Source organism: Salmo salar, chromosome 01 (genome assembly GCF_965601325.2).
Source record: "Salmo salar chromosome 01, fSalSal1, whole genome shotgun sequence".
NCBI classification, from domain to species: Eukaryota; Metazoa; Chordata; class Actinopteri; order Salmoniformes; family Salmonidae; genus Salmo; species Salmo salar.
The window spans coordinates 98,165,722-98,309,900 of NC_138291.1; the positions used below are offsets into that span (position 1 = coordinate 98,165,722).

The 144,179-nt window shown below is 43.4% G+C and overlaps 2 pseudogenes; both read right to left on the reverse strand.

Annotated features, from left to right (window-relative positions):
* Nucleotides 1-11,378: 11,378 nt before the first annotated feature.
* On the reverse strand, nucleotides 11,379-12,914 carry LOC145868823 (uncharacterized; annotated as a pseudogene).
* A 14,211-nt stretch (nucleotides 12,915-27,125) lies between these two features.
* On the reverse strand, nucleotides 27,126-92,861 carry LOC145869118 (leucine-rich PPR motif-containing protein, mitochondrial-like; annotated as a pseudogene).
* Nucleotides 92,862-144,179: the final 51,318 nt, after the last annotated feature.

A 144,179-nucleotide genomic window follows, 5' to 3' on the forward strand; every position in this document is an offset into this window, starting at 1 on the left:
GCCAGGTGTCTAATGGGACATCATCGTTCCATGGCTCTTGTTCGGTCAGATCTCCCTCCAGAAGACTCAAAACACTTTGTAAAGGCTGGTGACATCTAGTGGAAGCAATAGGAAGTGCCAAAATATTCCTCAGCCCCTGTGTTTTTCAATGGGATAGGTTTAAAGTCAATACAACACATCAGGTATCCACTTCCTGTCAGAAAATGTCTCAGGGTTTTGCCTGCCAAATGAGTTCTGTTATACTCACAGACACCATTCAAACAGTTTTAGAAACTTTAGAGTGTTTTCTATCCATATATAATAAGTATATGCATATTCTAGTTACTGGGTAGGATTAGTAACCAGATTAAATCGGGTACATTTTTTTTATCCAGACGTGCAAATGCTGCCCCCTAGCCCTAACAGGTTAACCTCTCTGGGCTAGGCGGGACGAAATCGTCCCACCTACGCAACAGCCAGTGTAATCCCGTGGCGCGATTTTCAAATACCTTAGAAATGCTATTACTTCAATTTCTCAAACATATGACTATTTCACACCATTTTAAAGACAAGACTCTCGTTAATCTAACCACACTGTCCGATTTCAAAAAGGCTTTACAATGAAAGCAAAACATTAGATTATGTCAGCAGAGTACCAAGCCAGAAATAATCAGACACCCATTTTTCAAGCTAGCATATAATGTCACAAAAACCCAGAAGACAGCTAAATGCAGCACTAACCTTTGATGATCTTCATCAGATGACACACCGAGGACATTATGTTATACAATACATGCATGTTTTGTTCAATCAAGTTCATATTTATATCAAAAACCAGCTTTTTACATTAGCATGTGACGTTCAGAACTAGCATACCCCCCGCAAACCTCCGGTGAATTTACTAAATTACTCACAATAAACGTTCACAAAAAACATAACAATTATTTTAAGAATTATAGATACAGAACTCCTTTGTGCAATCGAGGTGTCCGATTTTAAAATAGCTTTTCGGTGAAAGCACAATTTGCAATATTCTCAGTACATAGCCCAGCCATCACAGCTAGCTATTTAGACACCCACCAAGTTTAGCCCTGACCAAAGTCAGATTTACTATTACAAAAGTTTGATTACCTTTGATGTTCTTCGTCAGAATGCACTCCCAGGACTGCTACTTCAATAACAAATGTTGGTTTGGTCCAAAATAATCCATCGTTATATCCAAATAGCGGCGTTTTGTTAGTGCGTTCAAGACACTATCCGAAGTGTAAATAAGGGTCACGAGCATGGCGCCATTCGTGACAAACAAATTCTAAATATTCCATTACCGTATTTCGAAGCATGTCAACCGCTGTTTAAAATCCATTTTTATGCCATTTTTCTCGTAAAAAAGCGATAATATTCCGACTGGGAATCTGCGTTTAGGTAAACAGAGGAAAGAAAACAACGCATTCGGTCGACGCGGGCACACGCCTGAATCGCACAGTACTGTAACCAGCCACTACCCAAACGCGCTACTTTTTTTCAGCCAGAGCCTGCAAAGCCACGATTCAGCTTTTTGCCGCCTTCTGAGAGCCTATGGGAGCCGTAGGAAGTGTCACGTTATAGCAGAGATCCTCAGTCTTCAATAAACAGAGGCAAGAAGAACGACACCTTGTCAGACAGGCCACTTCCTGCATGAAATCTTCTCAGGTTTTTGCCTGCCATATGAGTTCTGTTATACTCACAGACACCATTCAAACAGTTTTGGAAACTTTAGGGTGTTTTCTATCCAAAGCCAATAATTATATGCATATTCTAGTAACTGGGCAGGAGTAGTAACCAGATTAAATCGGGTACGTTTTTTATCCAGCCGTGTCAATACTGCCCCCTAGCCCTAACAGGTTAAAATGTTGATTAACTATTTGGCTATTTCTTACATTATAAGCACAGCAATGCGCACACGGCAGTAGGATATAAGCGTGAATGTTCCAAAATGCAATCAATTACCGGGAAAACACTATTCTTATCAGGTATGAAGGAAAGACCCAGATGCAGACGACGTCGAATAAACAATAGTTTAATATTACAGCAGGGGCAGGCAATAGATAAGTCAAGGCAGGCAGGGGTCAGTAAACCAGAGGTGGGGCAATGGTACCGGAGGGCAGGCAGGCAGGCTCAGGGTCAGGGTAAGGCAGAGGTCGGTAATCCAGAGGGGGGCAAAGATACAGGTCGGCAGGTAGGCTCAGGGTCAGGGGCAGGCAGAGTAGTCAGGCAGATGGGCTCGGAGTCAGGACAGGCAAGGATCAAAACCAGGAGGGTGAGAAAAGAGAGACTCAAAAAAGCAGGAGCTGAGACACAAAACGCTGGTTGACTTGAACAAACAAGACGAAATGGCAACAGACAAACAGAGAACAGGTATAAATACACAGGGGATAATGGGAAAATGGGCGACACCTGGAGGTGGGTGGAGACAGTCACAAAGACAAGTGAAACAGGTCAGGGTGAGACAATTCTCAAAAGTGCTTTATTACAAAGGTGCATTTTTATGGTAAAAATTACCATCCCCAAACCTGAAACTCATTCGCCGCCTATGTATGCCAGGCTCTACACTGGTTGTAAAGCGGATTAATGTGCTTAATTTAAGAAGTTATTTAGCCTCTTTAGTTGTGATTCAAACCTTATCAAAACATATAGGCCTATAGGCTAGGATTCATTAGTATGATTTTAAAATATATATATAATTTATAAGTAACAAAAAAAAGTTATATTTTGTTTGTTGCTTTACGGCACACGCAGGGCATCATTCACAAGTGATAATACATCATTCACAAGTGAATACTGGCTAATACGGGCTAATACTGTCACCCATCAGAATATTATTTATTTAATTGTGTCTTTACATACAGTATACTAAATAATATATGTGGCAAATTTGTTTTGATTTAGAATGGACCATTATCATGCACCCGTCTCATCTATCATGCATCCGTCTCATCTATGCACTTAAATAGCGAATGGAGGATGCTTTTCCTGTGGTTCATTTTCATGCCAGCCAGATAGGCTATACTCCTGTTGTAAAGCAAAGCAATGTGCTTAATATTAGGAAAGTTGAGAAATAAATATAGTAGGCCTAGCCTATAAAAGCTGACGGGATCCTCCTCTTTTTAACCTCTCTGGGCTAGGTGGCACCAAATCGTCCCACCTATGTAACAGCCAGTGTAATCACGTAGCGCGTTATTCAAAAACCTTAGAAATGCAAAAACTTCCATTTTTCAAACATATGACTATTTTACACCATTTTAAAGACAAGACCCTCGTTAATCTAACCACACTGTCCGATTTCAAAAAGGCTTTACAACGAAAGCAAAACATTAGATTATGTCAGCAGAGTACCAAGCCAGAAATAATCAGACACCCATTTTTCAAGCTAGCATATAATGTCACATAAACCCAAACCACAGCTAAATGCAGCACTAACCTTTGATGATCTTCATCAGATGACAACCCTAGGACATTATGTTATACAATACATGCATGTTTTGTTCAATCAAGTTCATATTTATATCAAAAAACAGCTTTTTACATTAGCATGTGACTAGCATTCCCACCGAACACTGCCGGTGAATTTACTAAATTACTCACGATAAACGTTCACAAAAAGCATAACAATTATTTAAGAATTATAGATACAGAACTCCTCTATGCACTCGATATGTCCAATTTTAAAATAGCTTTTCGGTGAAAGCACATTTTGCAATATTCTCAGTAGATAGCCCGGCATCACAGGGCTAGCTATTTAGACACCCAGCAAATGTAGCACTCATCAAAGTCAGATTTACTATAAGAAAAATGTTATTACCTTTGCTGTCTTCGTCAGAATGCACTCCCAGGACTTCTACTTCAATAACAAATGTTGGTTTTGTTCAAAATAATCCATCGTTATATCCAAACAGCGGCGTTTTGTTCGTGCGTTCAAGACACTATCCGAAAGGGTAAATAAGGGTGACGAGCATGGCGCAATTCGTGACAAAAAAATTCTAAATATTCCATTACCGTACTTCGAAGCATGTCAACCGCTGTTTAAAATCAATTTTTATGCCATTTTTCTCGTAAAAAAGCGATAATATTCCGACCGGGAGTCTGCATTTAGGTAAAGAAAAGGAAAGAAAATAAAGCATTCGGTCGACTCGGGCACGCGCCTAAGCCTACAGTACTCTGATCGGCCACTTGCCAAACGCGATAAAGAGTTTCAGCCAGAGCCTGCCTCGATATCCTTCAGCTTTTTCCCGGGCTCTGAGAGCCTATGGGAGCCGTAGGAAGTGTCACGTTATTGCAAAGATCCTCAGTATTCAATAAAAAGAGCCAAGATAAAACACAACTTGTCAGACAGGCCCCTTCCTGCATGGAATCTTCTCAGGTTTTGGCCTGCCATATGAGTTCTGTTATACTCACAGACACCATTCAAACAGTTTTAGAAACTTTAGGGTGTTTTCTATCCAAAGCCAATAATTATATGCATATTCTAGTTACTGGCCAGGAGTAGTAACCAGATTAAATCGGGTACGTTTTTTATCCAGCCGTGTCAATACTGCCCCCTAGCCCTAACAGGTTAATAGAGGCCATCACTCTGTTTTCTCACACAATTGCATAGCCTATAGAAATGTTGCGCAACATGAGCCCATGGGCTCTCATGAAGTGTTCGATTAGATTTTCGATTACATTTGCATTGACGTCAGACTGATTAGAGGGACGATGGAGTGCTGAGTACCAGGCAGTTAGCACATTTGGTAGGCTACTAATGACCATCAGCAGCATCAGAGCTTAGAGAAGCCTAGTTACCATGACTAAACACACATGCACTCACACCCACACCCACACACACAAGCATTATGTCTTTTACATACCATCTGTTGCCTCCCTTCCCACCCCCTTCCCACCCCTAGATGGCCTGTCCACACTCAAGTCCATGCTGCAGGAAGACCAGGTGCCCTTAGCTGTCCCTCACCCGATTGGTGCAATCCCTCGGGAGCCATGGCGACATGCAGGGCATCCAGGAAATTGAGGCACACCCCTCAAACTGTCCAGCATGGTCTTTGTCAACAACACTGCCCTGGCACACATCACAAAGTATGTTTTTTTGTCATGCCGTTTTCATGGCTTTCAGTAGCATTGCAGTGAACCTGTTTCTCTATGCTCTCCGTAACCACCCGGTTTCAGGGGTTAACAAAACCCTGGCCACCAGTACCCAGAGGGTTACCAACACCCTGGCCTCCAATACCCAGAGGGTTACCAATACCCTGGCCTCCAATACCCAGAGGGTTACCAACACCCTGGCCTCCAATACCCAGAGGGTTACCAATACCCTGGCCTCCAATACCCAGAGGGTTACCAACACCATGGCCTCCAATACCCAGAGGGTTACCAATACCCTGGCCTCCAATACCCAGAGGGTTACCAATACCCTGGCCTCCAATACCCAGAGGGTTACCAACACCATGGCCTCCAATACCCAGAGGGTTACCAACACCATGGCCTCCAATACCCAGAGGGTTACCAATACCCTGGCCTCCAATACCCAGAGGGTTACCAACACCATGGCCTCCAATACCCAGAGGGTTACCAACACCATGGCCTCCAATACCCAGAGGGTTACCAACACCCTGGCCTCCAATACCCAGAGGGTTACCAATACCCTGGCCTCCAATACCCAGAGGGTTACCAACACCATGGCCTCCAATACCCAGAGGGTTACCAATACCCTGGCCTCCAATACCCAGAGGGTTACCAACACCATGGCCTCCAATACCCAGAGGGTTACCAACACCATGGCCTCCAATACCCAGAGGGTTACCAATACCCTGGCCTCCAATACCCAGAGTGTCACCAATAACCTAGCATACAGCCCACAATGACCTGATTAACATTGATGTGGTCACAAAGAGGAATGTTCATGAAGAGGCTGCCACTACCAAATACGCAAAAGGCACCAAATCCCCAACAAGCTCTCTCCTCTACCTCCCTTCTTCTCCCTCTCCTTCGCCACCAGCCCACATTAATATTTAATCTGGGCCTGAATCCACTGTGATCACTGTAACTGTTGAGTCTGAATAATTTACAGAGGGCCCCTCTAAATTTGACGCTTGCTTTCCGGACCGTTCCGCCTGCCCTCTTAACCAGTCAGCTCGGCTCAAGTCGCGCCACCCCACGCGTGTCACTGCCTCTTAGGCCGATCGGGGGGGGGGGGGGTCAGAGTTCAGCCTGACAGGCCCAGTCAGGCGAGAGAGCAGGGACCGCTGCCCAATCGGGCATGAGCGCCTTTCACTTCCGCTGTCCTATCCTCTGGGCTCAGGGAGCTAGGTAGGGATGACACCCCCACACCACTGTTAGCAGAGAGAATTCAAATAGGACCGACTGTTAGCAGAGAGAATTCAAAAAGGACCGACTGTTAGCAGAGAGAATTCAAATAGGACCGACTGTTAGCAGAGAGAATTCAAATAGGACCGACTGTTAGCAGAGAGAATTCAAATAGGACCGACTGTTAGCAGAGAGAATTCAAAAAGGACCGACTGTTAGCAGAGAGAATTCAAATAGGACCGACTGTTAGCAGAGAATTCAAATACAACCCACTGTTAGCAGAGAATTCAAATAGGACCGACTGTTAGCAGAGAATTCAAATAGGACCGACTGTTAGCAGAGAATTCAAATAGGACCGACTGTTAGCAGAGAGAATTCAAATAGGACCGACTGTTAACAGAGAGAATTCAAATAGGACCGACTGTTAGCAGAGAGAATTCAAATAGGACCGACTGTTAGCAGAGAATTCAAATAGGACCGACTGTTAGCAGAGAGAATTCAAATAGGACCGACTGTTAGCAGAGAGAATTCAAATAGGACCGACTGTTAGCAGAGAGAATTCAAATAGGACCGACTGTTAGCAGAGAGAATTCAAATAGGACCGACTGTTAGCAGAGAATTCAAATAGGACTGACTGTTAGCAGAGAATTCAAATATGACCGACTGTTAGCAGAGAGAATTCAAATAGGACCAACTGTTAGCAGAGAGAATTCAAATAGGACCCACTGTTAGCAGAGAGAATTCAAATCGGACTGACTGTTAGCAGAGAGAATTCAAATAGGACCGACTGTTAGCAGAGAGAATTCAAATATGACCAACTGTTAGCAAAGAGAATTCAAATAGGACCGACTGTTAGCAGAGAGAATTCAAATAGGACCGACTGTTAGCAGAGAGAATACGATCCATAAAAGTTTGATGCATTTAGTTTTTCTCTGTGTTAGATGAATGAGGAGGGAGGGTCTCTGCTTCTCGCATATTTTGAAAATATTGTATCATATCGCCCTGTATGCCGTCATTGACCTCTGTCAGTGTCATTGTGGTGTTTTATAGGTTTTCTTTACCACAAAGCTCTGCTGCTGCTAACTCCCCCAGCCGATGCATTGTGGTCTCAGTGAATCAGTGAAGAGATTGGAGTGTTTGTTGTTTTCCTCCATTTATGACTTATCTAAATGCCTCTCTTTGAACTTACCCCCATCTCTCTGTCTCTCTCTGTCTCTCTCTGTCTCTCTCTGTCTCTCTCTCTCTCTCTCTCTCTCTCTCTCTCTCTCTCTCTCTCTCTCTCTCTCTCTCTCTCTCTCTCTCTCTCTCTCTCTCTCTCTCTCTCTCTCTCACAATTCAATTCAATGTCTTTATTGGCATGGGAAACATATGTTTACATTGCCAAAGCAAGTGAACTAGATAACAAAAGTAAAATGAACAATAAAAATTAACAGTAAACATTACTCACAAAAGTTCAAAAAGAATTTCAAATGTTATATTATGTCTATATACAGTGTTGTAAAGACGTGCAAATAGTTTGTGTGTCTCTCTCTCTCTGTGTGTCTGTCTCTCTCTCTGTGTGTGTCTGTCTGTCTCTCTGTGTGTGTCTGTCTCTCTGTGTGTGTGTGTGTCTGTCTGTCTCTCTCTGTGTCTTTCTCTCTCTCTGTGTGTCTCTCTCTCTCTCTGTGTGTCTCTCTCTCTCTGTGTATTCCTCTCTTTGTGTGCCGTGTGTGCTCAGGCGTGGTTGGTCAGTCTTGTGAGCTGAATATGTATTATTGTGTTCAGATCCACAATCTGAATAAAGGCCGAGGTTATTTACTTTCTGACCTCAGAAATCCCCTCCGTTACAATGAAATATAGATCACATACAGGTCAATGAGGATCTTTATGTTGAAAATATGCCAGATAAATGGGTTTTCTCCATTATGTCTAATATAAATGTAGCTCGAGCCGCATGAACATTCAGAGAGACGTGTCAAGCGAGACTGTCTGGTTCCACACTCCACCAGATTATGTTTCCCTTGAATTGACATGCAAAAAGTCAGCTCTCAAAAACAAGAAAGAAAAGCAATAAAATGAGGGAAATATTACTTAAAATAAGCTAAATTATCTGCCAACAGAACAGGAAAGTTTACTGCCAAGATTTTTTAAACAAGTAAAAATATCTAGTCTCAAAGAACACACAGATATCTTAAACCTAGTGCGTTCAGACTAAAAACATTTGTCTGGATACAAAGAAAAGATTTAAGAATAATTTTCTCAATATGTAGGAAATGCAAGTGACATCATCTTGAAATAAGGCTATATGTGTAAAAGGTCTGGGTGTAGCTGGTGCAGAGGAGTCAGGCGCAGGACAGCAGAAATCAGTAATAAAAGTAACTTTACTCAAAATTACCAAGTACATGTAGTAAATCCAAGCCCACACAAAAGGACCGAAATACATAAAACAAACACGCACAAAAACCACGGGGAAAACAGAGAGTTAAATAATGAACATGTAATTGGGGAATTGAAACCAGGTGTGTAAAACAAAGACAAAACAAATGGAAAATGAAAAGTGGATTGGCGATAGCTAGAAGGCTGGTGACGTCGACCGCCGAACGCCGCCCGAACAAGGAGAGGGACCGACTTCAGCGGAAGTCGTGACAGTATCCCCCCCTGACGCATGGCTCCAGCTGCGCGTCGACACCGACCTCAGGGACGACCCGGAGGACGAGGCGCAGGGCGACCCGGATGGAAACGGTGGAACTCCCGCAGCAACGAAGGGTCCAAAATGTCCTCCACAGGCACTCAGCTTCCCACTCCACGAGGTACTGAAGGTCCCTCGCCCGACGCCTCGAGTCTAGTATGGCTCAAACAGCAAACGCCGGAGCCCCCTCGATGTCCAGAGGGGGCGGAGGAACCTCCCGCACCTCAGACTCCTGGAGTGGACCAGCCACCACCGGCCTGAGGAGAGACACATGGAACGAGGGGTTAATACGGTAATCTGGGGGAAGCTGTAACCTGTAGCAAACCTCGTTCAGTCTCCTCAGGACTTTGAATGGCCCCACAAACTGCGGGCCCAGCTTTCGGCAGGGCAGGCGGAGGGGCAAGTTTCGGGTCGAGAACCAGACCCGGTCCCCCGGTGAGAACCAGACCCGGTCGCCTCACTGCGGTGACGATCGGCGCTCGCTTTCTGACGCCCCACGGCCCGTTGCAGGTGCACATGAGCGGCGTCCCAGGTCTCCTCCGAGCGCTTAAACCATTCGTCCACTGCAGGAGCCTCGATCTGGCTTTGATGCCAAGGTGCCAGAACCGGCTGATACCCCAGTATGCACTGGAAGGGAAATAGGTTAGTGGAGGAGTGGCAGAGCGCATTTTGGGCCATCTCTGCCCAGGGGATGAGTGCCGCCCACTCACCTGGCCGGTCCTGGCAATAAGACCACAGAAACCTACCCACATCCTGGTTTACTCTCACCACCTCCCCGTTACTCTCGGGGTGAAAGCCCGAGGTAAGGCTGACCGAGACCCCCAGGGCCGTAGGGAGACCGGGCAAAGGAAGGAGACGGCAGGACTTAGAGAACCGATCCACAACGACCAGGATCGTGGTGTTACCCTGTGAGGGAGGAAGATCCGTGAGGAAATCCACCGATAGGTGTGACCACAGACGTTGTGGAATGGGTAAGTGCTGTAACTTCCCTCTGGGCAAGTGCCTAGGGGCCTTGCACTGGGCACACACCGAGCAGGAGGAAACATAAACCCTCACGTCCTTGGCCAAGGTGGACCACCAGTACTTCCCACTAAGACAACGCACCATCCGACCGATGCCAGGATGACCAGAGGAGGGTGACGTGTGGGCCCAATAGATCAAACGGTCACGGACAGCAGACGGAACGTACAGGCACCCAGCTGGACACTGGGGGGAGTGGGCTCTGTACGTAACACCCGCTCGATGTCCTCGTCCAGCTGCCACACCACCGGTGCCACCAGGCAAGAGGCCAGAAGTATGGGAGTATGATCCATGGACCGCTCCTCTGTGTCATACATCCAGGACAGTGCATCTGCCTTAGCGTTCTGGGAACCTGGCCTGTCGGACAGGGTGAAAACAAAAAAGAGCATGGCCCACCTTGCCTGGCGAGGATTCAGTCTCCTCGCCGCCTGGATGTACTCCAGATTGCGGTGGTCAGTCCAGATGAGAAAAGGGTGTTTAGCCCCTCGAGCCAATGTCTCCACGCCTTCAGAGCCTTGACAACAGTCAACAGCTCCTGGTCCCCCACATCATAGTTTCGCTCCGCCGGGCTGAGCTTCTTCGAAAAGAAAGCACAGGGGCGGAGCTTTGGTGGCGTACCCGAGCGCTGAGAGAGCACGGCTCCTATCCCAGCCTCGGACACGTCTACCTCCACTATGAACGCCAAAGAGGGATCCGGATGAGCCAGCACGGAAGCCGAGGTAAACAGAGCCCTCAGGTGACCAAAAGCCCTATCCGCCTCATCCGACCACTGCAGTCGCACCGGTCCCCCGACTTCGGCGGAAGTCGTGACAATATGTTTAGTAAATATATCTTAAAACCAGTACAGCTACACTAAAAACAAGTGCATTTGTCTGGATACAAAGAAAATATTTAAGAATTAGTTTCTCAATATGTAGGAAAATGTGCTTAAATTTCGAATCCAATGCGATTGCAATTGTCTTGAAGTAAGGCAATATTCCCAGGAATTTACAGAAAAATTGCATATTGTGCTTAAATAAGTAATCCTGACTAAGATAAATGTACTTGTACTATGACTAGAAATGAGATTGGCTTGCTTAAATAAAGAATGAATCTCATTTTTTTCCACTTCTTTATTGAGTATATCTAGAGGCTGATATGGGCAGAACAAAGGATGCAAAAACAACAACAACAAAGGCCATTGGTGGTCAAGGTGAAAATGTAAGACCTATGGCAAGAACAAACGTAACAGTGCTTTCAACCTTCTTATAATAAACAACAAACGCCCTGCCTATTTATTAAAGGTTATCGGATCGGTTCTCGGGATGAGTCAATACACACAGTTCTGTTATCGGGACCGGAAATGAAAAAATTGTATTGTGCAACCTTAGTTAGTAATTTACTTTTTCCACTCGGCCATAGCCTTTTTATATGAAGAAGTCATGTCCCGGTCATGGATGGCGTCCGAGAGGACTTCTGTCTGCAGCACAGAGAGGAGTGTCACAATGCACTTGGGATATGTGAGGTGAAAGGCGTAATAACACGCCATGAGATACGTCACACTGGCATAGATGTCCTCTTTTGGGAAGGTCACCACAGGCATGGTTCCAGTACGCAGTTGGTTTCGTAGACAATCACGACAGGCCTGAAGAGTGGTCTCGCCTGAAGAAAGGTGTTGGGGTCTTCTGCAGACTAACACAAGCACAAAGAGAAAAACAAATATGACAATTCACACTCTTTGTATGATATGGTAAAGTAATGAAAATTCTAATACATGCACACATTTCTTACCTCAAGGATATGAATCTTAGCCTCACTTGCATGTGCTGACTTCTTTGGGGGAGCCACAGGTGATGGGAACATATCTGGTAAAGCCTTCATCATGGCGATTGAGTGCTTCACTGTTAAAAACAAAAATAGTTTAATTTGATTTACTGCAGCCTGTTATTTAAACAAAAATGAATACATTCATGGGATTCTCCATTGTCAGCAGAGCCAGTAATTACCTTTGTCCAGCAGCGGTGGCTTCATGACCTTTTTGAACACTCCATAAAACTGTGCCTTGTTGTAAAAGGTCCCCCAACGGGTCTTCAGTTCAGGTATGAAGCAGGAGTTCACCCCGATCGAGGATCCGCCGGATTTCATCCATAACCTGACACATACAGACAGACAGACAGTGTAAGACTCTGTCGGTCTATCTAGCTGGAGGTGTAGGAAGCATTAGCCTGGTTACTACCAGACCGAATTCTTGCGAGCTCACTGTTTTACATTTGCCTGAAGTAGTTTACCCCCGTCCCTGCTATGGCTTCTCACGCTGCTCAGTTCCCACACCGTATCTCATTTGAGATTCGGTCTGGTGTTAACCAGGCTAAAGAAGCATAGGCCTACTTAAAACGAATACATTCGCTTACATATGCTTGAAGTATCTTGGTAGGCCTGTCCTGCTTCTTCGTAGCATCAGAGTTGACAAAGGCTCGTCTTTCTTGGAATTCAAGGTCCAGGAGCTGGGAAACATCCTTCTGGTTGGGTCCGGCCTTGGTTTTGTACATCTCCTGTAGAGTTTTATAATGTCTTGCCTGGTTCTGTAGGATCTCAGTAGTTTCTGATGCCAGAAAACATAACAAACCCGACCAATTAACATTTAAAAATGTTGACTAAATTAAGACCAGTGATTCTGCTTGTACTACCCCCCCTCCCCCCACCACCCCACCACCCCCAAACCTCTCATTCCACAGGAAACACTGAAACACTTTGTTTCTAGTCCCTCGTTTAGAGTAGTAGTAGAAGTTGCATTTATACGGAAACACTATCCACTATTTCAATTTGTGTACTTACCACCCAACTGTTCAACCTCTGGGGTGCTGCATCTAGATTGTGGGGATCTCTCCAAGATCAGGGTTGAGGAGGTGGATTCGTCAGTCTCATCAGTGGACATCTCCTGGCTGCTCTGAAATCTAAGGCTTCGTGGCCTCTTTCTTGAAGGGTCACTCCCTGCTTCTTTTTGGGGGTTGTAACATTCTGAATCCTTTTCAAAAGCTGCTTCACAGATTCCTAACAAACAACAAATTGTCTGTGTTATAAATCACATTAAACAAAATTGAATCCTGAAATCACAGGTCCCAGAGGAGGTGTCTGGTCTACACAGGTCCCAGAGGAGGTGCCTGGTCTACACAGGTCCCAGAGGAGGTGCCTGGTCTACACAGGTCCCAGAGGAGGTGCCTGGTCTACACAGGTCCCAGAGGAGGTGCCTGGTCTACAGAGGTCTGATTCTTCACCCTGTATAAGACATACATTTATTCAATGGTAATTATAAATAAAAAAGAACACCACACTGTAACAACAACCTAACAGCAAACACCAAAACAACTACATCTTTAGATATATGTATTGTAATGATGGCCAGGAAATGCTACTTTGATAACAGGAAACACTGTCTGCATGGTTAGATTAAATGTCTCCCAAATGTCAAAATCTAACATTACCTCATTTTCACCATGAGTAAATCTCCAAATGGTTCTCCTTCTGAAGAAGTGCTCTGGCCCGGGAAAGAGATCACGTAAATCCACTTTAAAGAGGCTGGGCAGCATGTCTGTGCTTATATTAGCAGCTGAAAAACACATTTAACCACATGGTAAATAGTTAAGTAATTAGTAACTAAATCATAGTTTATAGACGCAAAGTGTCAGGTTGATATAGATTATGAGACATTAGCATACTGTCTTCCCTTTCCAGTTAATGCAGGAATGATTTACCAAGCTAGCTAATGGTAGCTAACAAAATTAGACTACCAGTATATCATTAATGTTGACATCAATTACTTTAAACCAAAAGATAGTGCAAGCTAATGAAACTAACGTTAACGCTAAATTGTCTCCCATATTGAAAATCTTTGTTAATCTTTGCTTGCCTAGCTAAGATTGTAGACAATGACTGACACCATCGATAATCAGCTTCACTGTCTTTGGCACTTTTTCAATTTATTTTCTATTGTCAATAGAAAGGGCGCCAAAGACGGTGAAGCTAAATAATCGACGGTGTCAGTCATTAGGGCACATGTACACCTCATTAACATTATTTCTGGCAATAAAGAACTCTCAATCTCAAGTTTTTTTCAACGAATGGCCATTTGTGCAGTTATTAACTGCTAACAGTCAAAGTTACCTAGTTAAAATTAGCATGCTAACTTGGCTTGCCAACTTTCCAATTCAAATGAACGTTAGCTAACATTAGCTTGCTAAAGAGAAAGGTAGACGGTATAAACAAATGAACATTACCTTTAAATACTGTGGTTGATATATGAACCATGCCCAGATATGTGTCATCCATTCCATCTTCATTCATGGTGTTGTTAGATGACTCAAAGATTTGGACCGTCTTTGAATTTTTTGTTATAGGCCTCCCTTATGTAGCTAGATAATGAGATGAACGTACATCAGTTAAGCAATATCACATGAGAGGGAGTGCTGAATATCAGGAGGGAGCCAAGATGGCGTCACTGTGAAAGGGAGTGTTTTCTCGCTCTTCAAAGCAATATTGAGGGTTAGGTGGTTAACAGTCTAATATTGGCTATTAATGTTGAAGGAAACTAACTATAACTTGTTTTAGGGATATAGGATAAGTTTAGAGATAGTTTTTGTCAAGTTGAATGGGAAGAACACGACAGAAAGACAAGAGTAGACGAAATATCCAAGTCTCACAGAAGACGGCAGACATGCTAGCTAGCCACAACAAGAACCAGAGCAGCATGGATACACAAGAAACCGCGAACCCAAGCAAGAGAAAGAACAAAACTGACCAGGATGAAATCCTTGCAACCTCTTTACCTCAGACCCCAATTAAAAATCCACCGGTGAAAAAAGTAAAAGACGACATTTCCATGTCTGAACTTTTCTCTGCAATCCAGTCCCTGTCTACTAAACAAGACGCCACGTTCTCCAAAGTGTCTACTAAACAAGACGCCACGCTATCCAAAGTGTCCATCAAAGAGCGGGCTACCGAAGAAACATCAAAGAAGATCGATAATTTGTCAGAAACTGTCAATAAGCTACACAAAATTGTGAGCGAGAACAAGGAAAAGATAACGTTCCTAGAGAATGAGTTGAAGAAAATGCAATCCCAAAATAATGAGCTGTGTGAGAATGTAGCTGAACTTCAAAGGTACTCTCGCAGGTGGAATCTGAAAATCCAAGGTGTAAAATAGGTAGAGGGAGAGGATATTAGGGAAGCAGTCATTAATATCCTGGGAAAGGTGGCTCCGTGAATCAAAGACAGGCTAAGAGATGTGATTGATGTGGTAGATCGACTTGGGAAACAAAGATCTGATGAACCCCCTCGCAATATCATCTTGCGCTTAACTATGCGCCATTACAGGGACATCATCTGGAAAATGGCTAAGGGGAACAAGTTTCTGGACGAGAAGAAGCTGCGCATCAAAGAAGCTTTGATACCGCAGGATCAGACTGCCAGAGAGAAACTGTGGTCACTTATACAGAAGGCACGACAAGGGGGAAAGAAGGCTGGGTTCAAGGGCCCACATGCGTTTATCGAAGGAAGAATGATTACTGGGTAAAAATTGGAACTGTGTCAGGTGCGTCGTAAAAGCTAGACCAAGGCACAGCGGGTATCATGCTCATCTTCTTTATTTATTACAAGAGAACACTTAAACAAAATATAAACTAACACCAAACAACAGTTCTGTAAGGACACAAGCACTATACGAAAAAACAACCACCCACAAAACCCAAAGGAAAACAGGCTGCTTAACCTCTCTGGGCTAACCATATTGTCCAATTTCAAAAAGGTTTTACAGCGAAAGCAAAACATTAGATTATGTTAGGAGAGTACATAGACAAAAATAATCACACAGCCATTTTCCAAGCAAGGACGTGTCAATAAAACCCAAAACACAGCTAAATGAAGCACTAACCTTTGACGATCTTCATCAGATGACACTCCTAGGACATTATGTTACACAATATGTGTATGTTTTGTTCGATAAAGTTCATATTTATATCCAAAAACAGCATTTTACGTGATGTTCAGAAAATGTATTCCCACCAAAACGTCCGGTGAATGTGCACATCAATTTACAAAAATACTCATCATAAACAATTATAATATAACAATTATTTTAAGAATTATAGATAGACTACCCCTGGATGCAACCGCTGTGTCAGATTTTAAAAAACATTTTTCAATATTCTGAGTACATAGCTCAGCCATCACGGTGAGCTATACAGACACCCGCCAAGTTCGGGGCAACCTAAACTCAGAATTAGTATTAGAAATATTCTCTTACCTTTGCTGATCTTCATCAGAATGCATTCCCAGGACTGCTACTTCCACAAGAAATGTTGTTTTTGTTCCAAATAATCCATATTTATGTCCAAATACCTACGTTTTGTTTGTGCGTACAGATCACTTATCCAAAGGCATAACGCGTGATCACGGAACCAGAGACGAATACTCAAAATGTTCCATTACCGTACTTAGAAGCATGTCAAATGCTGTTTAAAATCAATCTTTATGGTATTTTTAATGTAAAATTGCGATAATATTCCAACCAGACAATAGCATATTCATTTAAGAAGAAAAAGAAGGAGGGGCGCGCGCGGGACCGAGCATATCCAATCCCTTTGTTGCCAGGCAGACCACTCAGTAACTGAGCTCCTATTATCTGCCCAGTGACAGGAAGGCTTTAGACAGCCAATGGAAGCCTTAGGAAGTGCAACGTCCCCCATAGACACTGTAGTTTCGATAGAGAATCAAAAGAAGAAATACAATTCTGACTTTCCACTTCCTGCTTGGAATTTTCTCAGATTTTTGCCTGCCATATGAGTTCTGTTATACTCATAGACACCATTCAAACAGTTTTAGAAACTTCTGAGTGTTTTCTATCCAAATCTACTACTACAAATCTAATGCATATTCTCGTTTCTGGGCCAGAGTAGTAACCTGTTTAAATTGGGTACGTTTTTCATCCGGCCGTGAAAATACTGCCCCCTAGCCCAGACAGGTTAATGCTATAACTGCATTTTCTATTGCATCAGGATTAAAACTGAATGTTTCTAAATGTGAAATCTTATGTTTATTTGACCCTGATGATAAAGAAATAGAAAATATTCCTGTAAAGGACTGTGTTAAATATTTAGGAATACATCTGTCAAAAAAACACTTAGTCAGACAACATTTGAATTTCTCTCCTAAAATTCAGAAAACCAAAAATATATTCAATATTTGGCTACAAAGAAATCTTTCTATACTTGGGAGAGTACTTCTGTCCAAGGCAGAGGGACTGTTTCGTTTTGTGTACCCCTCATTATTGTTATGGGTAAATCCTGCTACTTGTAAAGAGATCAATAAGACCTTTCTTGACTTCATCTGGAAAAATACATCTCACAACTAAAAAAGTCAGTCCTTTCTAACAAAAGAGCTGAAGGCGGTCTAGAAGTGTTGGATTTTGTTGACATAAATAACACTTTCAAGATAAACTGATTGAAAAGATGTTTGATCAATACTGATTCAATATGGTATTCCATGTGTTTAATAAGTTGGGAGGTCTTAAATTTTTACTGAAATGTAATTATATTCCTGAAATATTACCTGCTTAATTGGCTAGGTTTCACCAACAAGCTTTAATGGCCTGGAAAATATGTTTCCTGCACAATTTTTCCCCACATAAAGCTATTTTGTGGAATAATTCAGACATATTTGTAAGGAATAAGTCATTGTTCTACCCCAGCTGGCTGAGAGGAATATTGAATTTGTTCTTGATGTTTTCGACAACAAGGGTAATATTCTCACATATGAACAATTTATAACATTGAAAGAGTTTCCGAGACCTTTCAGAGAGTTTATTTCTGTGATCAATGCCTATCCCAGTGGTCTAACAACACTAATGAAAACTCTTCTTAGCTTTGGTAATGATCACAAAGTTTATCCAGAACTCAGATTGGAAGGCGTGGGCTTACTTAAGAAATCTTGTTGTAATAAATATATAAGACAAATTCTTCATTCACAAAGCCAATTTACACCGACATTTTTTTTTTCTGGAACATGCTTATTCCTGACATTGTCTGGAGAAATGCATGGTTAAGGCCTTACAAATATTGTACAACAAACAAAGTTAAGGAAGTGCACTTCAAAATTTTACATAAGATATATCCATGTAATTCTATGATATCCAAATTTGTGGCTATTGATGATATCTGCGTTTTCTGTGAAAAAGAAGGTGAGAATCTGTCACACTTGTTCTTTGAATGTAAATTTGTCTCAGAATTTTGGGAAAACCTTGCAAAACTCTTATTTACCATTATGAACACTACCTATGTTTTTGACATGAAAGATATAATATGTTACTATTGCAATGATAACAAGACCACTGAAATGATTGTGATTTTTTTTATTCTTGTTGCCAAATACTTCATACACAAACAAAAATTCCAAAATACTATACCAATATTACATTTTTTTGATTGAATATAACTATTTTATTAAGACATTAACCCTAGTGAACAATAAGAAGAATAACATTTTCCTAAATCATTACAATAAGATTTTTTCAGACTGATTACAATTGCACTAGAATTGTTTCATTTTTTATATTTTTTGTTTGTTTCAGTATTTTTTCGTTAATACCTGCGTTCTGTTTTGTATGATGTAAGAATGTAAATTTTGATCTGTATTTTGAATAAAAAATAAATGTAAAAAAATGATGTCCTCAAATGTTGGGGCTCGGGGGCAGTATTGAGACATTTTGAAAAAAATATGTGCCCATTTTTAACTGCCTCCTACACCAACTCAGAAGCTAGGATATGCATATTATTAACACATTCGGATAGAAAACACTCTGAATTTTCTAAAACAGTTTGAATGGTGTCTGTAAGTATAACAAAACTCATATTGCAGGCAAAAACCTGTGAAAAATAGATTTAAAAAAATTTGAATTTTGTGACTGTACTATTTAGTGTCATTGTTTTATAGATACCATAGTGAGAAAGGATTCATTTCGCAACACCTACGGCTTCCACTAGATGTCAACGATCTTTATAAAGTTGTTTGAAGCGTCTATGATAAACAGAGAGCAAATTAGAATCCAAGGAAGTTGACATGTCATCACTTCATTTCTTTGCGCCTGCGCATAAATCTGAGAAACGTGAGTTTTGTCTTCATTGTTTATCTCGACATAGGATAGGTTGTGTGAAAATATTACTGATGTTTAACGTTAAAAATGGACCAAAAGATTAATGCTAAACAACATTTGACATGTTTGAACGAACATAAATAGATTATTTACTAGGTTTTTTTTAGCTTTTCGGCGTGATTTTACAGTCTCCCACCACGTTTTGTGGGAGCATAATGAACGCTAAGTACTTGGTGTTATTTGGACATAAATTATGAACTTTGTCAAAAGAAACCACATTTGTTCCGGACCTGTGATGCCTTCCGGACCTGGGATGCCAGTCTTCTGATGGAGATAATCAAAGGTAAGGGGATATTTACAATGTTATTATGGATTTTAGATGATGCTAACTGTATAGCATAGCCTGTTGTTCTTAGCATAGCACCCCGTTTATTGCAAAATGTGATTTCCCAGTAAAGTTATTTTGAGATCTGGCCATTCGGTAGTAATTACGAGATGATAATATATTATTCTTTGAATGACAATATTATAATTTACCAATGTTTTCGAATAGTAATTTTGTTATGTTCACCGGAAGCATTTCAGAGAAGAAAAAAATCTGAATTTCACGCTACTGTAAAATGCTGTTTTTGGATATAAATATGAACTTGATGGAACAAAAAATGCATGTATTGTATAACATAATGTCCTAGGAGTGTCATCTGATGGAGATTGACAAAAGTTAGTGCATAATTCAAGCTGGTTTCTGCTTTTGGTGACGCCTGACCTTGAATTGAAAATGGATGTTTGTACTTTTGTGGCTATGTACTGTCCTAACATAATCTAACTTTATGCTTTTGCCGTAAAGCCTCTTTGAAAATCGAACAATGTGGTTAGATTAAGGAGATGTTTATCATTTAAATTGTGTAAAATAGTTGATTGTTTGAGAAATTGAAAATATTAGATTTTTGATGTTTTGAATTTCCAGCCTTGTTAGCAATCCCGGCTCGGGGTTCATTGCTAACCTGTAGCCCCAACAGGTTAAATGAATATCAGCACGGCTGTGATTCGGTCGTAGGTACGAGGCCGCAGATAATACTATTCAGTATAACAGCACGACCTCGAGTGTGATATTGCTTTTATACAACAGCTCTACAAGCGCAATTTATTAGGTAACAGTAATAATCGACAACAGATTATGATTTGTTTATTTATTTAATCATTTATTGGCTCCGCCAACACACAGTTTCACAACTGGACTGGCACACATAGTTCCCCAACTGGTCTGGGACTGGACTGTTGCCAAGCACCACATATACATTTTCCTACACACTAGCTTGCTACTTTGTGTAGGTCTACACGTTACTGTCCTCTCCTGACGACCATTCATAATTTAACTCAAATGTTATTTGTGGAAATATGTTCATCTTTGCGGTGCAAAGTTTGTTAAAATTTAATATAGATAACGATCGTTAAGCTAAACGTTCTGATCTGTTGCATCAGCCTCATTGCTTTTAACCTGTTAGGGCTAGGGGGCAGCATTGACACGGCTGGATAAAAAACATACCCGATTTAATCTGGTTACCACTCCTACTCAGTAACTAGAATATGCATATACTTATTACATATGGATAGAAAACACACTAAATTTTCTAAAACTGTTTGAATGGTGTCTGTGAGTATAACAGAACTCAAATGGCAGGTCAAAACCTGAGAGATTCCTTTACAGGAAGTGGCCTGTCTGACCATTTCTGGAACTTCTTTGCCATCTCTATCATTTACTAAGGATCTCTGCTCTAACGTGACACTTCCCACGTCTTCCATAGGCTCTCAGAGCCCGGGAAAAAAGAGAATGTCGTCATTCCAGCCCCAGGCTGAAACACATTATCGCCTTTCTCAAGTGGCCCATCAAGAGACACTAGCTTATGCGCGTGACCCCGACCGCCCCCGCCTTTGGGATTTTTTCCTCTGTTTGCCGAAAAGGAGATTCCCTGTCGGAATATTATCGCTTTTCTACGAGAAAAATGACGTAAAAATTGATTTTAAACAGCGGTTGACATGCTTCGACGTACGGCAATGGAATACTTTGAATTTTATTGTCAGGAATTGCGCCAAGCGCGCGACACTTCTTTACTATTTCGGATAGTGTCTGGAACGCACGAACAAAACGCCGCTATTCGGATATAACGATGGATTATTTTGGACCAAACCAACATTTGTTATTGAAGTAGACGTCCTGGGTGTGCATTCTGACGAAGACAACAAAAGGTAATGACATTTTTATAATAGTAAATATGATTATGGTGAGTGCTAAACTTGCCGGGTGTCTAAATAGCGAGCCCGTGATGCCTGGGCTATGTACTTAGAATATTGCAAAATGTGCTTTCACCAAAAAGCTATTTTAAAATCGGACATATCGAGTGCATAGAGGAGGTCTGTATCTATAATTCTTAAAATAATTGTTATGCTTTTTGTGAACGTTTATCGTGAGTAATTTAGTAAAATGTTAGCGAATTCCCCGTAAGTTTGCGGGGGGTATGCTAGTTCTGAACGTCACATGCTAATGTAAAAAGCTGGTTTTTGATATAAATATGAACTTGATTGAACAAAACATGCATGTATTGTATAACATAATGTCCTAGGGTTGTCATCTGATGAAGATCATCAAAGGTGAGTGCTGCATTTAGCTGTCTTCTGGGTTTTGGTGACATTATATGCTGGCTTGAAAAATGGGTGTCTGATTATTTCTGGCTTGGTACTCTGCTGACATAATCTAATGTTTTGCTTTCGTTGTAAAGCCTTTTTGAAATCGGACAGTGTGGTTAGATTAACGAGAGTCTTATCTTTAAATGGCTGTAAAATAGTCATATGTTTGAGAAATTGAAGTAATAGGATTTTGAAGATTTTGAAAATCGCGCCACAGGCTGGCAGTGGCTGTTACGTAGGTGGGACGAATTCGTCCCGCCGGTCCCATAGAGGTTAAAAGGCTTTTTGATGCGATTGGTTGTATTCATTTGGGATCTATCGCATCCCACAATGGTCCCAGAGTATGTTTGGAATATTTATTTATTGCACAGAAGGTCAAGTTGACACAATAGAATAGGTCAGCTTTTGTACTATGGGGGATAGTAGGTTGACACAGGCTAGTGCTTTTGTTGTTCGTAAGGCCTACTCATCATGTTGGCTGATGAAAAGGAAATGTGGACAGTTCTTTTAACTTCTTTGGGATAGGGGGCAGTATTTTCACGGCCGGATAAAAAACGTACCCAATTTAATCTGGTTACTACTCCTGCCCAGAAACTAGAATATGCATATAATTGGTAGATTTGGATAGAAAACACTCTGAAGTTTCTAAAACTATTTGAATGGTGTCTGTGAGTATAACAGAACTAATATGGCAGGCCAAAACCTGAGAAGATTCCATACAGGAAGTGCCCTGTCTGACAATTTGTTGTCCTTCTGTTGCATCTCTATCGAAAATACAGCATCTGTGCTGTAATGTGGCATTTTCTAAGGCTTCCATTGGCTCTCTAAAGCCGGCAGAAAGTGGAATGGGGTGTCTGCTGTCTTTGGGCAAAGAACAGCAGCAGAATTTGTTAGTGGTCAGCCTGGGGACAGTGAGACTGAGATGTGCGTTCACGAGACTACTTTTTTCTTCCAGCCTTTGAATGAATACAACGTTTCCCGGTTGGAATATTATCGCTATTTTTCGAGAAAAATAGCATAAAAATTGATTTTAAACAGCGTTTGACATGCTTCTAAGTACGGTAATGGAATATAAAAAAAAAAATTGTCACGAAATGCGCATCACCCTTCGGATAGTGACCTGAACGCACAAACAAAACGGAGCTATTTGAATATAACTATGGATTATTTGGAACCAAAACAACATTTGTTGTTGAAGTAGAAGTCCTGGGAGTGCATTCTGATGAAGAACAGCAAAGGTAATCCAATTTTTCTAATAGTAATTCTGAGTTTAGGTTGTCCCAAACTTGGTGGGTGTCAAATTAGCTAGCCGTGATGGCCGAGCTATGTACTCAGAATATTGCCAAATGTGCTTTCGCTGAAAAGCTATTTTAAAATCGGACATAGCGATTGCATAAAGGAGTTCTGTATCTATAATTCTTAAAATAATTGTTATGTATTTTGTCAACGTTTATCGTGAGTAATTTAGTAAATTCACCGGAAGTTTTCGGTGGGTATGCTAGTTCTGAACATCACATGCTAATGTAAAAAGCTTTTTTTTTTTTTTATATAAATATGAACTTGATTGAACAAAACATGCATGTATTGTATAACATAATGTCCTAGGAGTGTCATCTGATGAAGATCATCAAAGGTTAGTGCTGCATTTAGCTGTGGTTTTGGTTTTTGTGACATATATGCTTGCTTGGAAAACGGCTGTGTGATTATTTGTGTGAATGTACTCTCCTAACATAATCTAATGTTTTGCTTTCACTGTAAAGCCTTTTGGAAATCGGACAACGTGGTTTGATTCAGGAGAAGTGTATCTATAAAATGGTGTAAAATATTCCTGTTTGAGAACTTTGAATTATGACATTTTGTGGTTTTAAATTTGGCGCTCTGATTTGTCACTGGCTGTTGAATAGTGTGGGACGATTTCGTCCCATCTCCCCTAGAGAGGTTAACATCTTCAACATGCACCTTGGAATTCGATATGGTCGTGCACCGTTGCATCCCTGATGTGTCTGTCTTCACTTGTAGCCTACTTAGGAGCTGAGATGCCTGTGAGAAGGACCCGATCATGTGACAAGAATTGGCTAATAAGAATTGAGATACATTATCTGAGAGAGCCATGTGAGTGAGAGGTGCTTTGGAGCAGGGTGATTGGCAGCCGGGAGAAGGGAATTATAATTAACCTCTCTTGGGTAGGGGGCAGTATTTTCACGGCCGGATGAAAAACGTACCAAATTAAACGGCCTACTTCTCGGGCCCAGGAACTAGAATATGCATATTATTAGTAGATTTGGATAGAAAACACTCTGAAGTTTCTAAAACTGTTTGAATGATGTCTGTGAGTATAACAGAACTCATATGGCAGGCAAAAACCTGAGAAAAATCCAACCAGGAAATGGGAAATCTGGTTCGTGTAGTCTTTTCAAGTCATTGCCTATCTAACACACAGTGAGGTAGGGTTCATTTTGCACTTCCTAAGGCTTCCACTAGATGTCAACAGTCTTTCGAAAGTTGTTTGAGGCGTCTATGGTGAACAGAGGAGCTAACAAAGGAAGTTGGAAGTTGTTGACTCAGGAAAGCACATGAGTTCATTGGCGCCATTCACATGAGGGGTAGCTGTGTTCCAAAACGTTTTTCAAGACATTGGAATCGTCCAGTTGGAATATTATTGAAGTTCTAAGTTAAACAGGCCCTAAAGATTGATGCTATACAACGTTTGACATGTTTGAACGAACGTAAATATAACTTTTTTAGACTTTTCGTCGTGACATTTTGGCCGCGCTTCCTACACTTGGAGTAGCTTACTGAACACGCAAACAACAAGGAGGTATTTGGACATAAATTATGGACTTTATCGAACAAAACAACATTTATAGCATCCCATCTGCCCAAGAGAGTTAAAAGGCATGGAATTTTTTGGTTGGTATTATGGCCACACAAGGGGATGCCACTGGGAAATTCGAGGCCGGGTGAGAATATTATGAAGTACTTGTCAAATTGTGTACAGCCTGCGCAAGAAACAGAGCAGAGCTCATGCCTTTCATGCAACACAAATCATCATTAGAGTCGAACCATGCAGCCATAGAATGTATTAATAGCCCAACGTTTATCACAACTAAAGTTACATAAATAACTCTAAATGAAGCATATAGGAGAACCAGTTTCTTTACCTGTCTAAAATAAATAATAGATTCATTGTGATGCTGTAGGCTATATTACATGGATTTATTAGACTTTTTAAAATGCAGATGTTCCAAAGTTGCTTGTAGGCTATGCGTGGAAGCCAGGAGATGCTAAACGTATTTATGTTAATTAATGGTCAATTACCGTGAGAACGCCAGTTGTTTGCTTGACAATCACCGCCTGACAAAATGTCATGACCGCCACAGCCCTATGAGGGACTGAGTGAAAGTGAGTCTTATCTAGCCTAGCTATATAGTATTACAACAAACTGATCTCATGTAAAACATGGAACAGGGTGTCTCCCTCTGAGGTGTCCTCTCCAACTCTGAGAGTAGGGGGCTGTGTTGGTCTCCTCTGTCTGGTGAGGGGCACGGAGGGAACAGCAGCTGCTGTGCAGAGACCCTAGGACCCTAGGCAATCTTTCCCCCCTTCCTTCCATCCCTCCCTCTATTCCCTTGTCCTTTCAGAACTCCTCTTTTTTCATTTCAGAGCCACTAATACCTCAATCAAACTCTCTTTTTGTTATTACAGTCTCCGACCCACTTAATCTGGCTGCTCAATTGAGCGTCGGCCTCATGCTCCTTATCGCCGTGCTGACCGGCTGCCAGCCCTCCGCTCGCTCGGACAGATTGCCGTGGAAACCTCGGGGTCAGAGTGATTCTTATCAGTCCCAAGGAAATAAAATCCCTCCTGTCCCCATCTCTCTCTTGTCCCTCTCTCTCTTCCCCTCTCCCTCAATATCTCTGGGGTCTTGGTGTTCATACCGCTGGACAACCAACTACCCCCCCATTGCTCTCTATCCCAATCCCCTTAATCTCTGTTAAGCACCGCACTGCTCAGTTGTGATGCAGCCCGTACTCCTCCTCCTCCTCCTCTCCCCGACCCAGCCTTGGGCCCCATCTGGCTTCAGCCCTGGCTAAGTCATCCACATGCAGACTGGAGTTTATACACACTAGGGGAATTATTACTGTACTGACGTCTTGATCATCTTCCCAAATTATTAAACCAACTCCCCTCTCTTCTCTGATACAGCGAGGTCCATCACAGGCCCAAAACCACCTGGGTTAACTCATACCCTATCCTGGCCTGATGTAGGTGCACCTAAAGATCTGGAGAGATGGGGGACAGGTGGGGATGAGGTGTGATGTGTTTAATGTGGAAGGTATGTGTTAAGTTGTTATGCTAATTATGCTAACTGTTCATAAACACAGACAGACACACGTAGCTCACTCCAGCAGCCGACCCAGAGCAGTGAGCGAGGGCAGGGAGGATGGGGGAGAGGAGGATTATTGGGACAGATCATCAGTCATGTGTTAAGAGCGATCAGAACCTAATTCCACTCTTGTTTTTGAATGGAGAACTCCTGCTACTAAGACACCAGGACAACCAAAACACACGATGCATTACTAATCAGCAGAAGATTGTCATTTTTGCAAAAAGTCATCCGCTTCCCAGAAACCAAATTAATCTGGAAGGGGCTCAAGGCTTACCAGTCTACTGCTGTTCACATCCAGCAAGGTCAAGGGTTAAATTCACAATCACTTGATAATCTCAAATCTAATTCAAGAACCCTGGCTGCCCCGTATACTGTAGGCTTAACCTGCCAAACCAGACTGGGCTCTGACTGAAGCAGCTCACAGTAAGATTTCATGGTCTGTCAGGAAGACTGGTAGATAGAGGGGGAAAGAGGGAGAGGACTGAGAGGACGCGCACACAGGACAGAGAGACAGACTCACATCTCTTTGACCCTCATGGTGTTTTCCATACTACCCTCAGTCAGCAGAGCCCAGATAAGACTGTCATAGGGGGCCCAGGGTCAGACCCTTCCTATCAACATCCTTCAGCATACCATAGGCCTCTGGACAGACAGACAGACAGACAGAGGGAGGGTGATGGAGGGGGAGAGAGATAAGCAGAAATAGAGCAGGAGAGAGAGGTATTGATAGAGATCACCACCAGGAACATTTTTAAAAGCATTCAACAATCCATTATGTCAATGGACAATGAAAATCCCATGAAAGTTTCATATTTCCTATCTGTCAGTTGTCATGAGAGTGTCTGTAGGCTAGCTGACCCTCTATTAGGAGAGACTCAGGACTTCCTCTCCAGTATAACCAATGTAAGTCTGCTAGCAATGTAAACCCCTTAGAAATGCGTTCCTTTGGCCTTGCCCTTCTGGCAGAGGGTGAGCAGTCTGAACTGGTAGTCAGCAGGGTTGTTATCTGCAGTTGCAGCCTGGGTGCTGGCTGACTTGTTGGCTTTGCCCTTTGACCCTGCAGGCTTGGTCTCTGCCTGTGCCTCTGTGTCTGCAGCCTGCTCATACCACACCTATGGAAAGGTAGAATACAAAACACTGTTAATTACAACTATCAAAACATCCACTGGTAACAAAACACCCACTGGTAACAAAACACTCACTGGTAACAAAACACTCACTGGTAACAATATTCACATGACCATACATAAACAACGGTACACAAACGATAACAATGCGAGTGCAGACATACTCGTGCTTATCCCATAGAAACACGTGTGTGTTTCATAATTCTACAATGAAGCATAGAAACAGAATGAGTCAAGGTGCACATCACAACATATCTGGGTGATTGGTGATTGATTTCTGCATTGAGTTCAATGTAAAACTGATTTGAGTACTTCCACAGTAATTCCATCAATTGGCAGTTCTGAATGAGGAAAATACAAAACAACCAAAGTAAAGTTGGTAGAATGTTTGAATTTAGAATGTTTGGTTGTTAAGAGCCACAGTGTTGATTTGAAACAGTTTTGGGGGCAACAACCAAGACTAAATGACTTGTATCTGCTATCTAAGATAATCAACTTTTCAAAAAGGAGCTTCTAAAGCCAGCGATTCGACCTGTCTGTACCATGGATCGCAGAAGTACATTAATATCCCCTTGCAAGATCATCAACTATCATCATCAGCAATGGTAAGAATGAAAGAGTTTCTACTTCCTGTATATTCGTCTGCTCATAGTGTACCACAAGGTCAGGTATTCATAGTGAGTGACAGGGCCAAAGCAGGAAGCTCCGCCCCACACCGAGCTGTAGTCTTTCAGTGGCTGGAAACAATGTGTCACCTTGTATATCTAGCAATGAGTCGCTGAAAGACAAGGACAACCACGTCTATACAATCGTTTTAGTGTGATCAGTATGAAAGAGGCTTCGTGAAATGTCACAAAACAGGACTACATTCATTTTCAGATCTCATCCACCCCAATAATACACCGGATGTGGTAATCAGGTGTGTCTTTCGGCACGCAAAACCCAGACACGCCTTCTGCATGGCCAATCATGTGTGAAACACATCTCACTGACCTAGAAGTGACTCGGACATGATGAAAGCAAACCCAGAGTCCTATAATATGACATAAGAATTGCGATGTGTTTTTTTAGAGTGAGGTGTGTGTGTTTGCGTTTGTGTGTGAGTAGTTCAGACACCCCCGCCGATGTTAAGTCACCCGTTTAGTGACCGGGGGAGGGGGTTAAGCTGTGATGGCCAGGGGTAAATTAGGCTAGGCATCGGGGCAGGGAGGATAAAAGGGGGTGTGGGGGTTGACATCTCCTTGGCGCCTCAGGTCACAAGGGTCATCGCCAAGGGCTAAAGGCATCACGTTGAGTTTCATCTCGCTCCAGGCCTCCCCAACAAGCCAAACAGACATGTACACATCTGGAAGGAAGCTGGAAAATAATGTATTCTGAATCAACTGCGAGGAAACTGGTGCAGTCAGGCGGAGGGAATGCTGGGTAATTTGGTCACATCGTTCCAGCAGCCTCTGCCAGAGTCCTCTAGTGACGTGTGATGAAGTCCACTAAGCAGCAGACATATTGTGGTATTTAGCAGTGGCTGAATTAGTTAGCATTATGGGCTCGTAATCATTCCTGTCCCTACACCAGATTTTCCTGCGATCATCCCAAAATCCAATTTCCCCTAGATGAAGTAAAGGGATATGTGGTTTCAGACTGAGGTGTGGAGAATCAGACTACCTCAGGGATTTCAACCAACCAGGAGTCAACCAGAACAGAGGGGGCACCATGGCAACAGCTAATGATAATGACACAAATAAACTCTGAGGTACTAAGAGAAGGCGTCCGGCTCATTTTTCTCTGTGTAATAAACTGAACAGTATCAGAGATGATGAGTTTTAATGAAGGAACCACTGATTTGGGGAAATGACTGATGGAATAAAAAGATAAGGAGAGCTGTGTTTACTAGCGGTGGCAGAGCGGTAAGTGATTTCACAAGGTTTTTACCTCAGGTACGTCGAAGGGCACCTCCTGTCCATTACTCTCCAGGATGTCGGCCGGCATGCACAGGGTCCTCTCTCTGGGGATCACATTCTCCTGCATCTTGATCCAGGTGGCCTCCGCCTTGCTCCAGTTGTTTGTGTTCTCTGAGGGTGAGAAAGTGCATACACACCAGGTCTCTCTTGAAAAATTGATTTTTATCTCAATGAGACTACCTGGATAAATAAAAGGTTAAATAAAAATTAAAAACACCCGTCTACAAACACAATCACGTATACGCTCGCACGCCACACACTAAAATGCATTGTTCCTGCTGCATCATGTTGAGAGAGAGCAATCAAGGCAGAAGAGGCCTCATCTTGTCATCATCCTTCGGTCAGACACTTAAAACCGGGCTGGATTAAAGCAGCAGATCCCAGATGTGATCCCATGCTTTGACTGACTCTGGCTGAATTGGCCAAACAGTTCCAAAAATATCAATCTTCCAATTACGAGCTGCAGTCTAAGCATACACCATCTGTGGTTACTGGGATTCTGACCCCATTCTCTCTCACACACAAACAGCCCTGGGGTGACACCGCTGTTCACGCCACATTACTGCTGCCAGGGATTTGGGGGGCAAAGATCATATGAGAAGAGGAAATGGAGGTAAGTAGTAGCGGCTTCGGGGATAGTTAGGGGGCTTAATCTACCCAGTCAGGGGTAAAGTGACGTTCATCAACTTCCCCCGTTGGAGAATGTGGATCAACAATATTATCTGACATCCAGAGTCTAGATATAGGAAAGACAGACCAATTGGAGGTTGGTTGAGGGGGACTTACTGCAGAGCCGGATCACATAGTGAAACATCTCATCTCAGTCACATTCAAACAGCTTGGCTTTCATCTCCGCCATGTTCTGCAAAGACACAATACTTTAGATACGTGGTGTGTGTGTGTGTCAGTCACTTGGTTGCTGTTAATTACATTTCTCAGCGTACCACTGAAGGCATCCTGGTCTAGCCCTAAACCATCGAGTCTGTGGGAACAACAGAATGTACTAATTCAAATAAATACAGCGTGGTTCATGTTGAATCAACTACTGGCTGAAACCCTGTACGGTATGCAATACAGATAGATTTATATGATTTAATAAACATTTTCAAGCCATACATTCATGTAGTTTCACATCTCTAGAGACCTCGGGCTGAGGAGCGTCTCTGGAGACCTCGGGCTGAGGAGCGTCTCTGGAGACCTCGGGCTGAGGAGCGTCTCTGGAGACCTCGGGCTGAGGAGCGTCTCTGGAGACCTCGGGCTGAGGAGCGTCTCTGGAGACTCGGGACTGTGGGCCGTCTCTGCAGGGGCCGGACTGTGGCCCGTCTCTGCAGGCGCCGGACTGTGGGCCGTCTCTGCAGGCGCCGGACTGTGGGCCGTCTCTGCAGGCGCCGGACTGTGGGCCGTCTCTGCAGGCGCCAGACTGTGGGCCGTCTCTGCAGGCGCCGGACTGTGGGCCGTCTCTGCAGGCGCCGGACTGTGGGCCGTCTCTGCAGGCGCCAGACTGTGGGCTGTCTCTGTCGGTTCCGGACTGTGGGACGTCACCGGAGGCTCTGGACGGGGAACTGTCGCCGGAAGCTCTGGACGGGGAACTGTCGCCGGAAGCTCTGGACGGGGCACTGTCGCCGGAAATTCTGGACGGGGCACTGTCGCCGGTAGTTCTGGACGGGGAACTGTCGCCGGTAGTTCTGGACGGGGAACTGTCGCCGGTAGTTCTGGACGGGGCACTGTCGCCGGAAGCTCTGGACGGGGCACTGTTGCCGGAAGCTCTGGACGGGGCACTGTCGCCGGAAGCTCTGGACAGGGACTGCGCACTGTAGGGCTGATGCATGGGGCTGGCTTTGGAGGTGCCAGACTAGTGACACGCACCACAGGGCTAGTGCGAGGAGCAGGAACAGGACGTACTGGACTGGGCAGGCGCACTATAGGCCTGATGCGTGGGGCTGGTTTTGGAGGCGCCAGCCTAGTAACACACACCTCAAGGCTAGTGCGAAGAGCAGGCACAGGACGTACTGGACTGGGCAGGCACACTAGAGGAAGAGTACGAGGAGCAGGAACAGGATACACTGGGCCATGAACCCTCACCGGCGGTCTGATGCTTACAACTTGCATCACTGGTCCTGGCTCGATGCTGGCTCTAACATGACACCTGTGAGGAGCTTTCATCAAGCGCACCGGGCTGTATCTGCGCACTGACGATACCATGCGTATCTCCGCATAACATGGTGCTTGCTTGATCCGTCGCTCCCCATAATAAACACAGGTGCCCCTTCGTGCTCTTTCTGCCAGTACCTCTCTCCGGAATCTCACGTCAATCTCCTCGCTTGATTCCTGGACTGGCTCCCCACGGTAAGCACGGGGAGTTGGCTCAGGGCTTACCCCTGGCCTAGCCAAACTACCCGTGTGCCCCCCCCAAAAAAATGTTGGGGGGCTGCCTCTTCTCCTCCTGAAATGGAGGATATACTGCCTCATACCTCCGTCGTTCTGCCTTAGCTGCCTCCAGCTCCTCCTTCGGACGCTTGTACTCCCCAGCCTGGTGCCATGGTCCTTTATCATCTAATATCTCCTCCCATGTCCACAACTCCAAATAGCTTTCCTGCTGCTCCTTCCTCCGCTGCTTGGTCCTTCTTTGGTGGGTGGTTCTGTCATAAACGTCGTTGTAGGTAGACCAAAATGCAGCGGGTATATTGATCATCTTCTTTTTATTAGAAGGAAAAAAAGACTTACACAAAACAAACGACGAAAACAGTCCCGTAAGGTGCTCAGACTAAACAGGAAACAACCACCCACAAACACAAGTGAAAACACACACAACTAAATACGGCCTCCAATCAGAGATAACAACAAACAGCTGCCTCTGATTGGAGGTCATTGACAAAACTAACATAGACATAGAAAAACTAGAAAACCACATAGAAATAGAAAACATAGAATATAAACCCGAAACACACTAAACAAACACCCCCTGCCACGCCCTGACCAAACTACAATAACAAACAACCCCTTTTACTGGTCAGGACGTGACAACAACATATTTAAAATCCAACAGACTCAAAATGACCATCAACAGAAACACAATGAAAAGACAGAAATTGAAGGGTGTATATGGATAATATCAGCCACAATGAACAGACAGAAGATGAAGAGTGTGTATGGATAATATCAGCCACAATGAACAGACAGGAGATGAAGAGTGTATGAATAATATCAGCCACAATGAACAGACAGAAGATGAATAGTGTATGAATAATATCAGCCACAATGAACAGACAGAAGATGCAGGATGTATATGGATAATATCAGACACAATGAACAGACAGAAGATGAAGGATGTATATGGATAATATCAGACACAATGAACAGACAGAAGATGAATAGTGTACAGTATATTGATACTGTCAGATATATATTAAATCAGCCATATATTAATGGCTCTGGATAATACTGTAGTATGGTGCCCTTAGGACAAGCACACTGGGAGGGTGGCATAAGCACCCTGTATTTCTGGAGTGATATGGGTTCATATGGGCTAGGGAGGGTGGGGTGGAGGGGGTAAGTGATGAGATAGCAGTGATCAGAATTTCATTAGTGCTCCACTCAATCAGAGTGAGATCGTCCCTTGGTTATTCCGCTCTGCCCTGACATGTTAATCTGTCTATGACCAAGATCTCTCAATCCCCCTGACTGATGGGCCCTGTGCTGCAGGAGCACATCATACCATGTCTACTGGATATAAAAAGACTACACATGATGGTCTTATACAACCTGCCAAAGGACAAATTAAAATGTGTTCTGTTCTCTGCCGCTGCGTCTAATCGGCTTAGACAGAGTGCAAGTGGTACATATTTTTTCTACTCTGAACTAACCCCCCCTTCGGCCAGCTAGCTACCCCCCTCCGGCCAGGGATCTAAGCCCCTGAGGGCAAATCTTCTCGGTCATAAATCCACGGTGATAAGCTTCACACATACTCTACTTTTCACTTCCAGCTCATATCCCCAAAAGGACATCTAGGTCAGATTATTAAGTCTATCTCCTGCCTGCTGCTTTGTGCTTTATGAAACTCAGGCCCTTTGACTATGCAGTCTGGACCAGAGTGGAACAACAAGCCCACATCTCACTCACACACACTCACACACGCACGCACGCACGCACACACACACACTAGTCTCTGTTGCACAAACTCACATAGGCTTCCTATACCATTACCTATCCTAATGTAAGGTCACACCACCCTCATATATTATGCTCAACAATCATCTAAATTCCTTGCATTTGACACTTTTATTTTATACTCACCCACTCATACACAACTCACCTGACACACACACAGAAACTCACACCTAATAGAGCCCACACCTTAACAAAACCACCTAACCGTAACCATAACCAAAGAGTGGAACCCATTTCTATTGCATTTCATTTAATTGCATGCAATAAATCACCTCACAATTATACAAAACAGTCAGCAGATAGCCTCTCTGTTCTGACAGGCCCCACCCTGATAGAATATACAAAACAGAGGACAGACTCTATTCTGTCATGCTCCACCCTGATAGAATATACAAAACAGAGGACAGACTCTATTCTGTCATGCTCCACCCTGATAGAATATACAAAACAGCGGACAGACTCTATTCTGTCACGCTAGAATATACAAAACAGTGGACAGACTCTATTCTGTCACGCTCCACCCTGATAGAATATACAAAACAGTGAATAGACTCTCTGTTCTGACACGCTCCACCCAGATATCATTTGAATTAGTGGGCAGAGTTAGGGGGCAGAGTTGACATGGAGAGGATATCTGGCTGGGGGAACGAGAGTGGCTTCTGTTTCTGGTAAACACTTCCTCTACATTTAGCCTCAATATGTCAATATGACTAAAACAGTTTACGATACACAACTGCATGAAGAGTCAAGTTTACAATACACCAGACAGAGAACCATCTACTGGTCCAAATCAAACGGGACACATTTAAAACAGAGAATCACACACTTCCAGAATGTCAATGGGATTCCAGAAGGACATTTCAGTTCAAATCAAAAACCCAAAGGAGGAATTGAAGTTGAAATGTATAATAATAACAATACATATTTTGTGTGGGTTGGGTATCGTCTGAAGCTTGTCCAAACCTTCCCCTCTATGCTGATATGGGACAGGGACTGCACGTTCCATTCTCAGAGGGGTATTAATACACAATAATAGCATGTCAATATTTAAGAGGGTTTAGGAATCATAGTTCATGTTTTAAATCCTCCTTATAGAAACTCAGAAAAGACAAGCTGCTTCTGGCTAGCCCTGTCCCTGGGCAGCCATGATAGATAGATGATCTGGTCAAGTAAAGGGTGGAGGGAGAGAGAGAGCGAGAGAGTGAGAGCCAGAGAGATCCAGCAGACAGCATTATTCTCATCCTGAGGAATAAGGATATTAAAAGGCGGTCAGGGCCAAATAACTAAATCGCCCGCTCCCCTCCGTATGGAGTGACAGTCCTTCTGCTGTTGATCCATCCTTACAGACATCATCTTCATCTTATCCCCCCAGGACCAAAGGCCCCTCATCTGATACGTTTTTAAGGCTTAGGATCTGTGGACCTGTCAGCCCAGAATAACAACCATAACAATCAATATCTGCATTAAGACGCACACATATTGTGATAGCATGTGCGTTTCAGCTACCGCCCACATACAACACACAGAACGCAAAACAAAATCCCCATTTCACTTAAAGCAAGTATATTCACAGATGCACACCTCGTAGCATTAATCCATACCAACTGGTATCCATCCAGTCATGTAAGTGGACAGAGTAGACAGGGGAATCCAGCTGAGAGATTTGCATGGTTGGATAATTAAACATCTGAATGCTTTTGTCTGAATAATGTTCAGTGAGGTTGTGTTTGAAGTGTATGTCGGGGGAGCGGTCTGAAAGCAGAGACGGCGGATGGACTGACACGAACAAAAGACACAGAAAACGAATCAAGCGTCACAGAAACAGGACTTGTACGGAGCTCTTTTTCCCTAGGTAACTTCAGCTAATAGAGTGCTCATCGCCACTCCAACCAAAAAAACATCTTCAACCTGCAGCTCTGTTGACCCCCCCTGAAATCCCCTTAACCCTAACCAGTAACCAACTCACAGCAGCCCAATCCACCATGCCTCCCTCTCCTGAAGTTGTGCTCGCTGGCCATTTCAGAAGATAGCTATATCATATTATGGTTCCTGAGACGTTAAACACCTCTCCAGAGTTTTAGGCATTTACCTAGCCAGATAGCACCCCAGCTACAATGTGTTTAGGAATGTGCCAGAGTGTCCTCTAGCCAGTTAATATGCAAATACAAAGACAATCAATCATCCAAATTGGAACACCTCTTGAAGCGCTGATCCCGTAATCGGGATCAACATCCAGTGAAAAATCAGAGCGCCATATTCATAACCAAATCTAATAATTTCTGTTTCTCAAACATAGGACTATTTTACACCGTTTTATAGATACACTTCTCCTGAATCGAACCACGTTGTCCGATTTCAAAAAGGCTTTACAGCGAAAGCAAAACATTACATTGTTAGGAGAGTACATCGTCAAAATAGCCACACAGCCATTTTCCGACCAACCACATGCATCACAAATAACCAAAACACAGCTAAATGAAGCACTAACCTTTGACAATCTTCATCAGATGCATCCGGTGAATCAGCGCTACAATTTACTAAATTACTATTTGAAAACATTGTTAAAATGTAATATTGTCATTCAAAGAATTATAGATTAACATCTCGTGAATGCAACCGCATTGCCAGATTTAAAAATAACTTTACTGGGAAATCACACTTTGCAATAAACGAGGTGCTATGCTCAGAAAAATAGGCTGGGCGATACAGGTTAGCGCCATCTTGGAACCATCTAAAATCAAATATACTATTGTAAATATTCCCTTACCTTTGATTATCTTCATCAGAAGGCACTTGTAGGAATCCCAGGTCCACAACAAATGTAGTTTTGTTCGAAAAAGTTAATAATTTATGACCCAATAGCTCCTTCTTGTTAGCGCGTTCCGAAGGCTACTCATAATGTACTGAAGTGCGCGGGACTTGTCGTCACGAATGTTCAAAAAATATATATTTACCTTCGCTCAAACATGTCAAACGTTGTATAACATAAATCTTTAGGGGGGTTTTCAATCAGAGCTTCAATAATATTCAAGGCGGACGATTGCATTGTCTTACTAAACGTTTCGGAACGAAGGGGTACCCATGGGCGCCCGCGTCATAATAGTAATGGCCCTCCCTCTATGACCAACTTTCCAGGCCGCTTGTTCGGTCAGTTTTTACAGGAGAAGACTCAAACCACTTTGTAAAGACTGTTGACATCTAGTGGAAGCCTTAGGAAGTGCTAAATGAATCCTAAACACGGTGTGTTTCATAGGCAAAGTGTTGAAGGTGATTCCACAAATCAGATTTCCACTTCCTGCATGGAATCTTCTCAGGTTTTGGCCTGCCATATGAGTTCTGTTATACTCACAGACACCATTCAAACAGTTTTAGAAACTTTAGAGTGTTTTCTATCCAAATCGACTAATTATATGCATATTCTAGTTACTGGGCAGGAGTAGTAACCAGATTAAATCGGGTATGTTTTTTATCCGGCCGTGCAAATACTGCCCCCTAGCCCCAACAGGTTTTAAGTATATATGAGGACCAGTTTCTTTGTTAACTGCTCAACACAGAGTAGCCACATGTGTGCACTCCCTCAAATCGTTTGGAGAAAATATCCTTTCTATTTTATTCAGCTATGTTCAATTGAATTATTCATACTATCAAATAATCTAAAATAAAGCCACAGAATTCTAAGCAAAACTTGTCTGCAAAATGAAACAGTGTATCCCACAGCCATATGGCATAGCCACATCAGGGCCTAGCATAACGACAACTCAGAATATGCTATTCTGTTCTTCTGAAATAGACTACATTTTCTTCATGTTATGTTTCTTTAGACATGACATGAAGAAAATGTAGTCTATTTCAGAAGAACAGAATAGCATAGAACAGAATAGAATATAAATAAATAATGTATTTATTGTGATGGTGTAGGCTATATTTCATGGATTTATTAGACTTTTTAAAATGTAGATGTTCCAAAGGTCTGCATCAGTGGATGGTAGGCTATGGGTGAAAGCCAGGAGATTCTAAATGTGTTTATGTTAATTACGGGCAATTACTGTGAGACCGGCAGTTATTTGCTTGACAATCACAGGCTGATGAAATTTCATGACCGCCACAGCCCTACGCATGCATGCACACACACACACACTCTCCCTCCCTTCGGCAAATCTGACCATAACTCTATCCTCCTCTTACAACCAAAAACTAAAAACAGGAGGTAGCAATGTCACGCTCAATACGGAATGTTCCGGGATTCATCTTACAACATTGAGGAGTTTACCACATCAGTCACCAGCTTCATCAATAAGTGCATTGATGACGTCGTTCCCACAGTGACCGTACATATCCCAACCAGACACCATGGATTACAGACAATATCAGCCTAGAGCTGCAACTTTCAAGGAGCGGGACACTAATATGGATTCTTATAAGAAATCCCGCTATAACCTCTGACGAACCACCAAACAGGCAAAGCTTCAATAGAGGACTAAGATCGAATCCTACTACGCCGGCTCTGACACTTGTCGGATGTGGCAGGGCTTGCAAATATTCACGGATTACAAAAAGAGGTGCCCAGTGACGCAAGCCTACTGTACCAGACAAGCTAAATATCTTCTATGCTCTCTTTGAGGCAAGCAACACTGAACCATGCATGAGAGCACTCGATCTCCATATCTGATGTGAGTTAGACCTTTAAACAGGTTAACATTCACAAGGCAGCGGGGCCAGATGGATTACCGGATGCATACTAAGAGCATGCGCAAAGCAGTTGGCAAGCGTATTCACTGACATTTTCAACCTCTCCCTGACCCAGTCTATAATACCTACATGTTTCAAGTAGACCACCCTAGTCCCTGTGCCCAAAAAAGTCAAGATAACCTGTCTAAATGTCTATCGCCCCGTAGGGCTTACATCTGTAGCCATGAAATGCTTTGAAAGGCTGGTCATTGCTCATATCAACACCATCATCCCAGACACCCTGGACCCAATGCAATTCGCATACAGCCCCAACAGATCCACAGATGATGCTCTCTCTATTGCACTCCACACTGCTCTCTCCCACCTGGACAAGAGGAACACCTACACGAGAATGCTGTTCATTGACAACAGCTCAGAGCTCAACGCCATAGCTAAGCGCATCACAAAGCTCATGACCCTGAGACTGAACACTTCCCTCTGCAACTGGATCCTGGACTTCCTGACGGGCCACCCCAGGTGGTGAGAGTAGGCAACAACACATCTGCCACGCTGACCCTCATAGGGCTGTCACCGACTAAAACAAATATTGGTAGACCGAGAGTCGTCTGTTCTTTCGACCAATCGATTGGTTGAAATTTTAAATGTATATTTATCCATACAGACACATCTTATGTGTTTAAATAAAATTAACTATATGCTCCAAGCTTGTCTGACGCTTTAAGCACACAGTTTGATTTGGCTCCCGAGTGGTGCAGCGGCACTGCACCTCAGTGCAAGAGACGTCACAACAGTCACTGGTTCAGAACCAGGCTGTATTACATCCTGCCGTGATTGGGAGTCCCATAGGGTGGTGCACAATTAGCCCAGCGTCATCCAGGTTTGGCTGGGGTAGGCCATCATTGTAAATAAGAATATGCTCTTAACTGACTTGCTTAATTAAATAAAGGTTAAATAAAAATAAATAAAAAAATGATTAAATCATTAAGACACACAAATGACTAGAGGGAGTCCGGCTGCAGTGGATTTGATTATGCTCAGATTTGCTGTATTAAAGAAAAGCAAGTGACTGACTAGAAACCCTCCATGCTGCAGCGACCACTGCAGAACTTCAACAGTGTTCATCACACTGTCCATGTTGCTGAAGCTGCAACATCAACTTTTCAGACTGAAAAGTTGTTACCGAAATTCCTTGTTTATTTAGAAAAAAACATGACTTATTCCCTCAACCCTTGCTCTCTTTACGTGACACGTATGCATCTATTGAAGCTTTGCCTGTTTGGTGGTTCGCACGTGACCAATAGGGTTTGACCTATAGCATATCATAATGACATGAATAAATTGGATGTGACAGCAAAATGGATGCAGAGGACATGACAAAAACTCGAAACGGGGGAATGTTTACTGATTGCTGAGGTGGTAAAGGGGAAGTCGGATAAGTGGAATAAATTTGACTAGTTGTAGAAAGTACTGGAGATCAAGAAAAAGGTTAGGAACAAGCGCTGCGTGCATATTAGATGTGCCAAACAGGTGCCGTGAGTTTACAATATATTTTTTCTGACAGTTTGAAACAATGTCAACAACACTAAATAAATTATAAGCGTACCAGACAGTCTGTTATAATGTTTTTTTGTAAAGCCTTTATTACAGCAAAGACTAAAAACAGTCGCATTCATTACTCTAATTTTTCAAGGGTTGCTATATTTAAAAAAATAAAAAATCTTGATTGCATTTCAATTCATAAATGATTCCTATGCTATGTGATGACCTAAAAAAAAATTATGATTGATTCAGTAGCCTATACAAGTATTGAAATATAGGCCAAATGAAGTTATGGTATTAAGATTGAACAGGATGCGCTCTTAGGCCTACAGTCGATGGTGGTTATACATGGCTGCTATACTAAGCCTACAAATTATGCTTATTGTTACAATGATCATAATAATAATAACAACAATAGGAAGATCAAGAAAAATCAGGGTTATTATTATAAAAATGATTTTTCTGACAATTTGGAACAGTGTAAACATGAAATAAATGAAGTAATACCAGAGAGACTGTTTGAATGAAAAGAAAGTGTAAAGCCTTTAATACAGCATAGCAAAGATTAAAAACAGCCACATTTCTGAAATTGTTTATCCAACATGTTGTGGATCTATGAGGCTTGGTGCTATTAAACAAACACTTAAACAGAAGCAGGATCTGTCTTGTTTCTGTAGATATACAGTAACGGCCAAAGGTTTGGACACAGCTACACTTGCAATTTTACACATTCTGACCTTCATGTCTTCAAGTAAACATGGACTGTCATTTCTCTTTGCTTATTTGAGCTGTTCTTGCCATAATATGGACTTGGTGTTTTACCAAATAGGGCTATCTTCTGTATACCACCCCTGCCTTGTCACAACACAACTGATTGGCTCAAGCGCATTAAGAAGGAAAGACTTTCCACAAATAAACTTTGAAGATGGTACACCTGTTAATTGAAATGCATTCCAGGTGACTACTTCATGAAGCTGGTTTAGAGAATACCAAGAGTGTGCAAAGCTGTCATCAAGGGAAAGGGTGGCTACTTTGAAGAATCTAAAATATATTTTGATTTGTTTAACACTTTTTTGGTTACTACATGATTCCATGTGTGTTATTTCATAGTTTTGAAATCTTCACTATTATTCTACAATGTAGAAAATAGTAAAAATAAAGAAAAACCCTTAAATGAGTAGTTGTGTTAAAAATTTAAATGGCACTTTATGTATGGATGATTTATAAAGCCAGGAACATTTAACAGTTATTGATCATAGACCTAATTAAGTTGGCGTTTCCTCTCTCCTCATTTTTCTTAGACGTTTAAGGCAAGTGCTGTTTTCTCATCTCCTAACACCACTGCTGCCTCCGCTGCATTTTGTTCTCAACACCAATATGTTGGTTAACTTTGCTATTATGCACATAGCAACATGGTGTAGGAAAAGGCGTAAATTCAACAGCGCACTGATATTTCAGAAACGAAGACAGCAGCCGCTATCCAATGCGGGAGAAAGCGCATTGTTATAAAATATATATATATTTTTTTTAGTGTTGCACCATTGTTCTTACTGTATGTAATACAGTGCATACAGAAAGTATTCAGACCCCTTGACTTTTTTCCCACATTTTGTTACATTACAGCCTTATTCTCAAATGGATTAAATCGTTTTTCCCTCATCAATCTACACATAATACCCCATAATGACAAAGCAAAAACAGTTTTTTAGATTTTTTTTACATAAAAAAACAACAACTGGAATATTACATTTACATCTGCCGGTGCCAGGTTTCCTCCAGACATTAAGCTTGGCATTCAGGCCAAAGAGTTCAATATTGGTTTTATCAGACCAGAGCTTGTTTCTCATTTTCTGAGAGTTTTTAGCTGCCTCTTGGCAAACACCAAGCAGGCTGTCATGTGCCTTTTACTGAGGGGTGGCTTCTCCAATCAGGCCACTCTACCATAAAGGCCTGATTGGTGGAGTGCTGCAGAGAGGGTTGTCCTTCTGGAAGGTTCTCCCATATCCACAGAGGAACTCTGGAGCTCTGTCAGAGTGAACATTGGGTTCTTGGTCACCTCCCTGACCAAGGCTCTTCTCCCTGATTGCTTAATTTGGCAGGGAGGCCAGCTCTAGGAAGAGTCTTGGTGGTTCCAAACTTCTTCCATTTAAGAATGATGCGCCTGCTGTCTTCTTGGGGACCTTCAACGCGGCAGAAATGTTTTGGTACCCTTCCTCAGATCTGTGCCTCGACACGATCCTGTCTCGGCACATATGGCTTGGTTTTTGCTCTGACGTGCACTGTCAACTGTGGGACCTTATATATACAGGTGTGTGCCTTTCCAAATCATGTCCAATCAATTGAATTTACCACAGGTGGACTCCAATCAAGTTGTAGAAACATCTCAAGGATGATGTCATAACTCACCTGTGACCATCTGAAGGATCAGGTTAAAGTGGGTCCGCTCTACAGCGTGCTCTCTCTCGTAGAGGGGGAGAGCGGGAATTCTGCTGTTTTATGACGGTCATAAAATATGCTGCCTCTATGCTCTGTAGTGTTCGAGATTGGAATGTAAACTGTGGAACACAGAGAGACCCTTGGACATCAAAAGTTTGAATAACTAAACAATATTTCTATTTTTGAGAATGTGGGAGTGGTCCTTGAACACTTAAGGGACAGTCATGATCAAGTTGTTTCATTTGGTGACCTCATGAAAGACAGGAGACCCACATTAATGTAACTCTGTTTGTGTACACTTTTCAATTATCAGATTTACATCTAGATGTTGGATGACATGAATGAGTAAATATGAAACTACAGTATTTGTGAAAAGATGTAATGTGATGTTAGCCTTTTAAATGAGAGTATAGATTTTCATACAAAGTTTAAATAGTCAGTGGCCACACTCCCGTGAGCGAGACAGTACATCAGGCATTATGGAACCGCTCTTTTCTACTCCAGAGTAAAAAAACACCTGTGACGAAATGTACATTTCATGCCAAAGAGACCGACGGTAAGCCGGACGTCTCGAATGGTTAAAGAAGACCAGAAAATATGGAACTAACGCTACATTTTGAAATGGTTAAGAACTACAACTCTATTGGCCGAGGAGACCAGACAGTGTGTAGTGTTGGCTACACGCCTGGAAATGGTTAACCTGTCTGGGCTAGGGGGCAGTATTTTCAGGGCCGGATAAAAAATGTACCCGATTTAAACTGGTTACTACTCTTGCCCAGAAACGAGAATATGCATATTATTAGTAGATTTGGATAGAAAACACTCTAAAGTTTCCAAAACTGTTTGAATGGTGTCTGTGAGTATAACAGAACTCATATGGCAGGCAAAAACCTGAGACGATTCCAAGTAGGAAGTGGCCTGTCTGCGATTTTGTAGTTCTCCTTTTGCTTGTCTATCGAAACTACAGTATCCGTGGGGTTATGTTGCACTTTCTAAGGCTTCCATTGGCTCTCTAAAGCCGCCAGAAAGCGGATTGGGGCGTCTCCTGTCTCTCGGCAAAGTATAGTAACTCAGTTTGTCAGTGGTCTGCTTGAGGACAAAGGGAATGGAAATGCGCGTTCACGAGACCTCACCAATTTTTCTTTTCCTTTTTGAATGAATACAGCATTGTCCGGTTGGAATATTATCGCTATTTTACGAGAAAAATACCATAAAAATTGATTTTAAACAGCGTTTGACATGCTTCTAAGTACGGTAATGGAACATTTTGAATTTTTTGGTCTCGAAATGTGCTTGCGTGTTACCCTTTGGATAGTGACCTGAACGCACAAACAAAACGGGGATATTTGCACATAACTATGGATTATTTGGAACAAAAACAATATTTGTTGTGGAAGTAGCAGTCCTGGGAGTGCATTCTGACGAAGAACAGCAAAGGTAATCCAATTTTTCTAATAGTAATTCTGAGTTTAGGTTGCCCCGACGTTGGCAGGTGTCAAATTAGCTAGCTGTGATGGCTGAGCTATGTACTCAGAATATTGGAAAATGTGCTTTCGCCGAAAAGCTATTTTAAAATCTGACATAGCGATTGCATAAAGGAGTTCTGTATCTATAATTCTTAAAATAATTGTTATGTATTTTGTCAACGTTTATCATGAGTAATTTAGTAAATTCACCGGAAGTTTTGGGTGGGAATGCTAGTTCTGAACATCACATGCTTATGTAAAAAGCTGTTTTTTTTATATAAATATGAACTTGATTGAACAAAACATGCATGTATTGTATAACATAATGTCCTAGGAGTGTCATCTGATGAAGATCATCAAAGGTTAGTGCTGCATTTAGCTGTGGTTTGGGTTTATGTGACATATATGCTTGCTTGGAAAATGGCTGTGTGATTATTTGTGTCTATGTACTCTCCTAACATAATCTAATGTTTTGCTTTCGCTGTAAAGCCTTTTGGAAATCGGACAACGTGGTTCGATTCAGGAGAAGTGTATCTATAAAATGATGTAAAATAGTCCTATGTTTGAGAATTTTGAATTATGACATTTTGTGGTTTTAAATTTGGCGCTCTGATTTTTCACTGGCTGTTGAATAGTGTGGGACAATTTTGTCCCACCTTCCCTAGAGAGGTTAAGCTCATCTCTGGTGGGTACTCTCCTAACATAATCTAATGTTTTGCTTTCGCTATAAAGCCTTTTTGAAATCGGACAATGTGGTTAGATTAACAAGAGTCTTATCTTTCAAATGATGTAAAATAGTCGTATGTTTGAAATATAGAAATTATTGCATTTTTGAGGTATTTGTATTTCACGCCACACGATTCCACTGGCTGTTGAATAGAGTAGGACGCTAACGTACCACCTAGCCCATAGAAGTTAAATTCTGAGACTATCGATCACTACAGAGCAAATCTTAGACGTAGAATTACTAGTCTGCAGCTGGCAATTACGTAAGTCTAGTACGAGAATACCGACAACCGCGGAAGCATCTATTCGATGCAATAGAATAGATGACCATCTGCACGCCTGACTTATCCACTACAACAGACACTATCCAGAGCCGCTGAGAAAGCGACAACTACGAAAGACATTGTGACTTCTGGGGAAGTTAACCAGAGACTCTTTGATGAACTGACTATCCAGCAGACGCACCGGCGATTCCAACAGAGAAGATAACAAGGACATACAGGCGTAAATATATACATTGCAGTTTTTCTCAAATGAGCGGCCATTCATGTACAAAGGATTAGCATTTCAATGAATATAATTATCAACTGTGTGTAGTGAATCCATTTTGTCTTTCCCGCTCTTTTATCTGTCCCCACCCCTTTCCATTGTCTACCAAGCCATCATACCGGTTTAGCCCACTAGGGACTTATCAATGCATTGTGTTAGTAACGAATATCTACTGTTTGTTTGTTATGTATTTCTGTGTCTATTTAGTAAGTTAGTAAATAAATAATTAAGCCAACTTGTATATTGCTGATTGATCATTTAGGCTAGGGTTTGTGCAGATATCCAAAGGTTTGCGACTTTCAGTAATGAGAACTGATGAGGTAATAATGATACATTAATAGAAGACTAATCGATAAAAAATGAAAACATCTGAAGAGTCGATTTGGGAAATAGAGACTATAAACATTTTCCCGCAGTGCCCCGACTTCCTAGTTAATTCAAGTTTACATGATTAGTTTAATCATGTAATAATAATTACACAGATAATTGATTTGATAATACAACAGTCTTCACAATAATGAACAGTCACAGACATGACAATGATCAATGGAAACAGGATGCACCTGAGCTCAATTTCGAGTCTCATAACAAAGGGTCTGAATACTTATGTAAATAATATATATACTGCTCAAAAAAATAAAGGGAACACTTAAACAACACATCCTAGATCTGAATGAAAGAAATAATGTAATTAAATACTTTTTTCTTTACATAGTTGAATGTGCTGACAACAAAATCACACAAAAATAATAAATGGAAATCCAATTTATCAAACCCATGGAGGTCTGGATTTGGAGTCACACTCAAAATTAAAGTGGAAAACCACACTACAGGCTGATCCAACTTTGATGTAATGTCCTTAAAACAAGTCAAAATGAGGCTCAGTAGTGTGTGTGGCCTCCACGTGCCTGTATGACCTCCCTACAACGCCTGGGCATGCCCCTGATGAGGTGGCGGATGGTCTCCTGAGGGATCTCCTCCCAGACCTGGACTAAAGCATCCGCCACCTCCTGGACAGTCTGTGGTACAACGTGGCGTTGGTGGATGGAGCGAGACATGATGTCCCAGATGTGCTCAATTGGATTCAGGTCTGGGGAACGGGCGGGCCAGTCCATAGCATCAATGCCTTCCTCTTGCAGGAACTACTGACACACTCCAGCCACATGAGGTCTAGCATTGTCTTGCATTAGGAGGAACCCAGGGCCAACCGCACCAGCATATGGTCTCAAAAGGGGTCTGAGGATCTCATCTCGGTACCTAATGGCAGTCGAGCTACCTCTGGCGAGCACATGGAGGGCTGCGGCCCCCAAAGAAATGCCACCCCACACCATGACTGACCCACCGCCAAACCGGTCATGCTGGAGGATGTTGCAGGCAGCAGAACGTTCTCCACGGCGTCTCCAGACTCTGTCACGTCTGTCACATGTGCTCAGTGTGAACCTGCTTTCATCTGTGAAGAGCACAGGGCGCCAGTGGCGAATTTGCCAATCTTGGTGTTCTCTGGCAAATGCCAAACGTCCTGCACGGTGTTGGGCTGTAAGCACAACCCCCACCTGTGGACGTCGGGCCCTCATACCACCCTCATGGAGTCTGTTTCTGACCGTTTGAGCAGACACATGCACATTTGTGGCCTGCTGGAGGTCATTTTGCAGGGCTCTGGCAGTGCTTCTCCTGCTCCTCCTTGCACAAAGGCGGAGGTAGCGGTCCTGCTGCTGGGTTGTTGCCCTCCTACGGCCTCCTCCACATCTCCTGATGTACTGGCCTGTCTCCTGGTAGCGCCTCCATACTCTGGACACTATGCTGACAGACACAGCAAACCTTCTTGCCACAGCTCGCATTGATGTGCCATCCTGGATGAGCTGCACTACCTGAGCCACTTGTGTGGGTTGTAGACTCCGTATCATGCTACCACTAGAGTGAAAGCACCGCCAGCATTCAAAAGTGACCAAAACATCAGCCAGGAAGCATAGGAACTGAGAAGTGGTCTGTGGTCCCCACCTGCAGAACCACTCTTTTATTGGGGGTGTCTTGCTAATTGCCTATAATTTCCACCAGTTGTCTATTCCATTTGCACAACAGCATGTGAAATGTATTGTCAATCAGTGTTGCTTCCTAAGTGGACAGTTTGATTTCACAGAAGTGTGATTGACTTGGAGTTACATTGTGTTGTTTAAGTGTTCCTTTTATTTTTGTTGAGCAGTGTATATATTTTTAATACATTTGCAAAAATGTCGAAAAAACTGTTTTCGCTTTGTCATTAAGGGTTATTGTGTGTAGATCGATGAGGATTTGTATTTATTTAACCAGTTTTAGAATAAGGCTGTAACGTAACAAAATGTGAAAAAGGGAAGGGGTCTGAATACTTACCAAATGCACTGTATAACCATATACAATTTCAGTAGCATATGTCTTAGCGTGATGGACTGTGCCATCTCCACGGCCTCCACAATGGATTAATCCACTCAGACAGGCGCAAACCAGACAAGTGTCTTGTACACCATGAAATTATTAATATTATTTTTTTGCTACTGCTCGACTAAAGAAATATCGGTCAACCAATGGCCTATCGACCAAACAATCGACGAGTCGACTAAATGGGGTCAGCCTTAGACCCTCAACATAGGGGCCCCAGGGGTGCATGCTCAGTCCCTTCCTGTACTCGCTGTTTACCCACGACTGCTTTTGCCGTGCACGACTCCTAGACCATTATTAAGTTTGCTGATGACACGACGGTGGTAGGCCTTATCTCCATTGACGATGAGACAGCCTATAGGGAGGTCAGTGACCTGCCAGTGAGGTGCCAGGACAACAACCTCTCCCTCAACATCAGCAAGATAAAAGAGCTGATCATGGACTATAGGAAACAAACAGCCTGTAGTGAAGAGGGTCGAGAGCTTCAAGTTCCTCTGTGTCCACATCACTAAGTAATTATCATGATCCACACACACCAACAGTCGTGAAGAAGGCACGACAAAGCCTCTTCCCCCCCAAGAGGGGCCAAGCTTCCTGCCATCCAGGACCTCTATACTAGGCGGTGTCAGAGGAAGGCCCATGAAATTGTCAAAGACCCCAGCCGCCCAAGCCATAGACACATTCTCTCTGCTACCGCACGGCAAGCAGTACCGGAGCACCAAGTCTGGAACCAAAAGGCTCCTGAACAGCTTCTACCCCCAAGCCATAAGACTGCTGAACAGTTAATCAAATGGCCACCCAGACTTTTTGCATTGACCCTTTTTTGCACTGACTCTTTTTAACTGACTCTACCCACTCACTCACACATACTTACACTGATACTCACACACTTTCACATACGCTGCTGCTGCTCTGTTTATGATCTATCCTGATTGTCTAGTCACTTTTACACTACCTACATGTACATATTACCTCAACTACCTCGTACCCCTGCACATTGACTCAGTACTCAATAATGCTCCTTGTATTTAGCCTCATTATTGTTATTTTATTGTGTTACTATTTTGTTTACTTTTCTTCCTTTAACTCTGCATTGTTGGGAAAGGGCTCGTAAGTAAAGTCTACACCTGTTGTATTTGGCGCATGTGACAAATTTAATTTGATTTGATCGATTTAGAGTTGACACACTCCTCTGCCACCCTGCTCCCCCATCCCAGTCTCCCGCTTAGCCTATTGTGTTGGTGGTGAATGGCATTAATTCAGATTTAGACTCACTCTAATTATAAAAGAGGGAAGTTATTATGTCCGTTTAATTAAGTGCCTATAAATAGCTGTGTGCTGTGGACAGACAATGGCGGTGGTGTGGCGGTCCCACCTCAATGATTTTGCGGGCCTCCCGGTGGCGGTCCATCTGCATGAAGGTGAAGAAGAGGTCATACAGCATTGTCATCTCGCTCCTGGCTGACAAAGTCCATCACTGTGGAGACAGAAAGCGAGTGAGCGAGAGGTGTGAGAGGCTAAAAACAACACAGACAGACAGACAGAAGGACAGAAGGACACTCTAGCAGAGAGCTTTTCCCTGCATTCTTCCAGTCCCTTTTGAATTACTTTAAGCTGCTTGGCTTTCAGAGCTGAAACTTCTCAAAGAGCTGCTCTCAGCAGTCTGCTGTCAATCCAATCTATCAGGCAATGGCCAGGTGGAGATGTGGGGGCTCATCTGCATACACACATGCACACAAACACAGTCTATACAACGCCACTCAAAACTAATACCTAGGTAAACCTCACACTCTTTAACAATCTGTACATTTGAAAATAGACAAACACACAGAATCCTGTTTCCATCCATTTAGAAGTTTGCTAAGAGATAGACATGTATGTTAATTTTGGATAACTGTGTGGTTTCCAGACAGGGTAAGAGGACAGAGCAGCCCTGGTGAGTTTATTTTAGGGGAGCCCTGTCTGACCCTGGGCAGGAGCACTGACAGAGTGAGAGTGTAAGGAATGAGGCCAGGGGCGTAGAGTGGCGCTCAACAGGGGCAGTCCTCACCCCTCTGGCACTCCAGACCCACTCACCTAGTGGCACACAAAGGACTTAACCCCTTCACCACCCTTTTGTCAAGAGAAGGAGCCATTGAGATCATGATGGCCAGCCTCCTCAACAGCGACCTGTTGTAGAGTCACTACATACAGTGTTTACACACAGAGGCCTTCTCAACAGTGACCTGTTATAGAGTCACTACATACAGTGGTTACACACAGTGGTTACACACAGTGACCTTCTCAACAGTGACCTGTTATAGAGCCACTACATACAGTGGTTACACACAGTGGTTACACACAGTGGCCTTCTCAACAGTGACCTGTTATAGAGTCACTACATACAGTGGTTGCACACAGTGGCCTTCTCAACAGTGACCTGTTGTAGAGTCACTACATACAGTGGTTACACACAGTGGCCTTCTCAACAGTGACCTGTTGTAGAGTCACTACATACAGTGGTTACACACAGTGGCCTTCTCAACAGTGACCTGTTGTAGAGCCACTACACACAGTGGTTTCAGGCTGGCCTGGGAGAATCTTTATGTTGGATCACTCTCTCCTCTAACACACCCTCTCATCTCAATGCCACTATATGTCAGGAATGTGAGGATGACGGGAGGAGGGATGAATGGAGAGATAAGAGAGGAGGAGGGGAAGTGGAGTGATGGTGGAGTTCACCTTTCTGTAGGAGCTCCATGCCTCCCTTATTCACCAGACTACAGATGATGTTGTGGATACGGGGGAGCTGGTCATACTGCTTCTGACACTCCATGGCTGCATCCAGCACCCCATCAAGGTCCTTACTGGTGACACAGACAGACACAAAGAGAACATTCATTTACAATCAAATCTATAAGGCTGAGAGAAAAGAAGAATATTCCAGGCCTTCACCATTGACCTCCGTCACAAACGACTGACCTCAAACAATAAGGGAGCCATTTCAGCCCTGACAGATAAACCAGGAGGTGAGGCAATTGGCCCCGTTCCTTTACAAATCTTTAGTAGAACAGCTAGATAAAACCATGTATGGGCTTTAGTAGGGTGCATGGGTGAAAAGACGGGAAACAACCTCTTCTGTGATCTTTAGCCCTCCCTACTGAGTTCTAACGCTGTCAGCATCCTTCACCCCTCTCACCCCGGTAACCTCACCCCCCAGCTGTGCAATTTAGAGGAATATGGCAACAAAATTAGAACAGTCCCTGTGCTATCTCCCCCTCCTCCCCCTCCTCCCCCTCAGCCCCTGAACAAAGAGCCTGGGAGACAGCTGACAGAAGGCTGATGGAGAAATAAAGACGAGAAAAACACCACTCCAATCCATTCTATTGTGACTGCTGTTAAATTACAATCTGTTGATTGGGTAATTACCATGCCAATTACACAGAGGTCACAGCGGATAGGGCACTGTTGGGACGGGGTCAGGTGAGGTGGGATAGCAAGCCAGAGAGAGAGGGGAGGGAGGAAGCAACAGGTATCATTTCGGTAGGGTTTTCTACAGACCTTGTTAAGGGCAGAATTGAGAGGAGGGGGAGGGGGTACGGACAAAACACAAGATGAGTGATTGAGCTTAGAACACAAACTGAGCTCTCAGGCAATCGGTTTTAATTGATATGATGAGCGATAACATTATTCATCAAGCAGGAGTGAGGAAGAGGCATTTCAACCACATGCTTCCTGACTGAACAGCCACTCTCCGGAGAATGAGAGTGTAGCAGAAATTGAGAAGGGGAGAAAAAAAGTGAGGAAGAAACAATTCTTGGACAGTAATATAGTGACCTGTGGTCTACTAACCCGGCATGGGAGTATCAACCCTCAAACTGGAGTTCAGTTACAGCCACAAGGACACTCATTGACCAGTGAGTGTTACCTCATTCCAGAGGTATTCTGTGAAATTCGACAGAATAATTTCATTCCAAGATGGTTGATCATAGACATTTACACCACCCTCCCTTCGACGACACCTCCCACCCAAATACCCAAACCCCTTCTTACAGGAAGAGACGTCTTTAGAAACTTCTGACAGTTCTGGCAAAAGCGACCAGCATCGCAATTACAGCCCCCTCTCCTCCCGTCTCCACACCAAAAAGAGACTTAACCATGTTGAAGGCTTCATAATTTCCCTAGGTACAATTTAGCTGTCACTTGCGCTCCGATTTCCTCAAATGCGTTCCCCGTTAATGTCACCAACTTTGCATGTCAAGCACCTTCCAGCCAATTAAGTCCTGAAAAAAGACTGTGGCGGCGAGTGCTTTACGCACAGAACCTGAAGGATTAGACAAGAAAGCTCATTTCGCTTCATCCTTTCGCTGCACCCCTCTCCTTCCCTCCCTCTCCTCTATACCCCTTTTTTGTTCCACACAGATTGGCATTCCTGTTATCACACCCCTCTCCCCTGGAAGGGAGGGACGGCCGAGCAGAAGAGTGTGTTTGTGTGTGGTGTTTCATCGTGACACCTCTAGCCTGCTGTAATGAGGACACAGCTATTAAGCCAGAACATAGAGTATATTCTGTACTCACACAATGACAGACCTATTGATTAATCTGTGGTCAAGTCCAACTTAATGTCTAGTCTGCGTCTCCGGTCCCAATTTCTGCTGTACAGCTGCACTAATACACATTCCTCTCCCAATTAGTCCCTAGCTCGATCTCGCACACACAATACGAGTGAATCCAGTTCTCCATCTCAGGCTGCAGCCACCTAACAACTGTCCTCTTCCTCTTCCTCTTCTCTGGTCTCATATCCAACTCTTATACCACTCTCTACTCTCCAAGACTCCTCTCTACCACCTCCCTCTGTTAGGCTCATTAGCATTGCAGGGGTGCTAATCTGGGATATGGATCCAGTAAGGCAATTAATTAGAGTCTATCAGAGAAAGAAAGTGTGTTGGAGTGATGCTAGCACTTAGCGTCTCTCAGAGAGAAACTGTGTTGGAACGGTGCAAGCGGTTAGCGTCTCTCAGAGAGAGCCAGTGTGTTGGAGCGGTGCTAGTGGTTAGCGTCTCTCTGAGAAAGAAAGTGTGTTGGAGCGGTGCTAGCGGTTAGTGTCTCTCTGAGAAAGAAAGTGTTTTGGAGCGGTGCTAGCAGTTAGTGTCTCTCAGAGAGAGCCAATGTGTTGGAGCGGTGCTAGTGGTTAGCGTCTCTCTGAGAAAGAAAGTGTGTTGGAGCGGTGCTAGCGGTTAGTGTCTCTCAGAGAGAGCCAATGTGTTGGAGCGGTGCTAGTGGTTAGCGTCTCTCAGAGAGAGATTGTGTTGGAGCGGTGCTAGCAGTTAGCATCTCTCAGAGAGACTGTGTTGGAGCAGTGTGTGGTGCTACATGGCGGCTAACTTGCAAGGCGGACAAGCTGTCAGCATTAATCTGGTGGAGAAGTGTTCATTAAGTCATTACTGCTGACACTGTGATGAGACAGCGTCGACAGAATGACACTTAGCGCTTTGTCCTCCACCGCTCTGACAGATGGCACAAACAGAGAGATGAGAAAGAGGAGGGGATAAGATGGAGAGAGAAAAGGAGGGATGAATAGAGGAGATGGGAAGTGATGAACAGAGAAGAAGATGGGGAGAGATAAATGGAGAAGAAAAGGTAAAGATGGAGATAAAAAGAGATAGATGTGGAAAAGTGAAGGAAGGAGACGTGAAGGGAACATGTCTCCTCCCCTCTTCTGGGTATGTATAGAAAGACCTAGAGAAGGACCGAATAGAGATCTGTGCTAAACCGCATAAAGGGCTAATAAGTGGACTATACTAAAGAAATGACTAATAGAGGTCTATGCTATATAAAGGGCTAATAGACGTCTATGCTATATAAAGGGCTAATAGAGGTCTATGCTGTATAAAGGGCTAATAGACGTCTATGCTATATAAAGGGCTAATAGAGGTCTATGCTATATAAAGGGCTAATAGAGATCTATTTTATACGAAGGCTAATAGAATCAAGCAACACTGAAGCATGCATGAGAGCACCAGCTGTTCCGGTTGACTGTGTGATCACGCTCTCCGTAGATGATGTGAGCAAGACCTTTAAACAGGTCAACATTCACAAGGCTGCGGGCCAAACAGATTACCAGGGTGTGTACTCAGAGCATGTGTGGACCAACTGGCAAGTGTCTTCAATTACATTTTCAACCTCTCCTGACCGAGTCTGTAATACCCACATGTTTCAAGCAGACCACCATAGTATCTGTGCCCAAGAATGCGAAGGTAACCTGTCTAAATGTCTACCGCCCTTTAGCACTCAGTAGCCATGAAGTGCTTTAAAAGGCTGGTCATGGCTCACTTCAACACCATCATCCTGGAAACCCTACACCCACTCCAATTTGCATACCGCCCCAACATATCAACAGATGAAGCAATCTCAATCGCACTCCATACCGTACTTTCCCACCTGGACAAAAGGAACACCTATGTGAGAATGCTGTTCATTGACTACAGCTCAGCGTTCAACACCATAGTGCCCACAAAGCTCATCACTAAGCTAAGGACTCCCTCTGCAACTGGATCCTGGACTTCCTGACGGGCTGCCCCCAGGTGGTAAGGGTATGCAACGACACATCTGCCACACTGATCCTCAACATCGTTTCCCCTCAGGGGTGCATGCTTAGTCCCTTCCTGTACTCCCTTTTCACCCATGACTGCAAGGCTAAGCATGACTCCAACACCATTATTAAGTTTGCTGATGACACAACAGTGGTAGGCCTGATCACCGACAACGATGAGACAGCCTATAGGGAGGAGGTCAAAGACCTGGCAGTGTGGTGCCAGGCCAACAACCTCTCCCTCAGTGTAAACAAGAGGAGCTGATCGTGGACTATAGGGAAAGGAGGGCCGAACAGGCCCCCATTTACATCTACGGGACTGAAGTGGAATTGGTCAAGATTTTTAAGTTCCTTGGTGTCCACATCACCAAAAAATGTGCATTGTCCAAACACACCAAGACAGTCATGAAGAGGGCACGACAAAACCATTTCCCCCTCAGGAGACTGAAATATTTTGGCATGGGTCCCCAGATCCGCAAAAAGTTCTACTGCTGCACCATCGAGAGTATCCTGACTGGTTGCATCACCGCCTGGTATGGCAACTGCTCGGTATCTGACCGTAAGGCGCTACAGAGGGTAGTGCGTACGGCCCAATACATCACTGAGGCCAAGCTTCCTTCTATCCAGGACCTATATACCAGCCGGTGTCAGAGGAAGGCAAAAAAAATTGTCAAAGACTCCAGTCTCCCAAGTCATACACTGTTCTCTCTGCTACCGCACGGCAAGCAGTACCAGAGCGCCAAGTCTAGATCCAAAAGGCTCCTTAATGGCTTCGACCCCCAAACTATAAGACTGCTGAACAATTAATCAAATGGCCACCCAGACTATTTATATTGACCACCCCCTTTCTTTTTACACTCCTGCTACTCACTGTTTATCATCTATGCATACCCAATTGGGTCAACCCAATTGACGCCTACAAGAGGGAGTTGACCTCCACAGCCTGGACCGTCTTCAGCACTCTGATCTAGAGTGCGAGTACGCCTCGAGTCACTCACGCCAACTCTACGGTACACCGTCTCCTGAACCTTCCCTTCTGTACATTCAATGACCTTAACTCTGGCCTTGGTGTTTAGTTAACTCTTGCCTTGTTATTGTTTTGTCATTTTACTGTGTTACATTTTATTTTTACTTTTATCATTTATGTCCCATAATGACAAAGTGAAAACATGGTCTTAGAAATATTTGCACATTTAATAAAAAAATTAAAATAGAAATACCTTATTTACATAAATATTCAGACCCTTTGCTATGAGACTTGAAATTGAGCTCAGGTGCATCCTATTTCCCTTGATCATCCTTGACATGTTTCTACAACTTGATTGGAGTCCATCTGTGGTAAATTCAATTGATTGGACATGTTTTGGAAAGGCACACACCTGTCTATAAGGTCCCACAGTTGACAGTGCATGTCAGAGTAAAAACCACCCATGAGGTCGAAGGAATTGTCCGTAGACCTCCGAGACAGGATTGGGTCGAGGCACAGATCTGGGTACCAAAACATTTCTGCAGCATTGAAGGTCCCCAAGAACACAGTGGCCCCCATCGTTCTTAAATGGAAGAAATTTGGAACCACCAAGACTCTTCCTGTAGCTGGCCACCTGGCCAAACTGAACAATCGTGGAAGAAGGGCCTTGGTCAGGGAAGTGACCAAGAACCCGATTGTCAATCTGACAGAACTTCTGAGTTCCTCTGTGGAAATGGGAGAAGCTTCCAGAAGGACAACCATCTCTGCAGCACTCCACCAATCAGGCCTTTATGGTCGAGTGGCCAGACGGAAGCCACTCCTCAGTAGAAGGCATATGACAGCCCGCTTGGAGTTTGCCTAAAGGCCTCCAACAGACTCTCACATGAGAAGCAAGATTCTCTGGTCTGATGAAACCAAGATTGAACTATTTGGCCTGAATGCCAAGCGTCATGTCAGGAGGAAACCTGGCACCATCCCTACGGTGAAGCATTGTGGTGGCAGCATCATGCTGTAGGGATGTTTTTCAGTGGCAGGGACTGGGAGACTAGTCAGGATCGAGGGAAAGATGAACGGAGCAAAGTACAGAGAAATACTTGATGAAAACCTGCTCCAGAGTGCTCAGGAACTCAGACTGGGGCAGAAGTTTAGCTTCCAACAGGACAACGACCGTTAGCACACAGCCAAGACAACATAGTGGCTTTGGGACAAGTCTCTGACAGTCCTTGAGTGGCTCAGCCAGAGCCCGGACTTGAACCCGATCGAACATCTCTGGAGAGAGATGCCAAAGCAGCAGCTGCTCTTCCTGGAGTCCAGCAAAATTATGGCAGTTTATACAATTTTAAAAACATTAAAATACATTCCCAGATTTCCCAACACACTGTGTGCCCTCAGGCCCCTACTCCACCACTATGACATATCTACAGTACTAAATCCATGTGTATGTATAGTGCGTGTGTATGTATAGTGCGTGTGTGTGTGTGTGTGTGTGTGTGTGTGTGTGTGTGTGTGTGTGTGTGTGTGTGTGTGTGTGTGTGTGTGTGTGTGTGTGTGTGTGTGTGTGTGTGTGTGTGTGTGTGTGTGTGTGTGTGTGTATGCATGTGTCTGTGCCAATGTTTGTTTTGCTTCACAGTCCCCGCTGTTCCATAAGGTGTTTTTTTAATCTGTTTTTCAAATCTAATTTTACTCCTTGCGTCAGTTACTTGATGTGGAATAGAGTTCCATGTAGTCATCGCTCTATGTAGTACTGTGTGCCTCCCATAGTTTGTTCTGGACTTGGGGACTGTGAAGAGGCTTCTTGTGGCATGTCTTGTGGGGTATGCATGGGTGTCCGAACTGTGTGCCAGTAGTTTAGACAGACAGCTCGGTGCATTCAACATGTCAATATCTCTCATAAATAAAAGTAGTGAAGTAGTAATCCACTTTCAGCTAGGAGAGATTGACATGCATATTATTAATATTAGCTCTCTGTGTACATACAAGGGCCAGCCATGCTACTCTGTTCTGAGCCAATTGCAATTTTCCAAAGTCCTTTTTTGTGGCACCTGACCACACGACTGAACAGTAGTCAAGGTTGCAACAAAACTAGGGCCTGTAGGACCTGCCTCTTTGATAGTGTTGTTAAGAAGGCAGAACATCGATTTTTATAGACAGACTTCTCCCCATCTTAGCTACTACTGCATCAATATGTTTTGACCATGACAGTTTACAATCTAGGGTTGCTCCAAGCAGTTTAGTAATCTCAATTTGCTCAATTTCCACATTATTGATTCCAAGATTTAGTTGAGGTTTAGGGTTTAGTGAGTGTTTTGTTCCAAATACAATGCTTTTAGCTTTAGAAATATTTAGGGAGAATTTATTCCTTGCCACCCACTCTGAAACTAACTTCAGCTCTTTGTTGAGTAGTGCAGTAATTTCAGTCGCTGTAGTAGCTGACGTGTATAGCTTGAGAGGATCTGCAGAGAAGAACGTGAGAAACTCCCAAATACAGCCGTGCCAAGCTTGTAGTGTCATACTTAAGAAGAATCGAGGCTGTAATCACTGCCAAAAGTGTATCGACAAAGTACTGAGTTTGGAGTCTGAATACTTATGTAAGTGTGATACGTCAGGGGTTTTTTTCTTTACAAATTTGCCCCAAAAAATCTTGAAGCCTGTTTTTGCATCATCATTATGGTGTATTGTGTGTAGATTGATGAAGAAAAACAAACAATTTAATCAATTGCAGAATACGGCACTGTATTTAAAGGGATAATAGAGGTCTATGCTATATAAAGGGCTAATAGAGGTATATGCTATATAAAGGGCTAATAGAGGTATATGCTATATAAAGGGCTAACAGAGGTCTATGCTATATAAAGGGCTAATAGAGGTCTATGCTATATAAAGGGCTAACAGAGGTCTATGCTATATAAAGGGCTAACAGAGGTCTATGCTATATAAAGGGCTAACAGAGGTCTATGCTATATAAAGGGCTAACAGAGGTCTATGCTATATAAAGGGCTAACAGAGGTCTATGCTATATAAAGGGCTAACAGAGGTCTATGCTATATAAAGGGCTAACAGAGGTCTATGCTATATAAAGGGCTAACAGAGGTCTATGCTATATAAAGGGCTAATAGAGGTCTATGCTATATAAAGGGCTAACAGAGGTCTATGCTATATAAAGGGCTAATAGAGGTCTATGCTATATAAAGGGCTAATAGAGGTCTATGCTATATAAAGGGCTAATAGAGGTCTATGCTATATAAAGGGCTAATAGAGGTCTATGCTATATAAAGGGCTAATAGTGGTCTATACTATATAAAGGGCTAATAGAGGTCTTTGCTATATAAAGGGCTTGTATTGTGAGCCCAGTGAACCCCAGGCGTTCAGTGCTGAAAGTGTCTCTGCTCTGTGCAAGGAGGAGAGAGACCGCTTATTTTCACTGCTGCTAATGAACCTGGGGGAAATGACCAAGCTAATCTCAGAGCAGACAGCAATTAAGGCATGAACCTCAAAGGTGTGTTTGTTTTGAGCACTGACTGACAGCAAACAAGCAGCCCCAGGGGCCGTCTGCACCACCCTGCCATGTGTGTGTGTCAAACTCCATGTGTGAAGGTAGCAGGGGCGAAGGGTTTGCTTCTAGCAATGCACCACATGGCTGTGGCAAATCCAGCAATTAGAGCTCTGTACATAATTAACATGCAAATGAGCTGATCTGCTTAAAAGCTGTTGTCACAAATAGACGTGAATAGGGGCTGAGGGGCGGGCCCATGACTCCCAGCAGACTGATTTACATATTGCATTTGTAGTGAGAAGGCATCTCTAGAAGAAGAGGAGCATGAGTCAGAGTTATGAGGAGGGGTGAGGAGGGGGATGCGTGAGTCAGAATTATTAGGAGGGGTAAGGAGGGGGGAGTGTGAGTCAGTGTTATGGAAATAGGGGTGAGGAGGGGGAGGAGGGGGAAGAGGGCGAAGCATAAGTCAGAGTTATGGAAATAGAGGTGAGTAGGGCAGAGCGTGAGTCAGAGTTATGGAAATTGAGGTGACTAGGGCAGAGCATGAGTCATGAGTCAGAGTTATGGAAATTGATGTTAGGAGGGGGGAGCCTGAGTCAGAGTTTTGAGGAGGGATGAGGAGGTTGGAGCATGAGTCAGAGATATGAGAATAGGAGTGAGGAGGGGGGAGCATGAGTCAGAGTTTTGAGGAGGGGTGAGGAGGGTGGAGCCTGAGTCAGAGATATGGAAATAAGGGTGAGGAGGGGGAGTGGGATTCAGAGTTATGGTAAATAGGGGTGAGGTGGGGGAGGAGGGCAGAGCATGAATCAGAGTTATGGAAATAGGGGTGAGGAGGGGGAAGCGGGATTCAGAGTTATGAGGATGGGTTAGGAGGGCGGAGCGTGAGTCAAAATGATGGAAATAGGGGTGAGGAGTGGGGAGCGTGAGTCAGAGTTATGGAAATAGGGGTGAGGAGGGGGAGCATGAGTCAGAGTTATGAGGAGGGGTGAGGAGGGGGAGGCTACGGTGGTTAGGGGGTACAGCAGTTGGCCGAATCCCAAACATACGGGAAAACAGGCACAAAACCTCACCATCTAACCCCCCCACCTCTGTTAGAAAGACACACACACACACACACACACACACACACACACACACACACACACACACACACACACACACACACACACACACACACACACACACACACACACACACACACACAGCCCCAGATCCAAAACCTCCCTCTGACTGAACCAGTTACCCACAATGCTCATTCAAGCATGATCATGACTCTGGCTCACATGACCCACCATGGCCAATGAGGAACAACAAAGCAGAGAGACACAGGAAGTCCTTTTCCCAGAGGAAGTGTTCAGGTACACTGTTGGATGTAATCACCACTTAGAATGAAGTATTAGTATTGGGCATGCATTCTAGTGGTGGTGGTTTGCTAGTCAGACCTGGGTTAAAATGTATTTGGCATGTATTTGGAAATACACTTGGAAAGTATTGGCATGTTTTTGGAAATACACTTGGAATGCATTGGCATGCATTTTGAAAAACTCAAATACACATAGTATTTTCAAATACAAATAAATACTCCCATGTATTTGAACCCAGGTTTGATGCTAGTATGTAGTCTGGATTCCGGAGTCTAGCTCATGAGTCCTACAGAGTACATGACAGCTGTTATGAGTGGAGGAGGGAGTACTACTCACATCTCCAGGTGAGCTGAGACCAGGGGGGAGCAGAGGTCTGCGGTGGGCTTTGCCAGGCCCAGGGTGAAGATGGTGTCCTGGAGCCTGCAGACAGCCGCCACGTCCCCCTTCATGGTCACTGTGTCAAGGACATGGAAGAGCAGGGTCAGTGCATTACTGTGGTGTCCCTCACAGACACCTCCTTCTCCTTCAGTATGTCCACCGCTTCTGATGGGGGGAGTGGTTTAGATAAGTATTCAGTGCCCAATGATAGGGAGACTCCAAATAAGAGAGGGGGAAGGAAGGAGGAGAGAGAATGCGAGAGAGGTGGGGGAGAAGTTGGTAAAAGGCCCCTTAGATCATTTCATGTGGGGAAAACAAACCGCTATTAAAACATAATTTCACACCCAACAGGAATGCAAATTGGCCCGTATAATGCCAATTTCCCGCTAATTGCTACTTGCATTTCTAAATGAGACCACAATTACAGGGCCCCCACAATGGGGATGCTTTTTACCGTCCCTGTGTCGAAGCACCAGGGCTAAATTATAGGTGTGCGGCGAGTACCCGGCATGCTCTGGCCCAGGCCCTACAGAGGCCCTACAGAGGCCTGGTGCTCGGCGGCCACCCTAATGGAGACTTTTTATCAGGCCGGGCTCCCATCTGGCTGACTGGTTTGTGTGGTGCTGTGAGAATTGAGGACGTTCTCCCCTCTCTCCCCCAGCAGCTGGTCTGTGGCAGGGCCAGATAATTAAGATGTGTTTACACTGTGTTTAGAGCCGTGCTAATGGGCTGACACCGATAGGGTCTGTTTGCACCGGCGATACTAATCATCACATTCTGGTCAGAGGGAGAGAGGGAAAACAACTAGCTCGCAAATAAACACCCCATGTAAACACACAAACAACAAACTAAATATCATTGGCTTTGGCCCTCAACTGCCAAGCCTATTAGAGTTCTAGGCTCAATTGGGCTCAAACCCCACTCTCCTCACTGTGAGTGCTGTGGCTAGCTGACCCAATAACAACCACAGAATAGAAATGACTCCACTGAACACTGCAGGTGTGTGTTTGAATCTAACCACCAGTATGGTTCTCTAGCTAGCCATTACACCTCGTCAATCAGTCTAGTTCTCTAGCTAGCATTACACCTCGTCAACCAGTCTAGTTCTCTAGCTAGCATTACACCTCGTCAATCAGTCTAGTTCTCTAGCTAGCTATTACACCTTTTCAACCAGTCTAGTTTTCTAGCTAGCCATTACACCTCGTCAACCAGTTTAGTTCTCTAGCTAGCCATTACACCTCGTCAACCAGTCTAGTTCTCAAGCTAGCCATTACACCTCGTCAACCAGTTTAGTTCTCTAGCTAGCCATTACACCTCTTCAACCAGTCTAGTTCTCTAGCTAGCTATTACACCTCGTCAACCAGTCTAGTTCTCTAGCTAGCTATTACACCTTTTCAGCCAGTCTAGTTCTCTAGCTAGCTATTACACCTCTACATCCAGTCTAGTTCTCTAGCTAGTATTTACACCTCTTCATCCAGTCTAGTTCTCTAGCTAGTATTTACACCTCTTTATCCAGTCTAGTTCTCTAGCTAGCTATTACACCTCTTCAACCAGTTTAGTTCTCTAGCTAGTATTTACAGCTCTTTATCCAGTCTAGTTCTCTAGCTAGCCATTACACCTCTTTATCCAGTCAAGTTCTCTAGCTAGCATTACACCTCGTCAACCAGTTTAGTTCTCTAGCTAGCATTACACCTCGTCAAACAGTTTAGTTCTCTAGCTAGCCATTACACCTCTTCAGCCAGTCTAGTTCTCTAGCTAGCCATTACACCTAGTCAACCAGTCTAGTTATCTAGCTAGCTATTACACCTCTTCAGCCAGTCTAGTTCTCTAGGTAGCTATTACACCTCTTCAGCCAGTCTAGTTCTCTAGGTAGCTATTACACCTCTTCAGCCAGTCTAGTTCTCTAGGTAGCTATTACACCTCTTCAGCCAGTCTAGTTCTCTAGGTAGCTATTACACCTCTTCAGCCAGTCTAGTTCTCTAGGTAGCTATTACACCTCTTCAGCCAGTCTAGTTCTCTAGGTAGCTATTACACCTCTTCAGCCAGTCTAGTTCTCTAGCTAGCTATTACACATCTTCAACCAGTCTAGTTCTCTAGCTTGCTATTACACCTCGTCAACCAGTCTAGTTCTCTAGGTAGCTATTACACCTCTTCAGCCAGTCTAGTTCTCTAGCTAGCTATTACACATCTTCAACCAGTCTAGTTCTCTAGCTAGCTATTACACCTCTTCAGCCAGTCTAGTTCTCAAGCTAGCTATTACACCTTTTCATCCAGTCTTAATTAAATTATTGTTTGTGCTAGGTGGCATTAGTCGGCTGTACCAACTCTAAAACTCTGGTATGTTTTGTCCTATTGCTTGTTCTTTTTAAATAGTGAGCCAACATGTTTTCAGCACTTATTTCTATGACTGATCAAAACTCATTTTCTCATGCTTTCTCTTATCCCTCTAAAGCATACATTTTGTGAGCAATATGTTTGGAACATCAAATTGCAACATCGAATCGCAATACATTTAGAGTTGTGAGAATCGCCATGTGGCAAACAATAATGCAGGCACTAGCGATGGATGTGTTAGCATGCGGGTCTGGGCAGATGAAATGTAGCCATTGTTTGTGTGCGTCCAAGTTGTTGTTTGTGTGTGTGTGTGTTTGTATTTGGTGCAGGGTACCAGCCCTACCCCAGTGACACGTCCATACACACATGGTTTGTCATCCAGATTCCAGTCTGCCTCTCCATCTCTCTGTTCCCCCTCATTTGCACTGTTGTTATGCAAATTAGGCACTGACCGAGTGTCACAGATTTAATGAAGAAAAAAGGGAAATTGGGAGGGGACGGGCAGTCAGGGAGGGGGTGAAATGGAGGGGGGTTCATGTGGGTCACACTGGGTTTCTAAGAGGCAGCTTTTGTTTTGTGTCAGAGTCTCGTTCTGTTCTCTCCCCAGGGCATCAGGATGGGGATGGGGTGGACATGGATCTGAACAGGGCCCCATGTCATTCTGGGGTTGGGGTGACCCTACATGTTCCTGTTGACATCCCCTTCACTGTATTTTTGAATAGAGATTTCTATAGGATGACACTTTGGAGAGGAATCAGAGATTTGACTAATGACAAAGAAAGCCTTGGATGCTGTCCCCCAGAATGTTTGGTGCCTGTAGGCTAGGGCCTCATTGTGATTGAATGGTATTGGATGAAAACATGAAAAAACAGCTCTGTGGTTAAATTAAATCAATTGATAAATCAGGTACCACGTACAAAGAGGAAGGGAAATCAGCACACTGCAGCCCTTGAGGACTGGACTAGGAGGCTAGAGTTGAATTCCATAGCTGTTGGCGTGAACTCACCGGGCCAGGGATAGAGAAAATATGACCTTAAGGCTCACACACATTGCACCAAATGCGGATCTAGCGTTTGTCTGCAAATTGTTCAGCCCACTGTGTTTTAGGGGCCACCCACTGTAAACGTCCGTCTGCCAACACTTTTCATGCGATTAAAAACTCAGCAAAAAAATAAACGTCCTCTCACAGTCAATTGCATTCATTTTCATCAAACTTAACATGTGTAAATATTTGTATGAACATAACAAGACTCAACATAAACTGAACAAGTTCCACAGACATGTGACTAACAGAAATGTAATAATATGCCCCTGAACAAAGGGGGGGGGGGGGGGGGGGGGGTCAAAATCAAAAGTAACAGTCAGAATCTGGTGTGGCAACCAGCTGCATTAAGTACTGCAGTGCATCTCCTCCTCATGGACTGCAACAGATTTGCCAGTTCTTGCTGTGAGATGTTACCCCACTCTTCTACCTGACGGACCCTCCACCTCCAAATCAATCCCGCTCCAGAGTACAGGCGTTGGTTTAATGCTCATTCCTTGGACAATAAACGTGAATCCGACCATCACCCCTGGTGAGCCAAAACGGCTACTTGTCTGTAAAGAGCACTTTTTGCCAGTCCTGTCTGGTCCAACGACGGTGGGTTTGTGCCCATAGGTGACGTTATTGCCGGTGATGTCTGGTGAGGACCTGCCATTCCTGGTGTAACTCAGGCAGTTGTTGTTGCCATCCTGTACCTGTCCCGCAGGTGTGATGTCCGGATGTACCGATACTGTGCAGGTGTTGTTACACGTGGTCTGCCACTGCGAGGATGATCAGCTGTCCGTCCTGTCTCCCTGTAGCGCTGTCTTAGGCGTCTCACAGTACGGACATTGCAATTTATTGCCCTGGCCACATCTGCAGTCCTCATGTCTCCTTGCAGCATGCCTAAAGCACGTTCACGTAGATGAGCAGGGACCCTGAGCATCTTTCTTTTTGTATTTTTCAGAGTCAGTAGAAAGGCCTCTTTAGTGTCCTAAGTTTTTGTAACTGTGACCTTAATTGCCTACCATCTGTAAGCTGTTAGTGTCTTAACGAATGTTCCACAGGTCCATGTTCATTAATTGTTTATGGTTCGTTGAACAAGCATGGGAAACAGTGTTTAAACCCTTTACAATGAAGATCTGTGAATTTATTTGGACTTTTACGAATTATCTTTGAAAGACAGGGTACTGAAAATGGGATGTTTCTTTTTTTGCTGAGTTTATGTAAAATTGGTGTGCACTGTTCGCAAATTATGTTCAGAGATGCTAAGTACTCTCAGCCAGCAACCGCTATTGGTGTGTCTGCGCCCTGAGGATCAAACCCAAGTTAACGAAAGTGGGGGGCTAGGGGAGTAAGATCAATCAATCAAATGCATAGTGAAGCACGGTGGTTAGGAAAAACTCCCTAGAAAGGCCAAAACCTAGGACGAAACCTAGAGAGGAACCAGGCTCTAACAGCAGGTCTGGGACAAGGTAGCACGTTCGGTGAACAGGTCAGGCTTCTATAGCCGCAGGCAGAACAGTTGAAACTGGAGCAGCAGCATGACCAGGTGGACTGGGGGACATCAAGGAGTCACTAGGCCAGGTAGTCCTGAGGCATAGTCCTAGGGCTCAGGTCCCCCGAGAGAATAGAGAAGGAGAGAAAGAGAGAGAGAATTAGGGGGAGCATACTTAAATTCACACAGTACACCGGATAAGACAGGAGAAATACTACAGATTTAACAAACTGACCCTAGCCCCCTGACACAAACGTTCGCAGCATAAATACTGGAGGCTGAGACAGGAGGGGTCGGGAGACACTGTGGCCCCATCTGACGATACACCCGGACTGGGCCAAAGCACAGCCCCCACACCACTAGAAGGATATCTTCAACCACCAACTTACTACCCTGAGACAAGGCCAAGTATAGTCCACGAAGATCTCCCCCACAGCACAAACCCGAGGGGAGCGCCAAACCTGGTCTGGAAGATCTCTTCAGTGACTCAACCTCCTCAAGTGATGCACCCCTCCTAGGGACAGGATGGAAGAGCACCAGTAAGCCAGTGACTTTGCCCCGGTAATAGGGTTAGAGGCAGAGAGTCCCGGTGGAGAGAGGGGAACCTGCCAGGCAGAGACAGCAAGGGTGGTTCCAGTGCCTTTCGGTTCACCTTCACACCCCTGTGCCAGACTACACTCAATCATAGGACCTACTGAAGAAATTAGTCTTCAGTAAAGACTTAAAGGTTGAGCCCGAGTCTGCGTCTCTCACATGGATAGGCAGACCATTTCATAAAAATGGAGCTCTATAGGAGAAAGCCCTGCCTCCAGCTGTTAGCTTAGAAATTGTAGGGACAGTAAGGAGGCCTGCGTCTTGTGACTGTAGCGTACGTGTAGGTATGTATGGCAGGACCAAATGGGAGAGATAGCTAGGAGCAAGCCCATGTAATGGGCTTGATCTAAAACCTTGAAATCAGCCCTAGCCTTAACAGGAAGCCAGTGTAGACAGGTTAGCACTGGAGAAATATGATCACATTTTATGGTTCTAGTCAAGATTCTAGCAGCCATGTTTAGCACTAACTGAAGTCTATTTAGTGCTTTATCCGGATAGTAGAGCATGGCAGTTGTCTAATCTAGAAGTGACAAAAGCATGGATTAACTTTTCTGCATAATTTTTGGACAGAAAGTTTCTGATTTTTGAAATGCTATGAAGATGGAAAAAAGCTGTCCTTAAAATAGTCTTGATTTGTTTGTCAAAAGAGAGATCAAAGTCCAGAGTAACGCAGAGGTCCTTCACAGTTTTATTTGAGATGACTGCACAACCATCAAGAATAATTGTCAGATCCAACAGAAGACTGCATTGTTTCTGTCACACCCTGGCCATAGAGAGGATTTTATTCTCTATTTTGGTTAGGCCAGGGTGAGACTAGGGTGGGCAATCTATGTTCCTTTTTCTATGTTTTGGTATTTCTTTGTTTTGGCCGGGTATGGTTCTCAATCAGGGACAGCTGTCTATCGTTGTCTCTGATTGGGATCCATACTTAGGTAGCCTTTCCCCACAGGGTTGGTGTGGATAGTTACTTTCTGTTTAGTGTTTTGCACCTTACGGAACTGTTTCAGTTATTCTCTTTGTTATTTTTGTTTTAGTGTTCAGTTTATCAATAAAGCATGAACACTTACCACGCTGCGTTTTGGTCCGATGATTCCTCCTCTTCGGACGACGAAGACAACTGTTACAGTTTCTTGGGACCTAGAACTAGTATCTCTGTTTTGACCGAGTTTAAAAGTTTAAAAAAATGCCGCCATTCACTTCCTAATGTCTGAAACACAGGCTTCCAGGTAGGACAATTTTGGGGCTTCACCATGTTTCATTGAAATGTACAGCTGTGTATCGTCCACATAGCTGTGAAAGTTAACATTATGTTTTCCCGAATGACATCACCAAGAGGTAAAATATATAGTGAAAACAATTGTGGTCCTAAAATGGAACCTTGAGGAACACCGAAACTTACAGTTGATTTGTCAGAGGACAAACCACCCACAGAGACAAACTGATATCTTTCCGACAGATAAGATCTAAACCAGGCCAGAACTTGTCCGTGTAGACCAATTTGGCTTTCCAATCTCTCCAAAAGAATGTGGTGATTGATGCTGTCAAAAGCAGCACTAAGGTCTAGGAGCACGAGATCAGATGGAGAGCCTTCATCTGACGTCATTAAAAGGTAATTTACCACATTCACGAGTGCAGTCTCAGTGCTATGATGGGGTCTAAAACCAAACTGAAGCGTTTCGTATACATTGTTTGTCTTCAGGAAGGCAGTGAGTTGCTGTGCAACAGCTTCTTCAAAAAAATGTGAGATGAATGGTTGATTCGATATAGGACAATAGTTTTTTTAGATTTTCTGGGTCAAGGTTTGGCTTTTTCAAGAGAGGCTTTATTACTGCCACTTTTAGTGAGTTTGGTACACATCTGGTGGATAGGGAGCCATTTACTATGCACAACATATGAGGTCCAAGCACAAGAAGCAGCTCTTTCAGTAGTTTAGTTGGAATAGGGTCCAGTATGCAGCTTGAAGTTTTAGAGGCCATTACTATTTTCATGACTGTGTCAAAAGATATAGGATTAAAAAACATGAGTGTCTCCCTTGATCCTAGGCCTGGCAGTGTTGTGCAGACTCAGGACAACTGAGCTTTGAAGAAATATGCAGATTTAAGGAGGAGTCTGTAATTTGCTTTCTAATGTTCATGATATTTTCGTCAAAGAAGTTCCTGAATTTATCACTGCTAAAGTGAAAGCCGTCTTCTCTTGGGGAATGCTGCTTTTCAGTTAGCTTTGTGACAGGATCAAAAATAAATGTTGGATTGTTCTTATTCTCCTCAATTCAGTTAGAAAAATAGGTGAGGGCTCTTCAATACTGCACGGTACTGTCTTTCCAAGCTAGTCGGAAGACTTCCAGTTTGGTGTAGCGTCATTTCCGTTACAATTTTTTGGAAGCTTGCTTTAGGGCTCGGGTATTTTCTGTATACCAATGAGCTAGTTTCTTATGACAAATCTTTTTTATTTTTAGCGGTCCTACTGCATCTAGGGTATTACGGAAGGTTACATTTAGTTGCTCATTAACAGATTTTTGTACTCTGACATCCTTGGGTAGATGGAGGGAGTCGGGAAGGGCATCTAGGTATCTTTGGGTTGTCTGAGAATTTATTGCATGGCTTTTGATGATCCTTGGTTGGGTTCTGAGCAGATTATTTTTTGTGATTGCAAACGTAATAAAATGGTGTTATGATAGTCCAGGATTATGAGGAAAAACATTAAGATCCACAATATTATTCCACAGGACAAAACTAGTTCTAGAATATGACTGTGGCACTGAGTAGGTCCGGAGACATGTTGGACAAAACCCACTGAGTCGATGATGGCTTCGAAAGCCTTTTGGAGTGGGTCTGTGAACTTTTCCATGTGAATATTAACGTCACCAAAAATGTGAATATTATCTGACATGACTACAAGGTCCAATGGGAATTCATGGAATTCATGACTATGGCCCAGGAGGCCTGTAAACAGTAGCTATAAAGAAGTGATTGAGTAGGCTGCATAGATTTCATGACTAGAAGCTCAAAAGACGAAAACACAGTCATTGTTTTTGTAAATTGAAATTCGCTTTTGTAAATGTTAGTGTAACAGTTGTTAACCTGTTGGGGGTAGGGGGCAGTATTGACACGGCCGGATAAAAAACGTACCCAATTTAATCTGGTTACTACTCCTGCCCAGTAACTAGAATATGCATATAATTATTGGCTTTGGATAGAAAACACCCTAAAGTTTCTAAAACTGTTTGAATGGTGTCTGTGAGTATAACAGAACTCATTTGGCAGGCAAAACCCTGAGACATTTTCTGACAGGAAGTGGATACCTGATGTGTTGTATTGCCTTTAAACCTATCCCATTGAAAAACACAGGGGCTGAGGAATATTTTGGCACTTCCTATTGCTTCCACTAGATGTCACCAGCCTTTACAAAGTGTTTTGAGTCTTCTGGAGGGAGATCTGACCGAACAAGAGCCATGGAACGATGATGTCCCATTAGACACCTGGCGCGCGAGTTCATGTTGGGTACCCTCGTTCCAATACGTTATAAAAGAGTATGCATTCGTCCACCTTGAATATTATTCATGTTCTGGTTAAAAAAGGCCCTAATGATTTATGCTATACAACGTTTGACATGTTTGAACGAACGTAAATATATTTTTTCCCCTCGTTCATGACGAGAAGTCCGGCTGGCTTAGATCATGTGCTAACAAGACGGAGATTTTTGGACATAAATGATGAGCTTTTTTGAACAAAACTACATTCGTTATGGACCTGTGATACCTGGAAGTGACATCTGATGAAGAGAATCAAAGGTAATGGATTATTTACATAGTATTTTCGATTTTAGATCTCCCCAACATGACGTCTAGTCTGTATCGCAACGCGTATTTTTCTGGGCGCAGTGCTCAGATTATTGCAAAGTGTGATTTCCCAGTAAGGTTATTTTTAAATCTGGCAAGTTGATTGCGTTCAAGAGATGTAAATCTATAATTCTTTAAATGACAATATAATATTTTACCAATGTTTTCTAATTTTAATTATTTAATTTGTGACGCTGACTTGACTGCCGGTTATTGGAGGGAAACGATTTCCTCAACATCAATGCCATAGTAAAACGCTGTTTTTGGATATAAATATGAACTTGATAGAACTAAAAATGCATGCATTGTCTAACATAATGTCCTAGGAGTGTCATCTGATGGAGATTGTAAAAGGTTAGTGCATCATTTTAGCTGGTTTTATGGTTTTGGTGACCCTGTCTTTGACTTGACAAAACATTACACACAACTCTTGTAAATGTACTGTCCTAACATACTCTAAATTTATGCTTTCGCCGTAAAACCTTTTTGAAATCGTAAAACGTGGTTAGATTAAGGAGATGTTTATCTTTCAAAGGGTGTAAAATAGTTGTATGTTTGAAAAATTTGAATTTTGACATTTATTTGGATTCAAATTTGCCGCTCTTGAAATGCACCTGCTGTTGATGGAGTGCACCACGGGTGGCACGCTAGCGTCCCACCTAGCCCATAGAGGTTAATAGCTAGCTAAGGTATTAGCAAATGACAACTCTGCTGTAGAGCTTATCACTCCCCCTAAGAGACCCCATCCCTGACTGTCCATCAGCACGTAACACACACCAGCAGAGCAGATGTACTAGGGGAAGGAACCTGTCAGCTAGCCTGTGAGTGAGTGAGACAGCACTTCCATTCTTTTCTCCTTCCTGACACCATCACTAATCACCACGACCTGTGGCTCGGTGCTAACATGACCAAATGGAGGCCAGGCAGCCAGGCAGACAGAGTAGTATGTATATCAGCCAGGGATCTGAGAGTCATCCAGCCATATACCACCACGGCCAGGTAAACAAATATCACACAGGCCATTAATCCCTCTAATTTCCCTATCTTGTCTTGCCTTCCACTAGGCCTCTGCACACCTAGGGCTGTGTATCCCTGCTCTATAACCAGTCTCTATGTATTGCTCTGCAGGGCGAAGGAGGGAAAGTTGCGGGGGGAATGAACGAAGGAAGGAAAACAGCAAAGCCATTATAAGAGGGGAGCCGGTGAGTGGTTGTGCCATGAGTCATGATCGTCAGCGCGGGCCTGGCGGTCTGTACCGTGGCCCGGTAGGCCGGGGCAGCGAGCTGTGCTAATGTGGATGACAAGCCACCACCGCACTCGCTGGGGCTAATGGGCAGATAAAACCCCCACCCTTCACAACGCCTCTGCTTGAATTCACATGCAAATTTGTTTGTGTGAAATGTTCAAGCACTTTCCCAGACATAATATGCCATTACTATCAGGATGGATTTATGTAATTCTGTTAAAGTAGCAAGAGTCCTGTCATATGTACAGTACCATTCAAAAGTTTGGACACAGCTATTCATTCAGGGGTTTTTCTTTATTTTGTACTATTTTCTACATTGAAGAATTGATTTTTATTTTTTTAAATTTCACCTTTATTTAACCAGGTAGGCCAGTTGAGAACAAGTTCTCATTTACAACTGCGACCTGGCCAAGATAAATCAAAGCAGTGCGACACAAACAACACAGACTTACACATGGAATAAACAAACGTACAGTCAATAACACAATAGTAAAGTCTATATACAGTGTGTGCAAATGAGGTAAGATTAGGGAGGTAAGGCAAAAAATAGGCCATAGTGGCGAAATAATTACAATTTAGCAATTAAACACGTGAGTGATAAATGTGCAGAAGATGAATGTGCAAGTAGAGATACTGGGGTGCAAAGGAGCAAAAAAAAAACCAATATGGTGATGAGGTAGTTGGATGGGCAATTTACATATGGGCTATGTACAGGTGCAATGATCTGTAAGTTGCTCTGACAGCTGATGCATAAAATTAGCTAGGGAGATATGAGTCTCCAGCTTCAGTGATTTTTGCAATTCGTTCCAGTAATTGGCAGCAGAGAACTGGAAGGAAAGGCGGCCAATTGAGGAATTGGCTTTGGGGGTGACCAGTGAAATATACCTGATAGAGTGCGTGCTACGGGTGGGTGATGCTGTGGTGACCAGTGAGCTGAGATAAGGCGGGGCTTTTTGGGATAGGGGGCTTTATGGGATAGGGGGCAGTATTTTCACGGCCGGATAAAAAAACGTCCCCGATTTAAACTGGTTACTACTCTTGCCCAGAAACGAGAATATGCATATAATTAGTAGATTTGGATAGAAAACACTCTAAAGTTTCTAAAACTGTTTGAATGGTGTATGTGAGTATAACAGAACTCATATGGCAGGCCAAAACCTGAGAAGATTCCATACAGGAAGTGCCCTGTCTGACAATTTGTTGACCTTCTGTTGCATCTCTATCGAAAATACAGCATCTGTGCTGTAACGTGACACTTTCTAAGGCTTCCATTGGCTTCCATTTCGTATAAAAATTGATTTTAAACAGCGTTTGACATGCTTCTAAGTACGTTAAAAGGAATATTTTGAATTTTTTTTGTCACAAAATGCGCTCGCGCGTTACCCTTCGGATAGTGACCTGAACGCACGAACAAAATGGAGCTATTTGGATATAACTATGGATTATTTGGAACCAAAACAACATTTGTTGTTGAAGTAGAAGTCCTGGGAGTGCATTCTGACGAAGAACAGCAAAGGTAATCCAATTTTTCTAATAGTAATTCTGAGTTTAGTGAGCCCCAAACTTGGTGGGTGTCAAATTAGCTAGCCTGTGATGGCCGAGCTATGTACTCAGAATATTGCAAAATGTGCTTTCGCCGAAAAGCTATTTTAAAATCTGACATAGCATTTGCATAAAGGAGTTCTGTATCTATAATTCTTAAAATAATTGTTATGTATTTTGTCAACGTTTATCATGAGTAATTTAGTAAATTCACCGGAGGTTTTCGGTGGGTATGCTAGTTCTGAACATCACATGCTAATGTAAAAAGCTGGTTTTTGATATAAATATGAACTTGATTGAACAAAACATGCATGTATTGTATAACATAATGTCCTAGGAGTGTCATCTGATGAAGATCATCAAAGGTTAGTGCTGCATTTAGCTACATGATTCCACATGTGTTATTTCATAGTCTGATTTCTTTACTGTTATTCTACAAAAAAATAAAGAAAAACCCTTGAATGAATAGATGTGTCCAAACTTTTGAGTGCCACAGCGATCTCTAAAGCACTACATCGCAGTGCTATCTGCGTCACTACAGATCCTGGTTTGATCCCAGGCTGTATCACATCCGGCCACGACCGGGAGACCCATGAGGCGACAAACAATTCGTCCAGCATTGTCCGGGTTAGGGGAGGGGTTTGGCCGGCCGGGTTGTCCTTGTCCCATCGCGCTCTAGCGACTCCTGTGGCGGGCTGGGCACAATGCAGGTGTACGATGTTTCCTCTGACACGTTGGTGCGGCTGGCTTCCGGGTTGTGTCAAGAAGCAATGGGGCTTTGCGGGGTCTTGTTTCGGAGGATGCACGGCTCTCGACCTTCGCCTCTCCCGAATTTGTACTTGAGTTGTAGAGATGGGAAAAGACTTTAACTACCAATTGGATATCACAAAATTACAGGGAGATAAAGGGGGTTAAAAATATATAAATGTAACTGGTACTGTATATCTCTCTCAATTCAATGGACTTTATTGGCATGGGAAACACATATTACATTGCCAAAGCAAGTGAAATAGACAAGAAACTTTCTCACCTGGTGTTAGCCTGCTGAGCTGAAGCCTAGGCATCAGCTCTGGGAACCAATGCAAGTCTTCGGGTCTCAGGCAAGGTGTCTTTTCAGGCAAGGCTTGGTGAGAACCTTGACCAGAGCCATGGTACCTGCTGGAATCCAGAGACAGAGTAATCTGAGAGACAGAGAGACAGAGTAATCTGAGAGACAGAGAGACAGAGTAATCTGAGAGACAGAGAGACAGAGTAATCTGAGAGACACAGAGAGAGAGAGAGAGAGACACAGAGAGACACAGACAGAGAGAGAGAGAGAGACACAGAGAGAGACACAGAGAGACACAGACAGAGAGAGAGAGAAGAGACACAGAGAGAGAGAGGAGAGAGAGACACAGAGAGGACACAGACAGACAGAGAGAGAGAGAGAGACACAGAGAGACACAGACAGACAGAGAGACACAGAGAGACACAGACAGACACAGACAGACAGAGAGAGAGAGAGAAGGAGAGAGACACAGAGAGACACAGACAGACAGAGAGACACAGAGAGACACAGACAGACACAGACAGACAGAGAGAGAGAGAGAGGACACAGAGAGACACAGACAGACAGAGAGACACAGAGAGACACAGACAGGACACAGACACAGAGAGACACAGAGAGACACAGACAGACACAGACACAGAGAGACACAGAGAGACACAGAGAGACAGACACAGACACAGAGAGACACAGAGAGACACAGACAGACACAGACACAGAGAGACCACAGAGAGACAGACACAGAGAGAGAGAGACACAGAGACAGAGAGAGACAGACAGAGAGGAGAGAGACAGACAGACAGACAGAGAGACAGACAGAGAGACAGACAGAGAGACAGACAGAGAGACAGACAGAGAGAGAGACAGACAGAGAGACAGACAGAGAGACAGACAGAGAGACAGACAGAGAGACACAGACAGGACAGAGAGACACAGACAGAGAGACACAGACAGACAGAGAGACACAGACAGACAGAGAGACACAGACAGACAGAGAGACAGAGAGACACAGACAGAGAGACAGAGAGACACAGACAGACAGAGAGAGAGAGAGAGAGAGAGAGAGAGAGAGAGAGAGAGAGAGAGAGAGAGAGAGAGAGAGAGAGAGAGAGAGAGAGAGAGAGAGAGAGAGAGAGAGAGAGAGAGAGAGAGAGAGAGAGAGAGAGAGAGAGAGAGAGAGAGAGAGAGAGAGAGAGAGAGAGAGAGAGAGAGAGAGAGAGAGAGAGAGAGAGAGAGAGAGAGAGAGAGAGAGAGAGAGAGAGAGAGAGAGAGAGAGAGAGAGAGAGAGAGAGAGAGAGAGAGAGAGAGAGAGAGAGAGAGAGAGAGAGAGAGAGGAGAGATCTCGACAGTGGCAGGGGAGTAAGAGACAGAGAGCTGAAGGTGAGTGCAGCCTTACTCGTTCTGAGGGGTGACAGAGGCAGGGTGTGAGGAGAGGAGAGACTCGGGGTACGTACGCACCGGATTCATCAGAGCGTCCAAGTCTACAGGCCTGGCCACTTCTTAGGGATAGCACCTTTTTTTCAATTTTCGCCTAAATGACATACCCAAATCGAACTGCCTGTAGCTCAGGCCCTGAAGCAAGGATATGCATATTCTTGGTACCATTATAAAGGAAACACTTTGAAGTTTGTGGAAATGTGAATTTAATGTCGGAGAATATAACACAGTAGATCTGTTAGAAGAATATACAAAGAAAAAAAAAACTTTTTCTTTTTGTACCACAATCTTTGAAATGCAACAAAAAGGTCCCTGTTCCAGCCATCACTCTGGTTGTAGTTCCGATGGTGTCCATAAGATGGCAGGAGTGTATGTGCAACATTTCAGACAGATAACTTGAAGTATGAGCGAACTACATGACATTTAGTGTGAAGTCACCCAGATACATTTGGGCAAATCGTGAAGGAAACATTTGCATTCATATTACATTTTTCTGCAAGAATATCGTCAAATCTGTATACTTGGACTTTGATTTAGCTTTTACAGTGTTAGAAGCCATATTATAAATGTAACATTTGCAAAACAACCAGTTTTCATAACCTCATAACTCTGAATATTCTTAGAATTTTTGGTCCAAAAGGAAAAGGCAGGCTGTCGTACAAGGTTAGTACCTACATTTTAAGACAGATACAGGGTTTTTGGATACTCCAGTAAAGCCAAGCTCATTGGCTATCTAGTTAGCTTTGTTTGACCCCCGATTGGTGCTTGTTTAACAAAGTTAGTGCCGTTCAATTGTAGAACCGCCGTGTCATCGGCATGCAATGAAGGCATCGCTCTCTGACCAAATATGGTGTCTTATAGGATATACTACACCCCTAATGATATAGTGAAGTCTTGTTACGTTCTAGGATCTCTGAGGAATAAATATGAATATGATTTGACTGGTTGAAAACAACGTTTAGGGTTAGATTTTCACAGATTACTTTCTTTGCAAATTTGAACGAAACTTCATGTTATCTCTGGGACCCTTTGGATGATAAATAAGAGCAAGATTTCAGAATGTAAGTTCACATTTCACCTTCAGAGGTTAATTTATTAAACCTATCATGGTGAAAAAAAGTGTTTTGTTGTTAGGAGCTCTCCTCAAACAATAGCATGGCATTTTTTCGAAGTAATAGCTACTGTAAATTGGACAAGTGCAGTTATATTAACAAGAATTTTTGCTTTCAGCTGATATAAGACACTTATATGTACTGATATTTGTTATTTCTCTAAAATCTGCGATCATGACACAAGGCACGGCATGATTTACAACTGTCCCTTTGATGGGACGCCAATCCCTAAGAAGTTTTTAGCGTCTCTCTTGATCCAGCTCAAGTTAAACTTTAAGGCTCGGCTGAACCGAGTACAGACCGAATGTGTGTGAGTCCCAATTAATTCACAGCTCCCTCTTCAAGTTCAGCACATCTTCCACATTGTCATGGCAGCAGCAGAGGTGGATGAGGGCGGCTAAGTCCCCGGCAACCATGTCTGCCTTGTGTTGGCTCTTCAGATCCAGAGCCCTGTCCAGTTTCTGTCAGACAGAGAAGAAGACGTCTTTAAATCAACCTTCATCTCACACGCTTAATCGTAAGGCTAAACTAATGGTTCACAGCTACAGAGCCGCAATAGCCCGCCGGCCCATTAGGACCTTAAAAACCCATATTTAATTGCTCTTACAGTGGCACGGGGTGCGGACATATGTTCAAGCAGAAGATTATCACTCTGGAAAACCAGGTTTTACGCTTAACAAACATTACCCAAAATAGAGAGGGCATGTGTGCTGATTCTGTACCTCCTCAAAATACAGTGAGGATGAGTTGTTTCAGGGTAGCTCCTACTGGTTTACAGTCAGCCTTCAGCTCAGTCAGCCTCTTCTCCAGCGCCAACACCTTGCCATGCAGACCCTGACAGGAAGAATGACAGATGTTACACACACACTTCCCCAATGACTATCACCTATATCTCCAAAACCCAACGACTATCACCTATATCTCCGAAACCCAACGACTATCTCCTATATGTCCGAAACCCAATGACTATCACCTATATCTCCAAAACTGTCACACCCTGATCTATTTCACCTGTGCTTGTCTCTAGCCCCTCCAGGTGTCACCCATCTTCCCCATTATCCCTAGGGTATTTAAACCTGTGTTTTCTGTCTGTCTGTGCCAGTTCGTCTTGTATGTTCCAAGTCAACCAGCGTGGTTTTCCCGTGCTCCTGACTTTTCTATTCTCTTTGCTAGTCCTCCTGGTTTTAAACCTTGCCTGTTTTCTGAACTTTGGACCTGCCTACCTGATCATTTTGCCTGCCCTGACCTCGAGCCTGCCTGCCACACTGTACCTCCTGGAATTTGAACTGGTTTTGACCTTTTGCCTGTCCACGACTATTCTCTTGCCTACACCTTTTGGATTATTAATAAATATCAAAGACTCAAACCATCTGCCTCCCATATCTGCATCTGGGTCTCGCCTTGTGCCCTCATAGAAACCCAACGACTATCACCTATATCTCCCAAACCCAATGACTTCACTTATGACTATGTTGTAAGTGTCTGTGAAGTTCAGAGCTTTTTTGCTGTCCACCAGGGCCATGGCATCCTAAAATAACCCCAAATAACAACGAAAGAAAGAAATCAAGATGGAACCATTAATAATACTTGATACAGTAACTGTGAACTGGTCATCTAGGTCACAATAATATATCACAATAATAGATTATAAATGTTTTTTTTTGTCACATACACTGGATAGGTACAGTGAAATGTGTTGTTTTACAAGGTCAGCCACAGTAGTACGGCACCCCTGGAGCAAATTAGGGTTAAGTGCCTTGCTCAAGGGCACAGACAGATTTTTCACCTTTTTGGCTCGGGTATTCGAACTAGCTACCTTTCCGTTACTGGCCCAACACTCTAACCAGAGCAAGTGATTTAGGAGTTAGATACATTGACGAGCTCAGACACATGGTGGGAGTTCAGCAGGTTCCTGATCCCTCCGTAGATGTTTCCTGGGAGTTCAGCAGGTTCCTGATCCCTCCGTAGATGTTTCCTGGGAGTTCAGCAGGTTCCTGATCCCTCCGTAGATGTTTCCTGGGAGTTCAGCAGGTTCCTGATCCCTCCGTAGATGTTTCCTGGGAGTTCAGCAGGTTCCTGATCCCTCCGTAGATGTTTCCTGGGAGTTCAGCAGGTTCCTGATCCCTCCGTAGATGTTTCCTGGGAGTTCAGCAGGTTCCTGATCCCTCCGTAGATGTTTCCTGGGAGTTCAGCAGGTTCCTGATCCCTCCGTAGATGTTTCCTGGGAGTTCAGCAGGTTCCTGATCCCTCCGTAGATGTTCCCTGGGATGACCATACCCTGCAGGTCAAACATGGGAGACGCGGATTCTGCAAATTCTCTTTCACCTGGGCTTGTCCATTTTAGGAGGGGGCAGATTGCTAATTGGAAATTTGGGACATGGATAATCTGAATCTCATTATCCACATAGATACGGCCCTTAAATCTGAGATCAGCGTGTGTGATAAACCTGTCAGAGGGTGTGTGTGTGTGTGTGTGTGTGTGTGTGTGTGTGTGTGTGTGTGTGTGTGCGCGTGTGCGTACCATGCTTTTCAGCTGGTCGAAGTACTGGGTGAGCTTGTCCTCCTGAGCCTGCACCTCTGCCACAGACATGCCATCAATCAGGTTATAGAGAAAGTAGGACACAGCCTCTGTAGACGGATGTTATTCACCACACACACACACACACACACACACACACACACACACACACACACACACACACACACACACACACACACACACACACACACACACACACACACACCACAACCAAAATTAAATGCAACTGAAAACTGATGGATACAAGGACATAGGTTGCGGTCCCAGGACAATGGTTGTGTGTGTGTATAGTGCTGACAGAGGCTGCTCTGTGAGTGAAGTGAAAGGTAATGTGTATCGGGCGGGTGGCAGTGGATGACAGCCACTCTAGGGCGGCCGCATGGAGCAGACAACAGGAAGAGACTCGGAAAACTGCCTCCATCTCTCCCACCAGCACTGTAGCCGGGTCAGTCCCAACCAGATCACACACACTGACATGGAGCGACACAGCCATGCCACACACACTGATAGAAAGATACACAGTCCTGACACACTCAGACGCAGGCTGTTTGTTCAGCGCTGTGTCAGCAGCCTGGGTCCATTTCCCCTGACAGACAGGCTGTCTCTCTGGTCAGGCCACACAGTTTATCTAGGGCAGACTAGACATGAGCATGCACACACAGTATTCACAATGCAGAGTGAGCGTGTCAGCAGACTCCTGCCACTGTGCAGATACATATACTGTGAACCATGCATGCAGACAGACAGACACTTGACTGTCAGATATCATTCTGTTCTTCTAGTCAGCTTGTCATCAATTCACAACTGATCTTACCAGCAGATCCTGTAGCTCCCCGAGAGAAACACTCATCTTTGTACAGCAACTCAGTGACCTGAAAACAAACACAACCTTAGAGATGCGTCTCAGACACACACATACACACACATTGCAGGGTCAAGCACAGAAAACCACAATGGAAATAGGCCTTGGACTTGATTTTGTTTTTATCCAAACAGCTTTTTGATGTATGTAACGTTGTCTCTGGCTGGAGTCCCCCTGTAGGGGGCAGCAGAGGACAAGACATGACATCTGTACATGTACACATGAGCCCAGGCCTTCATGGACAGGGAAGATAAGTGCCCGGGCCTTCATGGACAGGGACGATAAGTGCCCAGGCCTTCATGGACAGGGATGATAAGAACCTGGGCCTTCTGAAAGTGCAAACTATGGATCCTGAATGATCTAACAGAGACATGATGATCACTGAAAAATACGCAACAGGGATATACAGGACAGAGAAAAGGACCGCCACTTTGCCTTGACAAATCATCTGAGGAAATAAGGAAAACAAAAAGGAAAACAAAGCAGACTCAATTCTTTGATCCCTTAAAAAACCTTCTGTATGTAACATAGTGTGCACTATAGCTTGGAAAAGAAACGTGATTCTGGGTGACAATCTAAAGCTGCTCGTTCGGAAATACAGTCTGCTTCATGTTTTGTTTCCTTGCCACGATACCTCAAAGTATCGCAATACTGGTATCGAGGCAAATCTAGAGCGTTGCGTATGTGGCGTTGTCAGCAGAAGAGAGGCATACAGTGCATTCGGAAAGTACTTGAGACCCTCATCAATCTACACACAATACCCCATAAAGACAAAGCAAAAACAGGTTTTTAGAAATTTTTGCAAATGTATATTAAAAATATATAAAAAACTGAAATATCACATTTACATAAGTATTCAGACCCTTTACTCAGTACTTTGTTGAAGCACCTTTGGCAGCGATTACAGCCTTGGAACACCTGTATTTGGGGACTTTCTCCCATTCTTCTCTGCAGATCCTTTCAAGCTCTGTCAGGTTGGATGGGGAGCATCACTGCACAGCTATTTTCAGGTCTCTCTCTGTTCGATTGGGTTCAAGTCTGGCTGGGCTACTGAAGGACATTCAGAGACTTGTCCCGAAGCCACTCCTGCGTTGTCTTGGTTGTGTGCCTCAGGTTGTTATCCTGTTGGAAGATCCTTCGCCCCCAGTCTGAGGTCCTGAGCGCTCTGGAACAGATCTTCATCAAAGATCTCTCTGTACTTTGCTCCGTTCATCTTTCCCTCAATCCTAACTAGTCTCCCAGTCCCTGTGGCTGAAAAACATCCCCACAGCATAATGCTTCCACCACAATTCTTCACCGTAGGGATGGTGCCAGGTTTCCTCCAAACGTGACATTTGGCATTCAGGCCAAAGAGTTCAATCTTGGTTTCATCAGAGCAGAGAATCTTGTTTCTCATGGTCCAAGTCCTTTAGGTGCCTCTTGGCAAACTCCAAGCGAGCTGTCATGTGCCTTTTACTGAGGAGTAGCTTCTGTCTGGCCACTCTACCATAAATGCCTGAGTGGTGGAGTGCTGCAGAGACGGTTGTCCTTCTGGAAGCTTCTCCCACCTCCACAGAGGAACTCTGGAGCTCTGTCAGAGTGACCATTGGGTTCTTGGTCACCTTCCTGACCAAGGCCCTTCTCCCCGGATTGCTCAGTTTGGCCAGGCAGCCAGCTCTCAGAAGAGTCTTGGTGGTTCCAAACTTCTTCCATTTAAGAATGATGCAGGCCCATGTGTTCTTGGCAACTTTCAACGCTGCAGACATTTTTTTGGTACCCTTCCCCAGATCTGTGCCTCGACACGATCCTGTCTCGGCGCTCTACAGACAATTTCTTCAACCTCATGGCTTGGTTTTTGTTTTGACATGCACTGTCAACTGTGGGACCTGAAATAGACAGGTGTGTGCCTTTCCAAAACATGTCCAGTCAATTGAATTTACCACAGGTGGACTCCAATCAAGTTGTAGAAACATCTCAAGGATGATCAATGGAAACAGGATGCACCTGAGCTCAATTTCGAGTCTCGTAGCAAAGGGTCTGAATACTTATGTAAAGGTATTGTTTCTTATTTTGTATGAATTTGCAAACATGTTTGAAAAGCAGTTTTTCCACTTAGTCATTATGGGGTATTGTGTGTAGACTGATGAGCATTTTTTTTTTATTTAATCCATTTTAGAATAAGGCTGTAACGTAACAAAATGTGGAAAAAGTGAAGTGGTCTGAATACTTTCCCAATGCAGTGTATAGAGGAGAGGAGTGTGGAGAGGGAGCGGGGCTCTTTAATGATTCAATTAACTCCTGACCTTGCCTCTGTCAAGAGCAGGTTGTAGAGTGTAGTGAAATGGCTCTGACTTAGCCCCCCCAGTGACACTCCACCGTCCTTGGTGACAACCCCAATTATGGGTGTGACAGGCTGCCTGGCAACGACAGCATTGCGCGGCTTACAGCCATGCTACCAGGAACATTGTCCAGAGACGCAGCCTAAATCATCCGCATGACATACAAACATCAATACAGTCGACCTTCCTCCTGAGATGGAGATGATTGCTGACTGATACCAGCTCAAAAACCCTAGGAAAATCTATCTTCAACAATCCCTCAATTTCCCTTCAACTATCTTTCCACAGTCATAACTAACGTACGTACGTACGTACATACGTGCGTGAACCTCAAACACCGGAACCTCAAACACCAGTTGGCATGTCAGGACCTCTGGGCTTCCTGGGGGGTCCAGAGGGATGAGGAAGAAGAGGAGAAAAAAGAGAGAGGAGTGGGTGTAAAGTGTAAATATTTACATAATTACCCACCTGCCTGCAGCCAGCCTACAGACCCGAAGCTGGGTAGGGCCAGGGCGGGGCTCACAGTGGCCTCATTAAGATTTCTCCCAGGGAGCTCCTGGGCGAGGGCTGCAGGTCAGGACCACTGACCGACTGACTGAGCACATATTAATGAGGCAGCCAGGGCAAGGAACTGGGTGGCCCGCTGCAGGGAGAACAACGCTGCGGTTTCTAACTTACATACAGTACACACTGACGGGGGCCAATGCTAGGTGTTACAAACCGGCTCAGAGTTCGCAACAAAAGGGAGACAACGTGGAGACAAGGAGTATCAAAATATTTATTTATTAAATGAAGTAAACTAAGTAATTAACAATGGTGTGTGTAGTCAGTAATCAGTAGTGTGAGTGTTTGCATGCATAAATGTAATAATGCAGGGTGTTGAAGGGTGCCAAAGCAAACAACCAAAAATCCACAACTAGCACAACCAAAAACAACAAGGTGTCTGCATGGAGAGAGTCTCTCCAATGAATGTGGAAGAGGTGCCTTTATCCTGGGACACACCCGGGCCCAGGTGTTTCCCATGTAGCTGACGACCCTCCCAACTCCGCCCACCAGCATCCTAATAAGGAACAAGAGCAAAGAGAAAATACAGCAGACAGAGTGGGAGGGTCGTCACATAGGCACATGTAACATATGTAGCTATGCACATACGTCAAAAACCACATGTTGCCAAGGGCTTTCATAAGTCTGTTCAGAAACATGTCAGACAAGGCAAACATCTGCACATACACACTGTAAAGAGAACCAGAGCACTGTAAAAACAGTTACCCCGTAAGAGAGCTCACCTTCTGAAGCCCTGGATCAGACTTCCACTGATGTACTGTACTCAGGTCCAGGGCAGGGTAGGAGGGAGCAGACACTGGAGAGGGAGAGAGAAACAGAGACTGTCAGAGGAGTATGCTAAGTTGGATGTTAATAAGGAAGGCTTTGCCAAAGCTTTCGTAGCTAAACGTGCACGGTTCAGGACGACATGGTGAAGACCCATGAGAGAAATAAACAGATTTAGTTAGAGGACAAACGGGTAGAGGGCCTAAAACATGATGAGCGAACGAGCATCCATTATTAAACACGCCTCCACGTCGTCCCCCATCACTCTTTACCTCCACCAGTTTAGGCGCTTTGCTCCTTCGCTCCTCCTAACATGTTCACACACAAATCACTTAAAAGGCCTGATGAGCGTGGAGTGTGGGGAGCGTAGAACGAGAGAGTACAGCGGGCGAGCGACAGTGCTCTGATGAGGTAATTAGGCTCCAGGCAAAACAGAGGCCAGATGCTGATGAAGAAAGTCAACTCCCCGGTGCATCTGTGGTCCCTCAACAACCCAAACCAGAGAAAGTGAGTTAGGTAATCAACAGACCTTGTAATACAGTAGATGTGTTTCGACGTGTTGAATGACCAGTGGAGGCCATTAACACAGAGCTAAAATACAGATAGACACTCACACATAACCAACAGCCTTGTCAGGTTCCCACTGCTAGCCTCAGACCGCACCTCAGAAGACAATAAATCCTCAGACTCCAAGGAGCAGCCCATCTCCTATGACAAATACACACAATTCACATGATAACATGCCAACACAACAAACACCTAGAAATGTAACCGTGCACATGCTTCACTGAAACACCTGCTCATACAGACAAAACACACACACACGCGCGCGCACACGCATGCACGCACGCACGCACACGCCTTATCTTGGAGTGTGCAAAGCTGTCATCAAGGCGAAGGGTGGCTACTTTGAAGAGTCTAAAATATTAAATATATTTTGATTTGTTTAAAAAAAAAAATGGTTACTACATGATTCCATATGTGTTATGTCATAGTTTTGATGTCTTCACTATTATTCTACAATGTAGAAAATAGTACAAATAAAGAAAAAGCCTTGATTGAGTAGATGAGTCCAAACTTTTGACTGGTACTGTATATAGACACACACTTGTTGCGTTTACACCCCACTCAGGCCCACATAGCTCTCTATATCTCAGTCCTCTAGGGAGGGTCTGTGTTCACCTGGTGATACAGCACACCTGAATAAAAGATCAGGCCTGCTTTTATCCACCATTAAAACCTGCCTTAGGAGCCCTAGTCAGGGTGGAGGTGTAGAAGGAGAGGGTAGCAGTAACCAGGTAGGGGACCTGGCCCACTCAGGCCACTTCATCTCTCTCCATCATTCACCCCCCTCTCTCTCACAGCTCACTACCCCCTCTGCTTTCAAGAAAAAGTTAAACAGCCGATCTGATGCTTTCTTGTCAATGGAGCCACAGAGTGTCCTCTCCTCTCCTTTTTTCTTACTTTTTTATGAAAGAAAGGAGGAAAGCACCTGTTTTCCTGTTGAATAATCCATGATCCATTTGTGGGCGAGCCAGGCAGATGTGTGAAATAGATGTATACGTGATCTGGTTCTCACGTGAGCTTCTAGAATCAGTACTTTTCACTGAGTCACACTGCATGAGCTTCTAGAATCAGCACTTTTCACTTTTCACTGAGCCATAAGACTCCTGAAATGAAATGGTTACCCGGACTATTTGCATTGTGTGCCACCCCAACCCCTCTTTTACGCTGCTGCTACTCTCTGTTTATCTTATATGCATAGTCACTTTAACTATACATTCATGTACATACCACCTCAATTGGTCCGACCAACCAGTGCTCCCACACATTGGCTATCCGGGCTATCTGCATTGTGTCCCACCACCTGCCAACCCCTCTTTTTACACTACTGCTACTCTCTGTTCATCATATATGCATAGTCACTTTAACCATATCTACATGTACATACTACCTCAATCAGCCTGATTAACCGGTGTCTGTATATAGCCTTGCTACTATTATTTTCAAATGTTATTTTACTATTGTTTTATTTCTTTACTTACACACACACACACACACACACACACACACACACACACACACACACCTTTTTTTCACGCTTGGTTAGAGCCTGTAAGTAAGCATTTCACTGTAAGGTCTGTTGTATTCGGCGCACGTGACAAATACACTTTGATTTGATTTGATTTGATTCACACTGCGTGAGCTTCTAGAATCACAACTTTTCACTGATTCACACTGTGTGAGGGTGTGAAGGAGCGAGTGAGTAGCTTTTCAGTGTTAGGGCAGGCCCTGGTTCAGTGGTTACTCTGTGAACTAAATCCAAGCATCAGGGTTATAAACAAGCTACATAAACTACATAGTAGAATTCTTTACATTTTTAAGTAAAAATTGTTAATACTTAAGAGGGATTAGCTAACATTTTTTTTTTTAGCTTTGTCCCAAGTGCACTGCATCTTACAAATGAGGCATTAGTCACACTGTGGGAATATATAGCCCTCTAGTATTGCACAGGTTAGGCCTGAGACTGGCTGGATCACAGCAGAGGAACTTCATAGTGACTGACTAGAATGACTCCTTGAGCCTGAAGGCATCATCCTCTCACCTTAGCCGTCCTGTTACACGACCCAGGCCAGACTACATGTCCACTGAAGCAGAGGAGACAAGATGAGATGCAATCTGATTCAACTGATAGACATAGAGATTCAAATGGAAATGAAAGAGAAGAGAGAATAGCCAGGAGAGATGAGAGAACCAGAGAGTGGTGAACTGGTTGCTATTTACTACACTCCTCATCTGTCCTTGAAATGAGTACCTCTCACTCTCTCCCTTGGTCTCTCTCCCTCTCCCAGTCTTTGTCTCTATGAGTACAGGTAACTGTGAAGATGTCAGTTGGAATCACTTCTTACGCCATTAATTACCACACACTAACATTCACAGGGTGGAATACGGGAGGTAGAGGAGGTAGTGAGAGCTGTGTTAGGGGCAGATGAAGAGGTAGAGGGGAGATTGTTGGGAGGGGGGATAGACTGGATGCCTGGTGGGAGTAGTGGGGGGGCTTTAATCTGCGCCACCCAAAACATAAAAGCCTCTTGGTAAAGCAGAGGCCAAACGGAGGCGGCCGCCACACCACTTTATCGCTCTCCCTCTCTCCTCATGCCGTTGTCACAAGTGATAAGCGCATGCACTCTGCTTGGGAATGACAACTCGGCCGTGGCTCGCGGCTGGTGGAAACAAAAGCAGAGCATATGCTTCCTCAAACAAGCCTGCCCAAATCCACACCTCATCAAAATGCTAAGTTTTTCTTCCCTGCTCCTGCCCGCCAGTGACACCTGTGGACAGAAAGTGACATGGCGCTTAATATTTCATGCCGGTGCACAGTGGTGCGCATAATCCAAAGTGAATTCCCTCAGAGCGCTCGCATTTACATGAAATGAAGTCACTCCGAATCAGTCACATCACCTCCACCACGTTGCCCCACGAACGCTTTCACACACACACACGACGACCCCCCCCCCCCCCCCATCCTGCAGCCATAGAGAGGCTGCATCATTCATGAGGACTAACAACGCAGAGAGAACCAGTGTGGAAAAGCGAAGTTTCTTTGTTTCCACTAAACGGTTTGACAACTAAATGGATGTCCGATGTGTTCAAACCAGGGTCCAGTCTGCTAGTATGCTTCTGTGAACCTTCTGGAGCAGCCCATCTCACCTACAGTGTATTTAGAAAGTATTCACACCGCTTGACTTGTTCCACATTCTGTAGTGTTATACAGCCTGAAATAAAAAATGGATTAAATTGAGATTGTGTTACTGGCCTACACACAATAACCAATAATGTAAAAGTAAAACTATGTTTTTAGATTTTTTTTACAAATACCTACAAATGAAAAGCTGAAATATCTTCAGTCAATAAGTATTCAACGCCTTTGTTATGGCAAGCCTAAGTAAGTTCAGGAGTAGAAATTTACTTAACAAGTTACATAATACCCCACACATACAATTATCTGTAAGATCCCTAAGTCGAGCAGTGAATTTCAAATATATTTAATCACAAAGACCAGGGAAGTTTTACAAAGCCTCGCAAAGCAGGGCACCTATTGTTAGATGGGTGAAAATCTAATAAAAAACAGACATTGAATATCCCTTTGAGCATGGTGAAGTTACTAATTAAACTTTGGATGGTGTGTCAATACACCCAGTCACTACAAAGATGCAGGCGTCCTTCCTAACTCAGTTGCCGGAGAGGAAGAAAACCCCTTGGGGTTTCACCATGAGGACAATTGTGACTTTAGAACAGTTATAAAGTTTAATGGCTGTGATAGGAAAAAACTGAGGATGGATCAACAACATTGTAGTTGCTCCGCGATACTAACCTAAATGACAGAGTGAAAAGAAAGAAGCTTGTAGACAAAAATAAAATTATGTTTGCAGTAAAACTGCAAAAAATGTGGCAAATAAATGAACTTTACGTGATGAAAACAAAGCATTATATGTTTGGGGCAATACCAACACAACATCATGGAATACCACTTCATATTGTCAAGCATGGTGGTGGCTGCATCATGTTATGGGTATGCTTGTCATCGGCAATGACTTGGGACATTTTTAGGATAAAAAGAAACAGAATAGAGCTAAACACAGGCAATATCCTAGAGGAAAATCTGGTTCAGTCTGCTTTCCAACAGACACTAGGAGACAAATTTCCCTTTCAGTAGGACAATAACCTAAAGCAAGGCCAAATATACATTGGAGTGGCTTACGAAGATGACATTGAATGTTCCTGAGTGGCCTAGTTACAGTTTTGACTTAAATCGACTTGAAAATCTATGATAAGACTTGAAAATGGCTGTCTAGCAGTGATCAATAACCAACTTGACAGATCTTGAAGAATTAAAAAAAGAATGATGTGGAAATATTGTACAATCCATATGTGCTTAGAGACATACCCAGAAAGACTCACAGCTGTAGTTGCTGCCAAAGGTGATTCTAACATGTATTGACTCAGGGGTGTGAATACTTATGTAAATGAGATATTTCTTCATGTAATTTTCAATTCATTTGAAACCATTTCTAAAAACATGTTTTTACTGTCATTGTAGGGTACTGTGTGTAGATGGGTGAGAAAAATATCATATTAATCCATTTTGAATTCAGGCTGTAACACAACAAAAAGCGTAATAAGTAAAGGGGTATGAATACTTTCTGCTAAAACAAGGACCAATAGATACCACTTTTCAAAGGCAGTATATTTAATGACATGAAAAAACACAAACATGGTCATTTTGACATGAATTTGGACTTGGACCATTTCAGTTCTGAAATACAGTCACAATACAATTCATAGTTTTTTATATTGATGATGAAGTTTTTAACAGTATGTGACAAACACAAGAGGTTGGTGGCACCTTAATTGGGGAGGAAGGGCTCGTGGTAATGGCTGGAGCGGAATCAGTGGAATGGTATCAAACACATGGTTTTCATGTGTTTGATGCCATTCCATTTGCTCCGTTCAGGCCATTATTATGAGCCGTCCTCCCCTCAGTAGCCTCCTGTGGTGAAAAACCCAATCACTGTTGGAAAGCTGATCTGCTCTTAAAATTTAGTTTGACCCTTAGATGAACTCCTGTCTCCCATGAGCCCCTGTAGTTTCCTTCATAGCCACTGTAGCAGAATGACCTGTGACTCCTCAGCCCCCAGGATTTGGTAGGGGGTGGGGGATTACACCCATCACGCTATCGTCCCCCAATCGTCCCCCAAAAGGGGAGTACAGTTTGACAGTCTGTCAACCAAAATGACTTCCAGTGCTAGGACTGCTTTAGTCTTGGAGGAGTTCCACTAAGAATGTAGTTGTCCTGTGAGTTTCCCTGACCTTTACGAAGATCTATTCCTAGAGGTCTCCCGAGAGAGGGAGGGTACATAAAACCCATATCTCTACCGCAGACAGACACAGCAGCACTGGCCCTCAGAGCATCACATTAGGCTCTCACATATATATATATGCCTTTCTAACACATTGACTTAAAACCAATACCTCAACTTCTAAATTCTAGATCTTCAATCCCTTCCAAAATTCACACATTTTAGAACATCCATTTGAACATCTATTTCAAGCATCACAGCATCTAATTCCAGGAGTGCCCTTACAACAGCCATGTATGGTATTGGAGAGGGAGAGTTAGAGCGCGAGAGAGAGCGCAAGAGAGAGCGCAAGAGAGAGGCAGAGTCATTCTTTACGAAACGAGTGGGATAACCACAAAGGCATGGTTTCCATGGTTACCAGCATGCAGTGAGAGGTGAGAAGCCTGTGGGTGTCAATCATGTGAGTTACCTCACAGACAGCGACCATAATGCCCTGCGGTGGGTTAGGGATCAGAACCGGCGCCCACCAGGGAGCGACATGGAGGCGTCACCATCCATAATCAGCTGTGGCAGACCTCCCTCCCTCAGTCTGATCCCTGTCACTTTCCATGAGTACGGTTCCATGTACACAATAATGCGATTATTGTGGATAGTCAGATTAATATAATAGTTAGATTAAAACGTTGATATGCTTTGCAAGAAGAAAGATTTCCCTAATAATCGTGTTAACATGGACACATCTGAAATCAGGCTACCTGCCGAAAATCTCCAATCAAACTAAATGTTCTACCACACGTTCTACCCTGTTATTTTTGGGAAGCGTATTTGATTTGGAGTTCGGAAATACAGTACCAGTCAGAAGTTTGGACACACCTACTCATTCAAGGATTTTTCTTTATTTTTACTATTTTCTACATTGTAAAATAATAGTGAAGACATTTGGAATCATGTAGTAACCAAAAAAGTGTTAAACAAATCAAAATATATTTTATATTTGAGATTCTTCAAAGTAGCCACCCTTTGCCTTGATGACAGCTTTGCACACTCTTGGCATTCTCTCAACCAGCTTCACCTGGAATGCTTTTCCAACAGTCTTGAAGGAGTTCCCACATATGCTACCTGTCCCAGACCTGCTGTTTTCAACCCTCTAGAGACAGCAGGAGCGGTAGAGATACTCTCAATGATCGGCTATGAAAAGCCAACTGACATTTACTCTTGAGGTGCTGACTTGTTACACCCTTGACAACTGTGATTATTATTATTTGACTATGCTGGTCATTTATGAACATTTGAACATCTTGGCCATGTGCTGTTATAATCTCCACCCGGCACAGTCAGAAGAGGACTGGCCACCCCTCATAGCCTGGTTCCTCTCTAGGTTTCTTCATAGGTTTTGGCCATTCTAGGGAGTTTTTCCTAGCCACCGTGCTTCTACACCTGCATTGCTTGCTGTTTGGGGTTTTAGGCTGGGTTTCTGTACAGCACTTTGAGATATCAGCTAATGTAAGAAGGGCTATATAAATACATTTGATTTGATATGCTGAACACTTGTTGGCTGCTTTTCCTTCACTCTGCGGTCCAACTCATCCCAAACCATCTCAATTGGGTTGAGGTCTGGTGATTGTGGTGGCCAGGTCATCTGATGCAGCACTCCATCACTCCCCTTCTGAGTCAAATAGCCCTTACACAGCCTGGAGGTGTGTTGGGTCATTGTCCTGTTGAAAAACAAATGATAGTCACCACTAAGTGCAAACCAGATGGGATGGCGTAACCCCCAGTCTCAGTGCTGCCCCTCCACCCCCCAGTCTCAGTGCAGCCCACCCCTCAGTCCTCTGGAAAATCTCATTGTTTGCGAGATCAGACATAATATCACTGTAATCTAAGTGTTCATTTGCAGAAGTTACTTTAATTTCAGCATTTAATTGATAAAAATGTCAACTGTATTAGATTTCTTTCTTCAATTCCTCAAAAAATTAACAACATCAAAATAAAGTTATATTTCTTCTCTTTCTTGTGATGTATGCATCGAGATGATGTGTTAAATCCCAGACAAAGGTTTATAGCGTTCATATACAGTGGCTTGCGAAAGTTTTCACCCCCCTTGGCATTTTTCCTACTTTGTTGCCTTACAGCCAGGATTTAAAATTTATTTTTTGGGGGTTGTATCATTTTATTTACACAACATGCCTACCACTTTGGAGATGCAAAATATTTTTTATTCTGAAACAAACAAGAAATAAGACAAAAAAAAACAGAAAACTTGGCCGTGCATAACTATTGGCTTTTTCTACTGGCTTTTTTCTGTCCACTCTTCCATAAAGCCCAGCTCTGTGGAGTGTACGGCTTAAAGTGGTCCTATGGACAGACACTCCAATCTCCGCTGTGGAGCTTTGCAGCTCCTTCAGGGTTATCTTTGGTCTCTTTTTGCCTCTCTGATTATTGCCCTCCATGCCTGGTCCGTGAGTTTTGGTGGGTGGCCCTCTCTTGGCAGGTTTGTTGTGGTGCCATATTCTTTCCATTTTTAATAATGGATTTAACAATGCTCCGTGGGACTTCAGTCAGTGTAGATGAAGGGGAGGAGACAGGTTAAATAAGGATTTTGAGGCCTTGAGACAATTGAGACATGGATTGTGTATGTGTGCCATTCAGAGAGTGAATGTGCAAGACAGAAAAAATAAGTGTCTCTGAACAAGGTATGGTGGTAGGTGCCAGGCGCACCGGTTTGTGTCAAGAACCACAACTTTGCTGGGTTTTTCACACTCAACAGCCCCCTCAGTCTCAGTGCCGCCGCCAACCCCCCAAGTCTCAATAAAGCCTCCCCCCCCCAGTCTCAGTGACCCTACCCTTAACCCTAACCCTAACCCTACCCTTAACCCTAACCCTAACCCACACTTTGAGGTGAATTAAATGTCAGGAATGCGAAAAACGGAGTTTAAATGTATTTGGCTAAGGTCTATGTAAACTTCCGACTTCAACTGTATTTACTTGTTAACTAAATAATAACATAGAATAAATATACACACTTAATACATGAGAAAAAGGTCCCTAACAGACTGACAACATATGGTGGCTTGTTACACAGAAAATGAAGGGGGGGGGGGGGGATACCTATCATTGATACATTTTAGAACTATTCTCACAGTAATGATTTACTGTGCACACGAACCGCCTCCAGTTTGGAGTAAGAAATCATGAATCTATTGATGTGGGAGTGCCATTGTTCAGCGTTTATCTCTGTCAGAACCAGCCCTCCATAGGAATGATGTGGGTTAGCCTTTCTTGTAAGACTCTGATTGTCTGAAAGGGTCCAGACCCGTCTCTTCTACTATTGTTCACTCTGGGAGATGCTCCTGGGAAGATAGTCAGCCGTGTCGACGGTTCCCATTGGTGATGAGTAGTGTACTATGGTGATTTTAGAATAGTAGTACAGTAGGATGATTGGAAGAGCATTAAGGTGTTCTCACTTAAATTAGCTTTTCTAGATATTTGACTTAAGACAGCTAATAAGTCGTTCCAGTGATTTTCAGAGACGGGACTTTTCTCCTCTCTCCACCTCGTGTTGATATTCAGAGTTTGGACCACTTTACATGCGCAGCTGCAGCCTGGCGATGTTCTGGTCAAGTCTGGGAGGTGAGTTACTCTTCTTCACCTCGTGTTGAGGTTCAAAGTTCCAACCATTTCAAACTTGTAGCTATGCTCCATGCTTTTCTGGTCTAATATTAATTTTGTTACCAAGCCTTTTATGCACTCTGGCCGAAGGGGACGGTTCCGTCAGTCTGACACGCTCTCTGACCTTACTCAGGGCGTGGCTAATTACTATGCACAGTTTATAGGAGATAGATTATCTTATACCTCCTAAAATCACATTCATATCTTAACAAAAATGCATATTTCATATACAACTTTAAGGATGGAGACTTCATACCTGTAGTGTAAATACTTTTCAAGTTACAATATTTCCTTTAAAACATTTTCAATGACATCACAAAATAAAAACCAATATGACATTCGTTTTCTATCGATCATCTCTTACCATTCCCCACGTTCTTGTTAGAATTAGTTTTTTGGGGGGGGGGGGGGGGGGGGGAAGTCTGTTAACAAAGAACATTCCTTGGTGGATTTCTTGATCCCCTCTCCTTTAATTTACGACAGGGTGTGAGCTGTCAACCGGCCCATTTACCTCCTCCCCGCTTTGGTTGAGAGAGGGCCTGGCTACTGTCATCCACCGCCAAGCTGATCTGACCCATTCTGATCCTCACAGGACAGTCATGACACCTTCCAACAGGACAACGACCCTAAGCACACAGCCAAGACAACGCAGGAGTGGCTTCGGGAAAAGTCTCTGAATGTCCTTGAGTGACCCAGCCAGAGCCCAGACTTGAACCCGATTGAACATCTCTGGAGAGACCTGAAAATAGCTGTGCAGCAACGCTCCCATCCAACCTGACAGATCTTGAGAGGATCTGCAGCAAAGAATGGGAGAAATTCCCCAGATACAAGCGTGCCAAGCTTGTAGCATCATACCCAAGAACACTCAAGGCTGTAATCGCTGCCAAAGGTGCTTCAACAAAGTATTGAGTAAAGGCTCTGAATACATATGTAAATGTGATATTTCATTTTCTTTTTTTGGGGGGGGGGGAGGGGGTTGCAGAAATATTAAAAAAACTGTTTTTGCTTTGTCATTATGGGGTATTGTGTGTACACTGATGAGGGAAAAAACTATTTAATACCTTTTAGAATAAGGCTGTAACGTAACAAAATGTGGAAAAGGTCAAAGGGTCCTCTATACTGAACATAAATATAAACGCAGCATGTAAAGTGTTGGTCCCATGTTTCATGAGCTGAAATGAAAAGATCCCAGAAATGTTCCATACACACAAAAAGCGATTGTTTTGAGAGAGCGTGCAATTGGCATGCAGACTGCAGGAATGTCCACCAGAGCTGTTGCCCGGGAATTGAATGTTCATTTCTCTACTATAAGCCACCTCCAACATTGTTTTAGAGAATTTGGCAGTACGTCCAACCGCCCTCGCAACCACAGACCACGTGTAACCACACCAGCCCAGGACCTGCAGATCCGGCACCGGGGGGATCGTTTTTGAGACCAGCCATCCGGACAGCTAATGAAACTGAGGACTATTTCTGAATGCCCTTTTGTGGGGAAAAACTAATTTTTATTGGCTGGGCCTGGATCTCCAGTGGGGGGCCTGGCATCCAAGTTGGTGGGCCTATGCACTCCCATTCCCACCCATGGCTGCGCCCCTGCCCAGTCAAATGAAACCCATAGATTAGGGCTGTCCGAATGGCTGGTCCTTGACTGATTTCCTTATATGAAGTGTAACTCAGTAAAATCATTGAAATTGTTGCTTTTATATTTTTGTACAGCATAGCATAACGCACCCGCAGATTGTAGCCATCAATGTTCTCTGTAAAATCAATAGCGTAACATCAGTGTTACTTGTTTAAATACAGTTACTCAATGGTCCCATCAAACATAGCTAGCTAGGTAGCTACATGATTTTGTTATGAATTGACTTATGCAAGGAGGCCTTCTTTGTCGCATGATAGTTTGTTGATATGGGCTAATACCAGTATATATCTAAGTCAGTGCATATGCTCTCATGATAACTGGTCATAATAATGTTTAGGTGCATAACAATGACTGTCATTGAGGAGACTGAAAAGATTTGGCATGGGTTGCCAGATCCTCAAAAAGTTCTACAGCTGCACCATCGAGAACATCCTGACCGGTTGCATCACCACCTGGTATGGCAACTGCTCGGCATCCGACCGTAAGGAGCTACAGAGGGTAGTGCATACAGCCTAGTACATCACTGGGACCAAGCTTCCTGACATCTGACATCCAGGACCTATATATTAGGCGGTGTTAGAGGAAGGCCCAAGTCATAAACTGTTCTCTTTGCTACCGCACGGCAAGCGGTGCCGGAGCGCCAAGTATGGGACCAATAGGCTTCTTAACAGCTTCTATTCCCAAGTCGTAAAACTGCTGAACAATGAATCCACCGGGAATATTTACAATGAATCACCCCAGCTACTCGCTGTTTATTATCCATGCATAGTCACTTTACCCCTGTATATAGCCTCATTATTGTTATGTAATTTTCTTGTATTCTTTTTGATTTTATTTATTTATTTTCACTTTAGTTTATTAAGTAAATATTTCCTTAACTCCATTTCAAGAACTGCATTGTTGGTTAAGGGTTTGTAAGTACGCATTTCACGGTAAGGTCTATACCTATTGTATTCGGCGCATGTGACAAATAACATTTGATTTGATCAATGACAACATTAGGATGCCAATCCAGAATGGACCAGCTAGCCATCATTAGGCTACTTGTGTACACTGTAGGGACCTGGGACTATTTGTCTTGGACAGACTCTGGTTCCTTTACTACCGATAGCTCCACTGTAAAGTTGGTCAATTTGTGCTCGTCCCTGTTGTTTGACGCCCGAAGGCAAACATTTCAGAAGCCGGGATGATCCCCCCCCCCCAAAAAGCAACCATGTTTAACCTAAACAGCGAGGAATGGAAGGGCATCCGCACCACGTGCCAGGGGTCAAACAACGACGGGCAAGAACAAGAGAGTGGTAGAGGGGTGTTTTGATTGTTGGCGATTTAGATTATTCCCCAAACTTAACCAATCTGTGAAATATTATAACTTTACATCATACATTTGTATATGTATATATTATGAAAATTCCTATTGTATATCTTACATTGTATTGTATCGGTTTATTGTAAGCTTACACCCCCAACGATAGTTATTCTATTGATCCACCTCTGTTTCATTACATGAGGACAAGCATAAAGCATTTTAGTCTAGACATGCATGTACTGTGTGACCTGTGCTGTGCTGTGCTGTGCTGTACACAGATCATCATCATAGTGAATGAAGGAATTGTTAACTCACGCGCCAACTTCATTAATGTAAGAAAATCGCAAATTACTGACAGCAATAAATTATAGCTCTCTTTGAATGAAATGTGATGGTGCAATGAGATTTTTTTTAAACACCAATATAATGTGAAAGCTTTCACATACGGTATGAGCTTATCAACAGAGTTTGACTGAACAACTGTTGTCATATAACCTGCTGCTGCATTTCCAAGAAAATCCAGTTGGGGATGCTCTTGCCCTATAGAATTGGGTCAGATGAGGCGAGGGAGTAACAAGACTAGCGTTGCAAAATTCCCTGGTTTTCCCGAAATCCCGGTTGGAGAATTCCCGTTATCAGTAGGCAGTGGTGTAAAAAGTACCAAACTGTCATACTTGAGTAAAAGTAAAGATACCTTAATAGAAAATTACTCAAGTAAAAGTGAAAATCACCCAGTAAAATACTACTTGAGTAAAAGTCTAAAAGTATTTGGTTTTAAATATACTTTAGTATCAACAGTAAACATAATTGCTAAAATATACTTAAGTATCAAAAGTAAAAGTAAAAGTATAAATAATTTCACATTCCTTATATTAATCAAACCAGGTGGGACAATTAAAAGATATTTACGGATAGCCAGGGGCACACTCCAACACTCAAACATCATATACAAACAAAACATGTGTGTTTAGTGAATCTGCCAGATAAGAGGCAGTTGGGTTGGCCAGTGATGTACGCTAGATGTGTGTGAATTGGACCATTTTCCTGACCTGCTAAGCATTCAAAATGTAACGGGTACTTTTGGCTGGGAAAATTGAGTAAAAAGTACAATATTTTCTTAAGGAATATAGTGAAGTAAAAGTCAAAGTTGCCAAAAATATGAATAGTAAAGTAAAGTACAAATACCCCAAAAAACGACTTAAGTAGTACTTTAAAGTATTTTTACATAAGTACTTCACACCACTGTCAGGAGGGAATAAGCAGGAAATCTGTAAATCTCCAACCAGTGTTACCGACTGACCGTATACAACAATGACAAGTTGCAATTCCTGAATTACAATTGTGAACAAAAATGATTCTTCCTGATGTAAAAATAGCCAGAAATAATCATATTTATTAAATTAATAAATGCTACCAATCTTGTTGTTCAACCCTCACCCTGTTCCGAGGCTATGCATTGGAGCCCTAGAAAATGTGCATCAACAACATAGAGCAGGTCTTCATCACTAAAGTCAGACTGTCATTACTGATATGATTTACACAATACCCCCTCATTGGGAAATGCTAACCTGTCAGATGTCTGCCCCAAGCTGCTGTTGTTTGTTTTTAACAAGGCTTGTTTCCTGTGGGGCTGTAGGGAGAGGCTGATTGGCTCCTGCTAGGGGTCAAGCTGGGTAAAGTTCACCCAGATGGGGTGTTGGCAGGCGTGGGCCGACACCCAGTGGGTCGCAGCAGAGCGTCAGAGCCGCGTGGAGCGTCAGAGCCGGTGGAGGTACGATGAGGTTGACGTGTGCCATGCCTTCCTCGGCTCACCAGGCTGACATTTGCCCCCGCAGTCACAGCCCACATCTCCCCACCCCATGCTGTATGGCACGCCACCCCGCGTTGTGTTACCCAACTGACAGGTGACAGTAAACAGGCCCTGCCTGCCAGGCACGTCCACCCCTGCTGGAGCTGTCCTCTCCCTGTCTACTCCGGCCTGTCTAGAGCCGCCCGTCTGCCCACCCAGAGAGGACCAGGGGCAGGGGAGCAGGGGGAGGGAGCTTCGGCAAGTCATGGTGGCACAGCTCAACCTGATGGCACAAATGCCAAACAACAGACTGGGCAGCCTGAGTCACCATGCCTTATCTTGAGAGAGATTAAACCAGAGTCACACCATGGACAGGTCTAGTAGGAGAGGGAAATGTAACTCTTTTGAATGATGAATGTGTTTCCTAATGGCCCAGTGAGTGATGCTGCTGCTGATGCTGCTGCTGCTACTGATGCTGCTGCTACTGTTGCTGCTGCTACTGATGCTGATTCTGCTGATACTACTGATGCTGATGCTGCTACTGATGCTGCTACTGATGTTGCTACTGATGCTGCTACTGGTGCTGCTGATGCTGCTGACGCTGCTGATGCTGATGCTGCTACTGGTGCTGCTGCTGCTGCTACTTGTGCTGCTACTGGTGCTGCTGATGCTACTGATGCTGATGCTGCTGATGCTGATGCTGTTGCTGATGATTCTGCTGTGTGCTACTTGGGGATATGAGCACATTAGAACATTTGAGTTGCTTGTATTTTCCCTCTAGCTACCAGAGCACATATATCCCCCAGGATACGTGCAGCTCCTATTCTTCAGTTTGTTTATGTATTATAGCGTATTCCCTGTGTATCCCCTATCAGTGCTGGTCTGTGAGATAACAGAGAACAGCCTCAAACACATACCACTGCCTTCCTTGTCTCTCCGAGATCACACCGTCTCCCTCTTTTATAATTTAGCCAAAGAAAATATTCCTCCTGATCATGCATTAAAGATACACTGGTTTCTAACTGGCAGGTGAAAACAGCAACTGCAGACAGAGGGATAGAACGATTTAGAAAGACAGCACCTGAATAGGTGATTGTATTAATGTTAGTTCATCAGTAAGGTGCCAGCTATGGGACTGTATTAGCTCTCCAATCCTGTCCTGTAGGAGCATGTCTCTTTATTTACCAATATTTATATTGGCCTGCTTAAGAATTGATTGCTGCACCACCAGCCCCCCTCCTCTTCTCCTGCTTCAGCACGGTGAGTGAACATGTGACAGCTCTGGAGTGATCATGACAGGCAGGCTCCAGTGTCCAAAGGGAACCGGGCCTTTTCTCCGGCCATGTGAGTTAAAAGTAGGACACAGCCAGGGGGGAAGAGGAGGGATATCTCAAGGTCACTGAATAATGAAGGAGGAAGGGTGAGTTGCGCCACCGAGCAAAGTCCCCTCTCCACTCTCCTCCTCTCTCCCTCTTTTTGCTGAATGAACTGAGATAAGGCCTGTTCTATTTTTCCACAGCATAAACGCATTTGTGTAAGTGATCTATAAATCATCACTATTATCCATTACTCACTTACTATTTTCACTTCTTTACTAAAAAACTTTTACCCTCAGTCTTCCTTTCCCTCGTTGTCCACTAATTGATAACCTGGGCCAGTCGATTCATAAGAACAAACTCCTTTCCCTCCAGCCCAGGACTGGAGGTTTTCCCATCTGTGTAGTGCAGCGTGAACTGTGCTAAAACTCAGGTAGATAAAGCACTACCCTCTAAGTGACCTAAAGTATGTGTTGACAGACTCTCCTGTCCAGGTGAGGTCCCAGCACTCAGGTTCTGGGTTGGTTATATCCAGAAAGTTTCAGCGCTCCTGTTTCTGTCCTGTGCCTACGCCAGCGCCTTCCTGCCTGATGGCGGCAGGTGTCTTTCTGAGAGTATCAATCCACCATCACGCCATCCCCTCGAGACTAAAACTTGACACTACTGTACCACATGACTCGATGCCACTCACGCAACCCCCACCCCCGCGAGCAGGAGTGGGAGATATAGAGAGAGGAAGGAAGGAGGAAGAGATACATGAAGCACAAATAGAAATAGAAAGAGAGATGTGTCTCCCTAAGAAGGGGTTTCTGTCCATCTGCATCAGGAAGTGTGAATGTGAAGACAGCAGGAGAACTTCCCCCAGTGTGAATGTGAAGACAGCAGAAGAACTTTCCCCAGTCTGAATGTGAAGACAGCAGGAGAACTTCACCCAGTGTGAGGACAGTTGTTTGCCTCAGAGACCCCAGTGAGCTCAAGCGTCACATACAGTTGAAGTTGGAAGTTTACATACACCTTAGCCAAATACATTTAAACTCAGTTTTTCACAATTCCTGACATTTAATCCAAGTAAAAATTCCCTGTCTTAGGTCAGTTAGGATCACCACTGTATTTTAAGAATGTGAAATGTCAGAATAATAGCTCAGAGAACGATTTATTTCAGCTTTTATTTCTTTCATCGCATTCCCAGTGGGTCAGAAGTTTATATACACTCAATTAGTATTTGGTAGCATTGCCATTAAATTGTTTAACTTGTGTCAAATATTTTGGGTAGCCTTCCACAAGCTTCCCACAATAAATTGGGTGAATTTTGGCCCATTCCTCCTGACAGAGCTGGTGTAACTGAGTCAGGTTTGTAGGCCTCCTTGCTCGCATACGCTTTTTCAGTTCTACCCACACATTTTCTATAGGACTGAGGTCAGGGCTTTGTGATGGCCACTCCAATACCTTGACATTGTTGTCCTTAAGCAATTTTGCCACAACATTGGAAGTATGCTTGGGTCATTGTCCATTTGGAAAACTCATTTGCGACCAAGCTTTAACTTCCTGACTGATGTCTTGAGATGTTGCTTCAATATATCCACATAACTTTCCTTCTTCATGATGCCATGTATTTTGTGAAGTGCACCAGTCCCTCCTGCAGCAACTGCTTCACAGTTGGGATGGTGTTCTTCAGCTTGCAAGCCTCCCCCTTTTTCCTCCAAACATAACGATGGTCATTATGGCCAAACAGTTCTATTTTTGATTCATCAGACCAGAGGACATTTCTCCAAAAAGTACAATCTTTGTCCCCATGTGCAGTTGCAAACCGTAGTCTGGCTTTTTTATGGCGGTTTTGGAGCAGTTGCTTCTTCCTTGCTGAGCGGCCTTTCAGGTTATGTCGATATGGGACTTGTTTTACTGTAGATATAGATACTTTTGTACCTGTTTCCTCCATTATCTTCACAAGGTCCTTTGCTGTTGTTCTGGGATTGATTTGCACTTTTCACACTAAAGTATGTTCATCTCTAGGAGACAGAAGGTGTCTCCTTCCTGAGCGGTATGACGGCTGCGTGGTCCCACGGTGTTTATACTTGTGTGCTATTGTTTGTACAGATGAATGTGGCACCTTCAGGCGTTTGGAAATTGTTCCCAAGGATGAACCAGATAAGTGGAGGTCTACAATTTTTTTTCTTATTTCTTGGCTGATTTCTTTTGATTTTCCCATGATGTCAAGCAAAGAGGCACTGAGTTTGAAGGTAGGCCTTGTAATACATCCACAGGTACACCTCCAATTGACTCAAATGATGTCAATTAGCCTATCAGAAGCTTCTAAAGCCATGAGATAATTTTCTGGAATTGTCCAAGCTGTTTAAAGGCACAGTCAACTTAGTGTATGTAAACTTCTGACCCCCTGAATTGTGATACAGTGAATAATAAGTGAAATAATCTGTCTGTAAACAATTGTTGGAAAAATTAGTTGTGTCATGCACAAAGTAGATATACTAACCAACATCTTAAGTGTATGTAAACTTCCGACTTGTATGAAGATCGTATGTGAAGATCGCAGGTTGAGCTGGGTGGTTGAGCTGGGTGGTTGAGCTGGGTGATTGAGCTGATTTAGCTGGTGGCAAAAGGAGTCACTCCAAACACAGTGATGACACCAGGGGCAGGCAGCATCGGCGTGTGTGTGTGTGTGTGTGTGTGTGTGTGTGTGTGTGTGTGTGTGTGTGTGTGTGTGTGTGTGTGTGTGTGTGTGTGTGTGTGTGTGTGTGTGTGTGTGTGTGTGTGTTTGTCTATATGGCAACTGTGGAAATAGAGACGGTAACAACTGCTGGTGGTGTGTCTTAGAGAGGATACTCTGGGCTACACCTTTAACTCCCCCTTACCCTGTAGCCCCAGGCCCAGCCATGAGCAGCCCTATTGATGAGCCATGCTCCTTAGAGAAAGAGACAGACAGAGAGAAAGAGAATGAGAGACAGAGAGAGAGACAGAGAGACAGAGAAAAATGTCCTGCTGTGTGCTACCTATATCCCCCCACTAGAATCCCCATACTTTAATGAAGACAGCTTCTCCATCCTGGAGGGGGAAATCAATAATTTCCAGGCCCAGGGACATGTACTAGCCTGTGGCGACCTAAATGCCAGAACCGGACAAGAACCTGACACCCTCAGCCCACAGGGGGACAAACACCTGCCTGGAGGTGATGGCATTCCCTCCCCCATATGCCCCCCTAGGCACAACTTTGACAACATAACCAACAAAAACGGGTCACAACTCCTGCTGCTTTGTCGCACGCTGCGTATGTACATAGACAATGGTAGGCGTCGAGGGGACTCCTATATTAGGTACACCTATAGCTCAACTCTTGGCAGTAGTACTGTAGACTACCTTATCACTGACCTCAACCCAGAGTCTCTCGGAGCGTTCACAGTCAGCCCACTGACAACCCTATCAGACCACAGCAAAATCACAGTCTACTTGAACAGAGCAATACTCAAAGAGAAAGTATTAAGAAATGCTATAGATGGAAGGATTGTTGTTTGGAAACCTACCAAAAAACAATTAGGCAACAACAAATTCAATCACTTTTAGACAACTTCCTGGACAAAATGTTACACTGTAATAGTGAAGGTGTAAACTTGTCAGTAGAAAATCTTAACAGTATATTTGACCTCTCAGCTTCCCTATCAAATCTAAAAATCTCAAATAGGAAACCGAAGATAATGAACAACAATGACAAATGGTTTGATGAAGAATGCAAAAATCTAAGAAAGAAATTGAGAAACCTGTCCACCCAAAACCATAGAGACTGTCACAACGTCGACTGAAGGTGGCGCCTCTCCCCGTTCGGGCGGCGCTCGGCGGTCGTCGTTGCCGGCCTACTAGCTGCCACCGATCCTCTGTTCATTTTCTTTTTGTTAGGTCTAGTTTAGGTTTGCACCTGTGTTGTGTTAGTTCATTAGTGGGGGGGGGGGGGTTATTTAGTCTTTCTGTGTAGGGTTTTTGTTTGTGCGTGATTGTTTCGCCAGGTTGGTTGGGCTGGGGTTAGGTGTTTTCCCTCTGCCTGTGTATTAGTAAGGCTGCGAGTTTTGGGCTGCGCCCCTACTTTGTTTTCGGGCTCATTCTGTCTATTTTGTATTGTTGCCCTGCCTTGCCTGTTTTTTGGCTGTTTGAGGATTGTGCCAATTAAACGTGTGTTCACGGACATTTGTCTCCTGCGCCTGACTTCACCCCTCCTGCTTCCTTGAGTACCCCTTGACAGAGACCCAGAAAACCTGAGTCTACGCCTTGTGAATCACTAAAATAATACAAAAATACACTACGGAAAAAGAAGGAACAGCACGTCAGAAATCAGCTCAATGTAATTGAAGAATCCATAGACTCTAACCACTTCTGGGAAAATTGGAAAACACTAAACAAACAAAAACACTAAGAATTATCTATCCAAAATGGAGATGTATAGGTAAACCACTTCTCCAATCTTTTTGTCTCTATAACAACGAACAAACAGAAAAAACATATACATGATCAAATACAAATCTTAGAATCAACTATTAAAGAATACCAGAACCCACTGGATTCTCCAATTACCTTGAATGAAGTACAGGACAAAATAAAAACCCTCCAACCCAAAAAGGCCTGTGGTTTTGATGGTATCCTCAATGAAATTATAAAATATACAGACAACAGTTGGCCATACTAAAACTCTTTAACATCATCCTTAGCTTTGGCATCTTCCCCAATATTTGGAACCAAGGACTGATCACCCAAATCCACAAAAGTGGAGACAAATTTGACCCCAATAACTACCGTGGGATATGCGTCAACAGCAACCTTGGGCAAATCCTCTGCACTATCATTACCAGCAGTGTCGTACATTTCCTCAGTGAAAACAATGTACTGAGCCAATGTCAAATTGGCTTTTTACCAAATTATCATACGACAGACCACATATTCACCCTGCACAACCTAATTGACAATCAAACAAACCAAAACAAAGACAGTCTTCTCATGCTTTGTTCATTTCAAAAAAGCCTTAGACTCATTTTGGCATGAGGGTCTGCTATACAAATTGATGGAAAGTGGTGTTGGGGGAAAAACATAAGACATTATAAAATCCATGTACACAAACAACAAGTGTGAGGTTAAAATTGGCAAAAAACACACATTTCTTCCCACATGGCCGGGGGGTGAGACAGGGATGCAGCTTAAGCCCCACCCTCTTCAAAATATATATCAACGAATTGACGAGGGCACTAGAAAAGTCGGCCTCACTCTACTAGAATCTGAAGTCAAATGTCTACTGTTTGCTGATCTGGTGCTTCTGTCATCAACCAAGGAGTCCCTACAGCAGCACCTAGATCTTCTGCACAGATTCTGCCAGACCTGGGCCCTGACAGTAAATCTCAGTAAAACCAAAATAATGGTTTCCAAAAAAGGTCCAGTTGCCAGGACTACAAATACAAATTCCATCTTGACACTGTTGCCCTAGAGCACACAATAAACTATACATACCTTGGTCTAAACATCAGCGCCACAGGTAACTTCCACAAAGCTGTGAACGATGTCTATGGTATGCGTACTGGGAGCGGAGTCAGGTGCAGGAGAGCAGAGAGTTGTGAACAAGCGCACACTTTATTTAGGCAGGAGAAACCAACAGATGGACGCCACTGTGTGGAAACCTCCAGCAAATTGGCAAAAGTGCAAAATGCGCAAACAGTCACAATAATTATGTACAAACAAATGAACATACCTCGTGAATAAAACACAGAATAAACGCACACCAGTCTAGCGCGTCAAAATTGACACATAACACATGACAATTTCACACAAAGAGATGAGGGGGAACAGAGGAATAAATACATGTAGTGTGATTGGGGAATGAAAACCAGGTGTGCAGGGAACAAGAAAACACAGATGGATAAATTAAAAATGGAGCAGCGATGGCTAGAAAGCTGATGACGTCGACCGCTGAACGCCGCCCGAACAAGGAGAGGAGCTGACTTCGGCGGAAGTCGTGACAAACGATCTGAGAGACATGGCAAGAAGGGCATTCTATGCCATCAAAAGGAACATAAAATTCGACATACCAATTAGGATCTGGCTAAAAATACTTGAATCAGTTATAGAACCCATTGCCCTTTATGGTTATGAGGTCTGGGGTCCGCTCACCAACCAAGAATTCACACAATCTGACTAACACCAAATTGAGACAATGCATGCAGAATTCTACAAAAATATCCACCGTCTACAACATAGAACACCAAATAATGCATGCAGAGCAGAATCAGGCCGATACCCGCTAATCATCAATATCCAGAAAAGAGCCGTTCAATTCTACAACCACCTAAAAGGAAGTGATTCCCAAACCTTCCATAACAAAGCCATCACCTACAGAGACATTAACCTGAAGAAGAGTCCAGGGGCTCTGTTCACAAACACATCACACCCCACAGAGCCCCAGGACACCAACACTATTAGACCCAACCAAATCATGAGAAAACAAAAAGATAATTACTTGACACATTGGAAAGAATTAACAAAAAAACTGATTAAACTAGAATGCTATTTGGCCCTAAACAGAGAGTACACAGTGGCAGAATACCTGACCACTGTGACTGACCCAAACTTAAGGAAAGCTTTGACTATGTAGGAGCATAGCCTTGCTATTGAGAAAGGCCGCCGTAGGCAGACCTGGATCTCAAGAGAAGACAGGCTATGTGCACACTGCCCACAAAATGAGGTGGAAACTGAGATGCACTTCCTAACCTGCCCAATGTATGACCATATTAGAGACATATTTCCATCAGATTACACAGATCCACAAAGAATTTGAAAACAAACCCGATTTTGATAAACTCCCATATCTACTGGGTGAAATCCCACAGTGTGCAATCACAGCAACAAGATTTGTGACCTTTTGCCACAAGAAAAGGTCAACCAGTGAAGAACAAACACCATTGTAAATACAACCCTTATTTATGCTTATTTATTTTCCCTTTTGTACTTTAACCATTAGTTCATCATTACAACACTGTATATATACATATTATGACATTTGTAATGTCTTTATTCTTTTGGAACTTCTGTGAGTGTAATGTTTCTTGTTCATTTTTCTTGTTTAATTCACTTTTGTATATTGTCTACTTCACTTGCTTTGGCAATGTTAACATATGTTTCCTATGTCAATAAAGCCCCTTGAATTGAATTGAATTGATTTGAGAGAGAAGAGAGTGTGAGAGAGACAGAGAGACACAGAGAGAGAGAGAAAGAGAGAGAGAGAGAGAGAAGAGAGAGTGAGAAAGAGAGATACACTTTTCAATTCCTCTTTTTATAAATGCGTCTCTCCTGTTTCCCTCGTCTCTCCTGTTTCCCTCGGACACATATACATGCTATCTTTTCCTCTCTCAAATACATTTTTATTTTCACACACAGTCTAAACCATATACAGTGTCTCCTCTTTATACCAACCACACATTCTAAACCATATTCAGTGTCTCCTCTTTATACCAACCACAGTCTAAACCATATACAGTGTCTCCTCTTTATACCAACCACAGTCTAAACCATAACAGTGTCTCCTCTTTATACCAACCACACAGTCTAAACCATATTCAGTGTCTCCTCTTTATACCAACCACACATTCCAAACCATATACTGTGTCTACTACTCTTTTTACCAACTTTCACCCTGTGGATTTCTCCTTTTTATTTCTTTCCCACGTTTGAGCCCCTTTGTGGACATACAGAAGTCTCTCTCTCCTCTCTCTCTCTCTCTCTCTCTCTCTCTCTCTCTCTCTCTCTCTCTCTCTCTCTCTCTCTCTCTCTCTCTCTCTCTGCGCTCCTATGCGAGGAGTGACTCACACCATCCTTCACTGATCCCAAAACACAGTGACATTCAACCTCATGCAAGGATCATTAGCGCCATCATTATAATGATATTAGGACAGTGGAGCAGTCAACAACTACTGTAGCACACTGACCGCGTGGAATCTGCTCTGTCTATGTCTCTACTCATCAGGGTCCTCAGAGAGGCTGCATTCCTCTCCCGCCTGGCGGAGCGTGATGGATGGATGGCAAAGGGGAGATATGTTTGTTTACCCAAACCTCTGTCTTATAGCCGTGCCAGCCCTGTGTAATCTTGGGGATCGCGTGATAGATAACCCTGGGTCCCTCTCCTTAATGACTCCGCAGAAGGGGTGGTTAAATCTGCCTTGAGTGAGGGAGAGGGAATCGAGGGTGGATGGAGGGGGGGTGGAGGGGGCAGTGTATGTCCATTCTAACGATGCCCCAGGCCTGGCTATAGTCACCTGAGAATTAAGTCTGCCTCCCTGGTCTGCGTCTCTCATTCGCCTCACTCCCAACGCAATGTGCTATATTCATCTCAGACAGACACACACACACAAGCTATCTTGCCTAAGTCTCTCTCTGTGTGTGTAGATGTTTTGAGTGAAGACAGTTACGGTTGTTACTAATGGAGAAGAACATAGTTGTACTGCCCAACACTTTGTTCTCTCATTCCTGCACAAGTGACAGAAGACCAAGTCAACAGTGTTCAGGGAACATGGAGCTCTGATTATCAAGTCTATGTGAGGGACAGTGGTCAGGGAACATGGAGCCCTGATTATCAAGTCTATGTGAGGGACAGTGATCAGGGAACATGGAGCCCTGATTATCAAGTCTATGTGAGGGACAGTGTTCAGGGAACATGGAGCTCTGATTATCAAGTCTATGTGAGGGACAGTGTTCAGGGAACATGGAGCTCTGATTATCAAGTCTATGTGAGGGACAGTGGTCAGGGAACATGGAGCCCTGATTATCAAGTCTATGTGAGGGACAGCACAATAAAAATCCTGGAGACAGAGAGAGGGGTGAGGCTCTGGAATGCATACAGACACACAGTTTTCCTCTCACAATATGTTAGCGGCAGCTGGAAAAGGTTGTGGGGAAGCTGGTGTGACAGCACTAGGGCCCTGGCTGGGCACTTTACACAGGAGGTACGGGGCACATTCAGACAGCTTTAGGGAAATAATTGTGAGGTGTGATATTAGGGTATTAACCGAAACTCAGCAGGTGAGAGGGCTGGTGTGTGTGTGCAGTGGTGTAAAGTACTTAAGTAAAAACACTTTAAAGTACTACTTAAAACTTCTTCGGGATCGGTGTCCCTTCCACGGGACGGTTGAGCTAACGTAGGCTAATGCGAATAGCAAGAAGTTGTAATTAACAAGAACATTTCCCAGAACATAGACATATCTGATATTGGCAGAACGCTTAAATTCTTGTTAATCTAACTAAACTGTCCAATTTACAGTATCTATTACTATTGAGGAGAGTGCACAGTTTTGAACATGAAAAGTTATTAATATACAAATTAGGCACATTTGGGCAGTCATGATACAAAAATTTGAACGGAAATGCAATGGTTCATTGGATCAGTCTAACACGTTGCACATACACTGATGCCATCTATTGGCCAAAATATAGTATTACACATGGGCTGGAATAATACATTATGGCCTTTCTCTTGCATTTCAAAGATGATGGTACAAAAAAACAAAATAACGGTTGGTTTTATTCATGTATTATCTTTGACCAGATCTATTGTGTTATATTCTCCTACATTCCTTTCACATTTCCACAAACTTCAAAGTGTTTCCTTTCAAATGGTAACAAGAATATGCAAATCCTTGCTTCAGGGCATGAGCTACAGGCAGTTAGATTTGGGTATGTCATTTTAGGTGAAAATTTTAAAAAAAGGGGCAAATCCTTAATTAGGTATTTGTACTTTACTATTTATATTTTTGACAACTTTTACTTTTACTTCACTACATTCCTAATGAAAATAATGTACTTTTTACTCCATATTTTTTCCCTGACTACAAAGGTAGTTACATTCTGAATGCTTAGCAGGACAGGAAAATTGTCCAATTCACACACTTATCAAGAGAACATCCCTGGTCATCCCCTGCCTCTGATCTGGTGGACTCAATTAAACACAAATGCTTCGTTTGTAAATTATGTCTGAGTGTTGGAGTGTGCCGCTGGTTATCCGTAAATAAATAAAAATAACAAAATCGTCCCATCTGGTTCGATTAATATAAGGAATGTGAATTGATTTATACTTTTACTTTTACTTTTGAAGTATATTATATATTTTTAGTCTAGTTTACTTATATATTTTTTATAGCTTTGGTACTATTTTCACAAGTATGTGGTACATATTCACAACTCCTAGTACAAAACTCCAAACTGGTCACATTTGTAACACAGCCAGTATTTCATTCACAACCTGTCAATTATGCATTCATTTCGATTGTAAACATCTCTCACCACACATCCATTGGTTCAAAATATACATTTATTGTGAAATGTAATGAGAACGTAATGGGTCTGCGGTCAAACGGCCACCCCTCATCACTGTCACTGGCCTTTCTAATCGACCTGGCCCGGGTGTCCTGGAAGGATACTGACCTCATCCCATCAGTAGAGGATGCCTGGTTATTCTTTAAAAGTGTTCCTCACCATCTTAAATAAGCATGCGCCAAAATGTAGAACTAAGAACAGATATAGCCCTTGGTTCACTCCAGACTTGGCTGCCCTTGACCAGCACAAAAACATACTGTGGCGTACTGCATTAGCATCAAATAGCCCCCACGATATCCAACTTTTCAGGGAAGTTAGGAACCAACAGGGAAAAGGTAGTGTTCGCTGGAGAACCATTAAAAGGGGTTGGTAATATAATTTTACAAAAAGAAAAAGCATGGTTTTCAAATAACGCGAAGAAAATTTCTGAAATGTTCATCCTGTAGCACAAACTCCAAAAAGTCCATGGAGAATAAGAGCACCTCCTCCCAGCTGTACTGAGGCTAGGAAACACTGTCACCACCGATAAATCCACGATAATCGAGAATTTCCATGAGCATTTTTCTACAGCTGGCCATGCTTTCCACCTGGCTACCGCTACCCCGGCCAACAGCTCTGCACACTGCGCAGCAACTTGCCCAAGCCCCCCCCCCCCCCCTTCTCCTTCACCCAAATTCAGATAGCTGATGTTCTGAAAGAGCTGCAAAATCTGGATCCCTACAAATCAGCTGGGCCAGACAATCTGGACCCTCTCTTTCCAAAATTGCAATTGTTGCAACCCCTATTACTAGTCTGTTCAACCTCTCTTTCGAAACGTCTGAAATCCCTAAAGATTGGAAAGCTGCCACAGTCATCACCATCTTCAAAGGGGGAGACACTCTAGACCCAAGCTTTTATAGACCTATATCCATCCTGCCCTGCCTTTCTAAAGTCTTTGAAAGCCAAGTTAACATACAGATCACTGACCATTTTGAATCTCACCATACCTTCTCCGCTATGCAATCTGGTTTCCGAGCTGGTCATATGATATCGTCCTAAACGATCATATGATATCGTCCTAAACGATATCATCGATAAAAGACAGTACTGTGCAGCGGTCTTCATCGATCTTGCCAAGGCTTTCGACTCAGTCAATCACCGCATTCTTATCGGCAGACTTAACAGCCTTGTTTTCTCAAATGACTGCCTTGCCTGGTTCACCAACTACTTTTCAGATAGAGTTCAGTGTGTCAAATCGGAGGGCCTGTTGTCCGGACCTCTGGCAGTCTATATGGGGGTGCCACAGGGTTAAATTCTCGGGCTGACTCTTTTCTCTGTATACATCAATGATGTCGATCTTGCTGCTGGTGATTCTCTGATCCACATCTACCCAGACGACACCATTCTGTATACTTCTGGGCCATCTTTGGATAATGTGTTAACTAACCTCCAGACGAGCTTCAATGCCATACAACACTCCTTCTGTGGCCTCCAACTGCTCTTAAATGCTAGTAAAACTAAATGCATGCTTTTCAACCAATTGCTGCCTGCATCAGCCCGCCTAGCATCACTACTCTGGATGGTTCTGACTTAGAATATGTGGACAACTACAAATACCTAGTTGTCTGGTTAGATTGTAAACTCTCCTTCCAGACTCACATTAAGCATCTCCAATCCAAAATTAAATCTAGATTTGGCTTCCTATTTCGCAACAAAGCCTCCTTCACTTATGCTGCTAAACATACCCTTGTAAAACTGAATATACTACCGATCCTTGACTTTGGCGATGTAATTTACAAAATAGCCTCCAACACTCTACTCACCAAATTAGATGTAGTCTATCACAGTGCCATCCGTTTTGTCACCAAAGCCCCATATACTACCCACCACTGCGACCTGAATGCTCTCATTGGCTGGCCCTCACTTCATATTCGTTGCCAAACCCACTGGCTCCAGGTTATCTATACATCTTTGCTATGTAAAGCCCCGCCTTATCTCAGCTCACTGGTCACCATAGCAACACCCACCCATAGCACGCGCTCCAGCAGGTATATTTCACTGGTCATCCCCAAAGCCAACTCTTCGTTTGGCCGCCTTTCCTTCCAGTTCTCTGCTGCCAATGACTGGAACGAATTGCAAAAATCACTGAAGCTGGAGACGTATATCTCCCTTACTAACTTTTAGCATCAGCTGTCAGAGCATCTTACCGATCATTGCACCTGTACACAGCCCATCTGTAAATAATCCACCCAACTACCTTATCCCCATATTGTTATTTATTTTTGTGCTCTTTTTCACCCCAGTATCTCTACTTTCACATCATCTTCTGCACATCTATCACTCCAGTGTTAATGCTAAATTGTAATTTTTTTGCCAATATGGCCTATTTATTGCCTTACCTCCCTAATCGTACTACATTTTCACACACTGTATATAGATTTTTATTTTTTCTATTATGTTATTGGCTGTACATTTGTTTATCCCATGTGTAACTCTGTGTTGTTGTTTTTGTCACACTGCTTTGCTTTATCTTGGCCAGGTCGAAGTTGTAAATTAGAACTTGTTCTCAACTGGCCTACCTGGTTAAATAAAGGTGAAATAATAAAAAAAAATGTACATTGGTTTAATCACCAAAACACTACAAAACAACATCTTTTCAATTCAGTCGTTTTAACTACCAGTTAATCCAATAGCAAACAATGCAAGATACTGTACGTGTTTCAAATCACCCTTAGAAGTGACAAAAGTAATATTCTACAGTACTGTAAATTACAGTGGATCACACAGTTTTCACATTACACAATAGACTTACATTACCCAACAAAATTAACAGAAAAATCTATTTCCATAATATCTTTCCAACGTGCAACCAAAGATTGATTAAAAAACATAAGTGTTCTGTCTGTAATCAAATGTAAGAAATTCTATTTAACAAATTAAATGAATGAAAATAAAACAACATTTAGATAGCATTAATTTGCATCAAGCCTGTCGTGAGCAGTGAATGTCCTCATTGTTCATGCACTGCAGGAAAAACCTTTTGACATGGTGAATCCAAAGTTGACATTTTCCTGCATTGATGTCGTCGCATGCCTCATCCATAGCCAGACGGAAGGTGGCACGCTCATTGGGATGACGATCGTACACCTTTCACCTCCATGCTGAAAAAGATTCCTAAATAGGGTTGAGGAAAGGAGAGTATGGGGGCAGGTATAAGGTTACGAATCGGGGAAGTGCCCAAAACCATGCCTGGACCACCTCTGCATGGTGGAACCTGACATTGTCCCACACAATGACATAGGTGACCAATTCACCTTGACAGGTCTACTTAATTTCATTGAGAAACACAATGAAGTGCGCAGCGTTGTAGGATGCAAGTAATGGCTACCACACCATCTTCAAAGATAGCTGCACACATGGAGATGTTTCCAGCACGTAATCCAGGCACTTGGACGGTTTCCCTTTGGCCGATTAGGTTCCGCCACAGCAGCGAGCTTTGGCCAGGTTGAAGCCCGCTTCATCAACAAGGATATACTTACCATGGTTCACAGCAGCATCAAGCACAATCACCCTCTAAAAATATATTTTGGTTAGTTTGTACAGTATAATTCCAATATGATATTGTCAAGTAGCATGTGCATCAAATAGTAACAGAAATACAGTATATAATGCTGCACCTGAACATACTCGGCCCGCAGTTGTTTCACCCGGTCGTTGCTTCTCTCAAAAGGCACCAGGTAAATGTGTTTCATTGGTGCATCTTCAAAAGGTGGGTGATTGTTGGAAGGCTGATGGATGCCACATTGGCAAAGGTGTCATCGTTCTCCTCAATGGCCTGCTTTATTTTGGACAGTCACATGTCATTCCTGGCCCTCACCATTTCCTGCATGGTCCCGGCCAAAGAGGTGGACTGACAGACTGCATAGAACTGTTGTTTAATGAAGTTAAAAACGTTTTTGGGGGGAGATTTGACATATAAGCAAAAGGCTGTGAGTTTGTAAGTCTTAGGTAAAAACATGGATTGCCATTTAGAAGGAAAGGCTTGGCTGTAAACACAAGCGGCCATTTCCATTATTACTTTGGAAACGAAAAATTACCATTGTGGATGTTACACCCTCCGTTATGGATGTTACACCCTCTGTTATGGATGTTACACCCTCCGTTATGGATGCTACACCCTCCGTTATGGATATTACACCCTCCGTTATGGATGCTACACCCTCCGTTATGGATGTTACACCCTCTGTTATGGATGTTACACCCTCTGTTATGGATGTTACACACTCCGTTATGGATGTTACACCCTCATTATGGATGTTACACCCTCCGTTATGGATGTTACACCCTCCGTTATGGATGTTACACCCTCCGTTATGGATGTTACACCATCCGTTATGGATGTTACACCCTCTGTTATGGATGCTACACCCTCTGTTATGGATGCTACACCCTCTGTTATGGATGCTACACCCTCCGTTATGGATGCTACACCATCTGTTATGGATGTTACACACTCCGTTATGGATGTTACACCCTCCGTTATGGATGCTACACCCTCTGTTATGGATATTACACCCTCCGTTATGGATGCTACACCCTCTGTTATGGATGTTACACCCTCAGTTATGGATGTTACACCCTCAGTTATGGATGTTACACCCTCATTATGGATGTTACACCCTCCATTATGGATGTTACACCCTCCGTTATGGATGTTACACCATCCGTTATGGATGTTACACCCTCTGTTATGGATGCTACACCCTCTGTTATGGATGCTACACCCTCTGTTATGGATGCTACACCATCTGTTATGGATGTTACACACTCCGTTATGGATGTTACACCCTCCGTTATGGATGCTACACCCTCTGTTATGGATGTTACACCCTCCGTTATGGATGCTACACCCTCTGTTATGGATGTTACACCCTCAGTTATGGATGTTACACCCTCAGTTATGGATGTTACACCCTCAGTTATGGATGTTACACCCTCAGTTATGGATGTTACACCCTCCGTTATGGATGTAACACCCTCTGTTATGGATGTAACACCCTCTGTTATGGATGTTACACACTCTGTTATGCTACAGAGTATGAAATAGACATTTAAATCTTAATGATTTCTTCTTCAAAATCATAACACATTTGTTGTCATCTTTAACGTTTCTACAATGTCATCAGAAAGCATAGTACCTTAGGGTTCCATAATTACAGGTAGCCTGAATAGAATATACACTTGAAGTCAGAAGTTTACATACACCTTAGCCAAATACATTTAAACTCTGTTTTTCACAATTCCTGACATTTAATCCAAGTAAAAATTCCCTGTCTCAGGTCAGTTAGGATCACCACTTTATTTTAAGAATGTGAAATGTCAGAATAATAGTAGAGAGAATTATTTATTTCACATTTCATCACATCACTTTCCCAGTGGGTCAGAAGTTTACATACACTCAATTAGTATTTGGTAGCATTGCCTTTATATTGTTGAACTTGGGTCAAACATTTCAGGTAGCCTTCCACAAGCTTCCCACAATAAGTTGGGTGTATTTTGGCCCATTCCTCCTGACAGAGCTGGTGTAACTGAATCAGGTTTGTAGGCCTCCTTGCTCGTACACGCTTTTTCAGTTCTGCCAACATATTTTCTATAGGATTGACGTCAGAGCTTTGTGATGGCCACTCCAATACCTTGACTTCGTTGTCCTTAAGCCATTTTGCCTCATCTTTGGAAGTAAGCTTGGGGTCATTGTCCATTTGGAAGACCCATTTGCGACCAAGCTTTAATTTTCCTCCCTCATGATGCCATGTATTTTGTGAAGTGCACCAGTCCCTCCTGCAGCAAAGAACCCCTTCAACATGATGGTGCCTCCCCCATTCTTCACAGTTGGAATGGTGTTCTTCGGCTTGCAAGCCTCTCCCTTTTTCCTCCAAACATAACAATGGTCATTATGGCCAAACAGTTCTATTTTTGTTTCATCAGACCAGAGGACATTTCTCCAAAATGTACAATCTTTGTCCGCATGTGCAGTTGCAACCTGTAGTCTGGCTTTTTTTATGCCGGTTTTGGAGCAGTGGCTTTTTCCTTGCTGAGCGGCCTTTCAGGTTATGTCGATATAGGACTCGTTTTACTGTGACAATATATACTTTTGTACCTGTTTCCTCCAGCGTCTTCACAAGGTCCTTTGCTGTTGTTCTGGGATTGATTTGCACTTCTCGCACGCCAAAGTACGTTCATCTCTAGGAGACAGATTGCGTCTCCTTCCTGAGTGGTATGACGGCTGCGTGGCACCATGGTGTTTATACTTGCGTACTATTGTTTGTACAGATGAACGTGGTACCTACAGGCATTTGCAAATTGCTCCCAAGGATGAACCAGACAAGTGGAGGTCTACAATTTTTTTCTGAGGCCTTGGCTGATTTCTTTTCCCATGATGTTAAGCAAAGAGGCACTGAGTTTGAAGGTAGGCCTTGAAATACGTCCACAGGTACACCTCCAATTGACTCAAATTATGTCAATTAGCCTATCAGAAGCTTCTAAAGCCTTGACATAATTTTCTGGAATTTTCCAAGCTGTTTAAAGGCACAGTCAACTTAATGTATGAAAACTTCTGACCCACTGGAATTGTGATACCGTGAATTATAAGTGAAATAATCTGTCTGTAAACAAATGTTGGAAAAATGTCTTATGTCATGCACGAAGTAGATATCCTAACCGACTTGCCAAAACTATAGTTTTTTACAAGAAATTTGTGGAGTGGTTGAAAAATGAGTTTTAATGACTCCAACCTAAGTGTATGTAAACTTCCGACTTCAACTGTTGGGCCAGGCACCACAACCTAATAGTTATTTTTATCTTTATATACGGTACCAGTCACAGCTTTGGACACACCTACTCATTCAAGGGTTTTTCTTTGTTTTTACTATTTTTTACATTTAGAATAATAGAATAATAGTGAAGACATCAAAACTATGACATAACACATGGAATCATGTAGTAACCAAAAAAGAAGTGAAAATATATTTGAGATTTGAGATTTTTCAATGTAGCCATCCTTTGCCTTAATGACAGCTTTGGCATTCTCTCAACCAGCTTCATGAGGTAGTCACCTAGAATGCATTTCAATTAACAGGTGTGCCTTGTTAAAAGTTAATTTGTGGAATTTCTTTCCTTCTTAATGCGTTTGAGCCAATCAGTTGTGTCGTGACAAGATAGTGGTGGTATACAGAAGATAGCCCTATTTGGTAAAACACCAAGTCCATATTATGGCAAGAACAGCTAAAATAAGCAAAGAGAAACGACAGTCCATCATTACTTTAAGACATGAAGATCAGTCAATATGGAACATGTCAAGAACTTTGAACATTCCCTCAAGTGCAGTCACAAAAACCATCAAGCGCTACGATGAAACTGACTCTCATGAGGACCACCACAGGAAAGGAAGACCCAGAGTTACCTCTGCTGTGGAGGAGGAATGAATTTGAGTTACCAGATTCAAAATAAATGCTTCGCAGAGTTCAAGTAATAGACATATCTCAACATCAACAGTTCAGAGGAGACTGTATGAATCAGGCCTTCATGGTTGAATTGCTGCAAAGAAACCACTACTAAAGGACACCAATAATAAGAAGAGACTTGCTTGGGCCAAGAAACACAAGCAATGGGCATTAGACCGGTGGAAATCTGAAATCTCTCCACAATCACCTGACCTCAACTCAATTGAGATGGTTTGGGATGTGTTGGACCACAGAGTGAAGGAAAATCAGCCAACAAGTGCTCAGCATATGTGGGAACTCCTTCAAGAATGTTGGAAAAGCATTCCAACTGGTTGAGAGAATGCGAAGAGTGTGCAATGCTGTCATCAAGGCAAAGGGTGTCTACCTTGAAGAATCTCAAATATAAAATATATTTTGATTTGTTTGATTTGTAGTTTAATACTTTTTTGGTTACTTCAGGATTCTATATGTATTATTTCATAGTTTTGATGTCTTCACTATTATTCTACAATGTAGAAAAAAATTAAGAAATACCCTTGAATGAGTAGGTGTGTCCAAACTTTTCACTGGTACTGTATATCAAAATTAACCTTTACAAGTTGAATTTAGACACAAATATAATATTTCTTTTGGATTACAATTTTTATTAAATATTGTAACAAAAATGTCAAAATGAGACAATATTCTGTACCTATACTGCCAATATACTTTTCTGGACGCTGGATGAAGTCAGTAATTTTGAGGGGTTTTCATTTTGAAAAAGATACTCCAGGACTATTCACAGATTGTTGATAACTCTGACTCATTTTTCTATCTAAAAACCATGTATGAGAAATGCATTTCAGCATATATTGTCCAAGAGAATCTTAGCTAGAACACAACATTTTCAAGATATCAACAATTGCTTCAGTAAAGGTCTGAAGAATACATCTCAGAACAAGCGCATTAAATGTGGTGAACGAACAAGTTTCTTAAGCTACGATATGATCTATCAGTATCCGTCACATCCACAACCATTATGGATGTAACATATATAATTACACTGAAAACGGATACTGACAATGACCTTGATGAAAGTTAGTTTTACAGAGAAAAGTTCAAGATGATCCGATGTAAAGTGCATCTTTTACAACCACAAAGAAATATATATATATATATATATACACTGCTCAAAAAAATTAAGGGAACACTTAAACAACACAATGTAACTCCAAGTCAATCACACTTCTGTGAAATCAAACTGTCCACTTAGGAAGCAACACTGATTGACAATACATTTCACATGCTGTTGTGCAAATGGAATAGACAACAGGTGGAAATTATAGGCAATTAGCAAGACACCCCAATAAAGGAGTGGTTCTGCAGGTGGGGACCACAGACCACTTCTCAGTTCCTATGCTTCCTGGCTGATGTTTTGGTCACTTTTGAATGCTGGCGGTGCTTTCACTCTAGTGGTAGCATGAGACGGAGTCTACAACCCACACAAGTGGCTCAGGTAGTGCAGCTCATCCAGGATGGCACATCAATGCGAGCTGTGGCAAGAAGGTTTGCTGTGTCTGTCAGCGTAGTGTCCAGAGCATGGAGGCGCTACCAGGAGACAGGCCAGTACATCAGGAGACGTGGAGGAGGCCGTAGGAGGGCAACAACCCAGCAGCAGGACCGCTACCTCCGCCTTTGTGCAAGGAGGAGCAGGAGAAGCACTGCCAGAGCCCTGCAAAATGACCTCCAGCAGGCCACAAATGTGCATGTGTCTGCTCAAACGGTCAGAAACAGACTCCATGAGGGTGGTATGAGGGCCCGACGTCCACAGGTGGGGGTTGTGCTTACAGCCCAACACCGTGCAGGATGTTTGGCATTTGCCAGAGAACACCAAGATTGGCAAATTCGCCACTGGCGCCCTGTGCTCTTCACAGATGAAAGCAGGTTCACACTGAGCACATGTGACAGACGTGACAGAGTCTGGAGACGCCGTGGAGAACGTTCTGCTGCCTGCAACATCCTCCAGCATGACCGGTTTGGCGGTGGGTCAGTCATGGTGTGGGGTGGCATTTCTTTGGGGGCCGCACAGCCCACTATGTGCTCGCCAGGGTTAGGCCCCTTTTGTCTCAATTCCCGCCTGAATGAGGTCGCCCAAAGTAAACTGCCTGTTGCTCAGGCCCTGAAGCCAGGATATGCATTTAATTAGTACCATTGAGAAGAAAACACTTTGAAGTTTGTGGAAATGTTAAAATAATGTAGGAGAATAAAACACAATAGATACGGTAGGAGAAAATACAAAGAAAACCCAACCAGAATTTGTTTGAGAGAGACCATCCTCTTACAATGGGAGGTTTAAGGTCATACTGAGAATTAGCTCCCTGGATGCAATTCCTATGGCTTCCACAGGGTGCCATCCGTCTATGGTGAAGGTTTCATGCTTGTAACTTCAAAATAAATAAGAAATATCACTTTCAGTACAGGGACAGAGTTTTGGAAATTCGTGTTTGCGCGGGCTATGAAGACTGGACGCACCTGCTAAAATCGGTTTACTATTGAACATACTTCTTTCCGTAAGAAATATTATAGTTTGATTACATTTTAGGGTATCTGAAGAGTAAATAGAAACGTATTTTGACTTGTTGAAACAAAGTTTAGAGTTAGATTTTCGGATACCTTTCTCTTTCATGTTAAAAGTCCCTTATGTCACGTGTGGCTCAGTTGGTAGAGCATGGTGTTTGCAACGCCAGGGTTGTGGGTTCAATTCCCACAGGGGACCAGTAGGGAAAAAAATGTATGAAATGTATGCATTCACTACTGTAAGTCACTCTGGATAAGAGTGTCTGCTAAATGACTAAAATGTAAAATTACCCAAATCGATGGTGCCAACTAAACTGACTCTTTGGGATATAAAGAAGGATTTTGTCTAACAAAACGACACTACATGTAATAGCTGGGACCCTTTGGATGACAAATCAGAGGAATATCTTCAAAAAGTAAGTGAATATTTAATATCTATTTGTGAATTTATGAAACCTGTGCTGGTGGAAAAATATATTGATGTGGGGCGCCGTACTCAATCGCATGGCATGCTTTCGCTGTAATAGCTACTGTAAATCGGACAGTGCAGTTAGATTAACAAGAATTTAGGCTTTCAACCGATATAAGACATATATATATATATATATATATATATATATATATATATATATATATATATATATATATATATATATATATATATACCTAAATGTTTAATATCCAAAATCTTTATGATTATATCTTGATAACTAATACCGGGCGACTGCAGTGAGTGGAAAAACAAGCTCTTTGAGCCCTTTCTAAAAACAATGGAGTATGATTGACTGAAAATAATTTTTGGAGACTTGGCCATCTACTATGTAATGTTCAAAATTCATCCAATTTCCTACTTAAACTTTTCAAATAAATCCTTGACTCCAACATATACACCTTAAGGATAATTATGAGAACCATGTGTATTTGTCTAAGCATATTAGACAAATACAAGCTTATGGCACTTACCAGAACAGATATACAGTGAGGGAAAAAAGTATTTGATCCCCTGCTGATTTTGTACATTTGGCCACTGACAAAGAAATGATCAGTCTATAATTTTAATGGTAGTTTTATTTGAACAGTGAGAGACAGAATAACAATAAAAAAATCTAGAAAAACAAATGTAAAAAATGTTATAAATTGATTAGCATTTTAATGAGAGAAATAAGTATTTGACCCCTTCTCAATCAGAAAGATTTCTGGCTCCCAAGTGTCTTTTATACAGGTAATGAGCTGAGATTAGGAGCACACTCTTAAAGGGAGTGCTCCTAATCTCATGTGTTACCTGTATAAAAGACACCTGTCCACAGAAGCAATCAATCAATCAGATTCCAAACTCTCCACCATGGCCAAGACCAAAGAGCTCTCCAAGGATGTCAGGGACAAGATTGTAGACCTACACAAGGCTGGAATGGGCTACAAGACCATCGCCAAGCAGCTTGGTGAGAAGGTGACAACAGTTGGTGCGATTATTCGCAAATGGAAGAAACACAAAAGAACTGTCAATCTCCCTCGGCCTGGGGCTCCATGCAAGATCTCACCTCGTGGATTTTCAATGATCATGAGAACGGTGAGGAATCAGCCCAGAACTACACGGGAGGATCTTGTCAATGATCTCAAGACAGCTGGGACCATAGTCACCAAGAAAACAATTGGTAACACACTACGCCGTGAAGGACTGAAATCCTGCAGCGCCCGCAAGGTCCCTCTGCTCAAGAAAGCACATATACCTGCCCGTCTGAAGTTTGCCAATGAATATCTGAATGATTCAGAGGACAACTGGGTGAAAGTGTTGTGGTCAGATGAGATCAAAATGGAGCTCTTTCGCATCAACTCAACTCGCCGTGTTTGGAGGAGGAGGAATGCTGCCTATGACCCAAAGAACACCATCCCCACCGTCAAACATGGAGGTGGAAACATTATGCTTTGGGGGTGTTTTTCTGCTAAGGGGACAGGACAACTTCACCGCATCAAAGGGACGATGGACGGGGCCATGTACCGTCAAATCTATGGTGAGAACCTCCTTCCCTCAGCCAGGGCATTGAAAATGGGTCGTGGATGGGTATTCCAGCATGACAATGACCCAAAACACATGGCCAAGGCAACAAAGGAGTGGCTCAAGAAGAAGCACATTAAGGTCCTGGAGTGGCCTAGCCAGTCTCCAGACCTTAATCCCATAGAAAATCTGTGGAGGGAGCTGAAGGTTTGAGTTGCCAAACGTCAGCCTCGAAACCTTAATGACTTGGAGAAGATCTGCAAAGAGGATTGGGACAAAATCCCTCCTGAGATGTGTGCAACCCTGGTGTGTCACAAGCGTCGTATTGAAGAGACAAAGGCACAGCGTGTTGCGTGCTCATCTTTTACTTTTAATGAAAGCACTTCACAAAGAAAACAAACGACAGCCAAACAGTTCTGTCACGTAAACTAACACACTAAACAGAAAGCAACCACCCGCAAAACCCAAAGGAAAACAGGCTGCCTAAGTATGGCTTCCAATCAGAGACAAAGAAAGACACCTGCCTCTGATTGGAAACCATACTCGGCCAAACATGGAAAATGAAACATAGAAATAGAAACCTGCCACGCCCTGACCATTCTACTATGGCAAATTACCCTTTTCACTGGTCAGGACGTGACATGGGTGCCAACTACAAGAAACGTCTGACCTCTGTGATTGCCAACAAGGGTTTTGCCACCAAGTACTAAGTCATGTTTTGCAGAGGGGTCAAATACTTATTTCCCTCATTAAAATGCAAATCAATTTATAACATTTTTGACATACGTTTTTCTGGATTTTTTTGTTGTTATTCTGTCTCTCACTGTTCAAATAAACCTACCATTAAAATTATAGACTGATCATTTCAAACGTAAAAAAAATCAGCTTGGGATCAAATACTTTTTTCCCTCACTGTAATCAATAGAGAAAAACATACTGTAAACAATATAATAATGAAATAATGGCTCATAATATTTTACTGTTTACTGAATGTTATGAATCAGGTTCACTTAAAGCTTTATTGTGAATATTTCAATGTCTATGGTCATTTTCCGCGACCCCATGGAACTCAAATTAGCATAATAAAAATGACCCATCAAAATCTGTCTGTTTAAGCTAAAGATCTCTTTTTTCACATTGGATGCGTCTCAATCGCACCGCATCCGTTGATATTGCTCCTCCGCATCTCTGGTGAAAGGTTGCAGAGCTACAGGGTGTTTGTCAGACCATGAGCCATCCCAAAAATCGGTCTTCTCACGAAAACGTCTAATCGAATGGTTTTGCCTACAAAATATTATGACACCTCTATGGAAAGATGAGACTCACGCACACAATGAAGTTCTACATTTTGCTCTAAGATCCCCACAAGCGTCAAGGGACTGACCTGAAGTCGGTACCGCTGATCTGACAACTTCTCTCTGTAGAGTCTGAACAGTTTGGGCTACACACTAATATGACCCCTCTGTGTAAAGGTGTCTCTCACGAACACATACATGTTGGTGTTGCACTAGGACACACACAAGCCTCAACACTAGTCTGAAGGTCCACCAGTACCAGTTTAAAAAATGAATGGAAGTATAGGACTCCCGAGTGGTGCAGCGGTCTAAGGCACTGCATCTCAGTGCTAGAGGTGTCACTACAGACCCTGGTTCGATTCCAGGCTGTATCACAACTGGCCGTGATTGGGTGACCCATTTGCCTGCCCCTGTTGGATAAATAAACTGTTGTTACTTCAACATTGTCTGCGTCTGGGTCTTACCTGAAACATGATAGTAATAACTGACCCGGCAGACCCGGGACAGCTGTGCAATGCCATCTCCTCCCAAGGAGCCACCATCAGTAGGCATGAGGAATTGCTTCGTGGCCTTATGGATGGGGTCCAAATGCTGGCTGAATGCCATGACTGTGCATTGGACATTTTGCTGGATCAATTCCGCGGGTTGTCTGGGAGGCAGCCTACCACGATGGTAACCCCACAGCCCCTCTGTAACTCAACCTGTTAGCAGTGCCGTCTCAGAGGTCACTCCACCTTCTCGGGAGCGCCGCTTACCTACCCCAGAACACTTCAATGGAGAGCCAAGCACCTGTCAGGTGTTTCTAGCTCAGTGTGCCCTCATCTTCAAGCTTCAGCCCTCCTCCTTCCGCTCGGATCGCTCCAAGATAGCCTACCTCATCACGCTGATGTCCGGGAGGTCTCTCACCTGGGCTACTGCTGTATGGGAACAACAGCCAGCCATATGCGTTAGCCTGGAGGGGTTCGTGGGAGAGGTGAAGAAGGATTTTGATGCCCCGTTCTCTGGGAAAGAAGCTGCCCTGAGGCTAATCCAGCTTTGGCAGGACTCCTGCAGTGTGGCAGACTGTGTAGTAGATTTCTGCATATTGGCAGCAGAGAGTGATTGAAACCAGGAAGCGCTGTTTGATATGTTCCTGCACGCGTCTCAGAGGAGGTCAAGGACGAGCTTGCTGCTCTGGAGTTACCTACGGATCTCGATTCCCTCATCGCTTTAACCACGCGAATCAATGGGCAATTACGGGAACGACGGAGGGAGAGGAAATTCGATTTCACTCCCACGTCCAGGGATTCCCCCTTGCCTCCGAGTCATCCCAGAAGTTCGACGGTCCCATTGCCGAGAGAACCCAAGGCTTCCCGACCTTCCCCGAAAGTTGCTGAAGACGGCTAAGTCACCGCTTCCCGAGCCTATGCAACAAGGCAGAGCTGGGCTGTCGTCAGCGGAACGGCAATACAGGACCAATACGAAGAGTTGTCTGTATTGCGGGACTCCTGGTCATCTTGTGTCCTCTTGTCCTTTAAAAGACCAGGCTCACCGGTAGGAGCTAATACTCTGGTGGGCCATATGGAGAACATTCCTGCTTCCCTTGTTCGCACCCCTTTTCATGCCATTCTACTGTGGGGAAACCAGTCTAAATCTCTTTCCTGGTCCTCATTGACTTTGGGGCCGATGAGAGCTTTTTGGAGCTGAACATCCCCACTCAGGCCCTCTCCATTCCCATGGATGTTAGAGCACTGGATGCATGTGCTTTAGGCCGGGTCACTCATAATAGCACTCCCATCAACCTACGGGTATGAGGGAATCACAGCGAGACTATTTCATTTCTGCTCATCACGACTCCTCAGATTCCCGTGGTTTTGGGATTCTCCTGGCTTCATCGACACAATCCCCTCATCAACTGGTCTACTGGTGCCATCATGAGCAGGAGTCTGTTCTGCCACGACCAGGTAGGTCTTCCTGGGGGCTCGGAAAGTGCCCTGTACCTCTCCGCCATTCCCGTGGAGTACAAGGACCTTCGGGAGGTGTTTTAAAAGGCGCAGGCCACTTCGCTTTCACTGCACCGACCATATGACTGCGGGATTGAACTTCTCCCTAGCACCACTCCGCCCCGGGAATGTCTGTACTCGCTGTCGGGACCGGAGACCAAGATTATGGAGACCTACATTGGGGACTCCCTAGCTGCAGGATTTATCCGTCCCACTTCCTCTCCTGCTGGTGCAGGGTTCTTCTTTGTGGAGAAGAAGGACAAATACCCTACGCTTGTGCATCGAATAACGGGGACTCAATCACGTAACGGTGAAGAACCGCTACCCGCTACCACTCATCTCCTCGGTCTTCGAGCCACTCCAGGGGGTCACAGTGTTTTTTAAGCTGGACCTATTGAACGCCTACCACCTGGTGTGGATACGGGAGGGGGATGAGTGGAAGACCACCTTCAACACGGCCAGCGGCCACTACGAGTATTTGGTCATGCCATTTGGCCTCACCAATGCCCCTGCTGTGTTTCAGGCTCTGGTAAATGATGTTCTCCGAGATATGTTGAACCGGTTCGTCTTCATCTACATTGATGACAGCCTCGTCCTCTCCCACTCCCACAAGAACATGTGCTCCATGTCCGACAGGTTCTTCAACACCTCCTGGAGATGTAGCTGTTTGTTAAGGCAGAGAAGTGTGAGTTCCATCGCACCACCGTCCCCTTTCTGCAGTACATCATCTCCACTGGGAGTGTCCAGATGGATCCCGGGAAGGTGAGAGCAGTGGTGGATTGGATCCAGCCTATGTCCAGGGCGCAGCTGCAATGTTTCCTGGGGTTCGCCAGCTTTTATTGCCGCTTTATCCGGGGTTACAGCACCCTGGCTTCCCCCTTGTCAGTACTCACCTCTCCCAAGGTTCTGTTCACGTGGTTCCCTGCTGCTGACCAGGCATTCCGGGACCTCAAACACAGCTTCACCACTAACCCATCTTGGTTCATCCTGAGCCTTCCCGTTAGTTCGTGGTGGAGACCGATGCTTCTGATGTGGGGGTGGTCCTGTCCCAGCGTTCTATCCTGGACCTGAAGCTACATCCCTGCGCCTTCTTCTCCCACAGCCTCAATGCCACGGAGAAGAACTACGATGTGGGGAATTGTGAGCTTCTCGCAGTGAAGATGATATTGGAGGAATGTAGGCACAGGCTGGAAGGGGCAAGACATCTGTTTATTGTATGGACTGACTACAAAAACCTGGAGTATCTCCGCACCACCAAACTCCTCAACTCCAGGCAAGCCAGATGGGCCCTGCTGTTCACACGTTTCAACTTCTCCCTCTCATATCGTCCTGGATCCAAGAATGTCAAGCCGGACGCACTGTTTCGCCTCTGTAGCCCCACGGCTATTACCCCGGAGCCCGAGACCATCCTTCCCACCTTGTGCCTGGCGATGGAACTCAGCTGGATATAGGGAAGCAGGCCAGGGAGGCGCAGCAGTCCCAACCGAACCCCGCGGGGCCCAGATAATGAGATTTTTCGCTCCGTGCTCCTGGAGTGGGTCCACTCCTCCAGACTGGCCTGTCACCTGGGCTCCCGTCGGACCCTGGCTTTTGTGTGACAATGCTTTTGGTGGCCTACCATGGTCCCAGACATCTCCTCATTTGTCACCGCTTGCACGGTTTGTGCACAAAACAAGACTCCTCGACAAGCTCCAGCTGGTCTCCTCCAACCTCTGCCTGTCCCTCACCGTCCCTGGTCTCATATCTCCCTGAACTTTGTCATGGGTCTTCCCCCATCTGATTGCAACACCGCCATCTTGACGGTGGTGGATCGGTTTTCCAAAGCCGTCCACTTCATTCCTCTCCCCAAACTACCCTCTGCCAAAGATACGGCACAGCTCATGGTGCAGCACATCTTCCGGATCCATGGACTACCAGTCGATATGGTCTCTGACCAGAACCCTCAGTTCTCGTCCCGGTTCTGGAAGGCGTTCTGCACCCTCATTGGGTCGTCGGCCAGCCTGTCCTCCAGGTTCCACCCCCAGTCCCACGGTCAGTCGGAGCGAGCCAACCAGGACCTAGAGACTACTCTGCGCTGCCTGGTCCCCGCCAACCCCTCCACCTGGAGTCAGCAGCTTGTGTGGGTCGAATACGCACCCAACACCCTTCCCTGCTCTGCCACAGGCCCATCTCCTTTTGAGTGTTCTCTGGGGTATCAGCCCCCGCTCTTCCATGAGCAGGAAGAAGCGGTCAGCATACCTTCTGCCCAGATGTTTGTCAGCTTCTGTCGTCGTACCTGGAAGAGAGCCCAGTCGGCCCTGCTCAAGACCTCCTCCAGGTATCGACAACAAACGGATTGCCACCGGACCCCGGTTCCCGGTATCATCTCGGGCAGAAGGTATGGCTGTGCACCCAGGATCTGTCCCTCCGGATGGGATCCTGCAAACTCTCCCCCCGGTTTATCGGCCCGTTTCCCAGCTCCAAAATCATTTGCCCCTCTGCTGTTCGTCTTCTGTTGCCCCGGACCCTTTGTATACATCCTACCTTTCATGTGTCCAGAGTTAAACCCATGCCTACAGCCCTTTGTCTCCTGTATGCCTGCCCCTGTTGGATTAATAAACTGTTACTTCGACGTTGTCGGCATCTGGGTCTTACCTGAAACGTGATAAAATGATCCTTGGTGTGGTCATCTAAAACAATTCCCCACGACTTAGACAGGGCTTAGACTCTAGAGCGTTTGAAAGCCATAAGTGGAGCTGACTTCAATATTATCCTCAATTATTGATAGCATGCATGTTTTGTATAATTGATTTCTCTGGTGTGTAACCTATCCATACAGTATGTGAGTCAGTTTATCGGTATGTGTGCTGGTGGGTTTGTGCATTATATACAGTATGTTACTAGGCCACTAGATTACAGTTCTACTGGTTGCCTTCCATTATATCATCACAGTATTTACGGATAGAAGCCTGAGCTGTCAGGGAAAATATAGACTATACCATTAGGATTTCAATCACAATAATCAATTACTCTGGAAAAGGCTGCTGTTTTCTAGTCCCTTGCTTGTTGTGTGCGAGGAGTCCACTCCACTCAAAATCAAATCAAATCAAATCAAATGTATTTATATTGCCATTCTTACATCAGCTGATATCTCAAAGTGCTGTACAGAAACCCAGCCTAAAACCCCAAACAGCAAGCAATGCAGGTGTAGAAGCACGGTGGCTAGGAAAACTCCCTAGAAAGGCCAGAACCTAGGAAGAAACCTAGAGAGGAACCGGGCTATGAGGGGGGGCCAGTCCTCTTCTGGCTGTGCTGGGTGGAGATTATAATAGAACATGGCCAAGATGTTCAAATGTTCATAAATGACCAGCATGGTCAAATAATAATAATCACAGTGGTTGTCGAGGGTGCAACAGGTCAGCACCTCAGGAGTAAATGTCAGTTAGCTTTCATAGCCGATCATTGAGAGTATCTCTACCACTCCTGCTGTCTCTAGAGAGTTGAAAACAGCAGGTCTGGGAAAGGTAGCACGTCCGGTGAACAGGTCAGAGTTCCATAGCCGCAGGCAGAACAGTTGAAACTGGAGCAGCAGCACGGCCAGGTGGGCTTTGGGACAGCAAGGTGTCATCATGCCAGGTAGTCCTGAGGCATGGTCCTAGGGCTCAGGTCCCCCGAGAGAAAGAAAGAAAGAAAGAAAGAAAGAAAGAAAGAAAGAAAGAAAGAAAGAAAGAAAGAAAGAAAGAAAGAAAGAAAGAAAGAAAGAAAGAAAGAAAGAAAGAAAGAAAGAGAGAAAGAGAGAATTAGAGAGCGCATACTTAAATTCACACAGGACACTGGAGAAATACTCCAGATATAATAGACTGACCCTAGCCCCCCGACACAAACTACTGCAGCATAAAAACTGTAGGCTGAGACAGGAGGGGGGTCAGGAAACACTGTGGCCCCATCCGATGATACCCCGGACAGGGCCAAACAGGCAGGATGTAACCCCACCCAAAGCACAGCCCCACACCACTAGACGGATATCTTCAAACACAAACTTACCATCCTGAGACAAGGCCGAGTATAGCCCACAAAGATCTCCACCACGGCACAACCCAAGGGGGGGCGCAAACCCAGACAGGAAGACCACGTCAGTGACTCAACCCTCTCAAGTGACCCACCCCTCCTAGGGACGTCATGGAAGAGCACCAGTAAGCCAGTGACTCGGCCCCTGTAATAGGGTTAGAGGCAAAGAATCCCAGTGGAGAGAGGGGAACCGGCTAGGCAGAGACAGCAAGGGTGGTTCGTTGCTCCAGTGCCTTTCCGTTCACCTTCACACTCCTGGGCCAGACTACACTCAATCATAGGACCTACTGAAGAGATGAGTCTTCAATAAAGACTTAAAGGTTGAGACTGAGTCTGCATCTCTCACATGGGTAGGCAGACTATTCCATAAAAATTTAGCTCTATAGGAGAAAGCCCTGCCTCCAGCTGTTAGCTTAGAAATTCTAGGGACAATTAGGAGTCTTGTGACCGTAGCGTATGCGTAGGTATGTACGGCAGGACCAAATCGGAAAGATAGGTAGGGGCAAGCCCATGTAAAGCGTTGTAGGTTAGCAGTGAAACCTTGAAATCAGCCCTTGTCTTAACACGAAGCCAGTGTAGGGAGGCTAGCACTGGAGTAATATGATCAAATTTGTGGGTTCTAGTCAGGATTCTAGCAGCCATACTTAGCACTAACTGAAGTTTATTTAGTGCTTTATCCGGGTAGCCGGAAAGTAGAGCATTGCAGTAGTTTAACCTAGAAGTAACAAACGCATGGATTATCTTTTCTGCATGAATTTTGTAAAGAAAATGTCTGATCTTTGCAATGTTACGCAGATGGAAAAAAGCTGTCCTTGAAACAATCTTGATATATTCGTCAAAAGAGAGATCAGGGTCCAGAGTAACGCCGAGGTCCTTCACAGTTTTATTTGAGATGACTGTACAACCATCAAGATTAATTGTCAGATTCAACAGAAGATCTCTTTGTTTCTTGGGACCTAGAACAAGCATCTCTGTTTTGTCCGAGTTTAAAAGTAGAAAGTTTGCAGCCATCCACTTCCTTATGTTTGAAACATAGGCTTCCAGCGAGGGCAATTTTGGGGCTTCACCATGTTTCATTAAAATGTACAGCTGTGTGTCATTCGCATAGCAGTGAAAGTTAACATTATGTTTTCGAATGACGTCCCCAAGAGGTAAAAGATATAGTGAAAACAATAGTGGTCCTAAAATGGAACCTTGAGGAACACCGAAATTTACAGATGATTTGTCAGAGGACAAACCATTCGCAGAGACAAACTGATATCTTTCCGACAGATAAGATCTAAACCCGGCCAGAACTTGTCCGTGTAGACCAATTTGGGTTTCGAATCTCTCCAAAAGAATGTGGTGATCGATGGTATCAAGAGCAGCACTAAGGTCTAGGAGCACGAGGACAGATGCAGAACCTCGGTCTGACGCCATTAACTTCTCTTGGGCCAGTGGGACGATTTCGTCCCACCTACGTAACAGCCAGTGGAATCCCGTGGCGCGTTATTCAAATACCTTGGAAATGCTATTACTTCAATTTCTCAAACATATGACTGACTATTTTACACCATTTTAAAGACAAGACTCTCGTTAATCTAACCACACTGTCCGATTTCAAAAAGGCTTTACAACGAAAGCAAAACATTAGTTTATGTCAGCAGAGTACCCAGCCAGAAATAATCAGACACCCATTTTTCAAGCTAGCATATAATGTCACATAAACCCAAACCACAGCTAAATGCAGCACTCACCTTTGATGATCTTCATCAGATTACAATCTTAGGACATTATGTTATACAATACATACATGTTTTGTTCAATCAAGTTCATATTTATATCAAAAAACAGCTTTTCACATTAGCATGTGACGTTCAGAACTAGCATACCCCCCGCAAACTTCCGGTGAATTTACTAAATTACTCACGATAAACGTTCACAAAAAACATAACAATTATTTTAAGAATTATAGATACAGAACTCCTCTATGCACTCGCTATGTCCGATTTCGAAATAGCTTTTTGGTGAAAGCACATTTTGCAATATTCTAAGTAGATAGCCCGGCATCACAGGGCTAGCTATTTAGACACCCACCAAGTTTAGCCCTCACCAAAGTCAGATTAATATAAGAAAAATGTTATTACCTTTGCTGTTCTTCGTCAGAATGCACTCCCAGGACTTCTACTTCAATAACAAATGTTGGTTTGGTCCCAAATAATCCATCGTTATATCCAAATAGCGGCGTTTTGTTCGTGCGTTCCAGACACTATCCGAAAGGGTAAATAAGGGTTACGCGCCCGACGCGTTTCGTGACAAAAAAAATCTAAATATTCCATTACCGTACTTCGAAGCATGTCAACCGCTGTTTAAAATCAATTTTTATGCCATTTTTCTCGTAAAAAAGCGATAATATTCCCACCGGGAATCTGTGTTGCAGTACAAAGAGAGAGAAAATAAAAACATGGTGTCGCCCTGTGCACGCGCCTCAGCTCATTGTCCTCTGATAGACCACTTAACCAAAGGCGCTAATGTGTTTCAGCCAGCGGCTGGAATTACATCATTCAGCTTTTTCCCGGGTTCTGAGAGCCTATGGGAGCCGTAGGAAGTGTCACTTTACAGCAAAGATCCTACATTTTCAATAAACAGAGCAGAGAAGCCCAAGGAACGGTCAGAGAGGGTACTTTCTGTACAGAATCTTCTCAGGTTTTTGCCTGCCATATGAGTTCTGTTATACTCACAGACACCCTTCAAACAGTTTTAGAAACTTTAGGGTGTTTTCTATCCAAAGCCAATAATTATATGCATATTCTAGTTTCTGGGCAGTATTAATAACCAGATTAAACCAGATTTTATCCGGCCGTGTAAATACTGCCCCCTAGCCCTAACAGGTTAAAAGGTCATTTACCACCTTCACAACTGCAGTCTCAGTGCTATGATGGGGTCTAAAACCAAACTGAAGCATTTCGTATAGATTGTTTGTCTTCAGGATGGCAGTGAGTTGCTGCGCAACAGCTTTTTCTAACATTTTTGAGAGGAATGGGAGATTCGATATAGGCCGATAGATTTTTATATTTCTGGGTCAAGGTTTGGCTTTTTCAAGAGAGGCTTTATTACTGCCACTTTTAGTGAGTTTGGTACACATGCAGTGGATAGAGAGCCGTTTATTATGTTCAACATAGGAGGGCCAAGCACAGGAAGCAGCTCTTTCAGTAGTTTAGTTGGAATAGGGTCCAGTATGCAGCTTGAGGGTTTAGAGGCCATGATTATTTTCATCATTGTGTCTAGAGATATAGTACTAAAACACTTGAGTGTCTCCCTTGATCCTCGGTCCTGGCAGAGTTGTGCAGACTCAGGACAACTGAGCTTTGGAGGAATACGCAGGTTTAAAGAGGAGTCTGTAATTTGCTTTCTAATGATCATGATCTTTTCCTAAAAGAAGTTCATGAATTTATTACTGCTGAAGTGAAAGCCATCCTCTCTTGGGGAATGCTGCTTTTTAGTTAGCTTTGCGATAGTATCAAAAAGACATTTCGGATTGTTCTTATTCTCCTCAATTAGGTTGGAAAAATAGGATGATCGAGCAGCAGTGAGGGCTCTTTGATACTCCACGGTACTGTCTTTCCAAGCTAGTCGGAAGACTTCCAGTTTGGTGTGGCGCCATTTCCATTTCAATTTTCTGGAAGCTTGCTTCAGAGTTCGGGTATTTTCTGTATACCAGGGAGCTAGTTTTTTATGACAAATGTTTTTCGTTTTTAGGGGTGCAACTGCATCTAGGGTATTGTGCAAGGTTAAATTGAGTTCCTCAGTTAGGTGGTTAACTGATTTTTGTCCTCTGACGTCCTTGGGTAGGCAGAGGTAGTCTGGAAGGGCATCAAGGAATCTTTGGGTTGTCTGAGAATTTATAGCACGACTTTTGATGCTCCTTGGTTGGGGTCTGAGCAGATTATTTGTTGCGATTACAAATGTAATAAAATGGTGGTCCGATAGTCCAGGATTATGAAGAAAAATATTAAGATCCACAACATTTATTCGATGGGACAAAACTAGGTCCAGAATATGACTGTGGCAGTGAGTAGGTCCAGAGACATGTTGGACAAAACCCACTGAGTCGATGATGGCTCCGAAAGCCTTTTGGAGTGGGTCTGTGGACTTTTCCATGTGAATATTAAAGTCAGCAAAAATTTGAATATTATCTGCTATGACTACAAGGACCGATAGGAATTCAGGTAATTCAGTGAGGAACGCTGTATATGGCCCAGGAGGCCTGTAATAAGTAACTATAAAAAGTTATTGAGTAGGCTGCATAGATTTCATGACTTGAAGCACAAAAGACGAAAACGTTTTTTGTAAATTGAAATTTGCTATCGTAAATGTTAGCAACACCTCCTCCTTTGCGGGATGCATGGGGGATATGGTCACTAGTGTAACCAGGAGGTCCTTCCCCCTTCTTCCAAACACACACACACACTTTCGTGAAATGTCAAATTCTTCAGTGTGATAACATTTTACCGTAACAAATCTAATTTTACCTAACTTTATACCTAACCCTAACCTTTAATCAAACCCTAACCTTAATCCCCCAAAACCCTAACCCTAACCTTAACCCCAAAACCCTAAACCTTAAGCTTAAATAGCATTTGAATAAATTCAGGACATGAAAAATGTCCCGACTTTTCTAAAAAGTTATTGTTCCTAACTTTTCAGGACATTGTTGTAATGAAATGTTAGGACATTGGGGTCCTGATAATGTAGGAACACACGCACACACAGACACAAACACAAACACAAACACACATATACAATACATAAATGAATTCCTACCTCCAGCCTTTCACACCCAGCATTAGCATAATATTGTAATGGTGTTGATTACTAAAGTCATTAGAGGGAGGAGTGGAAGACAGTGAAGGGTGAAAAAGAGGTAGAGAGGGACGGTTGACCAGGGGAAAATGAATGTTCAGCCATGCACAGGCAACAAAGTGTCTAACATCAGCGTGAAAAAGCCCTCTGATTGAACACACACACGCACTTGCACACACACAAAAAGCGTATCACGAGGCACAGCCAACTGGGAAAACACTGGTTGAATCAAAATTGTTTTCAACAACATATCAATGAAATTACAATGAACCAACGTGGAATACCATATATAACAGTACATACCACACTCATCTCCATGTAGTATAGTACATACAACTCTAATCTCCATGTAGAATAGTACGCACCATTCTCATACATACAACTCTCATCTCCATGTAGTATAGTACACACCACTCTCACATCCATGTTGTATATTGCACATCACTCTCATCTCCACGTAGTATAGTACATACGTCTCTCATCCCCATGTAGTATAGAACACACCACTCTCATCTCCTTGTAGTATAGTACATACCACTCTCATCTCCATGTAGCGTATTGCATACCACTCTCATTTCCATGTAGTACAGTACATACTACTCTCATCTCCAAGTAGTATTGTAAATACAACTCTCATCTCCATGTAGTACAGTACATACCACTCTCATCTCCATGTAGCATAGTACACACTACTCTCATCTCCATGTAGTATAGTACATATCACTCTAAACTCCACGTAGCATAGTAAATACTAGTCTCATCTCCATGTAGTATAGAACACACCAATCTAATCTCCATGTGGCGTAGTACGTAATACTCTAATCTACATGTAGTATAGTGTATACCACTCTCATCTCCATGTAGCGTAGTACATACCAATATCGTCTCCATGTAGAATAGTAAGAACCACTCTCATCTCCACGTAGTATAGTACATTCCGCGCTCATCACCATGTAGAATAGTACATACCACTCTCAACTCCATGGTGAATAGTAAGTTCCACACTTTTCTCCATGTGGTATAGGACATACAACACCCATCTCAATTTGGAATAGTTCAAACCATTCTCATATCCCTGTAGTATAGTACATACCACTCTCAAATCCATGTAGTATATTACACACCAGTCTCACCTCCATGTACTATAGTACATACCACTCTCGTCTCCATGTAGTATAGTACATACTACTCTCATTTCCATGTAGTATAGTACTTACAACTCTCATCCCCATGTAGATTAGAACACACCACTCTCATCTCCATGTAGTACAGTAGACACCAATCTCATCTCCATGTAGCATAGTACATACCACTCTCATCTCCATGTAGCGTAGTACATACCACTCTAATCTCCATGTAGTATAGTACACACTTCTCTAATCTCCATACAGCATGGTACATAACACTCTCATCTCCATGTAGTATGGTACATAACACTCTCATCTCCATGTAGTATAGAACACACCACTCTCTTCTCCATGTTGAGTATTACATACCCCTCTCATCTCCATGTAGTGTAGTACACACCACTCTCATCTCCATTCAGCGTAGTGTATACCACTCTCATCTCCATGTAGCGTAGTACACACCAATATCGTCTCCATGTAGTATAGTAAGAACCACTCTTATCTCCACGTTGTATAGTACATAAAGCGCTTATCACCATGTAGAATAGTACATACAGCTCAAAACTCCATTTTGTATAGTAAGTACCACACTTTTCAACGTGTAGTAAGGAACACACTACTCCCATCTCAATGTGGTATAGTACACACCATTCTCATCTCCATGTAGTATAGTACACACCACACTCATCTACATGTAGCATAGTACATACCACTCACATCTCAATGTAGTGTAGTACATTACACTCTCATCTCCATGTAGTCTAGTACATATCACTCTTATCTCCATGTAACTTAAAAAACACAACTCTCACCTCCATTTAGCTTAGTACATACCACTCTCATTTCCATGTAGTGTAGTACATACCACTCATCTCCATGTAGTATAATACACACCAATCTCAAATCCATGTAGTATATTACACACCGCTCTCATCTCCATGTAGTATAGTACACACCACTCTCATCTCCATGTAGTATAATACACACCAATCACAAATCCATGTAGTATATTACACACCGCTCTCATCTCCATGTAGTATAGTACACACCACTCTCATCTCCATGTAATGTAGTACACACCACTCTCATCTCCACGTAGATTAGTACATACCACTCTCACCTACATGTACTATAGTACATACCACTCACATCTCCATGAAGCATAGTACATGCAACTCTCATCTCCATGCAGCGTAGTACACACCACTATCATCTCCATGTAGTATAGTACATACCACTCTCATCTCCATGTTGCAAAGTATAAACCACTCTCATCTCCATGTAACGTAGTATGTAACACTCTCATCTCCATGTAGCATAGTACACACCACTCTCATCTCCATGTAGTATAATACACACCAATCACAAATCCATGTAGTATATTACACACCGCTCTCATCTCCATGTAGTATAGTACACACCACTCTCATCTCCATGTAATGTAGTACACACCACTCTCATCTCCACGTAGATTAGTACATACCACTCTAACCTACATGTACTATAGTACATACCACTCACATCTCCATGAAGCATAGTACATGCAACTCTCATCTCCATGCAGCATAGTACACACCACTATCATCTCCATGTAGTATAGTACATACCACTCTCATCTCCATGTTGCAAAGTATAAACCACTCTCATCTCCATGTAATGTAGTATGTAACACTCTCATCTCCATGTAGCATAGTACACACCACTCTCATCTCCATGTAGCATAGTACACACCACTCTCATCTCCATGTAGCATAGTATATACCACTCTCATCTCCATGTAATATACAACACACCAATCTAATCTCCATGTAGCGTAGTACGTAACACTCTCATCTCCATGTAGCATAGTACACACCACTCTCATCTCCATGTAGTATAGTACACACCACACTCTTCTCCATGTTGCATAGTACATACCACTCTCATCTTCATGTAGCGTAGTACACACCAATATCGTCTCCATGTAGTATTGTAAGAACCACTCTCATCTACATTTACTATTGAACATACCACTCTCATCTCCACGTAGTATAGTACATATCGCGCTCATCAACATGTAGAATAGTACACACCACTCTCATCTCCATGTAGTATAGTACACACCACTCTCATCTCCATGTAGTATAGTACATACCACTCTCATCTCCATATAGAATTGTACACACCTCTCTCATCTCCACGTAGTATAGTACACACCAATCTCATATCCATGTAGTATAGTACACACCACTCACATCTCCATGTTGTATAGTACACACCACTCTCATCTCCATGTAGCATAGTACACACAACACTCATCTCCATGTAGGATTGTACACACCTCTCTCATCTCCATGTAGTATAGTACACACCACTCTCATCTCCATGTAGCATAGTACATACCACGCTCATCTCCATGTAGCGTAGTACACACCACTCTCATCTCCATGTAGCATAGTACATACCACGCTCATCTCCATGTAGCATAGTACATACCACGCTCATCTCCATGTAGCGTAGTACACACCACTCTCATCTCCATGTAGCATAATACACACCACTCTCATCCCCATGTAGTATAGTACATACCACTCTCATCTCCATGTGGCGTAGTACATACAACTCCCATCTCAATGTGGCATAATACACACCACTCTCATCCCCATGTAGTATAGTACACACCACTCGCATCTCCATGTTGTATAGTACACACCGCTCTCAAATCCATGTAGTATATTACACACCGCTCTCATCTCCATGTAGTATAGTACATACCACTCTCATCTCCATGTGGCGTAGTACATACAACTCCCATCTCAATGTGGCATAATACACACCACTCTCATCCCCATGTAGTATAGTACACACCACTCGCATCTCCATGTTGTATAGTACACACCAATCTCAAATCCATGTAGTATATTACACACCGCTCTCATCTCCATGTAGTATAGTACACACCACTCTCATCTCCATGTAGTATAATACACACCAATCACAAATCCATGTAGTATATTACACACCGCTCTCATCTCCATGTAGTATAGTACACACCACTCTCATCTCCATGTAATGTAGTACACACCACTCTCATCTCCACGTAGATTAGTACATACCACTCTCACCTACATGTACTATAGTACATACCACTCACATCTCCATGAAGCATAGTACATGCAACTCTCATCTCCATGCAGCGTAGTACACACCACTATCATCTCCATGTAGTATAGTACATACCACTCTCATCTCCATGTTGCAAAGTATAAACCACTCTCATCTCCATGTAACGTAGTATGTAACACTCTCATCTCCATGTAGCATAGTACACACCACTCTCATCTCCATGTAGTATAATACACACCAATCACAAATCCATGTAGTATATTACACACCGCTCTCATCTCCATGTAGTATAGTACACACCACTCTCATCTCCATGTAATGTAGTACACACCACTCTCATCTCCACGTAGATTAGTACATACCACTCTAACCTACATGTACTATAGTACATACCACTCACATCTCCATGAAGCATAGTACATGCAACTCTCATCTCCATGCAGCATAGTACACACCACTATCATCTCCATGTAGTATAGTACATACCACTCTCATCTCCATGTTGCAAAGTATAAACCACTCTCATCTCCATGTAACGTAGTATGTAACACTCTCATCTCCATGTAGCATAGTACACACCACTCTCATCTCCATGTAGCATAGTACACACCACTCTCATCTCCATGTAGCATAGTATATACCACTCTCATCTCCATGTAATATACAACACACCAATCTAATCTCCATGTAGCGTAGTACGTAACACTCTCATCTCCATGTAGCATAGTACACACCACTCTCATCTCCATGTAGTATAGTACACACCACACTCTTCTCCATGTTGCATAGTACATACCACTCTCATCTTCATGTAGCGTAGTACACACCAATATCGTCTCCATGTAGTATTGTAAGAACCACTCTCATCTACATTTACTATTGAACATACCACTCTCATCTCCACGTAGTATAGTACATATCGCGCTCATCAACATGTAGAATAGTACACACCACTCTCAACTCCATGTTGTATAGTAAATGCCACACTTTTCATCCATGTGGTATAGTACATACAACACCCATCTCAATGTGGTATAGTACACACCACTCTCATATCCCTGTAGTATATTACTTACCACTCTCAAATCCATGTAGTATAGAACACACCAATCTCATCTCCATGTAGTGTAGTACATACCACTCTCATCTCCATGTAGTATACAACACGCCAATCTAATCTCCATGTAGCGTAGTACGTAACACTCTCATCTCCATTTAGTATTGTACATAACAATACATCTCTATGTAGCGTAGTACACACCAATATCATCTCCATGTAGAGTATTACATACCCCTCTCATCTCCATGTAGTGTAGTACACACCACTCTCACCTCCATTTAGCGTAGTGTATACCACTCTCATCTCCATGTAGCGTAGTACACACCAATATCGTCTCCATGTAGTATAGTAAGAACCACTCTCATCTCCACGTAGTATAGTACATAAAGCGCTCATCACCATGTAGAATAGTACATACCACTCTAAACTCCATGTTGTATAGTAAGTACCACACTTTTCAACATGTAGTATAATACACCAAACTCCCATCTCAATGTGGTATAGTACACACCATTCTCATCTCCATGTAGTATTGTACACAACACTCTAATATCCCTGTAGTATAGTACACACCAATCTCAAATCCGTGTAGTATATTACACACCACTCTCATCTCCATATAGTGTAGAAGACGCCACTCTCATTTCCATGTAACGCAGTACACACCTCTCTAATCGCCATGTAGTACCGTACATACAACTCTCATCTCCATGTAGCGTGGTACACAACAATCTCATCTCCATGTAATAAAGTACACATCACTCTCATCTCCATGTAGTATAGTACATAGCACTCTCATCTCCATGTAGCGTGGTACACAACAATCTCATCTCCATGTAATATAGTACACATCACTTTCATCTCCATGTAGTATAGTACATACCACTCTCATCTCCATGTGGCGTAGTACATACAACTCCCATCTCAATGTGGTATAATACACACCATTCTCATCTCCATGTAGTATAACACACACCACTCTCATATCCATGTAGTTTATTACACACCACTCTCATCTCCATGTAGTATAGTACATACCACTCTCATCTCCATGTAGTGTAGTACATAACACGCTAATCTCCATGTAGCGTAGTACATACCACTCTCATCACCATTTAGTGTAGTACACACCACTCCCTCCTCCATGTAGAGTATTACTTACCCCTCGCATCTCCATGTAGTATAGTATATACCACTCTCATCTCCATGTAGCATAGTACATACCACTCTCATCTCCATGTAGTATATTACATACCACTCTCATCTCCATGTAGTATAGTACATACCACTCTCATCTCCATATAGAATTGTACACACCTCTCTCATCTCCACGTAGTATAGTACACACCAATCTCATATCCATGTAGTATAGTACACACCACTCACATCTCCATGTTGTATAGTACACACCACTCTCATCTCCATGTAGCATAGTACACACAACACTCATCTCCATGTAGGATTGTACACACCTCTCTCATCTCCATGTAGTATAGTACATACCACTCTAATCTCCATGTAGCATAGTACATACCACGCTCATCTCCATGTAGCGTAGTACACACCACTCTCATCTCCATGTAGCATAATACACACCACTCTCATCCCCATGTAGTATAGTACATACCACTCTCATCTCCATGTGGCGTAGTACATACAACTCCCATCTCAATGTGGCATAATACACACCACTCTCATCCCCATGTAGTATAGTACACACCACTCGCATCTCCATGTTGTATAGTACACACCACTCTCATCTCCACGTAGTATATTACACACCAATCTCATCTCCATGTAGTATAGTACATAACACTCTCATCTCCATGTAGCATAGTATACACCACTCGCATCTCCATGTAGTATAGTTCACACCACTCTCATCCCCAATGCAGTATAGTACATACCACTCTCATCTCCAAGTAGTATTGTGCCCACCACTCTCATCTCCATGTAGTATTTTACATACCACGCTCATCTCCATCTATTATAGTAAATTCCACTCTCATCTCCATGTCTTATAGTAAATTTTACTCTCATCTCCATGTAGTACAGTAAATACCACTCTCATCTCCATGTAATATAGTATACATACATTCATACAGAATACACATATATTATCCCCACCATCCCCACCACATTCACTTTGATACCACAGCACAATTGGCTGTTCTTTTTATATCCTTCCCTGGGTGTGTTGACCTCCTTCCCAGGGTCTGTTGGCACTCTACCCAGGTTCTGTTGACACCCTACCCAGGGTCTGTTGACCACCTAACCAGGTTCTATTGACACTCTACCCAGGGTCTGTTGATACCCTACCCAGGGTATGTTGATACCCTACCCAGGGCCTGTTGTTACCCTACCCAGTGTCTGTTGACCACCTACCCAGGGTCTGTTGAAATCCTACTTAGGGTCTGTTGACCCCCCACCGAGGGTCTATTTATGACCTTCCCAGGGTCTGTTTGGACCCTACCCAGGGTCTGTTGAAATCCTTCCCAGGGTCTGCTGACCCCCCTCCTCAGAGTTTGTTGACATCCTACCCAGGGTCTGTTTCCCCCCTACCCAGGGTTTGATGACATCCTACCCAGGGTCTGTTGACCCGCTAACCAGGGTCTATTGGCACCCTAACCAGGGTCTGTTGACCCGCTAACCAGGGTCTATTGGCACCCTAACCAGGGTCTGTTGATACACTACCCAGGGTCTGTTGACACCCTACCCAGGGTCTGTTGAAATCCTACCAAGGGTCTGCTGACCCCCCTACTCAGGGTCTGTTGACATCCTACCCAGGGTCTGTTGACCACCTAACCAGGGTCTATTGGCACCCTAACCAGTGTCTGTTGACCCCCTAACCATGGTTTGTTGACATCCTACCCAGGGTTTGTTGACATCCTACCCAGGGTCTGTTGACCCCCTAACCAGGGTTTGTTGACATCCTACCCAGTGTCTGTTGACCCCCTTCCCAGGGTCTGTTGACACCCATTTGTTCTGTTTTGGCCGATATACAGTCTTACTGCTCCTCGCCTCATCATATTCTGCTTTGGCTGATTTTGGGCTCTCATTTTACCTGTCCAGCTAAAAACCTGCAGATATCAAGGGGTTCTCTGTTTCTCAGGCGACAAGATGACCTTCCTCAGACAGATTCCTCACCTGCCCATCTCTCGTACATATAATTGGTAGATTTGGATAGAAAACACTCTAAAGTTTCCAAAACCTTTAAAATAATGTCTGTGAGTATAACATAACTGATATGACAGGCGAAAACCTGAGGAAAAGCCATCCAGGAAGTACTATTATTTTGAAAGGCTGTTTTTCCATTGAAAGCCTATCCACCATACAAATACTTAGAACCCAGTTCACGATCTCTATGGCTTCTTCTACGTGTGGCCAGTCTTTAGGCATTGTTTCAGGCTTTTACTCTGAAAAATGAGGGAGATACAGCACTTTCAATGAGTGGACAGTGGAAATTTCCAGACAAGAGTCCAGCGCACGATTGGGAGCACGCCTTTCTTGTTTCTCCTTTTCTATTGACGTAGCTTTTGTCCGGTTGAAATATTATTGATTATTTATGTCTAAAACAACCTGAGGATGAATTTTAAACATCGTTTGACATGTTTCTACGAACTTCATTGTACTTTTTTGACTTTTCGTCTGGATGTTGAGAGCGTACTTTGTGCCGTTGGATTACTGAACTAAACGCATCAAGAAAACTGAGGTTTTTGGACATAAAGAGGGACATTATCAAACAAAACGAACATTTATTGTGTAACATGGAGTCCTGGGAGTGCCACCAGATGAAGATCATCAAAGGTAAGTGATTAATTTAATCGCTATTTCTGACCTTTGTGAGTCCTCTCCTTGGCTGGAAAATGTCTATGGTGTTTTGTGGCTAGGCGCTGTCCTAACATAATCGCATGGTGTACTTTCGCCGTAAAGCCTTTTTGAAATCTGACACAGCGGCTGGATTAACAAGATGGTTATCTTTAATCCTATGTATAACAACTGTATCTTTCATCAATGTTTATGATGAGTATTTCTGTAATTTCATTTGGCTCTCTGCAATTTCACCAGATGTTATTTGAGACAATGCATTACTGAACATAACGAGCCAATTTAAACTGAGGTTTTTGGACATAAAAAGGGACTTTATTGAACAAAACAAACATTTATTGTGTAACATGGAGTCCTGGGAGTGCCACCAGATGAAGACCATCAAAGGTTAGTGATTCATTTAATCGCTATTTCTGACTTTTGTGAGTCCTCTCCTTGGCTGGAAAATGTCTGTATGGTTTCTTGTGGCTAGGCGCTGTCCTAACATAATCGCATGGTGTGCTTTTGCCGTAAAGCCTTTTTGAAATCGGACACTGTGGTTGGATTAACAAGAAGTTTATCTTTAAAATGGTGAATAATACTTGTATGTTAGAGGAATTTTAATTATGGGATTTCTGTTGTTTGAATTTGGCGCCCTGCAATTTCACTGGCTGTTGTCGAGGTGGGACGCTAGCGTCCCAATGATTCCAAAGAGATTAACTTAGGGCTAGGGGGCAGTATTTTCACGGCCGGATGAAAAATGCACCCAATTTAAACAGGTTACTACTCTGGCCCAGAAAATAGAATATGCATATTATTATTAGATTTGGATAGAAACCACTCTGAAGTTTCTAAAACTGTTTGAATGGTGTCTGTGAGTATAACAGAACTCATATAGCAGGCAAAAACCTGAGAAAAATTGAACCAGGAAGTGGGAGAAATGAGAAATGTAGTTCTTCTTTTGAATCCCTTGAGAAACTACAGTGACATAGGGTTTATGTTGCACTTCCTAAGGCTCCCATTGGCTGTCAACAATCTTTAGAAACCGGTTTCATCCTTCTCCTGTTACCGGGCAGAAAATTGTGGCTCAGTCAATCAGTGGCCAGTCTGAGGACAGGTGTCTCGTGACGCGCATGCACGCGAGCTCGCTGTTCGTTATTTTTCTTCTGGAATGAATACCTTTGTCCGATTGGAAAATTATCACAATTTTATGTTAAAAAATACCCTAAAGATTGATTGTAAACATCGTTTGACATGTTTCTACAAACGGTAATGGAACTTTTGAACTTTTCGTCTATGGATTTGCGCCCACGCCTCATGGCATTGTAATAGTTTTCTGGATGGGCCAACAAAACAGAGGTATTTGGACATAAATGATGGACTTTGCAGAACAAATGAACATTTCTTGTGGAAGTGGGAGTCCTTCCGAGTGCATTCCGCTGAAGATCAGCAAAGGTAAGAAAATATTTCGAACATATTTTAGAGATCTGTCGACGCCGTGGTTGTAGGCTAACTGTATAGCTTAGCATAGAAGGCTAAGTTCTGTACTCAGAATATTGAACAATGTGCATTCTCCGTAAAGTTATTTTGAAATCTGACAAAGCGGTTGCATAAAGGGGTAGATTATTTATAATTCTTTAAATAATTGTTATACATTTCGTCAACGTTTATGATGAGTATTTCTGTAAATTGATGTGCCCATTCACTGGAAGTTATGGGGAGAATACATTTTCTGAACGTCACGCGCCAATGTAAAATGTTTTTTTTTTAAATATAAATATGAACTTGATCGAACAAAAAATGCATGCATTGTCTAACATGATGTCCTAGGAGTGTCATCTGATGAAGATTGTCAAAGGTTAGTGCTTAATTTTAGCTGTATGTCTGGTTTTGTGATGGCTATCTGTGCTTGGAAAATGGCTGTGTTTTTTTGCTAAGGTGCTATCCTAAAATAATCTAATGTTTTGCTTTCACAGTAAAGCCTTCTTGAAATCGGACAATGTGGTTGGATTAACGAGAAGATTATCTTTAAAATGCCGTATAATATTGAATTTTAATTTTGAGATTTTTGTGTTTTGATTTTCGCGCCATGCTATTTCACTGGTTGTTGTCCAACCAATCCCGTTAACGGGATTTTATCTCGAAGGGGTCCTCAAGAGGTTCTACTATGGGCTAGGTGGGATGCCAGCGTCCCACCTGCGGGACAC